Source organism: Castanea sativa, chromosome 5 (genome assembly GCF_040712315.1).
Source record: "Castanea sativa cultivar Marrone di Chiusa Pesio chromosome 5, ASM4071231v1".
Taxonomy (NCBI): Eukaryota; Viridiplantae; Streptophyta; class Magnoliopsida; order Fagales; family Fagaceae; genus Castanea; species Castanea sativa.
The window spans coordinates 63,472,335-63,596,179 of NC_134017.1; the positions used below are offsets into that span (position 1 = coordinate 63,472,335).

At 35.5% G+C, this 123,845-nt stretch overlaps 5 protein-coding genes and 1 pseudogene across 10 annotated transcripts; 4 read left to right on the forward strand and 2 right to left on the reverse strand.

Moving 5' to 3' along the window:
* Positions 1 to 4,045: 4,045 nt before the first annotated feature.
* On the reverse strand, positions 4,046 to 6,214 carry LOC142634213 (U-box domain-containing protein 35-like). The gene is made up of 4 exons (XM_075808504.1): positions 5,693 to 6,214; positions 4,835 to 4,953; positions 4,618 to 4,733; positions 4,046 to 4,502 (listed from the first exon to the last, which is right to left on the reverse strand). The coding sequence occupies exons 1-4, from the start codon at positions 6,078 to 6,080 to the stop codon at positions 4,238 to 4,240; spliced, it is 888 nt and encodes a 295-aa protein (XP_075664619.1). The 5' UTR covers positions 6,081 to 6,214; the 3' UTR covers positions 4,046 to 4,237.
* A 16,690-nt stretch (positions 6,215 to 22,904) lies between these two features.
* On the forward strand, positions 22,905 to 34,573 carry LOC142636252 (phosphatidylinositol/phosphatidylcholine transfer protein SFH1-like). Of its 2 annotated transcripts, XM_075810404.1 has the most exons (11): positions 22,905 to 23,127; positions 23,248 to 23,276; positions 25,699 to 25,782; positions 25,904 to 25,957; positions 27,197 to 27,274; positions 27,436 to 27,489; positions 27,614 to 27,673; positions 27,836 to 27,931; positions 28,878 to 28,979; positions 32,811 to 32,891; positions 33,922 to 34,573. In XM_075810404.1, the coding sequence occupies exons 1-11, from the start codon at positions 23,073 to 23,075 to the stop codon at positions 34,237 to 34,239; spliced, it is 1,011 nt and encodes a 336-aa protein (XP_075666519.1). In that variant the 5' UTR covers positions 22,905 to 23,072; the 3' UTR covers positions 34,240 to 34,573. The 2 variants fall into 2 exon arrangements, with proteins under 2 accessions (XP_075666519.1, XP_075666520.1); XM_075810405.1 differs by lacking the exons at positions 22,905 to 23,127; positions 23,248 to 23,276 and adding an exon at positions 24,079 to 24,219.
* Positions 34,574 to 35,013: 440 nt separating this feature from the next.
* On the reverse strand, positions 35,014 to 37,367 carry LOC142637498 (WEB family protein At1g12150). Its single transcript, XM_075811770.1, has 2 exons — positions 37,188 to 37,367; positions 35,014 to 36,884 (listed from the first exon to the last, which is right to left on the reverse strand). The coding sequence occupies exons 1-2, from the start codon at positions 37,365 to 37,367 to the stop codon at positions 35,331 to 35,333; spliced, it is 1,734 nt and encodes a 577-aa protein (XP_075667885.1). The 3' UTR covers positions 35,014 to 35,330.
* A 9,491-nt stretch (positions 37,368 to 46,858) lies between these two features.
* Positions 46,859 to 52,748, forward strand: LOC142636853 (cellulose synthase-like protein E6; annotated as a pseudogene).
* A 2,163-nt stretch (positions 52,749 to 54,911) lies between these two features.
* On the forward strand, positions 54,912 to 87,118 carry LOC142633958 (cellulose synthase-like protein E6). Of its 4 annotated transcripts, none has more exons than XM_075808217.1 (8): positions 54,915 to 55,225; positions 55,373 to 55,694; positions 84,844 to 84,984; positions 85,091 to 85,222; positions 85,382 to 85,594; positions 85,708 to 85,932; positions 86,026 to 86,373; positions 86,466 to 87,118. In XM_075808217.1, exons 1-8 carry the CDS (start codon positions 54,954 to 54,956, stop codon positions 87,009 to 87,011), a joined length of 2,199 nt encoding a protein of 732 aa, XP_075664332.1. In that variant the 5' UTR covers positions 54,915 to 54,953; the 3' UTR covers positions 87,012 to 87,118. The 4 variants fall into 4 exon arrangements, with proteins under 4 accessions (XP_075664338.1, XP_075664332.1, XP_075664337.1 ...); XM_075808222.1 differs by having other exon boundaries at positions 85,526 to 85,594; XM_075808218.1 differs by having other exon boundaries at positions 84,847 to 84,984.
* A 12,718-nt stretch (positions 87,119 to 99,836) lies between these two features.
* LOC142636727 (cellulose synthase-like protein E6) lies at positions 99,837 to 106,271 on the forward strand. 2 transcript variants are annotated; one of them, XM_075811012.1, is made up of 8 exons: positions 99,837 to 100,234; positions 100,358 to 100,679; positions 104,027 to 104,167; positions 104,274 to 104,405; positions 104,555 to 104,767; positions 104,875 to 105,099; positions 105,193 to 105,540; positions 105,627 to 106,271. In XM_075811012.1, exons 1-8 carry the CDS (start codon positions 99,963 to 99,965, stop codon positions 106,170 to 106,172), a joined length of 2,199 nt encoding a protein of 732 aa, XP_075667127.1. In that variant the 5' UTR covers positions 99,837 to 99,962; the 3' UTR covers positions 106,173 to 106,271. The 2 variants fall into 2 exon arrangements, with proteins under 2 accessions (XP_075667127.1, XP_075667128.1); XM_075811013.1 differs by lacking the exon at positions 104,555 to 104,767 and having other exon boundaries at positions 99,890 to 100,234.
* Positions 106,272 to 123,845: the final 17,574 nt, after the last annotated feature.

Below are 123,845 nucleotides of genomic sequence, written 5' to 3' on the forward strand. Positions count from 1 at the left end.
AGATTAAAATTGATAGAGAGATAGAGTTTCACTCTTTATTAAGTTTGGACTAAACAAAAATAATTTACAACCAAACGGGCATATGACAATTTACAACATATTTTAAACGAGACACAATATAGACTTTTTATTTACAACATATATTAAGCCATGTGGTTTTATTGAACAAAAATCTTGTCTAGTGTTCTGAATCTATGCTCCATCTACAGTATTATGCGAGATGATTGATTTTTTTTTTTTTCCTTTTAAACTTTATATAAAAAAAAAAGGTTAAAGTAAATCATTTTTTTTTGAGAAATTATAATAAATCATGGCGGAACATAAAAAAGGAACACAACATAGAGAGGGGAGACAGAGAAATTTTATTGAGTTTATCCTAGGAAATGGTAATTAATCAATTATCTATGAAGCATGCAATACACCAAAATAAGAAATTTATATACTTTGAGTTCAAGTTTAAGTTGGACTTGTTAGAGATATAGAGTTTCACTTCTTGTTAAGTTATTAATGTTTGAGTTTGAGTTTAATTTGGCTTGTTAGAAAGATAGAATTTCACTCTTTGTTAAGTTTGGACTAAATAAAAATAATTTTATTTCAAAAAAAGAAAAAGAAATGTGATGTGAAAAATTGTGGTGCCTGTTAACATTTGAGTTTGAGTTTAAGTTGGACTTGTTAGAAAGATAGAGTTTCACTCCTTATTAAATTTGGACTAAACAAAAATAATTTTATTTTAAAGAAAGAAAGGTGACGTGGAAAATTGTGGTGCTAGCAGAAACTTCGGTTTTATATATATTATTATTATCTATACTATTAATAACATAATTCTTTGTTGGAGTTTCAATAGCTTGCCTACTAAAATACTCTCACACAAATTCTTAAACACTAAAATACCCATTTCTTTTAGTTAAATACTTATAAATTAAAAAACACCAACCGGTTAAGAGAATAATTTACTGTCCTAAGTTTTAAACTTTTTCATTTATCTTCTCTATTCAATCTAAAACTTAGAATACTATCCATATCTCATTTTTAAAAATTATTCCACGTTACCTTACTAAAAAAAAATACTAAACCAAAAAAACAAATAAAAAAACTTAGGAGGAAGATGAATTTCCAAGCGTTTGCTAGGATGGGGTTGAACCAATGTGAGTGGGCTTTGCTCTGATCTCCTCTATGACTACATTCGGAATTTCGATGATGCTGCCTTCCACTAGGATTGCCCACTTCCTTGAGAGGCTCACTGGTGAATTTGAAGCTTCCATTTGCGAAGTTCAGTTGAGGAGAGCTAAGACTGGTGTCTATTGTGCCTGAGCCAAAAGCAGGGGCGGAGGGAGGGGGGGCAGGTGCCCCCTGAACTTGCAAATTTTTTACATATAATTATAATATAGTACATTGGTATGTTGTGGAATATGGAGTGGATGAAGTGGTAGTCTGGTAGAGGAGAAAAGTAAAAAGAAAAGTTATCAAAAGTGAAGATAGAGATCAGAGAGAAGGGAAATAATATATATGGAGGAGAAAAAAAGAGAAAAAAATAATAAAGAAATGTGTGGATGAAGAAAAAAGAGATAAGGGAAAAATAAAATAAAAAATAAGAAATTAAAATTAAGAAATGCTACCACAATATTTTCACAATATTTTTACAATAAATCTTAAGTGTAGGGTAGTTACTAGCTATTACTAGTAAATAAAAATAATTTAAGTGGTGTGTTCAAATTAAAATCAATAACAACTTACCACACATGATTTGTTGTGAAAGTATTGTACATATGTAGGGAACATGACACTTCATATTAATATTAGATGATTTTACAAGTCATTATATTATTGCCACAAGTGCTCCACTAGATTTGTTAAAAAAATATCATTGGAAAATTAAAACTATTACGGTTAGGTTTTGTTATTTTTATTCCTTAATTTAATACACGAAAAATAAACTCACGTTATTTTCTAAATTATATATATATATATATATATATATATATATATATATATGTTTAATTTGAATATTCTTAGGTAAAAAAACCTAAAATATATTTTTTTAATTTTTATTATTTAAAAAAATTAATTATATTATTTATGATGTTATCGGTTTGACTACCGGTCTGACCAAAGAATCAGTAACCAATCTCTTTTTCGATTTTTTTACCATACTGGTTTTTAAAACCATGATTTTATGTTAGATTCTATATGGTAATTACATTAGCATATAGTTGTTTATTTCTTTTGTTATTAATATTGATAAATTTTTTTCAAATTCATTTTTTTACTTTTAATCTTATCTTCTAATTTTGCCCCCTCTGACCTAAATTTCTAGCTCCGCCGCTGGGCGAAAGGATTTTTGGAGGAGCAGGCGGATTGCTTAGAAAGTGCTGAATCCCTAGATTGGACTTTAACTGCTTTACCCATCTGACCACAGCTAGGCTTTGAGTCATTTGGTTTTTGCATTGGGCTTTTAAACAGCCCATATGGGATAGGATTCTCCTTTCTAGGCTCCTCCATCCCACTGGACTTCCTTTTCCCAGCCTTAGGTTGGCCCACTCCGGTTTTGAATACCATCTCACTAGAATGCCCACAAACTGCATACGTGTTCGCTTTAAAGGACGTACCACCACTACTCCTTTTGCCATTCTTGGCTACATTCTTTTTGCGTGTCACTACAATCCACGGACCATATGTGTCCTCGTTAGGTCGGTAAGTAACACTTTTGTCTTCATCTGCATTAGAGGCCTTGTCGTTAGTATCTCCCACCTGCACATTCTCATCATTCTCTCATGTTGTACTTTCTACGATTGGCTTATCTGTTGCCGACTATTTGATCGTATAATGGCATGCCTCTTTTCGATGACCAACATGGTCACGTGAGAAGCAAAGCTTGCTTATCCCTTCATAGGTGACTAGCTGATGAAAACTCCCTATAAGAATCGTGTAAATCAGGGGCTTGTTAATGTCCACCTGCACACACAATCTGGCAAAGCGACCTCTAGCTTCCGATGATGTGTGGGTGTCAATATGGAGGACAGTGCCAATGGCTTGGCCAATTTCTTTAAGGGCTTCAAAGATGACAGTACTCAATAGGTAGATGTGGTAATCTAACCCAAACAGCTACAGAAGCAATGTTGGCAATATCTGGTCTGAAGTTTGGCTTACATGGCCTAATGGAGAAAAAGTGCTCTCCAATGAACCAAGGGCCTTTTTTAAAACCAAATCATGATCATTTTTCAGTGAGAGCCTAGCCAAGAAGAAATCAAATCCCAAGTCAACATAGTTGATTTTTCCTTTTGGTTTGCAGAGTGCCAATATCTTAGAATGAAGATAGTTGAACCCTACTGTCCTGCCATAGTCCTTAATAATAAGGGCATTTGACTAAGGAACTTTGATGTGTTGCTTGAAAGCTTTAGAAAAGCTTCATGGTAGAAAAAAAAAACCGGTATTTTTTGCACTGAAATTGTGCGTGTGTACAAAATGGTGTGTAATTAACTTGTCCATTTTAGAAATTAGTGTTAACCATTATCGCCAATCATTGCCATATGTTGCTATTGAAATTTATTTTGTCATTCCTGCTTGGTCACATTTTTACATACCAATTATTCAAGTTTTTATCTTGATTTTTTGAGTTTGAGGTGAGTGTTAGAGATATTATGACTTAAAAGATCCAAACTCACGTGGTTCTATGTTTCCTATATACTTGTAGATCAAGTAAAGTAGCGTAAATATTAAAACCTCTTAGTTAGTTACTATACATCCCCTACATTGAGCTCGTTGTAAATATAGTTGTATATAATAAAAATATAACTGTTTAAGGAATTTTTGTTGTGGGTGTAAATGTCAAACTGAATAATTCTATAGCTTTTGGTCCATGGTGTTTTGGAGTACTTACATGTGCTGTACATGGTACACTCATTTTAAATCCAAGAGAGTGGCTTAAAAAGTCACAGGGTTGTTCCACAAGTTGCTAGTCTAAATTCGATCGTAATCTACTGCTAAGGACAATACCAAAAAAAAAAAAAAAAAACAAACAAAAAAAGAAGAAATGAAACAAGGAAAGTAAATCAAAGCCAGAGGTGGAATTAAATCAATTAATGGGCAATTGGGAATTCCCCTGTGAAAAGAGGATTTCGAAATCAAATGGATTGTGGTGAGTATAACTTTCGAGTTTCAACCATCAGACATTCATTCTGATTCTATACAGCTCTGATCCAGTTCTGGAAGTGTTTCGTTACAAATATTGTGAGACTAGTTACTCCTTGGGTCTAAAGCACAACAACCATTTAAAGGAATCAGTGCGTTGAAATTTTTTTGAACTGCTGCGTTGAACTGGAGAACTTTGTGTTGGCTTGGGATTGTTCTCATCATTGCCTCGCGCACGCGGTGAACGTGTTGGTGATTCACTCGTTGGGTCAATCACTTCCTTTCCTTCACAAATGATCTTAACTTCACAACTTACTGGTGCACTCTGAAGCACTTGATCAGCTATCCCATTCCCTTTTCTAGACTTCGATCTCCTATACATTGGAAAAATATACGCGAGTGTTTATTTGAAGATGAGAAATGGGTTGCTTAGAAAAATTGGAATTGATTTCTTAATTGCTCTTGCCATTAACACACTTATGTTTGTACCTTAGGCTGGATTTAGTGGTTCCTAACACCAGCTTTCTTATGTTGACAATAGGAATGAGGTCCAGGATTGCCTTTGAAACCATCTCACTCTCAATAAGAATGGTATCTACCTTAACCTGTTTGATCATTAGTGTTTTTTTTTTTCTTCAAATTAAAAAAGATTAACCCAGAAACGTAAACATGTTCCTTTAAAATGATACATTGGAGGTTTATGTACCTTGGAAGAGGAGCATGCATTTATAAATTTTTGGAGTAGTTCTCTCCTCTTGTTTCTTTCTTGGTCCATGTAACTCTGCACCTGCTCTGGATTCACTTGATTCTTTGGAATCTTTCCTACTATTATCACAAAGATACATCAGTCATTTAATTTGATCACAATGGCAACCTTTTTTATTAATATTTCTAACACACAGACATTGAAAATGTAATCCAATTATTAGATTCAAACCGATCATGGATAAAATCCAATGAACTCCATTATTTAAACTCAGGCTTCTGAATTCTAATGATCTATATTATCTAAACCATGGCTTAATTATGACCCATCTTAATGGGGAAAATGATTATCTCCATTCGCAAAGAAATAATTTCATGATTTTATCAGGTACTATATCATTGAAAATCCTAAATAATATGCCACTCCATACATTATTAGATTCAATAAATAAAAAATAAATAAAAAAATTTGTCCCTCTTGAATGATCAAACTTGGCTCCTCAAGCCTCAAGCTTGAGATAATCCATTATCCATCTACAGCCAATTACATCGAAACTTCTGATGTTAATTCTCATAGAAAAATTAAAGCTAAGCACAAATCTAGGCCCTTAAAGAACGAATTACAATTTACAACCAGGCATATGTGATTACTGATTAGACACAAATCTCAATCGCTTTTCCCGTGAATCATGCTTGGTACTAGGATTTTGTCAATTCTTTTTGTCTTTGTTTGGAATAAAGCCATTTGGTGGTAGTAGGTGGGTAAAGACCGAAGCTTTTAGTGGCCCAGATTCCAATGCACCAAATTTTGACCATGACTCACCAACCAAAGAGAACAAGAGAGAGAGAGAGAGCTTACATGGACTGGGTATGTACAGTATCTCAGGGAAGACATGAACGAGATAGACCATGGTGGAGGGAGAGGTAACAGCGTTCTTTAACGTCCAAACTAGAGCTTCCATGCTTGACTCGCTCTTCCCCACAGCCACATACACGCTATCTTCCAAGCTCTGAAGATCCAAAGAATACAAACTACTCGCCCCAAACGACTCTTCTTTGATCGTTTCCATGCGTGCCAGTCCATGATCGTTGACCTCAATTATCTCGCTTGTACTACTACTCTCTTCCTCAATCTCGCTCACGCTGCTATACGCGTTATACTGGTTCCTATACCCAACAGTTGTAGATGCACTGGCTTCATCATGGGATTGGACATGTCCTATCTCTGACGACAATGACACAGACATCTTAATCTGGCTTCAAAGAATGATCAACATGACATTGTTTTTGAAGCTATAAGATATCTTCTTGTTTGACTCTTTCTCTCTGAAAGCTACATGACAATGAAGAATACAAGGGTTTTCGTACTTGCAAACTTTTTGCCATTTATTTCAACGCTAATTTTGGCTCAGCCACCTTAATGTACGATCCCTATGAGCTAATAATCCAGAGACCACCTAAGGAATAAGTAAAGGAAAAGTCTAAGTTCACATCACTTTTCACCATTTGTTGTCACAATTGTGATGTGGCTGAAGATGATTGGTGAAACAAAAATAGTATTCTATATATAAATAATAATTAACCATTCAAAATTTACCATATTAAAATTATGGTAAAAAAAATTATGAAATAATTTGTGGTATTAGAACTCTTCGTAAGTAAATATCAACCACTAAAAGAGGCTGTTAGTTTTTGACTTTGCCAGTTTGCTCCGAGACAAAAACAAGAATTCGTCTTATCTTCTGTGTGCAACGCATTGCTTATTACTTTTCTTTTAATAGTATTTCACAATCGGTCTTTATTTTCTGAGAATCATTTCACAAACAGCTTTGTTGGCAATGCGTCATGCATTGATATATTTACATGTGTATCGACAAAGTCTAAACGCGGTAAAAAAAGAATACATAGATCAAACACATAAGATCATGTTTGATTCCCCTAAAAAAAAAGATCATGTTTGATTAGTATCATGTACCAACAATTTTGATGTTACCTTGTTGGCTTATTATAATAATCTATTAAGGAAATACAATGATTAATTAATTTCTCTTATCTGAGAAATAATTTTAATCTTTTTTGATAGATTTTGGAAATAATTCGAATAGAAATGGAAATTAAATGAATACCCATGTGTGAAATATATTTCATTTATTTTACAATATAAATTAATAGAATTTTAAGAATTTTAATTATTATTGTTATTATCATTATAATGATAATGATAATGATTTTCTTGGTATGGGAAGGTACAATTGATTGAATTCTGATCTGACTATTTGAGGTGTGAACAGTGATGCACACTTTTGAGATAATTTTCTATTGTCGCCAAACATAATTATTGGAGTGAGAGGAAATAATAATACATTATCGCTGTCTTCAAAAAAAAAAAAAAAAAAACATTATCGCTATTATATATTTTTGTACATGAAACACGAATGGAATATCCAAAGATGTGAAGGAATCGCGCTATTGGAAAAAGGATATATTCAAAGTCAAATGTAGTTCTCACAAAAAAAAAGAAAAAAAAGAAAAAAAAAAGAAGAAACATGAAGTATTTGTTTTGGGAGGTCTATTTATGGTGGTTCCTGCTGGGGCAGTCTGTTAAAGCTTGAAATTATTAAAACCGGAAACTCTATTCACACTCGTTAACAACTCACATTCTAGTTGTTGCTGAAGGGGTACATATGTCATTTGCATGATTCATTGGTTTTTTTTTTTTTTTTTTGCCCCATATTTGTTCACGTCTAAACTAAAATGTCGGTTCTTCAAAAAAAAAAAAAGAAAAAAAAAAAGGGTGTGTTTATTTATTTATTTATTTGGGGAGGGGGGGGGGGGGTCAGATTTGGGATATTCATGGATATTTTTGTTTTATTCTTGGCAGCTTCAATGTCACTCGTTCAGGAGATTTTTATTGTTTTATTATTTGTTTTCTGCACACCATAAAGAATTAAGAGTATATTGTGAATAAACAAATTGGAGTAAAAAGAAAATTGAGTTCACACACTTTTTTTTTTTTGGAAAACAAACACAAAAGCCATGGTAGTTCACGCTCTTCAATCGAGTTTTCAGATGTTTAGGGCATGTTTAGTACATATTTTCAAACACATATTTTCAATTTTTAAACAACATTACACGTATCTCTATACACGTATTTTTATACACTTTTTTTACCCTCACGTATTTTCAAAAAAACTAAAAACTTTTATATAAACACGCGTATCAAACGAGCCCTTATTTTTTTCAAAAAATAAAAATTTCTTAGATGTTTATCTAAACACTAAACCAAGGTAAGGTGGGCTATATATGATAATATTGGACTGGGCCTATTAACCCATCCAAATCCATATGATAAAAATGGATACAAATAAGGGTTTTTTTTAATAAAATAAAATTATAATTCATAAAAATATGAATCAACCTGAACTTGACTCCATAAAAAAATAGGTTGAGTGAGGTTAACCCATGGTCAACCCAAATGACCCCCTTTTAGATTACTAGGTTTGGCTTTGTTCACCCTCCACAACTTCAAACATTCAAATTTTCTTCTCAAATTTTCACTATCTTAGAGCAACTTTATCAGTGCTTGCAAAATGCAAAAATGGTTAGTTTTACACATTTTAACCAAAAAAACACCTACATCAGTGCTTGCAAAATTGTGCATATTTGCATGGTTACTATAACTTTGCATTTAATATTTTAGAATTTTTTTCCTCTCCTTCACCTCACTCTCTCTTTTTCTCTCTGGTGCCTCTCTCTCTCACCTCTCTCTCTTTTACCTTTCTCTCTTTTTATCTCTGGTCCCTCTCACTCTCATGTCACTCTCGCTATAGACACTCGATTTTGCACCCATAATTTAATTAAGGAAGATGATTGGACTAACCATCCATGTACCCCAAAAATGCATGATTGTATTACATGTATTAATTCATTCATTGCATATCATAAAAAGGATCTTGATTTCCAAATCGAACAATCAGATCGAAAGATATCACATGATCAAGTTTGCACAGTCAGTATGCGTTGTGTCTAAGTTGAGTTGACCACACATGATTAATTTAAATTAATTCTAATTGGTTAGAAAATTAAAATTAATTAAATAATTTTGTAATTGGTTGATAATTAGTGTTTAAAATAGGATTGCTTGTAGGGAATAAAAGAGATAATTGGATAACAATAAAATTGTGGATAATTTGAACTTTATCAAGTTTATTTTAAGGTATTTATCTACAAGATAATTGTTGCTGAAAAGATTGGAATTATCTAGAAAAGAGTTCAAAAAATTGGAATCCGGATTGGAAACACATCTAAGTGCATGGCTCAATGTAGGAAAACCCTTAAAAGGAAGCCCAAAAGGCACCCAAATACGAAAGTGCGATCAGCACTCAAGAGTGCCATACGACACTTTTGGAGTGTCGAACGGCATTTTCAAAGTGCTGAATGACATTCTTTTGGGCTTTGGCCCAAATTCCTTCAAGTGACAATAAAACACATCATTTTCGATCTTTTCGCACAAGGATGCGTCCCAATTCACATTTTAAGCGTTGTTGCTTACTTTTTAAGCACTTTAGTCTCTATAAGTAGGGACTGGGTCTTAGAATTCAGCACACTTTTACGCTCTAAGAGGGGATACGTTTTTACACTCTTAAAGCAAGTTCTTGATTTTCTTTGTTATTATTGTTGTGATCTCCTTCTTAGTGTTGAAATCTGCATGTTATCAATTACTTAAAAAAAAAAAAGGATCTACATCTTCATTAGGTGTAGATCTAAATTTTTCCTAAAAATAAAATGGATCTACATCTTCATTAGGTGTAGATCTGAATTTTTATTAAAATAAAAAGGGATCTGCATCTTTATTAGATGCAGATCTGATTTTTTTTTTTTAACATAACAGATTTTGAAAATAAAAAGGGATCATGAATAATTATGTCTATTGCATTTGTCTTATTTAATGCATTGTAGCATAAATTTATTTCATGGATAAAGTCCCCTTCTTAAAAAAAATCTTTTTCTTATTTGGTACACATAAAAACAGACCTAACTTCTTTTAACATGCAAATCTGATTTTTCTTTTCTTTTTTAATCACAAAACAGATCTGATTTTTTTTAATACTAATCAAAAACCTTTTTGTTTAAGTTCACAAAAACAGATCTGGTTTTTTTGCAAACCCAAAAACCAATTTTTCTGGTTCACAAAAAACAGATCTGACATTTTTTAATCAAAAGATTTTGTTTTACTTTATCCCAAAAACATATGTGATTTTGTTCCATCAAAAACTAATATTTATTACACAAACATAAACTAATTTGATTTTTCTTTAAAACCAAAAATCAAAACTTTCACCAAAACATATCTTAATTTTTAATAGAGAAGGGGATGCATTCATAAAATAGATTCATATGATTTAATTTTATTCATGTGTTCAACATATCATTCATGTCGTGCATAAAAATAATACATTGGTCACAAGAGTCTAGAAGACCAGAGTCTAGAAGATCAGACTTTGTCTATGCAGAATAGGTGCATATCATCTTCCTATTTTGTAACCTAGCCTTTGAATTTAGTGTCTTTGGATAGGTAAACCTAGGCTTTATATATGTTTTTATTTCGGGTAGATTGTAACTAGGACAAAAAACCATGTAACTATTTGGTAGTTTGTAACTAGAACCAAAGCCATGTAATGTTCAATTTTCAAATATGTATCATTTTTATTCAATCAATGAAATGAGGCAATTCAGTCATGTATTTTTATTTATTTAGTTTTTCTTATTTTTTGTACATAAAAAATAAGTAACGACTCCATACCATTTACCCAAAAAGAGAGATGTCTTGAAAAAGCACCCCAAATCACTTTTTTAAGGGTATCCCTCTTGGGCGGTCTCTCATACTCGCCATGCCACTGATCTCCAAAGCAAGCTCACTCTCGTTGTGCCACCGCTGATCACCGCCAAAGCTCACTCACTGCTGCTCTCACTGATTGTCGTTGCTCTTGTCGATTGCCAATTGTCGTTGCTTTCTTCTTTCTTTGTTTGATGGTTTTGGGATTTTAATCGCTTTGTTTTTTATGGTTTTAATTAGTTGTTTTTAATGATTTTGATAAGTGGGTTTTAATGGTTTTGATTAGTGGTTTTTGATCGGTAGGTTTTGATGATTTTGATAAGTGGTTTTGGGATTTCGACGGGTGGTTTGATGATGGAGGTTGGGTTGATGATGGTGGTTGGATGGGTTGATGATTGAGGCCGGTTGCTTGATGATGTGGCTAAGTGGGTTGATGATGGTGGTTGGATGGGTTGATGATGGAGGCCGGTTGCTTGATGATGGTGCTTGATGATGTGGCTAAGTGGGTTGATGATGGTGGTTGATCTCATTGATGGTGGCTGGGTGTGGTTTTCGGTAGTGTTAGGTTTGTGAGAGAGAGAGGTATTGAGTGAGATGGTTCAAGAATAAATATTTTATTAAATAAATGTATAAAATAGACAAACTGATGTGAGTGTTTTGTAAAAGTGAATGTGTAAAATAGAAAAAACATGTTTTTTTTTTTTTGTAAAATAGACAGAAATTTTGCATCCGCTGGTGCAGATACTCTTAGTTTTTCTTTCTACTCTTCTTATTCATTTTATTTTATTAAGTTTGGTGAGGGCAATCTCTCTATGCTAACACCATAACTCATTTTTGCTAGACCGATCACACATTCTTGCTTATCAATTATCAATCGGTCAATCTCCGATCAGCCACTAAAAAAAAAAACGTTCTTAGGCCGCATTTTTAAAACGTGGCTATAGGTCAGAAAAACATGGCTATAGGACAATTTAGTCTATAGCCGCGTTTTTTTAGGCCGTGTTTTTACCCATGGCCTAAAATGCGTAACTATAGGCTTGAGGGGGTCTATGGCCACATTTTTTTAAACGCAGCCATAGTTGTAAGCTGAAGCTGCGTTTTAAAACGCGGCCATAGTGATAAGCTGAAACCGCGTTTTAAAAATGCGGCTTCAGCCCATCACTATGGTCACATTTTTAAAATGCGGTTTTAGCCCACAACTATGGCCGCGTTTCGAACGCAGCTATAACCTCTGAATACTTCACAACAGCTTGCTCTACACCCTCATCCCCCTTTTGCTGTTTGGCAACTTGCTTCTCTAGCTGTTGTTCAGCTTCTCTCTTGCCTTCAAGAAGATCAAAAGGAACACAATTACACTAGGAACATTTTTTTTCCTTTTGACTTTCTTACACTTTCTCAGCAATGAAACACAAAATTGATGCCCATAGTTTAAATAGCAGGATATAACAATCATAATAACAACAATATTTCAAAAAATAGAGAAACTTTCTAGTTTCCACAAAGCATCTATACAATGAAATTCCAAAAATTTATTTGCTTACATCACAACAATAATGCTATTTTTGTGAAGGTAAAAAGCCTCCCAATGAACCAAACCTAGCATAACTCATCAACTCTATATGAGAGGCAACTTGAGTTCTTTTGTATCTATTATTATTTTTATAGGCAGGATTTTGGAAGACATCCACAATCACTTTGGCATCTATCTTAACAATAAGACAAGTGATATTTAAGGCAATTCCAACAAATATAAAGGTAATTCCAATCAGCACTAAAAGCCCATAATCACATATCTGACAGTATAACAGTATCAACTGTTATCCTTACCTCCAAGGTGATGACTCTACGAAAATGTCCTTGGGGAGGTGGCATTGGCATAGGCCAAGCCTTCCACATGTTGGTGCATTGACAAAAAGAAGTCTAACTCAAAACCCAATAGACTTCCAGAACTGACAAGTAATGGTAAAAAAAATTATTTTCAGAATTATTATTATTTTTTAATGTTACATTGTCCAAACCAAATTGTCTATGATGTTCTCACTTTCATTCAATGGCTCAATTCATACAAACCTAGTGATGTGGAAAGAACGAAGACCATTTTATTTTAATTTTTTATTATTTAATTTTAGAAGTCAAATTACATTTTTTTCTGCTGCAACATTGGTTTTTATTTTAATTCTTATTAGCTAATTAGATTATTGTGAGGTTAACCGAGAGTGAATCTATTTCAATAAGGAAAAAGGACTTTGCCTATGGGAGAGAATGATTTGGAATCGGGCAGAGGAAAAGGTGATGGGCCTCATGTGCCCACATGCATTCACCCGGGGTTGAACACTCATATTAGAGCCTTTCTTGGTACAGTAATGAAACTGATAGGCAGAGCCAAAGAATTTAGGTACAGTAATGAAAACAAAAAGATGACAGAAAAAATGACAATTTGAATGTTTTTTGGTCATATAGTGTCCCTAATATCTACTAATGGACAACTTTGCCTTCCCAGATGTACTGTACAAACTAGATAGATGATTCTATACACTTCCCAAAAGAGTTTTAGGCCCTCCAATAGAAGTTTGATCCCACCAACCCCACCTAGAGGCCTTCCATAATTATCCATGATTCTTGTTACATGGGTAGCATGTTTTTTTTGGGAGGGGGGAGGTTAACTGTGTTAGTAAAAGAATAGAACTAAATGTAACCTGTAAAGGGTAACTACACCTTAGTAAATAGTAAGTTAAGAATAGTGAGCAGTCTCTCACATAAGCATTTAATATATTACCTATATTGAATGGAAAACTCTAAATTGATTCTAACCAAACAATATCTCATAACAAGATGAAAGTCTAACTTAACAAATAGACAACCATAAATATAAAGTACTAAAAGAGATGCCTAACTAAAATCACAGTCCCAATCAGTGACAAAAGGCTCTATATATATGTTGATCTAACTTTCGTTGTCTAAGCCAAAGCCTGAACACAAACAAACTAACAGTTGATCTGATCTTTTAGACAGTGGGTCTTGTAGTAAGTGCCTTATGTTTATGGAATCACAAAATGCATACCCTGACAAAATGCATAGCTGATCTTTTTAACTTTTGGAGTTACTGAAGCAAATATATAAGTTCCTTACAAGACTCGCATCAGGATTGCTAAACTACCCTTTAGTATTAACCTGTATATATTATTTTCCATCAAGATGGATAAGAATGCTACCAATCTAGCCTTTATTTGTATTTATCTATATTGATTAAAAATTTTAACAGTTCCCGCACTTCATTTTGGTTATGATATCTTTAATAGTTAACAGAGTATGACAGTGGGGTTCATAGTCTATATTTACACTCCGATGTGTCTGACATTATTTCTTGATAATTAAAATCCCAACAGTGAAAAATAAAACTGACTCTTTCTTTCCTATCAAATATACAAAGATTCAAACTTCAAAAACCAAAATCAAACTAAACCTCTATATCAAACACACACAATGCATCTAAAACTAATACATTGGAATTCAATCCAAACTAAATTCACCGATTTCTCCGCCAAACAAACACTCCATAGCGATCCAATACAAACTTCAAAATACCCAATCGGGTGAAACAAAAGGATGACAGAAAAAATGACAAACTTGCACGAGTACCAATGGAACCACCTCGCTTAAGACCTTTCTTCTTCAAGATGACGCTCGTCCCAATGAACACACTTCTGTACTTGATTTCGATCGAAGAAGATGAGCACCTTCAATTGCCGATCGAGATCCTCGAACAAAATGTTCTAGAGAGCCTACGAGAAATAAAAAAGTGGAGGAAGTTAGGAACTGATTTGCTATGAACTGGGTTTAAAAATTTACCTGTGGCATGTGAGGGCTTCAGATCGGAGAGATGGAGGGTGACGGCTTTAGATCAAGGAGATGGAGAGTGAGGGGTTGAGGTCGAAAATGGAGGGTGAGGGGTTGAGAGTGACAGATCTAGGGTGAGGGTTGAGATCAAATGGAGGGTGAGGGCTAGATTGAGAGATGGAGGCTGGTGATGTGTGAAGGGAGAGGGTTGGAAATTTCTGACCTTCGTATTTATACAAAGATTAAAGTCGCGTTTTTAATGTGCGGCTATAGGCAAAACCTAAAGCTGCGTTTGAAAAACGCAGCCTCATCTCTAACTTAAGCCGCGTTTTAAACACGCGGCTTAAGACTAAATTTAAAGCCGCGTTTCAAACCAGCGGTTATAGGCAAAACCTGAAGCTGTGTTTGAAAAACGCAGCCCCATCCCTAACTAAAGCCGCGTTTTAAACACGCGGATTAAGACTAAATTTAAAGCCGTGTTTTAAACACGCGGCTTCAAACTAAATTTCTTAAAAATTTTAGTTAACATTATAAAATAAAATAAAATAAAAATTGAAATATGAAGGTCCTAAAGCCGCATTTTTTAAACATGGCAATAGCTCCACCCCAAAAAATGTGACTATAGCTAAAAAAAAGGGGCTTCAAACATGTCCTATGGCCACATGTTTAAAATGCGGCTTCAGTTGTTTTCTTTAAACCGTGTTTTTAAAAAATGAGGCTTTAGTCATTCTATAGCCGCGTTTTTACAAACGCGGCTTAAAAAAACGCGGCTTAAGACCTGCGTGTTTTGTAGTGAGCCCCACTAGGACTATATCACCTACTGATTATCCAATATCCAATTGTCATTACATTCACTCATTAACCTTTCTATATAGCTCACTATGTAGAAAATATATAATTCACAAGGGCTTTACTCACAATATCTCTCTCTCTCTCTCTCTCTCTCTCTCTCTCTCTCTCTCTCTCTCTCTCTCTCTCTCTCTCAACATGGTATCAGCCACGTTCTTGTAGCCTTTAATAGTCAATGTTTATCATCACTATACAACCTTGCACATTGCTGTTCAATGGCGTTACCCTCAAACTAGTGCACATTGCTGTTTAACAATGCCACCTCAATTCCAAGATCAACTTGCTCTACATCACAGATCTTTACTTTTCTCTTATTCAAAGATATCAGCTAAATTTGTGAATGGCAAGATTGCAATGCCTGATATTAATTCTCCCTTGTATGAAGATTGGGAAAGCTATAACGCACAATGGTGCTTTCTTGGTTGATCAACTCCATGCATGTTGATGTTTCCAGTAGCATCATGTATTGTGAGACTGCAAGAGAGATGTGACTTGAGTTGCAACATCTTTTCTCTCAGGGAAATGGTCCAAAGATTTACAATCTACAACAAGCGATTTCACATATATCTCAGAATCAAATGTCAGTAACTGAGTATTACTCCAGATTCAAGAAACTTTGGGATCAATTGCTTTATTTTGAACCATTACCGGCATGTACTTGTGGAGCAATGAAGATTCTAAGTGTTGCATATGAGAAGGCCTATGTCATAAGGTTCTTGATGGGGCTCAATGAGAATTTTGAGACAATGAGGAGTCAGATTCTCATGTCTGAGCCATTTCCATCAATGAGGAAGGTGTATGCTTTGGTTCTCTAAGAAGAGTCTCATAAGAGCATTGGACATGGTTTTGCCTTCATGCCAAAACTTGATTCAGTAGCAATGTATGTTAATACCAAAGGTAACTCTAGTAATAAAGGTGGCAATATGAGGTACGGGCCATTGTGCACTCATTGTAACATGCTTGGACACACCGTGGACAAGTGCTACAAGCTCCATGGGTATCCACTTGGATACAAGCACAAAGGCAAATCCAATGCCAATGCTAATCAGATTTCATATCCACAAGGCAATGCTGTTAAGGTTCCTTCAAATGCATCAGCTCAGTGTCCTATTTCTAAGGCACAGTGTGAGCAATTGCTTGCATTTTTCAATTCTGGAGTTGATCAAGTTGACAATCATCATGTTGCATCTGTTAGTACAAATGATAGTGTCTCTGGCTTGACTCCTAGAGCTTGTGGTGTGCCTACTGTAGCTGGTGACACTTGCACATCAACTTCACCATCAGCTAATGTCAATTCCAACTTCATTGACACTATGTCAGGTAACAATCCAATTGTAATTCTCTTTCAATCAATGAATTACTCTCAGTTCTATTTAGATTCTTCTCAAAGTTTTTACACGACTCAAAGCAAAGTCGATTTCAAGCTCACACGTCCCAACTGGTGTTTCCACATGCCTAACGAGCTGCCATGCACCACCTAGAGTTCTCATGAGCCGTCTTTTTTCTCAACAAGTTTGATCAATTTTAGTTTGAAGTATATTTTCTTATGAAACTAATCATTGTGCTGATACATCATCCGAATAAGGATGCAACTAGATTGTAGAATTTTTCGTTTATTCTGATTCATTGCCTGAAGTTATTTTGTTATTGAACTAGATGCTTCTGGTTTGTACTCGGACAGATTAATTAAAAGACCGATGATTTTTTAAGGTTCAACTAAAGTCTATTTGAAAAAAAACAAACAAACACACACACACACACACGCAAGGCATGATGTGTTTCTAATAAGACCGGGTACATAAAAATTGTTTCAGAATTTGACTCTGACCTGATTTTAGAGTTCGACGAGTCACACTCCAAGATGGCGTATTTAACTTGAATATTGTGAGCTTCCACAACTTGACTTTCAATTTTCAAAGTATGTAACATAAGGGACTACTCATTTATATATACTGGGGATTGGAGAAGGTTCAACTGTATTTGGTGTAAATGATCAGCCCAACTCTTCACGAGCAAACCCATCAAACTATGACTAAATTTGGTCAAACTGTTCTGCTCGCATGGGCCATTAACTAAGATAAATTAGAGGAACTCGTGCTCGCTGCATGCCCTATTTTACTATATTAACAAGCCAAATTCAAGCACAGTTAGCTAGCTAGGTAGGCTAGGCTTGCGAGTTTGACAAACACGCATAAATTGCACGCCTCGCATTCTTTTCAATCTTTTCCCACTTAAAGACTAAGTTGGGCTTTGAACAAAGCAAGGCTCAGCTTGACTCAAAACTCATTCACAGTTCACACCCATAAGTTGAAGTAACATTGGAATTCAATATCGATCCACAGTCTTCATATTGGAGATACAATTTGAATGCAACTGTATAACGCGTTGTAACTTGTAAAGCACATTGGAATTTATTGCATTCCAGAAATGTCTACGTGGTCCCCAAAGCGTGGGAATACAGGACCATAATGTCACTAATTAGGTACTTCATATTGCTGGACGCCAAACGATGATGACACTTTTTCATTCTCTTTTCCATGTGTTACATTACAAAGATCATTGAATAACAATGCTAAGAGCTGAGTGTTCGACGAAGTTTCTCCATAGAAAAAATATGCATTATGGTCTAATGCCTAAAGTAATGGGGTTCTCATACTTTTGGCAAAAGTATTCTTGTAAAAGCAAACAAAGCCAAATTTGTAATACTTTCTGTCTGTTATTTGACACTTTGTTAAGAAGTTATTGTGAGTTTTGGTTTCTTTGACTTTTTCTCCTGTCAATATAACCTATTCGTATGGATGTATAACTGCACAGGCCAATATGATCACCTATATTCAAGTGGAAAAAAAAGCAGAGGGCCATGAGATGTAACTCAACACCTCTTCCTAATTAATAAAGGTGAGATGAATGGTGAGATCTTGAATTCAAAGACGTGTCCTCGAAGACTCAATGGACATGTGTGTAACTTACACATAAAGAATGTGCACATAAAATATCTCTTGTAACAATCAAGCACATCGTTGGCAAAACGTGAATGGTAGTGAATTGATTTTTTATTTTTATGTATCGTGCATCGTGTATCATAAAATACACAAACATTTAATAAAATTTATACAAAAATTATAGATATATATATCTAAAGGGTATATTAATTCATAATAAATTTGGAATATAAGTCAATTAAATAAATCAAATTAACACTTGTTTATAATATACATGCTCAAATTGATTAAACTCAAAAATAATAATACATGACAAATAACCCAAAATAATAATTTATTTTCATTATATTCATCATCTTGCCTAATCAACTCCATTTAAATCAGTATTATCATTGTGTTCATCATTTTGTAAATTGATTTTTTCATTGAAATTTTCTTTATCATTATCAGAACATTTACTATCTTTTTTTTTTTAGTATTATAATATTTTTTCTTGGAAATCTAGACTTATAACAATAATGAAATAATAATAATAATATTGTCAATTAATACTGTAAGTGCACAATTGTACCCGGACCCAAAGACAAACGAGGTCTCAGGCCCAATTAGTCTTAAACAATAAATTTTGTAGAGTGTGGATTTGAAATCTAGGTTAGAGATGTTGGAAGCTTAATTAGCAGGCTAGAATGTTACAATTTGTGCAAATGATAAATAATTATGACAAGGGAATCTCCTCGGACGTAAGTCGAGGACAACTTGTGTATTACTTCTCTTTTTATGCCAAAGATTTACAGTTCTTCGTTCTTCTTTTTTCTAGCTCCCCTCCTATTCTTTCCTCTCGTGTCCTCTTAAATACTTCTTCTTCTTCCCTATTTCGTCCATGTGTCACACAAATCTTATCCTTAGATACTTTTTTTCTTCCACATTTTCTTGAAGTCTTTAAATAATAGCAGGAATGTTGAATTCTACTGTTCAGAGGACATTTCCCCATTAATACGGTTAGGGAGGTAGGTGCAGGGTCTTTAATGTGGAGGTAGCAGCCTTTTTCTGAGATATTTCTCTCACACCGCTGCATCTAGAGGGTACTTGGATCCCCTTCTTACCCAATAGTTTTTCTAGAAATCATCCTTTAACCTTCTTGGCAAGTCCCAGGGTCATTTTCTGGCCTGTCTGAGGAGACATTCCTCCTCGGACAACTTCTCGGCCCTTCGCAATGCAGCCTGACTCGTGGGCCTAGAGGCCTTTAATAAAAAACAAACTGGTAACCGCCTATAAAGCTCAAGGCCCAAATGTTTATTTGAGAACTTTTACCCTCCACAAATACCTTATTCATAGTATAGAAAAGAAAATTTGCAAAAAAATAAGAAAAGTGAAGTATAAGTGTGTAGTCCAAATTTTGTACGAGAAAGGGAGAGAAAAAAAAACTTGCGAACATGTTATTTTCTTGGGCTAAATTAAGTAACTTAAGTTATATTTGGTAACAATTTTTGTTTTCTATCTCCAAAAACTTGTTTTTGGAATATGAAGAAAAAACAATTTTCTTGTATTTTTGAAATAAAAATATGTTTGGTTAGTTGAAATTAAAAAAATACTTTTTTTGAAGGAAAAAAATAGAAAATACTAAAATATGTTGCTATTAGGATTTGAACTATAATACTAACTCATTAAATGAGACAAATTTATTAAACTAAATGCGTATTTTCATTGACTTTTGAAAATTAGAAACCGAAAACAGTTTTTTGCATGTTATCAATTTCCTTTACAAATTTAGTTTTAAGAATGGTTTTTGTTTTTTGTCTTATTTGGGTTGCTAAAAATTTTTTTAGTCTGAAAAATAGAAAATTATAAATAAGGGGAAAAAAAAAGTTACCAAATATGCCATTAATATTTTTGTGTTAAAACAATTCTAACAACTTGTTAGATTTAAATAAAAGCACAAATTTTAACAAAAAAATAATTTTAAACTACATATCCATGTATCTTACAATACAATACAATTTAATGATTCATACAATACGCATTAATGTATCATACAATTCATAAACATTTACAATATGCTCTTACAATACGTAACTTTTTACTTCCCACACCCTACAAACATTTATATTTGTAAGGTGATCACTGCATTAAGGGGAAGCAGTGGTAATGACAAAGAGTTAATAGTGAATACCATGTGAATGGTTGGTAGAACAAACTTTAATAGACAATATAAAATTAAATTTTATAACATTTATTTATGATCTTGTTAAATGACTTACTTGGTATGTTTGTCATAAAAGATATTTTCTCCTTATTTACATCAAGATTCTTTAAAATAGGATACGACTAGAATTTAAATAAGAACTAGTAACAACTTACTAACTAAAATTTATTTTAAAAATGATGTGTAACAGCAGTTCCCTTATGTAAAATTCAAGTCTTACCTATATTTAGGTGTTGGTACAGAAATACTAGTGAGATAATTGAATTTAGCAATAACAAAATGGAAAAGGGGTCCCCAAATAATGTACGGATGCATTAGTCTAACGGAAATTGAAAGGCTTGTTTTGCAATTTAATACTGATCATGGATCTGAGATTCAAACTTAAAATAATTTACAATTAGTTCATTATGTAGAAAAGATTAAAAAACAAAGACTCAGACTGGCGGACCCCTATAGGAAAAGATCAAAAAAAGAAGAATAAAGAGTCGGTTATTCGTGTCACATTTTCTATGTTCTTAGCCTCCTGTGATGGTTCTAGCTGAGTACTCAAGGCCACTCGATTTTCTTTGTCCGTAAGGAGAAAGTATATTCCAAAGTGAAAGAAACGTTTAGGTGTAGTGCAGAAAGACATCTACCGACGTAGGACCACTACTAGGGTAAATACACCGTCCAAATACTTCGGGGGTGAATATTAAATATTATGGGGCATGGGGTGTTGGTAGGAGTTCTGAACTTGGTTATATTTTTGAGTTTAGGAATTATAGGGTTCGAGTTATGTGCTTCATAAAAATGTTATGTTGGGATAGCTTTAACATGCTCAGAGGTGCCCAGGCCATCAATAGTGGGTTTAAGTGAACCAGGTCAATGATCACACACATAAGACATTTTTTTTCTTTCATCAAAAAAATAATATTAAATATTCTTCAAAAAAGAAAAAGAAAAGAGAATATTAAAAATTTATTTGTGAGAATTTATTTTCAATTTAATCACTTTATTTAGTTTGGTAGAAATTTTTAAATTTTTATTTTTTAGTTATAAAAATTATTTTCTAATTTGTTTATTTTTTAAACTTTAATAGGCTAATTAAAAATAAGTTTTCCCAAGCAAGTGCTATCCATCTAAAAAAAATATATAAAAAGAAAAAAAAGGCAAGCTTAACGGGTTATTATAAATAAATAAATTTAAAGAGTAAACTAAGCATATATAAAATAAAGGATCAAGCGACAAAACTTTATTTTTATGTGATGTAGTTTGGTTGGAGTCAACCTTTTAACCTGAAGTACTTGTTTAATGATATATTTGTTTTAACTTAGAACTCAAGTTTTTATTTTCAGTCAATTGTTTACACTCTTTAAAATCCCATTTTGTTAAATTTAATTTATACATCTTATTGGCAATGGGCTTACCTATTGGCAGGACCTACCCCTTTTAACCAACCCCCATTCTCTTCTTTTTTTTTTAAAAAAAAACCCAATTTAAAAAAAAAAAACCCAATATAAATAAGTTCATGCAAACAAAATTTGGCTGTTCTAGGTTTAATAATTTTATCTTTTTATATTTAGTTAGAATTTATAAAAAAAAAGTGAGAATTATAATTTTCCTCTTTACAATTTTATAATATCACAATTTAATTTATAACTTTTCCATTGTTATGTTTGAACCCTAAAATTAGGAATAAAATAAAGTACTCATAATGATTTTATTTTAATCCAAAATTCTAAACCTTAGGAACCAAATGTAGTAATTGAAAAAAATTTGTTGAACTAAATTGTGACTGGATCAAATCACAAAGATATATATATTTTTTGAAAATAAAATATAAGATTCAATTAATAAGGACGTATCGTAGTTTCATTTAAATCTAAACTTTGGTTAATAAAAAGAATATATAACATAACATTAGATAATATGGATTATGCACAAAAGAGTTTCATTTGAATCTAAACTTTATGGATTATGCACAAAAGAGTTTCATTTGAATCTAAACTTTATGGTGATAAATATAACAATAAAATATTTGTATTTTTTGTTGTTGTTGTTGTTGATAATATGATAGATGAGAGGAGAGTGATTTGAGCGGTAGAGACATAACCACAATCACACCAAAAACCAGCAGATGCAGCAAATGAAAGTTATAGAGGAAGCATAGAAGCTTGTTCTGCTTTTTCATCTGTAAGATAACAGAAAAACAACAACATAACTACGTATAAGCAAAAGCAAAAAAAAAAAATAAAATAAAATAACGTTATCTTTTTATTTCAGTGAGAGAGATATAATTTTTAGGTAGAGAGTCAAAGTAAGGGGACTGTCTTGTAGGCCCACCTTTGTTGACCTCTCTCTCTCTCTCTCTCAAGGTTTTTTTTTTTTTTTTTAATATATATATGGTAGATGTAGTGTACTTTTTAGCTGGTAACTTGCCTCTGTATGTCACCAAGCTCGAGTAAAAAAAAAAAAAAAAAACCCAGAAAGAGTCAAAGAAGAGAGAGAGAGAGAGAGAGAGAGAGAGCTTGAAAAGTAGTGATTTTTTGGGGGTGTGCATTTGGCATTTGTGGAAATTTGTGGAAGAGAAGAAATGGGTATTGCTTCTCAGGAAGTGATCAGGCAGTTGCAAGCACTAATAGATCAAGGTCTCTGCTTCACCCAACTTCCTGCTCTTACTTTCTCTTTTTTCATTTAAAGATCACTTTTTTAATTTTTTTTTAAAATGCTATTCTTTTGCATTAATTTTTTTTTTTGAATAATGGCAGTTGAGGAGCCATTGAAGAAAACATATCAGGTTTGCATTTCCCCTCTTTTCCTGTATTTCTTTTTTTTTCTAAATTTTATATTTTTGTGCATTTTGTTTAGTAACTTTCTAGTTGCAATTGAGCAAAAAATGAAAGCTAGATATTTTTTTTTTGGGTGAATTTTGTGAGAAATAGAGTTTGATCCTGAATTATCTTAATAGTTGGTTGGCTGATTGAATGGTTTGATCTGGCAACTGGGTCTTCTTGGTGCCTACTAGCTCTTTTTTGTGTGGCGAACTGAATGTGATGTGATTCAGTGCAAGGGTCTAATATGAATTAATTCCTGGCAACACAGTGTGATTTGAATTCACAAGCTGAAGTTCATTGCTTCTCTTTCTTCAGAGTCATAACTACAATCAATTATTCACGTGGAGTCAGATAAGATTCAATTGCCACACATTCCCATTTGTGTGGCTGATAAGATTCAATTATTCATGTGGAGAATAAAACCTGGAGTACATGTGTGACCATTCCCAGAATGTGATATGAGCAAAGAGTACTTGACAAGGCATAAGGTCGGCTTTGTGGACTGTGTAAGACTCAATGGAAGTGGTTATGCTATGCCCTTACCACAATGCCTCAAAGATTTTAGCATGTGACCTGTTAACCAAGTGATTAGATCTGTGTGGATTGTCAGCTATGATGGGTGTCCACAGGATTTGGCATATTCTACACTACTTGGTCATCAAAAAAGTAGTTCCTGGAAATATTCCATGGGTTGTCATTTAATGTGGTGTTTGGCTGCCAATTTGGTAAATCTCATTCATTTTAAATTGTATTTCTCTTGCAAAGTGCGACAGGTCACAAGCTTTTCTTAATGGTGTCAAGGATTCTTGGTTTTCATATCCAATGTTGGGCAAGTTTGGAGGGTGAAGTTAGAAATGATTGCATGTTGCCTGCATCAAAGTATCTAGACTCCACCCACTGTACAAGGTCATTATATCTTCTCAATTGAGGGAAAACAAGCACTGTAGTTTCTGTTAGAATGATTGCTGATTTCTACTTGCTAAGTTTGTAAGTGTTGGCTAATTCCATTACAAAGGTTGTATTCAAATATTTGGATGTATTTCATTTATTGTAAAAGTTAGTCCTAAGCTGCCATGAAGATCTCAAGAGAATTGAAAACTGAGAATTTCACTCAAACATTAAAGCATAGCCCGTCACTTGCTCGAAGCTTGCTTGAGTGAGATTGCATTGATCATAATTCTGTTTCTACTTTCATAAGGGCTTTCATAACTTGCTAGCACACCTATAGAAACCATGCCTTGCATGGGCTTCAATAGAGAAAAGTGCTGCTACACCCATAGAAACACAAAACCTTTGCATTTTTTCTTCCTTCAGCAAGACTGAAAAACCTTTATATTCTACACGCTCATCTTGTGATCCTAAAGAAAGTGATTTAGAGGTTTTTTTGAAATTATGAGAGCTTTTACGGTGAGTCCTCTCCATCAAATCTTTAAGGAGATCCTTGGAGTTTCAAGGGTTCTGGTTCATGTAGATGAGGTTTGTTTGTGGAGGATTTTGACTATGGAAGATTCTAGAGGTTCTATAGTTATTGCGGTGGGAAGGCAAACAAGTCGTTTCAGAGGTTGCAGCAGATTCTAGTGCCAAGGTTTTGTGAATAGACTATTTGTAACTGCTTTTTCTATTGTGAATTTTCTGCAGAATTGAATCCCTGGAGTGTTTTTTACATTGAAGATGTTCTTCACTGGTTTTCCACTTGGTTACCAAATATGCGTCTTTTTATTGCTTTTTTGTTTTCTTGCTAACGTGGTGTCCATAATTCACCGAGCACCTAACTATTCTTCTGGGTATGTGTAGTCCCCCGATCCCACACAGTAGGTAATTATGGAGAGTAATTCCTTTAGGATTTGGCCCAAGATGCTGGCTAAGAATTTTGAACATAGGATCTCATGAGGCCTTGGGAACTGCTAGACCATCTCCTTTCATTATATTTATTGCGTTTAGATTTTGTACTTGATAACTGTGGTTGAACTATCTATATGCGTGGATTAGTTCATAATAAACTTGTCCAATCAATCATTAAATAACTTGTTAAATTCCCAGTGTAAAATACATAATGGTCTACATCAGATTTTTCACTACTGAATATTTTGGAATATAAGGAAGAATTATACTCTAGGGGGTGTTTTTGAAATAGACCCAAACCCTTGGGGGTAATTTTGCATTTAGGCCTACATTATTTATGGAGATAGTTCGTCTTTAAGGGTTGGAGGGGATGGAAGAAGTTTTTTTTTTTCCTAATCTTTTCATGGAGCTGGTGAAAAATTTAGTGTAGTTTGTAGGTAAGAAATTCTTGCTTTGAGCATCACTTCGTGCTATGCTCCTAATCTAAATTAATTAAAATTTGAGTTTATTGTATGGATGTAACAATTATTTCTTTATCTGCAGAATGTTCATCAAGGGTATCCAACTGAAACTTTAGCACGTTTCCTAAAAGCAAGGGAGTGGAATGTTGCCAAAGCTCACAAAATGGTTGGATATTAGTCTTTGGTTGAAAACTTTTGCAAATCTTTACAATTTTATGTTATTGAAACATTCAACTATGATTCCCATTTTAATTGTTGACATACTTTATGCTTGTATGATGTTCCAGTTGTTGGATAGTTTAAACTGGAGGGTACAGAGTGAGATTGACAACATCTTAGCAGTAAGTTTGTATTTTTTTTTTTCTGCTTAAGGTGTCATATTTTCTTGAAGCTCATAATTTATTCAATGATGTTTAATTGCTGATTATTTTTCCAAATATATGATATCAACTGATCATTTTCGTAAGATCTTTGGTTACTTTGATCTATCAAATTAGAGATCAGCTCATAGAATCCTTTCTTTTCATTTTGTTTAAGGCAAGGTGGTACCCAATGCCATATTGTGTAATTGATAAAAAGTCAAAAATCTTTTGCGTGATATAAAATGCATTAACCCCTTGTCTGCAATTTACCTTGCGTACCAATTTCTGGTTTTTTTTTTTTTTGTTGCAATTATTCATAAACTAAATTTATCATTAACTTTTGTGGTTACCTAGTCTGAGTGCCTATATGACCAATATGGTTATTGAGGCTACCATGGGTGGGTCATCATAGTTCTAGAATTATGGAGGCCACATTTGGATGTTATATCCTTTAATCTATTGGCATAGCAGTGGCTTCTTGATCTGGCCAGCATATAGAAAACCACTACCTATAATTTCCAAAGTTATGGATGAAATCATGTTAGAGCAGCTGGACTGTCAAGTTGTTAGACTCCAAGCACTAATTTTTTTTTTTTTTTATTGTAAGTAATGCAATTGTATTAAAAATCAAATATACTTTATGTTCACAATGATGAACACAAAGTGTCCAAAAAGTACAAAAGTCTCAAAAGGAAAATCTAAGAGAAACTTGAAACTCTAAATTAGAAGAACATTGTGTGAAACCTCAAATCTGGGACCAGTCAAAAAGAGTCCAAGCAAACAAAGTTTTCAATTGATCCAAGTGGCTCTCCATATCTTCAAAAGTACGCCTATTCTGCTCCTTCCAAACAAGCCACATCAAACAAGTTGGCACCATGTTCCAAATATCTGAGTCTTGTTTGCAAACCAATTTCTCAAAGCACTAATGTTTCTTATCATTAGTTGAACATCAACACACACACACACACACACACACACACACACACACACACACACATTAAACACAGCTTTATTTTTATTATTATTATTATTATTATTATTATTATTATTATTATTATTATTATTATTTATTTATTTATTTTTTGTAATACTGATAATGTTTTGGTCAAATTGTGTTAGCTTAGTGGTTTTGTTCAAAATAAAAAAACTATAAGTATAGTATTGGCCATTGCCAATGAATTCTTTTGTTTCTCATGTGGATGCTGTTTCTTTATACAGAAACCCATAGTCCCTACTGATCTGTACAGAGCAGTGCGTGATTCACAGCTCATTGGACTGTCAGGTTACTCAAAAGAGGTTCTCATTCTCAACCAAAAAATTATTTGCATTCTTTGTTCTTTGGCTAGGATAGTGTTTATGTATTATATACTGCAATATGTTGCTCCATGGGGATCACCTAATTCAAAGTTACGATTATAGTTGCATTACTCATTTTTTTTTGTCTTATTACTCTCCAGGGACTGCCTGTCTTTGCAATTGGTGTTGGGCTCAGCACATTTGACAAAGCATCTGTAAGTATTATGATAAAATTCCTTATTTACATTTCATTGGTACCAGTTCTAATATGAAACTACAATTTCTACTGCCTGGTCTTAATAATTTATATTTGTTTATGTTCCTTTTTTTTTTTTGCAGGTGAACTACTATGTGCAGTCACACATTCAAATCAATGAATATCGGGACTGTGTAATTTTGGTGAGCATGAAAGTTTGGAATCTCTTAGAAATTTCTGTTGTTTTAACCTCTATGCTCTTTTTTTTTTGGGATAAGTATTTTAGCCTCTATACTCTGTTACAGCATTTTGCATAAATTTTTTTTAAGTCACTGTGTTGATTAATACATAAACTGCGTTTGTAGCCTTCTGCATCTAAAAAATATGGGCGGCCTATTACCACTTGTGTAAAAGTTTTGGACATGACTGGCCTAAAGCTTTCAGCACTGAGTCAGATTAAGGTATAATAACTTGCCACTGTTGAAGTTTATGTATTTTCTTCCCCGTTGACCCATTTAACTTTGTGAACAATCTTCTTATTACGCCCATAAATTATGATATATATTTGTTTTTTAGATACTTATAACGTTTCTCTATTAGTATCAAAAAACAAAAATAGTTACTGCATTACTCCTGTACTTGGATGGGAAGTATTTATAACCAAGCCGTACACATTATTAATCTACTTTGAATTTTTGACTCACATGCAATGTTTTTTGGACATTCTCAAGATACATTAATCAGAGTACACAAGAAGGAAATTAAACACTTGGGGAATTTATGAGTGGAAAGTATGATTGTTGAACTCTAAGACGAGCAACATATGATTAGCACTCCATAATAAGTTTCTGTGTAACATCAAATGGGGAAAAAATAATTCAAAGGATGATGTGGCTACTCAAATTACACGTCATTTGTTGGTAAGGGAAAATCTTAGGTATAATTCATTAAATACTGTACTTTAGGTTCCCAATTAAATTCAAACACATGGCAGCATTGATCAATTCTCAAGAATTAAATTCAATGCAGCGATGTGTTTGAATTTAATTGAGAACCTAAGGTACAACACCTATAGAATTCTACCTAGGTTTTGCACTATTGGTAATATAAACGTATGTTCTGATACTCATATGTACCTTCAAAATGCTCAGCATCAAGCAAAGGTTTTTTTGGCTTTGGGCATACTGAAACAACAAATTTTAAGTAATTAACTATCCCTAAGAGAAGAACTCCATATATATTGTCTGAAGCCTGGGAATCTGAATTAATCTTATATTGGATGACACATATTGCAAGGGATACATAACAGTCAAGAACCACTTTGCACTTTATCTGTTGAGCTTTGTAGTGTATAAACTTTTAATGCCATGCAACAATTACTTGGTCTTGTGTTTTCTGCTCTTGCAGTTATTGACAATTATATCAACTATTGATGACTTGAACTACCCAGAGAAGACACATACATATTACGTTGTAAATGTTCCATATATATTTTCTGCATGTTGGAAGGTAAGCCTTGATGTTGTTGATCATTACAATTTAATATTCTGGTTTGCTATAAACCAGTGTTTCCCCTTGATGCATTGGCAGTGGTGGCTCTAGAAATTTTGTTCAGGGTATTCATTAAGAAATTTAAATTAAACAAAATTTGATAAAAATAAAACTTGAATATACTGACATAGTAAAACAGTCACAAATACATAAAATTTTAAAATTTCCTTTTACAAGTTTTTCATATTTTGAAATTGTTGTATGATAGCTTCATTATTAATACTATCAGTTACATCTTTTCCAATGTACACAACAAAGTAATCATTAAACTTCTTATCTCCCTTTCAATTACCAACATCTTGTCTAAATAAGTAACCATATAAACAAAATGCATCATCTTTTTTTATGATATGTTCCAATCAATATTTTGTATTCTTTAAACTAATCTTTTTTTTTGATAAGTAATCCGGAAGCTTTTATAAATGAAGGAAAGAAAGTCATACAAGGAGTTCATGATGATGAACAATAAGAAAAGTCTACTAGGAAACAAAGTTAAGGGAGGGCAAAAACTCAGCGAGAGAAGAGCAATTAGAAAACCCCCAACAACGAGACCACTCTAAGAGACTACGCTGGCGTAATAGATTCAACTCAACCAAGGTCTTCTCTTTGTCTTCAAAGGAACGACGATTTCGTTCCAACCACACAATCCACATTAAGCACCCTGGAACCAAATTCCATATGTCCGACTTATCCTTTCCATGCCACTGATGCCAACAAGGAATCAACTCCGCCACCGATCCTGGCATAACCCAAAGAATCCCAAAGGTCTGAAGCATACAAGACCAAAGAGAATGGGTAACAGGACAATGCAAAAGAAGATGGTTAACCGACTCCCCATCCTTGCAACACAAGCAACACCTATTAACCAAAGGCCGACCCTTAAGCATAAGGTTGTCCAAGGTGAGGATCCGACCATGAGCAGCAGACCACAGAAAGAAAGCCACGCGCTTGGGGATCTTTGGTTTCCAAACCCCCTTCCAAGGAAGCCAAGAATTCGAAGCACCTCGGATCGCGAGGTAGTAAGACCGAGTGTCAAACATACCATCCCCTTTAAGCCGCCAGTAAAGGGTATCTCTCCTACTACCCTGTGGAATGCGGGATTGGATAAGCCGGAGTAGAGAAAACGAAGCAGCCAACTCCCAATCTTCAAACGCTCTATAAAACGTTAAGTTCCATACTCTAACAGTACCCCCTTCTGGAATCCACAAAACCTCAGAGATACAGGCATCCTTGACCGCTGAACACACATAAAGCTCAGGATAGAGAACTTTTAGGGTATCGTCACCAATCCACCTATCATGCCAAAAACGGATACGAGTTCCTTGCCCCACTACAAAAGAAAGATGCTTAGAAAAGTCCTCCCAACCTTCGTTAATGCTTCTCCAAAGGCCGCACCCATGGGACCTCCTGCAGTCTCTAGTCCTCCACCCCCTTTGATCCTCGCCATATTTTGAAGAGATAACCCGACGCCACAGGTGGGTATCTTCATGGCCATATCTCCACAGCCACTTCCCTAATAAAGCTTGATTAAACGACACCACCTTTCTTAACCCCAATCCACCCATCTCAACGGGTAAACACACCTTATCCCAAGTCACCAAAGGATATTTAAAACTCCCCTCAGAAGACCCCCAAAGGAAATTCCTCTGAATACTTTCCAATCTAGTCGCCACTGCTTTAGGAATAGTAAAGAGAGATAGAAAGTATGTCGGGAGACTTGAGAGAGTACTCTTTAATAACATGAGCCTACCACCCTTAGATAAATAGAGACGCTTCCACCCAGAGAGCCTCTTCTCCATCTTTTCCAAAATAGGATTCCAGATCAAGGGAGACTTAAAAGAAGACCCCAAAGGCATCCCCAAATATTTCATAGGCAAACTGCCTACTCTACACTGAGGCACATTAGCCAAAGCATCTAGATTATTCACCTCCCCAACGGGGACAATCTCGCTTTTCCCAACATTGACCTTCAAACCCGTAAACGCCTGAAAACAAGACAACAACATCCTAATTGACGCTCCTTGAGGCCTCACAAAATATGATGGTGTCATCCGCAAATAAAAGATGGGAAATACTCACCCCAGCAGAGTTCACAGCTCCCACCTGAAATCCCCGAATAAGATTACACTCCTCTGTCTTCTTCAAAAGTTTACTTAAAACCTCCATTATCAAAAGAAACAATAACGGAGATAGGGGATCCCCTTGTCTCAACCCACGGGAGCTACCAAAAAAACCTTCAGGGGACCCATTTACTAGGACAGAGAAACGGACAGATGAAATGCAAGCCTTGATCCACCCCCTCCATTTCACCCCAAAACCCATCCGGCCCAACAAATAAAACAGGGCCTCCCAGTTCACATGATCATAAGCTTTCTCAATATCCAGCTTGCAAACCACACCCGGAACTCTGCTCTTCAACCTACTATCCAAGCATTCATTTGCAACAAGCACTGTACCCAGAATTTGCCTTCCGCCAACAAACGAATTCTGAGTCTCAGAGATGAGATTATCCAAAACCCTCCGCATCCTATTAGCCAACACCTTGGATAACAGCTTATAAACACTACCAACCAAACTAATGGGGCAAAAATCTTTAATATTAACGGCACTACACTAACAGCTTATAAACACTACCAAGCACTACACTACGCAGCCACGCGGTGAGCACAGAGCGAACTATTCTTTAAACTAATCAAGTTTAAATCAATGCAATACACCACTAATTTCTTTTTTAGGGAAATCATGGCTAAGAGGTTGACAAGAACATCTTTGTAAATATACTCATTTTCTTTTCTCTTGATCGTTTGGATGAAAAGATGAGACATTTTCTCAAAGCTGAGGATCTAAAAGAAAATTATTCAAGTGAATATGAATTTGCTTAGAAGATAAATAATGCAATAAAAGTGATTTCCTTATAAGAATTTTGTCTATAGTGCTAACAAAACAAATAAAGGTTAAGCTACAAGTTCGTTCAACATATTCAACGTAGGCATCAAACCGTTACATTAATCATATTCAATAAAATATTGAAGTATTATTTTAGTGCATATGTGTATATACAAGATGTATCACATAAATCCAATAAATTCAGCTAAAGACTAAAACAAGCACTAATTGACTAGCTATTGGAAAATATGCATTTCTTTTATTAAAAAGTAGCAATTTTAAAATGTGATTTGAAAACACAATTTAAAATATCATAATTAAACATTTGATTTGGGCTTTTAGGTTAATTTGTTTGTTTGGAAATTTTTTGAAAAATGCTACATCCATAATATTTTCACAACAAATCCTAGTTGGCAATTGTTACTAGTTCTAATTTACATATCATTAAAATTGTTTTTTTGTTCACCAATAATAACCTGCCACTAAGGATTTGTTATAAAAGTGTTGAGAACATGTTGTGAACATAACATTTCTCACAATTTTTTGGTTTAATCTTCAATGAACCAAAATTTTGGAGAAGTCAAGTTTTATTTTTAATGGGCATATTTTTATTTAGGATGTTTAGGTTTTTTTTAGGGTGGTCAAATTTTTTTCTAGGTGGTCAACAACCCATGTTAATTTGGAATTTCATTTTTTTTAAGCATAATTTTTTTTTCCCAAGTTGAGGGTGGTCACTGGACCACCCTCAGTTATACATGGCGCAGCTAGTGTGCATTGGTTCAATTTGAACGCTTGTTTATGTATTGAGTTCATTCAGGAGTAAATGCCTTCCATTTTCTTCATCTTCTTTTCCCTATACAAACCTTTTGGGTATGGCAACAATGTAACTTTAACTATTAGCAGGTTGTCAAGCCACTTTTGCAAGAGAGGACAAGGAAGAAGATTCAGGTCTTGCCAGGTTGTGGACGAGATGAGCTCTTGAAGGTAAAATGGTTTCAGAATGTCTTAAAATATTGAGAATATATGAAATCTGCTCCCATTATCCAAAATCTTTTGTAATACTTGACTTAGATATCATTTGGATGCTTATGTATAGCTTCTTCTTTTACCACTGACTGTAATTGTCAGTGTTCCTCCGTCTTTAATACAATTAGTTGCTAACCTATGTGATACACAGGAAAGTTGATAAATTTTTTTTATTTTATAAAATGATATTTATTTAAATATATTAATAAATAAAAAGTCAAATTACAGAAATTTCAGAAAAGATGCAATCTAATTGAATTAGAATTTGTTTAGCAAAGGCCAAAAGTAATTTAATCAGAATGTTTAGTGTTAGGTTGCCTTTTATTTTACTAAAACACTGAATTTTATTTCTTTAAACTCACATATTAAAAAAGTCAATTGAAAAAAAACATATTATACTGATGTGAAAAAATGTAGGATTCCAAAACTTACGTGGCAACATAACAAAGAGTTAACCAAAAATCTAGCCAAACTCCAAAAAATTTGCAAGGCATGGTTGTTGTATATAGATTATACGGATATGGATTTCATATTCATGGTGTCCCAGAGATCATTAGTGGAATACTCTTATAATAACTAGTAGTTTTGACCCAGTATCTTTGCTGCTGTTAGCAAAGCTTTGTTCAGATATTGGATAGGTTGCATAATCAATGTTTAAGTGGCATTATAATTTAAGGCCATGGGATGGGGTGGAATATTCTCCTATTTATAGCAGACTTCAGGGCATGGATGCTGGAGTTTCAGCCTTTTGCTCTGTTTCAGTCAATAATCAAGCCTCCTGTATTCCTCTTCTGATGTCAAGTACTTGTTGAAAGGTGTGTTAAAAATACTGGCTACAGATAAAGGATGCAATGGCAAAAGTTCTATGTTTCCTTAACACTAGAACTCAAGTGAATACTGAATATGCAGAATAGCTGTTGAATGGTTTTTAGTCTGCTGTTCTCTTGTTTCAGATGACTAATCTTGTTGGTTTTTGTGTTTGATGTAGATAATGGATTATGCTTCTCTCCCACATTTCTGTAGAAAAGAAGGCTCTGGATCATCTCGGCATTCAGAGAATGGATATGAAAATTGCTTTTCCTTGGACCATCACTTCCATCAACAGCTCTACAATTACATCAAGCAGCAAGCTTCAATACGTGAACGTGTTGCGCCCATAAAACATGGTTCTTTTCACGTGGATCTGCCTGAACCTGTTGCAGAAGGAACGGAGATTGCTAAAACCATAGAATCTGAGTTACATAAGTTTGGGAACGGGAATGGGATATCTGGCTCGCTAAATGGGCTCAAGATTAACAGTGATTGAAATTATGTAACTCAATTACTTTAATCATTTGCAGTGATACACATGAAAAGCCTTGATGAATGCCCATTCACGTTTTTGGAGCTGTGGAAGAAGGCATATGGTCTTCATGATCCATCTTTCTAGTTATACCATATAAATGTAATAATAGTGGCTTATGTTATCCCAAAATGAATTCCAATGGGAAAATCTATATGGTGTATGTAACTTAACATATTGGCTGGATAATCAGTTTATAAGATACCCTCAGCCTGACAATTCTCTAGAGAATTGCATTGTAGTTTGCACAGATTTATGTCTAATATTACTAGGACAGAAGAATCTGTTTCAGAATTTAGCAGTTTGTAGCTTTGACTGTTAACTATTGGTTTGATATACTTCATTGTTTTGGCTGCTGGCTAATAATTAATTGTTTGAAAATTCGTTTTTTATATTTAAAAAGTCAAGTTTTTGTTGAAAGCAATTTCTTTTACCAATGCAAATGACCATGGAGTGCTCTGCGTTGATCGGTTCTGAGAATGGGAGATAATCAAATAGTTTGGCCCCTACTGGCCCCTCGTCCGTTCTATTACCATTCTGTACTTTGGATTACTGGATGCTTTCAACAGCCGTGGGTCCATGGTTTCTTTTGATTTACTGACTTCATAAACGACCATTGAAGAACATATCTCAAAATGTGAAATATGTGTAAGCTATATATGTCTCTTTTTCCCTGTTATATTCATCTCTTTAGTTCTGTATTGACAAACCTGATGATCCATTAGGGAACACCTACATAATTTGCTAAACATTTAGCTATCGCTACTGAGAATCCAATGAAAGGGAGAAATTACAATGAAGGATTTTTGGCTACACAATGTCAGGGTTCAACATTTTTTTTCTTCCTGTTTTTGAATCTCTCAAATTTGCACAATTGTGTTAAGGAAGACGCCTAACTAACATGGCTGCCTCATCTGGGAAATGAGGAGCTCCAGTCACTCTAGTTTATCTTCAAATGCAAAGGTGTCATTGAGATTGAGCAAACGTGATATTGCAAAGCACATATTTTCTCTTGATTCATCCTGATCTCTCTAGCAGGTGCTGCTTTTACAATCCTAAAGCAGTAGGGGGGTTGACCCTGACAACCTCCCTGAATCCTCTTTAAAAGAAGAAGCTTCAGAACTCCCAATTTTTTCTTGTTGTCGCCACCTCCGTAGTTCACCCTCGACCATTGTTTTTGCTGACTCTGCCATCTCTGCTTTTGTCAGAGCTATCTTGGTTGCAGTCTTCATTTCATCAATTTCTTTCAGATTGGCCTCCAACTTGCTATCTGCTTCATTTTTACTTGCACTGATTGCTTCTAACTGAGTCATGGCAGCTAGCTCTTGCTTTTCAGCTAAATTTATAGACTCCTGGGCTTTCCTACTCAAGGAGTCGAACCGCTTCAATGACAACTTGATCGTGGGAGCAGAATCTGAGTTCAAAGAGTGAAGAGTATTCTTTTTCTCAGATAAAATCCTCATCCCATCAAGGGCCCTCTTTTCAGCTGCCTTTGCTTCCTCAGCCTTTCTCAAGGCAAGTTCTAGTATTTTCTCTGCTTCCTCTGATGCAATTCTGGCGGCTTCAGCTTCTTGCCTCAGCTCATTAGCATTTCTCTTCATCTCTTCTGCTTCCCGTTTGGCATTTTCAGCTTCTGATAATAGCTGCTGGAGTTTCAGTTCTGCCACTGCCTTGCTATTCTGTACTTCAGTATTCAGCTTAGCAGCTAAGGATTCTTCTGCCACTTCCTTCTCCTTCAATTCAGCCTGCTCTTTCTTCACATCCTCCAGTTCCAGCCGAAGGGAACTCACTGATTTTCGAAGAGAGCTTTCTTCTTCAGCAAGTTTCTGCAGTGTCTTTGTGGATTTGTTGAGCTCTGAGGTTACAACTCTCACACTATCCATTTCAGAAGTATGTGCCTTCTTCATCTCCTCTTGTAGGACTTCAATCTCTGCACTTGTTTCTGCAAATTTAGCCTCTAAATTTCTATCTGATTCAGGATCAACCTCTTTTTTCAAGGACAACACTTTTTTCTCTACTTCTTCCTTGGCAGATTTGAATGATTTTATGCAGGCATCCTTTTCCGCCACAATCTTTGAGTGTTCTTGTTGGGCTTGTGGGGTGGCATGCTTTAGATGTTGAATTGATGATTGCATTGCTGCAATTTCCTTTGAAAGCTCACTAGCCTTTTTTGTGTTAATGTTTACAGAACGCTTAGCTTCTGCTCCTTGTTGGAATGCAGCCAATTTTGCTTCCAAGGCAGCATCAAAATCCTGCCGAATTTTGTTGAGCTCTTGCTTTGCAGAATCAAGTTCAGTAACAATGGTTGTGTACTCCTTTCTTGCATAATCCAGTTCTTGTTTCCAAGCTTCATGTCCAATGGCATTTCTTGATTTTTCCACTTCAAGGTTCTTGGGTTTATTCTTCAAAGCTTCTGCAGCTTCAATTAATGATTGCTTGGACTCATTTACAGATTTGAGCTTGGTGGTCAAATCTTGCACTGTTCTCTTAGCCTTTTCAAGCTCTGTAAGTGCCCGAGTTTTTGTACATTGTGTCTTCAATAGATGTTGCTTAATCTCGTTTAGTTCATTCTGGGCCAATAGAAGTTGTGTCTCCTTGTCCAGTACATTCTGGCAAATAAGGAAGAAAAAGGTCACATCTTTATGACATTAGGCCAAGAAGATGCTACATAAAAGAGAGATCATCATATCTTATGTTCACCATCATTGTCACTCAAGCATTGCAACTTTATAGTTTAGATTAAAGGTTATTTGGGTTTTCATTAAGACATATTCCAGAAAATCATTGGTGGCTATTGCACAACCTTTGCATCGCAGGCAATGGACCCTAGCCTCTAATTCACTAATAATATAAAAAAATCCTGGTGTTCAGTCTCTAACAATGTGGCTTGGCAATGGAATAATCATATGTACCTCTGAAGAAAGTTTTGACTTCCTGACAGCAGATTTGTCCCTAGAGACAGCTACTTCACCAAATAGACTAACAGCAGCTTTGACAGATTGGAAAGGTGCCCTGGTGTCGATCTCTCCCACCTCCATCCTCGAAGAATCTGGAGGAACCTTTTGGCGATCTTTCATGCAGATATTGACCATCTCTTCCTTTGGAACTTAGCTGCAAAATCAATTGAAATTAACATCATGCAGAATTGAGACATAATAGCAGCAAAAAGGTCAATTACTTTTGAATTGTCAAGTCGAAAATTATCATTTGATTAAGAATTTTTATCCAAATTATGAAGATAATTATATTGAAACCTCATGGCACCCTAGGAGTTCTTGGAAAGGATCGCATATAAAACTAAAAATTTGTAAATGATTGAGAATGTTTATATAAAATTCAAGACTAAGATCAGAGACAATTGGACAATTCTACAAAAGGACAAATACGTCTTCAATTGAGTCGAATAATTCGAACTACATATCAAAAATGGATAAATGAAACTGTCAAATGCCTTATTATATCTCCAGGCATAAGTTGATGTAGCAGAAATTCTAATTTCAATTACCAAAGACACACAGAAACATATAGAATCTATCAGAGAATGCGATATCATATGCCTATTTCTACAGCCAAAACACAATTGATATTATTGGTTGAATTTGGCTAGAATAATAAGATTGTAGCATGTATCATCCAATTTCGCGAAACATATAGTGCAACATTAACATTAATCAAACTAAGAACAACATGGTTAATATTACAAACAAGAAAGGAATTCAAAAAATTGAAAACTTTGAATACATGAACATTATTAGATATGAACTGAAAATTGCGAAAGCCTTACATGAATTGAAATTGAATAATCATTAGAAGAAGACCACGCACCCAAAAAGACTTTGAAATAAATTGCCAAGCCTGAGATTGAATTTAAGAGATATACAAATTTTTTTTTTGATAAAGATATATACAAATTTTGATGGACCTTAAAAGAACAAAAATGATAATACAGGCTGGATGGTATTTGAAAACAAGAACATCCCAAGATTAAGGTTATAGTTTTTATTAGTTAAAACTTAAAAGCCTTTTTTACCTTGTACAATTAACTGTCCTGATATGGCGGGGAAGACAGATCGCTTTGAGGTGGATTTTTACGGTACATTCCAACCGTATTGTTGTTCGTAAAAGACAAGATTGGCCTCAACTGTAAGGGTTTGCTTCAAACAAATGTGATAACTCTTGGCCCCTTGGGGGCTTGGAGAAGGGCATATGTGGAAAAGGACAAGTAGGTATTTTGGGCAATTTAAAATATTTTTTAGACAACTACCGCAAACACTCTTGACATGATGGTTTTTCTATAAATATAAGTACTTGTGAGATAGGGGTACAAGGATCGATGTTTAAATCTTCACATGGAAGTTTCACATACATACAAATGAAGATGTCTGCTTTTTGTTAAGATGACCAAAAACCATCTTGATGCACCTTAGCTAAGAGTACTATAACTTAACTAGTACAAAATAATAATTACATATATAATAACATTTTCGGGTGTTTCCAATGGGAAAGTCCTTGGTTCAAATCCTTTCATAAGCAAAACTAGAAATTTTGCTTGAGGACAACTATTAATCAATAAAATACACACTTTTGTCTTTACTTTAATGTGACAGGGTAATGTTTTAAGATTTTCAGGAATGTTAAAAGATTTTTATGTTTGGTTACAAATCACATCAGAGAATCAGATGCCAGGGTATCTGGATTCCCCATCAACCCCTTTTTGTAGGAATGTGAATTCCCTTTAAAACAGGTAGGTAGCCATATTCCCAAACTTAAAAGAAATTATATTTTTTATAAATTGACAATTTTAACTATTTTTTCTTATCATTCAAGTAAATGAGATAAAACGAAAAATAACTCGTCAACATCTCTTCTGTTGTCTTTATCTCTTTTCGCCAAAACAACATAAATAGGATATACAATTCTATTAATATATTCATTAAAAAAAATTTTATTTAGGTTTCACGTGTGGGAAAAAAAAAAAAAAAGGTTTGAAGAGGACCCTCCATTGTTTCCAGGTAGTCACTTTTAGTGTTGTTGTGTGTGTTGCTCAATAAATTATTAATGGGTCTATTTTCATGAAAATTTGTTAATGTATTTATTCGTATCTCAGATCTTGGTTTTGTTTAGTTGCTAGAAATATAGATTTGGATTGGTGGCTTAGTTTGTTTGTTTGTTTTTTTTAATTTTTTTTTTTTTTGTGTTTTTTGTGTTTTTTGTTTTTAGATTATTAGCTTTGTTTGGTTGAACTTAAAGAAGTTTTGAATTTTTTTGAGTTTTCTTAAATGTCAAGTTTTTATTTCTTGAGTATGATTGCAGTGATGACTCGACCACCACTAAATCATAAAAAGAAAATTTTAGTTGTGTTGCTTCATCAATTATTAGATTTACTCCGTCAAATGTGAATAATGTTAGTGTATATGGGTGCAATAGAGATTCTTTCTAGGAAGAGAAGAATTAGAAGAATTGGAGATTAATACTCAATCTTACTAGCAAAAGTGTTTTATGAGAAATGAGTAAAACTAACACCATATGAAGATTAATACTCAAACTTTCTTTCCAACTTCTTAATTTTACGTTTTTTTTGCAATTAATTTTTTAACATTATGACTTTTAATTAGAAGTGATCCTCTTGAATATTAGAATATAAAATATGTAGCACTTATTTTTGAAAGGAAGGAACTCATAACTTGGAGGGGAAGCACAAAATTAAAAAAATTCATCATTTTCTTAAGTGAAAGTGACCTTATTCAAAATTTTGGTCCCACACCCTTGAATCCGCCATCCCCCACTATCGAATATCCAAAAAAAAGAAAAAAAAGAGGTTAAATTACCAAATAGGTAATTTTAGTCTCATTAAAACATGTTGCATTAAATTAGCTAGGTCGTAGTTAAATTTTCCAATTGTTGTAATAATTGGTCAGGTTTGGCATGAAAGAGAGATTGAAATATTTTGTAATAACAAAAGAATATATATATATATATATATATATATATATATATATGTTTTGGACTGAATTTTTATGTGATTCAAAAATATTCCTAAACCTTAGCTTTAATAGGGAAAAAACTTGAGGACAACTTGGTAAAAATATATGAGAAATGATATGTCTACAGCATTTTTACAACAAAACCTAAGTGGCAAGTTGTTACTAGTTGTTATTGTTGAGGCCAAAAAGTATCTTAGTATTAGGTTTAAATTTGAACTAGTAACAAAGGTTACCTGTAATTTTTTGTGAAAATGTTGTAGACATAGTATTTCTCAAAATATATCTCCAACTCTATTTAAAATACCTGCAAAATATGACACTTCCCTATTAATCGAGAAATTATACGGTCCTCTGGTGGACCACGTCACTTGTCCACTATTCCACTAAAAGACTCTCACTTGTTTAAAATTGCTGATTCAGTAATCAGTTTCTGTTTAAAAAAAATTTCTAACTCAACAATTTTAAACAAATGTAAGTTTTTTAGCAGAATAGTGGACCACGTCACTTGTCCACCATGTGAACCTTATAATTTCTCCTATTAATCTATGTCTTCAAAACAAACTTATCAAATTTTTTTTTTTAAAAGAGAAATTATGACATTAGACAAAAAAAAAAAAAAAACCTCGTCATATGTGCAAAGTGCATGTGATGAGACTAGTATGTCATTAAGTCAATAAAACGGTTATATTCTTAAAAGAGGTTGCATATATAGCTCAACCTTTCTCATGTAAGGGTTGGATTAAAAAGATTAGGTGACAGCTTGGATAAAAATTGAATATTACTGGGCCAATATAGGCTTGAAATTATTTTTTAAAAAGTATAGGCTTGCGATTTCTTGGGCTCGTAACAAGTTATGTTGATATAGTAGGTGAATAAGTTAAACTGGATAATTATAAACTGATTGGGCCAATACTCAATTGATTTTTAATTTCCAAATATATACCTTTTTTTTTATTGTGTTTGTATGTCAAATTAAATAATCAATGAAACTATATTTCTATTTTTTTTCCATTAATCTCACAGTTTGAGATATGTTTAACCAGGTTGGTTCCAGTTAGCTTAACTGGTAAAGTCTCTAATGGTTGAATAAGAGATCTGGGGTTCAATCTTCGCCTACACCAAAAACTGATTGGTGTCTTGGTCTGATAATAAAGAGCTATTATCAGGAGCGGACGCCATAGGTTGAAATTCTCTAAAAAAAAGATATGTTTAACCAGTAACTAATTTGTGTGGGTTTCTCAAAAAAAAAAAAAAAAGTAACTAATTTGTGTGATGCATGAGAATGTATTTTGAAACATTACAGTGTCAAATTGTTTGGAGTATTATATATATTCACATGTATTTAAAATTATATTCATATATAATTTTATAAATCTGTCATATTTTTTATATCAATATATCGGCTTTTAACATGCTATCTATTAGAATAGTAAAAAAAAAAACCTATATATAACTTTATCATCCATGCATTTCAACACCAACGGAATTTGAACGACAAAACACCAAATTGATACAAATAATTTTTTATTATAAACTAATACAATAATCAAATTAAGAGTTAAAGAAAAGAATAAACACACTTTTTTTTTTTTGGAGAAGAATAAACACACTAATTAGCATAAGTCAAGTATGTAAATGCTTTTGTAAAATCTAGAGATGATAAGAAAGAGTTGCTACAAATACCCAAAAATATATATATATATATATATATATTATATAAAAAGTTGAATTTAAAAACTGGTGGATGCATGTTATGATGACATATATTCCTTTTCAAAACATACTACAATGACACATGACAACTTTTTATATTTAATTGGTATGACATGGACAACATATTAAAACAATTATTTGTATATGTAGGAGTGTCAATGTTCAATCCAACCCGCGAACATGACATGAACTTGACACAGGGTTAGGGTTGGGCCTTAGCGGATTTGGGTTATAAACGGATCAAGCTGAAAGCGACACATTAAGAAACATGTTATAAGCGGGTTAATCTGTGTAACCTGCAATAAACATGTTTGACAGGCCAATTTATTTGTGTCAACCCAAAATGACCCATTTAACACAACCCGTTTAACTAGTATAACAAATAAATATTCATATTAATTTAGATTTGTCAAAGACCTTTTATATTCAACCTATATTTTAATTTAAAAAGAAAAGTGAGTCATTACAAAAACTTACAAGGGATATAATTGGAAATTGAAACTTTACAAACCTTGAGAATATTAAATTTTTGTTGAACTATGTTATTTGGGTTAAAGTTTATGCACTTCTTTTGGGGTGTAAAGAACTTATTTCTAGATAGATGTTATATTTTTGTTGAACTATATTATTTTGAATGTGGGTTGAAAACTTGAAGTGTATGCACTACTTTTGGGGTGTAACAATATATATTTCTAGATGGATGCTATATTTAATATTATACAAGTTGAAATGTGTTGTGTTATATTTGTGTTAACCCAACACAACCCATTTATTAAGCATGTCGAGTGAGTTGGGTCAGGTCAATCTGCCTTATTAACAAGTTGGGTTAGGGTTGAAAGATTATAACACGATTATTAAATGGGCCAGGTTCGGGTTGAGCCATTTAGTTGAATACTTCTATTTCGACATGACATGAACCCGATACGTTAACCCGAATTGACACCCCTAGACTACATGTCAATATGTCTGATATGTGTCAATAGTAAATAGAAATTAAAAAGAAATGCCCTTAAAATGTTCACTATTAATCTGACCAATATTGCCTTAAATGTTCACAAAAATATGCCCTTAAATGTAAACTATTAATTTCACCAGTATTTCCTTAAAAAATCAGTTACATGAACCTCTGTTAGGTACGGTTTCTTAGATGAGAAAGGTTGAGCTATCACCTAATCTTTTTCCTTAAATTAATTTTCTTCTACATAAACATTTAATTTCATGCCCAAAGTTAAAAAAAAAAAAAATCAAATTCACAATTAAAAAAGAAATTATTAAAGTTGGTAAGCACATTTGTCATGTTTAAAACATTGAATATGTTAATATATTACCATATATGTACAATTTCAAAGCACTCGCATTATAATTATTTCCTATTTATATAGTAATGAAAATTCCATTAAATTAATTTGGTGTCATAATTATGATAAAATTTAGTAATAAATTAATTTCCTCTCATTTGTCATAATTTTCTTTTAATTTAGCAATAAAAATCTATTTATGTAGATTTTTATTCGTTTATTTATCCGAAATTTTAAATTTTATCAACAAAATTTTGTGGGTTTGGTTTCTACTCTCTTATTCTTATACCTTTTTGAATTCCAATTTTTTTAATTAAAATTTCTTTATTTTCTAATTAATGATAATTTGGGAACTTTAGAAGTTTTGTAGTCATTCTTAAACTGATATTTAGATACATGGATATGCATTTTCATTTCTAGATTTGCCTAATGATCTATATAAAGCATGAAAATAGTCACCTCTCCAACTATCACAAGTCTTCCAATGAGCAATTATTCAGGTACACCATGAAATGCACTTCTCTCTCTCTCTCTCTCTCTCTCTCTCTCTCTAGATATATAGCTATCATTTGCAACACTATAAATTTATATTGAATTATATGCCAAATGAATAAGTAGTTTTTGTGGTACGGATGATAGCAAGAATGTTTTTAAATGCATTTGGAAACATTACATAATTTGCATAAGGATTAAATTAGATGAGAATGATAAAGTTGTGTTTACCCTATCTACTCAATAGAAGTCATTTTATTACACGTATACAATCTATTTGATAAAATTGATAAACAGAATTTTCATTTATTTTAAAAATTCTATTATATGGTGTGTTTTCAAGAGGTAGAAATTAAGATGAGAAGGGTAGTGTTGGTGATGATAGAATAAACACCGAAATACGACATCAAATTAATTAGCAATTCATCAAGTTACAGTTAGAAGGAAAGAAAACAATCATTTTAGTCATATGACATAAATTAAGATGTGTGTCAGTGTGTATAATTGTTTGGAAAGAAGAAATATCAATGTATCTTTTAGAAAATAATTTCGTAGCAGTTAATTGACTTGATTCATTTAAGTTTTTAACATCCGTTTAGTTGCTAAACTATAAATTGTTAGACTTTTCAGGAACTCAAAAGTCGAAAAGGTTTTGCATGTGTAGGTATGGATATTATAATTGAAAATTCTTCAAAATTAGTGAAATTGAACTAAATGTGCTTGGTAGACTTTGTTGGGACATTTGGGTCAGCAAGAAAGTGTCGTGTCATGATGTTTTTGTTGCTTTTTCGTGTCATATTTTGATCGAGTTTTTAATACTTGAGATATGATGGATTTTCAATATTAACGGTTGAGATTTGAAATTGTTTTTTTTTTTCAATTATATTCCAAGGTAGGTTATTTGTTAAATTTAAACCAAAAAACTATATATATATATATATATATATATATATATATAAATAAATAAATAAAGGAAAAGAGATTAAATTTTATAAGGATATAAGGATGTGTTGTAAAACTTAAGTTTTACATATTCTAATCCTAACATGCCACATCATCATATCACGTATGAAAGGATAGACACAATCAATTTTAATACCCATCTAAAAATCTAACCAAATTGAGAATTTATTAAAATGTTATTAAGTATACGTAGTAGGATGTATTAAATTTGAGAGATGCTACGTGCATAACATATTTACAACATTTTCACAACAAATTATAGGTAGTTAGTTGTTATTGGTTGAAATTTGAATCTAATACTAAGATTACTTTTTTGCCCCAACAATAACAACTAGTAACAACCTGCCAGTTAGAATTTGTTATAAAAATATTATGAAAATGTTGTTGACATATCATTTCTCATTAAATTTTAAGTAAAAAGCTGATGTAACAATTTTTTTATTAGATGGTGTAAAACATAGATTTTACACATCACATTCTTACCAAATTCGAACTCATAAAAAAAACCTCTAAATGTTGGAAAAACTAAATGGTTAGGAAGAAAAAGAAAATCGATTGAATGGTAAAGGAGTAACCAACTTTACAAAGTCTCAACGTAATGAAAGCCCACTACTAAACATATATATTAAAAAATATTAGGAAGAAAAAAAATCGATTGAATGTTAAAGAAGTAAGCAACTTTACAAAGTCTCAATCTAATGAAAGCCCACTACTAAACTTATATATTAGAAAAAAAAAAAAAAAAAAAACCCGAAGGTCAGTTAACACAACAGTTTCAAATTTTGACGTGAGAATGATTAGAGCACAACTACAATAATAACTTGGAAAATAAGAAGAAGAAGCAAAATATGCTGATAAGTGGGGTTAATTTTTTGTGCAACAGGGCTTTCCTTCATGGAAGAAGTATCGCCACTAGGGGTATTAACAGGGAGGAGAAAAAGAAAAACAAGAATCCGTTTTACATTTTCATAACAATGGGGATATTGAAGCTATTCCTCATAGTAGTGTGTTTGTTTCAATTTCTAAGAGTAATACCACCTTTATATAGAGTATGGTACCCTAATTAATTAGATTAAAATATTCTAGACCTTGGACATGTAAGGAGGCTATCGAGATATTGGTAAGGCACAGTATACTCATTTTCTACAATAATGTTAACAACAAACATATCACACTAAGTCACTATCTTTAAGACAATATTTGCTCACACTCGAAAGATATCCTGAATTATTTCTAACAAATTATTTCTAAGAGAATTCCAGAATTTCCTTGTATAGGTATATTATACAGAAAAAAACCAAAAAAAATTATATAAAGTCAATGAAATGACACCAATGAAGAGATACAATTGAAGAATTACAACCTTCAAAATATTGTTTTTTTTTGTTGTTGTTGTTGTTGTTGTTGTTGTTGATACAAGGTAGAATTTCTATTCTAACATAATATAAGTGTATATGTATGTGAAGCTCCTTCCTGGAGACTTGAACCCTGACTCTTGCTCCCCACATCCCACAAATATAAATACTTGTGGAGTGACCACCACACCAAAGGGAAGCGGTGGTTCAAAATATTGTTAAAATTGTTATAAGAAGTTAAATAAATCATTACTCGCTTAATTAAAGCACATTTATTTTGTGTAATTTTATAAAATTTTGAAACCTTAAATTGTTTCTCTCGACTCTTCCCTCGAGCGAAGTTAATTGAGAGTGAATTGATTTTCACTTTAGCGGAATGGCTTTTGAAAGTTTCATTTTTGTTTTAAGTAAAATTCAAACACAAGTTTCTTAATTATTCCACGATAACCCGCACAAACTTAAATTTATTTCAACGTTATTGGCTTGTAGCCTTGTACAATAGCCTCATATTTGTTTGCAATATTATTGGCACCATCATTTTCCTGCCATTTGGTTCTGTCTCTTTCTTTCTTGTTTTAAAAGTTTATCAAAATTGATAGTATTGAACTTTGACTTCAGCTAGCGCTAGCTATCTCACAAAAGTTTGTACTCGCTCAAGCTAACCTGGTCACTTCGTCAATCAAAACTACTCTTCTGCTTGGCTCCTATTATACTTTTCTCTGCCTTTTCTTTTTAACTCTTATTCGTAGTACTATATATATACATGCAGTGTAACTCATAGAAAGCACCATAGGACCTAGAAAGAGAGAGATGGCAAAAGATGATAATCTTCCTCTTTTTGAAACAAAATTAGCCAAGGGACGAATCCTTTTCCAATTCTATTCACTTTTAATTTTCGTGGGAACATGCTTCATCTTTGCATATAGACTGAGCCACATACCAGCAATAGGAGAACCGGGAAGATGGGCATGGATAGGATTGTTTTGCTCAGAGCTTTGGTTTTGTTTTTATTGGTTTGTCACTACGGTTGTCCGATGGAACCCCATCTATCGTAACACTTTCAAAGATCGGCTCTCTCACAGGTATATCCTCTGTTTCACATGCCTAGCAAGCTTATATATATCGCATGCAAACTTGATTTTCTATGTATGCGTTTGTCTATTACATGCTTTTCTTGCTGAGTGTGATTGTATATATAATAAACAGATACGAAAAAGCTTTGCCTGGCATAGACATATTCGTGTGCACCGCAGACCCTATGATAGAACCACCAGTTATGGTGATAAACACAATCCTATCAGTCATGGCTTATGACTATCCACCTGAGAAGCTAAACGTTTATCTATCAGATGATGGTGCTTCAGAGTTCACATTTTATGCTATGCTAGAGGCCTCACGTTTCTCAAAGATTTGGCTGCCGTTTTGCAAGAAGTTCAAAGTAGAACCAAGATCGCCGGAGGCTTATTTCCGCACAGCTGTTGAGCCACTTGGGGAGCCTGTCATGGCCAAGGAGTGGTCAACTGTTAAGGTACATCTCTTGCTATCATGCTCTCCTCATCATTTGCAAAACACCATTCATTAATTGTTGGATGAAATAAGACGACCCTCATCATTTCAATTGAAAAAAAAAAAAAAAAAAAAAAACTCCCGGGTGTATAACTCAATTGACAATTATCTCATGTTTTCAACGGACAATTATGATTTAAATGATGCAGCTTGATCAATAAGCTGCAAATACAAGTCAAGAGTTTTGTTGCTGTGGTCTCCCGGGTGTGCCTCTTTTTTTTTAACCCAATTTTAATTTTATTAGTATTGTGCTCTCTCCATCTATTGGGAAAAGTATCATTGTAGGGTACACATACAAAAGTTTTCTTCCGGGTTCAAAAATCTGATCATTTTCATTTCATTTTCTTTCTGTATGCTCTTGGTCCATTTTGGAAAAAAGTTGCAAAAATAGTGTCACCACTCACCAGTTAGTGGGCAAGAAAGAAAAAAGAGCATACGACATCATTCAATAAGGCCCTCCAAAATTCAATGGGACATCATTCAAGTTAGCTGTCAATGTGCATTGACTTTTAAAGCCTGTTTGGTATATGTGTTTAAAAATTGAAAATTGTTGTTTGAAAACACAAACCAAACACCCCCTAAGTGTTGGCCTCTATTGCTCTATCCAGAAATAAATCAAAATATAAATACCACAATGGCCAGGATACTTTGTCCAGAGAAAATATGGTCTTTGCCCCCAACATTTGCGTGGAAAACTCATGGAGATAATTAATTTTTAATGAATGCTCACCTTTTAAGTAGGCCCGATTTGAATGACGGGGGATTTTCCTTTTATCTTTATCTTGTTTTTGTCTCGCTCTACACGGTGGGGTAAATTACTTTGTACATTCTCACCTGTAAAATTTTACTTCGTGTTTATCTCTCACACTCCTACACACCTATTATAATTTTTTCTATAAAACTTGTTTCATTAATATAAATAAACTTGAAATTAAAATTAAAATTATTATTTTAATCAAGCCAATTTTTATTATGAACCTAATAATATTATTCAAAGTGTTTAACAAAATAATATCAAAATGAAATATAAAGCCTTAATATTCATGCATTCAAATACTTAATAATAAAAATTAAGTCTTTAACACTAGTAGAGTGAGCTAGGATGGGGATGGGGCAGGGCTAAAAAGCCTAAACCCATCCCCCGCCTACCACCTTTGCAGAGCAAGAAAAACTCTCGCAGGGTGGAGTGGAATGGGGTGAGACAAGGCAAGGCGGGGAAAAATTGTTATTTGCTTCTCTTTTTTTTTTTTTTTTTGGGTTGATAAAATGTCATTTGCTTCTTGATGATTGATTGTTATTATTTTCTACAATGAGTCATGGTTTGGAAATTGTGGCCGCTCAAATTATTAATATGCTTGGAACATTGGAAGTGCAGGTTGAGCCAACTCAAAGTTACCATAAATACAAAAAAAAGGGGGTAGGAATTATGATTTTATTTATGGATGTAATACATTACCTTTTTTATGAAATCAGTAAAAGTAATACTTTGGCATGAAAAAGAAGAAGTAAAACTAATACTTTCACCACTCTAAAATGGATATCTCTTGAAATATGTGAGTACATTGCAAGTTCATATAAAATATAATTAGTGTATAATACTTATTCATTATATCATATTTGATAATTATATCACGTCATTAAAAAGAAGAAATATGAATTATTGTGATTAATATAATTTATTTATAAACATGTTTTTGAAAAAAATTCATAAATATTTAATTACCATGGTTAAATTAATTGCACAACATTTTATATATTTTACTTTTGTGGTTTGCTAGGCTTTGTTTCAATTATTGCTATAAAACAACTAAATTTGAACACGAGTGTCATATATCAAATAAATTGTTTTTTGATATAAATCTTAAATAATGATCACATATTTTTTCCGGAAGAACCCAAAATTAAATCCTCCCTCCCTACTTTTTGTGAGAATAAGAAAACATATAAATTGTATTTTTATATTAATAATTAGTGGAATGCACATGTATCTCGAAAAAACATAAAAAAAATTAATTGTAAAGAAAAACTACTATTTTTTACTGAACAGAAAAAAAAACTAAAAATAATTAACAAGTGGTTAAAAGTTTTCCTAATGTGGAAGGCTAAAATGAAGAGTAACTTATTTTCTTCTCAATTAATACCTCAAAAGAAAAAAACCTTAGGCTAGGCTATTGTAGCTTAGAATAAAACGTGTAAAAAAAAAATCATTAGTTGGTGAGTTGAGATAACACTTGCTAGATACCTTTTATTTTGAAAGTACTTTATCAGTCCACACCTTTTTTTACACACACACATATATATAATAGCTGTCAGAAATTTTTTATAATTAAAAATTGAAAAAATAATTAAATAGAATTATTTATCTTTGAATAAAAATAAATAATAAAAATTAAAACCTTTACTTGGATGGAAGGTTAGATGAATATACCTATACCATTTTCAAAGAAGATTGATACATGCATGGAACTAATCAAAAAATGAGGTGGAATGTCAAATGAGAGAATTATTAAAATAAAAAAAAGTCATATAATGGACCCTTATGTTTTCATTCATGAGATTTTTGCTTTTTTTATTTATATAAATACGATGTTTTGATTGCAAATCCATCTCAAAACATATGAAAGCATCCAAAATAAAAATCATTTATCTACTTAACTTAATTTCCATATTATCCTTCAATTACAACCCACCATTATAAACCCATCAAAAGGCTTCTAGGAAGATTGTTATATTTATTTTGTATCTTTTTGATACCTCTCATTTGCAATGTCATCTATTTATTTTGTACCTATTTTGGGATTAGGTTGAAAATCAATAGACAAACATCTTGTAGATTTTCTTCTTTACTTTATTTTTGAATTCATGTACGTGTGCTAAAAACTAAAATCGTATTTCATGTTGTATGTAGATGTTATATGAAGACATGAAGAATCGGATTGAAAGCATCACAAAACTAGGTCGAATATCTGAAGAGATAAGCAAAGAACACAAGGGATTTAATGAGTGGATATTGGTTGCAAGCCCACGTGACCATCAAACAATTCTTCAAGTACATACTTTATATTCTATGTGTCTCATGAATTGAATATACTTTAGTATTTAAATTTTATTCGATTGCATGGCTTAGTTAATTAATTAATAATAAATAATTTGTAGATACTTATTGATGGGAGAGACTCTGAGGCTGTCGACATTCAAGGACAACCTTTACCTACCTTGGTATACTTGGCACGTGAAAAGAGACCCCAATACCATCACCATTTTAAGGCAGGAGCTATGAATGCAATGGTAAACCATACGTCATATCTGCATGCAAAATGCTTCACCAAGCTAATTCTTAGTTTGTTAGTATGTTATACTCATAATCATCTTTCCTAATAAAAAATATTAGATAAGGGTGTCATCGAGGATAAGCAATAGTTCAATAATTCTTAACGTGGATTGCGATATGTACTCAAACAATTCAACGTCAGTTAGAGAAGCTTTATGCTTTTTTATGGATGGAGAAAAGGGAAATGAAGTTGGCTTTGTACAGTTTCCACAAGCATTTGAGAATCTAACAAAAAATGATGTTTACAGTAGTTCCTTGAATGTAATAATGGAGGTAAGCATCAAAAAAGAACTTATAGTGATTTCCATATGATGAATTGGAAATGCATACCCTTGACTAGAGAAGATTTTAACGAAATTTCTATCGTGCTATACATTGAAACAAAGATGGAGATGCCAGGATATGATGGGAATGGAGGATCTTGCTATATCGGTACTGGGTGCTTCCACAGAAGAGAGACTCTTTCTGGCCAAAAGTATAGCAAGAATTTTAAGGCAGATTGGAAGAGATTGAGCAATAGAAGTATAAAGGAGAGTACAAGTGTACTAGAAGAGAAATGCAAAGTCCTTGCAAGTTCTAGCTATGAGGAAAACTCTCAGTGGGGAAAAGAGGTCTGTGTGTGTGTTCAATTCATTTGAACCACCTATATGCTTATTTGTGATGTGTGTGTATGTGTACAATTCATTTGAACCTCCTATACACTTATTTGCAGATGGGTTTGAAGTATGACTGTGCAGTGGAAGATTTATTGACGGGATTATCCATACAATGTCGAGGTTGGAAATCCATATATTTCAATCCAGAAAGGAAAGGCTTTTTAGGAGTTGCTCCCATAACACTACTACAATCACTTGTACAACATAAAAGATGGTCTGAAGGTGATTTTCATATATTTGCCTCCAGGAATTGTCCCTTTGTGCTTGGATATAAAAAGATTCCCCTAAAACTTCAACTTTCATACTGTATCTACTTGCTATGGGCTCCAAACTGCTTGACCACGTTGTATTATGTTATTGTGCCATCTCTATGCTTGCTTAGAGGCATATCCTTGTTTCCACATGTAAGAGACTTTTATTTCTTGAATTGAAGTTGTGTATTATTATTGCTAAATTATCTTCTAAGAATATATTGATCTTGCACTAGCAGATTTTAAGCTCATGGGTCCTAGCATTCGCATTTGTCATCTTTCTCCACCGTACTTACAGCCTTGGAGAATTTATTCGGTTTGGGGGCACGTTCTAGGGTTGGTGGAATGATCAAAGGATGTGGCTATATAAAAGAACAACTTCCTACTTCTTTGGCTTGTTGGACTATATCCTAAAACGACTGGGGTTTTCAAAGTCGGCCTTTGTCGTCACAACAAAGGTGGCTGATGATGATGTGTCACAGAGATATGAGCAAGAGGTCATGGAGTTTGGTACTTCTTCTCCAATGTTTACCATTTTAGCAACACTTGCATTGCTAAATGCCTTTTGTTTCCTCGGTGCATTGAAGAGGGTGATTGCAAATGTGGAAATTTTGTTTTGGGAACGATTTGCATTGCAGATTCTTCTATGTGGTCTGCTAGTTCTCATCAACCTTCCAGTTTACCAAGGTCTTTTCTTTAGGAAAGACGTTGCTAGCCTACCCACCTCAGTAACATTCAAATCAACTATGTTTGCTTTATTGGCTTGTGCAATAACCCTATATTAATTTCTATGTTTGTGTCTCACAAAACTTTTGTTGGTTAAGATATAGTTAATTTGATGGAACCATATATTGTCAAAATAAGTATTGGAATTGATTAGAATTTGATTTATGTGCTTTTCTTTTTGCTTCATTATTCAAATCTATCTATTAGTATCTAGAAATTGAAACTTAGTATTTATTGTTACTACATCCATGTTAAGTCATATCAACATAGCATTTCAATCCATTCGGTGCATTTTGGTTCATTTCGGTGCATTTTAGTCTACTTTGGTCTATTTACTTAAGAATGGTAAGAAAAAAAAAAAAAAGTTTGAGTTGAGAATACTTAATATAAATCCAAATTTATTAAAACTATATATATAGATCTCAAATTTGTGGCACTAAAAAATCAGCAAATAGAACTAAATGCTGAATTTGGCTGGCTAGAGTTGGAAGTCTTGCAAGCTTTAGTGACTAGTATCTCCTAAAATACTGTAATGGCAGAGAAGACAATTTTTTTTAGAGAAAAAGTACCATAAACTTTTGTTAAGAAATTAGCCATAATTAGTCAAAACTATATTAAAAAGTTGTGGATGAATATCCTCTGTACACAGATAAATCATAAATCATTAACATATCTTGTAAAAAATTGATATTGTGTATGCAATTAGGGCCGGGGTCCATGCCTATGGGCCCACAATAGTGCTCAAATGGATCGCCATGCCCAATTTTTATTTGAGCATAATGCCAGCCCTCGTCCGCAGCTATTGACCTAAGCATTCCACATATGCAAGGTCTACCCAAAGAGATGTACACGGATCAGCCAAACTAACTTAGAATATCTTTATGGCCACATGTAAGTAGGTCATCGAGATTTTGGTACGGCTTAGTATACACATTTTCTACAATAGTGTTATCAACTCACATTGAATAACAATCTTTAAGACAATATTTTCTCCAACTCAAAAGATAGTTTGTTATAAGGTTCCTAACAAATTATTTCTAAGAGACAATAAGCCTAAATTCTACAAATATCAATTGTTGAGAATACCAGAATTTCCTTGTATATGTGTATATTATAAAGTTAAAAAACCAAATATATCTATATAAATAGTCAATGAAAAGATACAATTGGCGAATCACAACCTTCAAAATATTGTTAAAACTGTTATTAAACATTAAAATAGTCATCCCTCGCTTAAAGCACATTTATTCTACAAAATCTTACAAATTTTTTAAACCTCAACTTTTTTTGCTCAACTCTAACCTCGAACAAAGTTTGAGTGAAATATGGCCTTTTTGGTAGTAAATTTCAAATAACAATTTTCAGTGTGTTTTTTTAAGTGTATGGTAAGAATGATTTATTAAGAGTATTTTGAGTTACAATTTTCAAGCTACAGTATTTAAAACATGTATTTTAAGAACTTATCCATATCAGTTTTTAGTGTTTAAGTAACATTGTAGAGTACCCTTTAGTTGAAAAACATAATTGGAACTCTCTAACATGCTTCATCTTTTGTCCTTCTCTCAATTTCCTTTTTTTTTTTTTTCTTTCTTTTTCCCTCTTCTTCAATAAAATAGTATACTCTTACTGTACAAGTCATCACCTAAAAAAAAAAAATCCACATATCAAACACACAATTTGTTATTTGAAACATTGTTATAAACATATTTTTTGTATTAAAAGTACTTTAAACACGTGTTTTCATAATATTTTGAAAACAACAATTTTCACATCATTTTGAACACTAATACTTAAACACAGTTACTGAACAGCTACTTTCTTCTCTAGTGAAATGGCTTTTGAGAGTTTCGTTTTTGTGCAATTAGAATTCCAATGCAAATTTCTTATTCCACGAAAACCCACACAAACTCAAATTTATTTTAACGTGATTGGGTTGAACCTTGTACAATAGCCTCATATTTGTTTGCAATATTGCAGGCGCCATCATTTTCCTGTCATTTGAATCTCTCTCTCTCTCTCTCTCTCTCCTTGTTTTGTTAGTTTATCAAAATTGATAATATCCGACTCTGACTTCGACCAGCGCTTGCTACTCCCAATCAAACCTTTCCACAAATTTTTACTTGCTCTAGCTGACCTGGTTATTTGTGTGTACGGTGTGTAATAATAAGGTGTGCATTAAAAATTACCCTTTGCTCAATCAATCCTACCCTCATGGATCTTATCTACTTTTCTACTTGGCTCCAATTATACATGCCTTTTTCCCCTCCTTTTTCTTTTTTAACTTTTGGCAGTACTATATACATGCCGTGTAACTCATCTAAAGCACCATAGGAGGAGTGAGAGATGGCAAAAGATGAAAATCTTCCTCTTTTTGCAACAAAGTTAGCAAAGGGACGAATCCTTTTCCAATTCTATTCACTTTTAATTTTCGTGGGTATATGCTTCATCTTTGTATATAGACTGAGCCACATACCAGCGAAAAAAGAACCCGGAAGATGGGCATGGATGGGATTGTTTTTCTCAGAGCTTTGGTTTTCTTTTTATTGGTTTGTCACTACGGTTGTCCGATGGAACCCCATCTATCGTAACACTTTCAAAGATCGCCTCTCTCACAGGTATATATCTCTGTTTCACATGGTGGTGGATGCTTATATATCTTGGTGGATGCTTATATATATTGCATGCAAACTTGATTTTTCTATGTATGCGTTTGTGTATTACATGCTTTTCTTGCTGAGTGTGATTTTATATATAATAAACAGATACGAAAAGGCTTTGCCGGGCATAGACATATTTGTTTGCACTGCAGACCCTGTGATAGAACCACCAGTTATGGTGATTAGCACAGTCCTATCAGTCATGGCTTATGACTATCCACCTGAGAAGCTTAGCGTTTATCTATCAGACGATGGTGGTTCAGATTTGACGTTTTATGCTATGCTGGAGGCCTCGCGTTTCTCAAAGATTTGGCTGCCGTTTTGCAAGAAGTTCAAAGTAGAACCAAGATCGCCGGAGGCTTATTTCCGCACAGCTGTTGAGCCACTTGGGGAGCCTGTCATGGCCAAGGATTGGTCAACTGTCAAGGTACATCTCTCGCTATCCCTCCTCATTTGCAAAGCACCATATATAGTTTGATGGTACAACCCTCGTCATTTCATATGAAAAAAAAAAAATGACACTTCAGGGTTAAGATTTTACCATTTCTTTGATCATTTATATTTATGTACTTAATTAGCTTTATAGCATAACTGGTAGATACATTTTGTTATATGTAACACTTCTATGTATGCGGGGTACTTGTCAAAATCAAATTTTGTCATGTTTTGTCATACAAGCACAGCCACACACATATATACAAAATTTGTCTTCCGTCTTAAAATTCTGATCATTTTCAATTCATTTATTTCTGTAGTCCCTCTCTGTCCATTTTGGAAAAAAAAGTTACCAAAACAGTGTCCCCAGTTAGAAGATAAACAAGAGAAGAGAGCATACGACATAATTCAACGGGACCCTCCAAAATTAATACCATCAAAATCCTCCAGTCGGATGTCACTGTGCATTGATTTTTTGGTGTTGGCCTTTGCAACTTGTTTGATCCGAAACGAATCAAATATAAATATAAGGCTGCTTTTTTCCAGAGAAAACATGGTCCAGCTGCCCCAAACATTTGCGTGGAAAATTCATTGTTAATTAGCCTTTACCCGTTTTGTGTTTTCCAGCGGTGTGTTTTTTTAGTGGGTTTTGTGTATTGTTTATGAGACCTGCAAATTATTATTTATTTATTTTTTAAAAAAACAACTTTAAAATTGGGTCCTACGATACTATTTACACATTTAAAAATTATTTTGCTACAGTATTTTCAGTAATAAGTGGTATCCAAATAGGTAGGAATAAGTCATGGTTTGGAAATGGTTGTGGCTGCTCAAATAGTTATTATATATTGGAAGTGCAGGTTGAGGCAACTCAAAGTTACTCTATAAACAAACAAGTAGGTAGGAATCATGATTTTTCTACGTAAATAGCTAGCTAATTACTGATTTTGAGGAAGAAATGGGTATACCAATTGTCACAGGATAATTTTTTCGCTCAAATTTTCTGTCTGTGATGGTCCTAAGTCCCTAACTTAGTCTCAACCAACACCACACACTCACTATAATAACACTTAGAATAGATTATGTAGGGACATTTAAACACACAACACACATAATATTTACAGGGAACCCACTTCCAACCTTTATTACTTAATCTCAAGTACAAAGGAAACCATTTTACAAGCCTAGAGAATTACCCAAAATTTTCCCGAGGCTAAATGCACTTTGCTATTGACACCCCCAATAGTCTTAGGGTTAAATATACAGAATTAATTGCTATGGTAGTTACAACCTAGTATTAGTCTGGGTCTTGGACAATCTGCCACTTGTGTTCTGACTTAGGACACCTTCAACTGATGTTTTCTTGGTCAGCTCTCCACATTTCCAGTCCTTACACAGTAGGTTTGAACATCTAAAAAGCTAGGAACTGCCTGGTAACTGCTCGGTAACTGCCACTGCACATGCATAGCCTATGTCTCAACAGACCATGGGGCCTCTGCCCATCCTCTAGTAGCCCACACAACATGTTCTCACACGTTTTGGGGAGGCTTGGCCCATGCCCAAGACTTCCCATCAGCATTACAACCCACACAGAATGCCCATATGGAGCACACACAGTAACTGCCAACAGCCCACTAGCACTTGTCTATGCATTCAGCCAGCCCCATCTAGCTCAATGCCTTGTACATAGCATTCAATTATCACAGCAGCCCACACACAAGGAACCAACAACTTAGTCACTAATGCTATGCACCACTACCTAGGGTTAGCACCATTTGCTTCTGCCCATCATTATCAAACCCATCTCTGCCCACCATGGTCCACCTCTGCCATAGACTTGGGGCATTATGTGGAGCAAGGTGCCTCCATATGCTGCCCATCATCATTGCTCATCAATCCAACTCGAGTAGGAAGACTGGGTAGGTCCCCCTCAAAGAGACCTTAGGAGCATCATCAGTCAGGAATAAGGAGCCATAAGCATGTTGAGAAAACATGAAGCCATGTGACTGGCCCAATGCTGCCCAAGCACCCTCATTCCTCATGCCATCATCAGTAACACATAATGCTCCTAACACCGTTTTAGGGATGATAGACCCAGTAGTATATATTAGGTCGGGGGCTTGGTCCGAGGACGCTTAATGGTCCGAGGACAGGTAAAAATTTTCATGGAGGTCGGCATTGATGAATAAAGAAAGGGGTCTGGTTATGATGATCCAAGAAGAGGGTCCGGGGAGGGATGCTTCCTCGGCTGAGTGAAGTAGAGGTCAGAATGTACAATCTGCCATACAGAAACAACGTTCCAGGAGATTTTATTGATAAGGATGTACATCATGAGAGTGCAGGACAAGGAAAGCTATGAAATATCTAAGAGAAAGCTGCTACCACCACATTGAATGCTTTGTAGCTAACTCTCTGGCCGCATTAATGAAGAAGTGATACCTGAACAATAGTTTTTAGCCTTACAACTACTCCCAAAGTCTTTAGGAAGGTGCTGGTGGGACGAGGATCAACACTAGCAATCTGATCTATACGTGGAGGGTAGAGATAAAAGAGGGAAGATAGTATAAAATAGAGGGAGGACCTTGAAGAGAAGGGAGAAGGAAAGAGAGAGAAAAAAGAGGAGAGAATCAAGAATAAGATTTGTAATTAGTCCTAAAAGAAATATATACAAGAATCAACCTCCTCGGATTGTGTCCAAGGACGATTTTCCTTAGATAAAATCAGTTCATCTCTATTCTATTATCATCTTTACCTAATATGATTGTTGTCTAAACTCATTAGAACCTAGTTTTCTAATCCACTCTCTACAAATTCATCATATTGGGCTCTTTGGGCTTACTCCATTTCTTCCTTTGGGCTTAGACACCAAATTGCATCCCTACAATTAGCGCCGTCTGTGGGGAATCCTTGTGTTTTAGTGAGTTTAACCTTCAATTAGGGTAGGTTTAGTGAGTTTATAGGGTTCCAGCGTCAAGATCATTTCCTCAATCTTGAAAAAAGAAGGGACCGGGAAGGAAGTGTGCACACCACCCATACTAATAGGAGCTAGTCTCGAGGTAGGAGCCACATCTCTCATGAAGAGAATGCTAGAGCCATGCAACTGGAGATTGAACATTTGAAAAGGAAGTTGCATAGTGAATGACGGAGGTGAACTCTTTCCAGTTCTGGCTCTTCTTTTGATGATAATGGGGATGACAGTTACAGGCCTAGGTTAAGGACTTCCCCTAGTGAATCTTTCTTGTATGATGAGGATAGCCCTCATAACCACAGAAACAAGAGTTCGTCTTGCAAAGGCTTGGGAAACGACGCTATGAGCAGAGCGTTAAACCAGATTTCTAGGTCACCTTTCATGCGTAGAATTGAAGGAGGAAAACTTCCTCGTCGGTTCACTCAGCCAACATTCATCATGTACAACGGTTGAACAGACCCTGTAGAACTTCAACTAAAGGATGGTTGTGCACTCCAAGAATGAGGTTTTGATGTGCAAGGTATTCCCATCCAGTTTGAGACCTGTGGTAATGAGGTGGTTTGATGGCCTAGGAGTAGGTTCTATCGATTCTTTTAAGGAACTCACTCGGGCATTTGGATCTTGCTTTATTACATGTAGTATGGTTCCTCGACCCTTAGATTCCCTGTTGTCTATGGCCATGCGAGAAGGGGAGACCCTGAGAACGTACTTGGACAAATACTGGGAGATGTTCAATGAGATCGATGGGGACTTTGACGATGTGGTCATAAGGACTTTCAAGGTCGGCCTACTTGCTAAACATGATTTGAGAAAGTCACTGACCAAAAAGCTTGTAAGGAGTGTGCATCAGATCATGGACTGTATTGATGAGTATAAGCGGGTTGAGGAGGACCAGTAGTAGGGGAAAGGAAAGGCGAAGGTTATCCCTCAAGATAGGAGGGATTTCAAGTCGGACATATACAATAATAACCGGCCTTGAAGAGACTACATTGGGCAGTCTAGGTCTATCGCTAATCAGGTGGTCATCACAGTGTTCAAGGAACCAATGCATTAGGTCTTGGAAAAGATTAAGAAGAAGCCATACTTTAGATGGCCAAATAACATGGGAGGAGACCCTATGAAGCGCAAACAAAGCCTTCATTGTCAATACCACTAGGAGTGAGGGCACACCACGAAAGATTGCATAACTTTGTAGAATCATATGGAACAGCTGGTTAGAGATGGTAAATTAAAACAATTTCTACATCAATCCAATGGGTAGAGCAGTCAAGCAGGGCCTAGATCTCAAAGAGACACTTCTTCAAGACCTCCTTTGGGCACTATTAATGTCATCTTCACCGCTCCAGGGAGAATTGGTTCTCATCATTCCAAGGTGATGTTTGTGGCTCGGCCACTCAACGAGGCCTCCAACTCTAAGCTGAAGAGGGCTTGGATGAAGATTTGACCGACGTTGAGTTTTTCAGATGAGGACAAAACTAGAACCATACAGCCACATAACGATGCCCTGGTAGTCACCCTTAGAATAAGGGGTATGACGTGAAGAGGGTGTTAGTGGATCAAGGCAGCGGGGTAGAGATTATGTACCTTGACTTGTACAAGGGGCTAAACTTGAAACGTGAAGATTTGACAGCTTATGATTCATCTCTATTAGGCTTTGATGGAAAAGTTGTTGTTCCAATAGGCCAGATTAGACTACCCGTGTAAGCCGGTTCAGAGGTGGTAGAGGTGGATTTCATCGTGGTGGATGCTTATTCTCCCTACACGGCCATTGTAGCAAGACCTTGGCTTCATGCCCTGTGAGTCGTTCCTTCAACTTTATATTTAAAGGTGAAATATCCGTCTGGAGACTAGATTGAGGAGTTGATTGGGAGCTAGTTTGTGGCTAGGCAGTGCTTGATAGATGCAATAATGCATCAGCCAAGAATTGAGTCTTTGGGCTCTGTTGAGAAGAGCTTATAGCAATTAAGGACTCTAGTGTTATCTACTGATGCTGTTTCAGAAGGGTCAGAGTGTGAGATGTTAGAGAAAATTGTTATTGATGATGATTTCTGAAAAGTTCTTTTAGGTTGGAGCTCAGCTGCCTTCTCGAGAGAAGGAAGAGTTGATAGTATTCCCTAGGGAGAATATTGATGTTTTTGCATGGTGTTGAGGTCCAAAATATATCTATATAGAAAAAATGATAAAAGGCCCAAGGGAACGATACATTGGGCCTAATCCATGGGAAATAAAAGAATTGGAAAGGAAGAGAAAGATTGAAGCCACGAAGAAAGGGAGAACTATGGACTTGAGGCCCAATAGAGGGTAAGGAGTCCATATAAAAAAAGGGGAACGGAGAAGCATTTAGCTCACTAAGACCTGAGGACACTGGGGATTTCCTGGGACCTCTGGATGTATAGCATGGCTAAAGAAGGACTAAGACAGCTCGAAGGTCCCGATAAACAAGAAACGGATGGGCCTTCTTCTCGAAGCAGTAATACGACGCGAAGCCTGAAGATTTGTACAGCAACAGCTCAGAGATAGGGAGTTGGTGTATTAGGAACCTAAAAAAAGAAAGAAAGAGGGAAACCAACAAAAGGAAATGGCTGGGAAAACCTTCGGTTTCCCCAGAAAAAAGGACCTCACTTACTGGGAAAAATGACAAAAGGAAGGAGCGTCAAAGAGGTGTTGAGCTTGAAAAAGGGAAGACAGGCAAAAAAGGACTTGGAAGGCAAAAGGATCTCAGAGTAGAAGGTCAGCGAGGCACTCTCAAAGAAAGGAACATCAAAAGGAGGAAGCTATGAAAAATTAGGAAGGCAGTAGTCAGAGGAGTTGAGAAGAACAGAGGGGGCTCTAATACTTAGGAGGGGCCAAGGGAAAAGAATCAACGGTACCCTGAAACCCTAATGTGACACTATAAAAAGGGGGAGAGCAGCCAACGTTGGGGCATCTTGGGAAAAAACTAGAGAACAGATAGAATTAGTAACAAGATTTGTAAAACTCAAAGAAAACAGGGGAATACCTCCCAGTATCCCAGAAATAGCCACTATAGCATATGCTCGGATTCAAAAGGATTCAAACTTTGCAAGTCTTGGAGACTTAAAAGGGTCATCTAAGTCTGCAATTTTTTAGCTTATTTGAACCTTGCATTAATCCTTGGTGAGCTCGTTGTAATCCACAACTAAAAAGAAATTTATTAATGAAACATTTTCCACGGATTTAAGGATCCCGAACAAATACTTTGTTATTTCCTTCATTATATTTGTCTGCCCTAATGTTCTCTTATTGATCAATTCACATATTCTCGATTGTAAGTGTGTATGAATTGCAGGAGTCACGCCTTGTGTATCACTTGGTCTTTAAACAGCCTACTTAGCTGCGGTAGACCAAGCCCAATCTCCTTAAACAATACTCAAGGAGTCCGGGATCCTCTTCTAATACTTGGGCTCGGGTATTATTCAAATTTGATTCCCACATTTGGGTGACTTCACTGGGGATTGGGAAAAGGAGGGGGAAGAAACAAACCCTCCACAGAGCATGGCTCTAAGAGCAAGGAACAACAAAGGCACCAATGCACCGCCAACGACATCTGAACCCGTAGGAGAAAATGAGGTGGCCTCCAGATGAAGGAATAAGGCACCCCCGGTAGAACAGGAGGTTGTATTAGGACAAAGGCACACAGGGTAGGAGCCAGACCCTATGACTCGAATGGCGGAAATGATGAGGGATTTGTAGCATAAGATCCATCTCCTTAAAGAAGGCAAGACACAAGAAATCAGGGATAACGTTCCCCTTGTGGTTAACCAGGATAGAGCTCGGCCAGAAGAGGGATCAGTAGTAGGAGGGGGAACCAACCCCCAGTACTTGATGCTGGCAGATGTTAAGGCACTGTTGGAACAGGAAAGGGAAAAGCTCTCAAGGATTCCCAAGCAATTTTCTCGAGATCCCCCATTCTCGCCAAAGCTCCTCGGCAAACCATATCCCAAAGGATATGAACCCCTGAAGTTCCATCCTTTTGACGGAAGAAGTAGAAGCGCTGTTGAATATGTGAGCAGGTTTATACATACCATGGGCCCCTACGCAGGAGACCGCGAGCTGTGTCTACAGGAGTTTGCTAAATCCCTAGTGGACAAAGTGTACACGTGGTACACCATGCTGAAGCCTGGGTTTATTAGAACTTGGGACAAAATGATGGAAAGGTTCTGCGCGAAGTATTACCCAGGAGAGGACAATGTCACCTTTCAAAGCCTTCAAATGGTACGACAAAGGCCAGGGGAAGATCCTGTCCAGTTCATTAAGAGATTTGAAGACGTGTCTCTAGATCGCTACGGAGACCATGAGGAAAAAGAGCTCGTGGAAACTTGCATATCCAATAAGCTCTTTGATTACAGGCTCAATCTTGAAAACCTATGTATAACTCAGTTCGCTGATTTGCTACAGAGAACTAGGAGAATAGCACAGACTATGAGGACAAAGAGGGTGCCAGTACCACAGGCCATGACAGCATCCGTGGGAGAAAAAAGGAAGAAACCTGACGAGAAAACATTTAAGGAACCCCTGGTGATCCCATGCACCATAGAACAATTAAACCAGGTCTTGGATAAGTGGATTGGAGATGGGGTGGTCAAGCCATTCACCGTGTCCCGGATGCCAACTGAAGAAGAGAGAAAGAACCCCTTGTTCTGTAGAATTCATAATTATGTCAAGCATTCCACCAAAGACTGATGGACTCTCCGTAGACTCTTTCATAAGAAGCTAAAGGAAGGAACTCTAGAACTCACCCAAAAGGAGCCAGAGGTGTAAAGAAACCCTTTACTCAACCACAAAGGAAAAGGGGTGGTGGCTGTGGTAATTCATGATAACCCAGTAGAAGCAGAGGAATCTGAAGGATCCTTCCATCCAAACACAGTCAAAACCCTCCAGAAAAACCCTAAGTTCAAATCACTATTTAACCAATTAGGATTTGGACCGGAGGCAAGAAGGGTGGCCATAGAGTCCCTCATAAGCATAGCAGTAGATTCAGGAATGAAGTGTTTTACAGCAGAATCTCATGCCAGTCAAGCTTACCTAGAAACAACCAACACAATAACCTTTACTGATGAAGACATGGAGGTTGAGCATCTAGACCACCGCAGACCCCTTTACCTAATGGCCCCTATAAATGGCGTCCAGGTCAAAAGGGCATTAGTGGACACAGGAGCGTCGCTCAACCTCATCGCTTTGAGTACCTTGGAAGCCGTGGGCCTCACGATCAGAAGGATACTAGGGGCCCCCATGGAGATAACAAGATTTGGAGGATCAGCAAAATCAACAGAAGGATATGTCCAGCTAGCTCTAAGGGTGGGGCCAATAGTGGCCCTGACAAGATTCCATGTGATCAATTCAGAGGTGTCCTACCATGTACTGCTGGGATGCCCAGGGCTCCACAAACACCGTCTTATACCCTCCACATATCACCAATATGTTAAGGGAAGATTGAATGGGAAGCTCGTGAGGATCCTTGCCAATCGTAATCCTTTCAGCCAAGGAGAGGTGAACTTCGTGGAGACTATGTTCTATGATGAGTTAGAGCCAGACGACGAGAGCCCCACGCTAGGAACTTTAGGAGCACTTGTCTTGGAAGAAGAAGAAGGGGGTAGTACTCATGATCTGAGGGACCTTTTAGAAAGAAAGAGACAAAAAAGGGAGCCCATATCCTCGGGATCCAGGAAATGTGTTGTAGTACGAGAACTTGGCGGAAAGGTAATTTACCGCTTGTGAAGATGCTCGGGGCCTGAATGCGCTATGCAGGAGGGTCTCGGATCGCCAGATGGTGTAGTAACCCAAGAAGAAATCCCTAAGGAGCCAGTTCAGGAGAACCAAATATAGCCCGAGAAAGAACTAACAGAAATAAACTTGGGAACTAAGACGGGATCTCAAAAGCCTGTTTTCATCAGCAGTCAGCTGGCAACGCAAGAAAAGGAGTGACTGGTAGCCCTGCTCCAAAAGTACATGGATGTGTTTGCATGGACCTATGAGGAGATGCTTGGTCTAGATCCAGAAAAACTAGTGGTCCACTCCCTCAATATGGATCCAGGAGTTAAACCAGTAGTCCAGTCAACAAGGGTCTTTCACACTAATGTAGAAGCTCAGATAACCCAAGAAGTTAAGAAGCTACTAGCAACCGGATTTGTCAAACCCATCCAACACCCTAAGTGGCTTTCCAACATAATGCTCGTAAGGAAAAAGAATGGCCAAATCCGCTGCTGTGTGGACTTCTGCAACCTAAACAAGGCGTGCCCAAAAGATGAGTTCCCTCTACCTAATATCGACCTCCTCGTGGATTCGGCCGCAGGAAGCTCTATGTTCTCATTTATGGATGGATACAGCGGGTACAACAAAATTCGTATGGCTGCTAAAGATGTAGAAAAGACGGCATTCAGAACCCTAATAGGGAATTTTTATTACACTGTGATGCCTTTTGGCCTAAAAAATGCAGGGGCCATGTACTAGTGAACCATGATGGCCATCTTCCATGACATGATTCACAAGGAAATGGAAGATTATGTGGATGATATTGTGGTGAAATAAAAAACTAGGACAGGACAGCTCCAGGTACTTGAACAAGTATTTGAGAGATGCAGGAAGTACAAGCCACGCATGAACCCCATGAAGTGTGCTTTTGGGGTGTCTGCTGGGAAGTTCCTTGGGTTCCTGGTACACCGTAAAGGCATAAGTGTGGATCCAGCAAAAGCCATGGCCATTGCCATAATAAGGAGGCCTACAATTGTAAGGGAACTCAAAAGCTTCTTAGGGAGGGTCTCTTACATCAGAAGGTTTATACTAGGACTAGCTTTAGTCATAAGTGGTTTATCCAAATTGTTGAAAAAGGGGACAGGGTTTACTTGGGGAGCTGAACAGCAAGAAGCCTTCCGGAGGATCCAACAGATCACGAACTGCCTGCCCACCCTCCAACCACTGTTACGCGGGCGGCCCCTGTTGCTATATTTGGCATCAAACTCCCAAGCTATAGGGGCCCTACTAGCGCAAGAGGATGATGAGGGGAACGAGCAACCCGTTTACTATGTAAGTCGGACACTTAAGGATGCTGAAACCAGGTACCCCAGAATTAAGAAAGCCTGCCTCGTGGTTATCTATGCGTCTCAAAGGCTGAAGCGCTATTTCTCGGCCCATAAGATCCTTTTGGTTACTAAGTCTCACCCTATAAGGACACTTCTCCATCAGCCCCTTTTGACAGGAAGGACGGCGCAATGGTTGGTTTTGCTCTCTCAGTACGACATAGGCATTAGAACCCCCAAGGCTATTAAAAACGAAGCCATAGCAGACCTGCTGGCCCAGTTCCTCGGGAGTAAGGAATGTTCCCTAAGTGAGGAAATTTCCAGGGAGGTAGCAGTGGTAGAACTCCTAGCGAAGAAGTGGACAATGAGGTTTGATGGATCAGCCACAATAATCTCAAACAGACTGAGAATTGTATTAAGTTGCGAGGATGGGGATACCCTACCCCTATCTTTCGAACTAGGGTTCTTTTGCTCGAACAACGCTGTTGAATAAGAGGCATATCTGACTGGGCTGACCATAGCACTCGCTATAGGGGTAAAGCACATGAGAGTTTTGGGAGATTCCAATCTGGTAGTTTCTTAAGTAAAAGACGATTTTGCATTAAGGGAACAAAGTTTGGCTACCTATAGGACCTGGGCACAAAGGCTGGAGCAGGAATTCCAAACCATCAACATCGAGTACACCTAGAGGAGCGAAAATAGGTTCGTCGACGCACTAGCCACCTTGGGATCCCAAATGTCTGTTAAGGAAAAAGCACCTTGATAAGGGTCAGCAGGCGAGAACACTCTATCATAAAAGTCCTCCGAAGGATGTTCTCTGAAGAACTAGAGCAGCAAGACTGGAGAAAAGTGGTCAAAGAAAAAATCAAAGGGCCAGGACGCGAGGGGAGCATCAAGAAGTTAAAAGACTACACCATGATAGAAGGGGAACTATACAGGAGACTACCCGCAGGGATCCTATCAAGGTGTATCATCAAAAAAGAAGGGAGGCTGAGATTAGAAGAACTGCATAGCCAAGCCTGTAGGGTTGTAGAAAAGATTAGTCTATACAGAAGAATGCAGTGCATGGGGTACTATTAGCCCAGCATGAGCAAAGAGGCAGCAACTATACAGGAAAAGTGCCAAAAATGTCAACTTTTGATAGACAAAGAGGAAAGCTACGCTGTTTTTATCATGGAAGATTGGAGGACTCCACTCATGGAGTACTTGGCTCAAGGGATCCTACCAGTCGATAGGACTTTAGCCCACAGGCTCAAGAAACTCATGGTGAGGTACTTCTTACAAAGTAGGGTCTTATTCAAAAAGGGGTACAATGGGGACCCCCTGAGATGCCTGGGGCCAAAGCAGGCCAGAGAAGTAGTTAGAGAAGTCCATTCTGGTGATTATGGAAGTCACCAATGGAAAAGAAGACTTCACAAGCAGCTGTTACTACTGGGGTATTATTGGCCAACAATGAAGAGGGACACTAAGGAACTAGTTAAAACTTGCCATGCCTACCAAATACTCGGAGATGCAATTCATACTCACCCAAATGTACTGCAAGTCATGATAACGCCATAGCCCTTCCACACTTGGGGGCTTGACCTCATAGGACCTATAAACCCTCATTCCAGCGGTTACATATAGATCCTAGTGGCCACCGAGTACTTTACAAAGTGGGTAGAAACCATCCCTCTAAAGAAGGCCACGGGGGCAGCTGTGGCAAACTTCATTCGAGAACATATTATTACAAGGTTCGAGATCCCCAAAAGATTGATCAACGACAATGGGACCCCGTTCATAAACAAGGATATGAAGAGCCTGACCGAGGCATACAGCATCAAGCATGGAAGGTCAACACCATACTACCCACAGGGAAACGGCCAGGCCGAGGCCACTAATAGGGTGATACTGAAAATCCTTAAAAAGATAAAGCATGAGTATGGTGGAAAATGGAGTGACCATTTAACAAACATACTCTGGGCATGCAAGAGCTCCGTAAAAACAACCACAGAATTCTCACCATTCTCCCTGGTCTATGGGACAGAAGCCATCAGCCCTGTGGAATTAGTCATCCCTACGCCAAGGGTAGTACTTGAAGAAAACCAAGAGAACACTAAAGACACAAGCAACAAAAAGAGATCGGCGGATCTGGAAGGGGTAGAGGAACAAAGAGAATTGGCTAGGAGGAGAAGCCAAATGTACCAGCAAAAAATGACTAGGGCATACGCACAGGCAGTATGCCCAAGGGCCTTCACTGAAGGACAGTTGGAACTGAGGACTGCAGAACATGTGAGAAGAAACCTCCCAAGACCCTCCAAATTCGTCCCAAAATGGGAACGGCCTTACATCATTAGAGAAGCTCATGATAGTGGGTATTACTATCTCTCGAAGGAAGCTGGAACAGTCCTAATAGAACCCATAAACGGGAAGTGGCTGAAACAGTACTAGGCGTAAGAAAACGAACCCTCAGTTCATCGGGGTCCTTGTCTAAACTTAGGCCTGGGCACTGCTTAAAGAAGCGACTCTCACTCCACCAAGTATTTTCCCTTTTTTGTTCTTATCTTTTTTTTTTTTTTTAACTTTATCATGAATCATTCTTAAACAGCATTACCCAGGAAACTGTTTTGTGTACTATTTTGTGTTCTCTAAAATGGGAAAACTATGTCTTGAATTCAATGAAGCTTTTTTCTATCTCTTTAAAACTATGGCCAGACTAAATATTGTAAAAGTCTGAACATGGGCAAACTTGGCGGGAGGATACTTGGACTGATGCAAAGACTTTGGCATACGATCCAGGACCCATACCCCAATTAATCCAAAAATACATGGCCTAGGACCGCGGGTAAAAAATATATATATAACACCCCAGGGTAGTTAGCCTAGTATTTGGTTAAAAAAAAAAAACAACCTACCTAGCTTATGATTTAGGGACATCCTGAAAGAATTTTGTTAGGAGGAACCCAATTCAGCACTGGAGCAGTAAAGTAACCACCAAGGTACCTAGTCCAGCCCCTACGGTAAAACCCGCAAGAACTATGGTCCAGGACTCAATACATATATATAAAAAAAGCAGCGAGACAATGTAAAAAAAAAGGGAACAAAAAAAAAAACCCATATGCTATCAAGAAATGGAAGCAATTCAAAAGAAGCAATACAAGTGTAGAATCCATACGAAAAAGAAGGGAGAGAAGCTAGAAACAATGTCTAAGAAAAGCAAGCGTTATACAAAATGTATTTGAACTAAGGGGTAAAAGGCTAAGGGAGGAGGCCAGTCAGCAAGGAAACATCTGGGGAAATGGTAGGGGCAGCTGAAGGAGGTAGAACCCTTTGCCTTTTAGCCTTCAAATCCTGCAAAACCTTGTGAGCACGGGCTAAAGCCTCCTTGACGGTAGCAATCTCAACATCTATACTCCAAGAAACCCACTTCTGATATAGCATATGAGTAAGCGAACGCAAGCGGACCAGCAGGAAGGAAAGGTTGAATTTGGCTTCTAGAAGATCCTGCACCACCCCTCTCCACCCCAAGAGCTTCTCCTTAGATAAAGAGTCAAGGGAGGAATTCCTCAGGGAGATCAGCACAGCACACAGCAGCTTCATTAGGATGTTGCCCAAAAACACACCTCCCCTAAAGCCACTAGTGAAGTCTCCATGAACCTTGAACAGCCCCTCCAACAATGGCAAACCCTCCACAGGCACAAAAAAGTGCAAGAAGTTGACATAGGAAGCCTCGAAGAGGTGAAAATGACTTGTAGGAAGATTGTTGAGCTCCAGAAGATCAAAACGGGGCAGGAAAGTAGAAAGCCCCAAGGCAGAATTCGAAGCAACAACCTCCGAAGTATCTCCCATCGAAACATCTCCACTTACGGGTGCTAGAGAACTCCCAATCTTTTGGACAGCTTGAAAAGTCCTTGCCTGAGAGCTAGTAACCTGAGCATAACCCACAGGCGCCTCGGGAGCCGTAAGTTGAGGACCCCCAGCACCTGTGCCAACACCTAAATGAACAAGCATAATTCAAAAAAAAAAAAAAAAAAAAGGAGCCTAGGGAAGAAAGAGACAAAAAGGGGGATAAGGAGAAAGGAGAACACTTGTGTCGGCTTCTTATGGGGGCACTTCCCCTTCTCGCTTTCCTGATTTCTTGGAGGACTTTATAAAAGGGCACACAACATGTTCAAGAAAGGGTGAAGAAACCTTAGCAAAATGGCTAAAAGAAGGGAAGATCGCTTGGGGCTTCACCATGAGGAAAAGGCAAAGGAAGAGCACAAAAGGAGAAAGGAGAAGATAGCATAGTAAAAGAATCAGCACACACCTTCGGAACCTTCTGATTCTAAATATAAGTATACGACATGAAAAAGAGGAAGAAATAGAGAAAAGTATGAGGAGGGGCGCACCACATCATCTCTAGATGATTGACTCTTGCCCTTCTTAGGGTCTAATTTACGCTTGGACTGCAAGAAGGAAAAATGGTCAAGTATCAGCTAAAAGGAAAAAGATAGGTACTTAAATAATGACAACGAAAATGGGGAGGGAAGAAGGAAAGAGGCCTTGCCCTTCTCTCTCTCTCTCTACAGAACCTCCAATGGTCTTTTGTCTACTACGAGTATGCCTAGAGGGTCCTAGAAGAGATTGGGACATGGAATCAAAAGGTCCTAAAGAACCTTAGGCTGGAGAACTCACAGGAACTGGAGAGAGAGAGGACTTTACCTTAGTCTTCACACGGGACTTAGGAGCTACAGAATGTCCCACTTCTATTCTTGTTGCAAGGGAACTCGCTCTCTCAGGTTCCTCAAAGATTACCAATTGTTTCTGGGACCTCGCAGTTTTTCTCTTCTTGCTTGCATGGCCCGCCTCGACACCTTCAACACCTTCTTCGAGCTCAGCCCGCCTAACATTCTCCTACTTAATCTTTCTCTCTTTGCCCTTACTTATGGGAGTAGCAACTCCAATCGCCTCTACTACCCTTCTTTTAATTGACACTCTAGAGGAAGCACCAACCACAAGGTCACGTCCGGGCCACTCGTTCGGAAAATCTTGAGCATAACATACCCAACCACCTCTGTGTGCATACCACTCCGCAAACCCTGTCTTACTGCTCACGGCGGCAGACACAATACCAGTAGTAGGGAGGGATAGGTGCCTATTGGATGTCGGAGCAGAAAGAATAGCAGGGCGAGGCACTCTCCCAATCTTGCCAGAACCCACATAATCAGCAAAAGACTCCTGCACCCTTCTCCAATATCCTGTAAAACCACCAAAGGCAAAGAATCCCCTTTGAAAGTTAGGCACCATAAACTGAGGACTTCTGCGTGACTAATGCAAGAAAGCCTAAGCTCTCAGGAGCAGATCTAGAAAGGGGTGGGAAGGTACCACATCCTTGAACACAGGAGGGATATCTTGATCAAAACCAAATTGCCGGAGCACTCGGTGTGCTGAATAGTGGGTATACCTAAGGCCACTTGAGGAGGGCACCGGAAGCCATGAAGGACTAATGTAGGCCAAGTAAGCTAGACTGCTCTCATCACCTGGACGCAAATCAAAGGTATTTCCTAGAGAATTAAGAAAAGAAGCTAACACAAAATCATAAGCAAACCCGTGATCATACTTTCGGGGAGATTGCCATTTCAAGTGACCTGTCTGATCAAATAGTTCAACCAGGTTAAGACCACCACCTTTCAAACTAGCCCAGCGAAAGACGATGGGGTGACTATTAGTGGAACTACCACATAAGCCTTTCACTACATCAGGGGATCCTTTGAATTTACCTTTCACAAATTTCAAATTCCTACATTTAGCTAAAGTGATTGAAGAACGATCCCGCATAAATACCTGGAGGATGGCACAGTGGAGGGACGAAGTGATCACGTAACAAGAGTCACCTTCAACCCCGTCTCCGTGGAGCAGATTTAGTTGAGTATAAACGTGACCCAAAAACATGGGAGCTAGAGGATATCGAACACCTTGAGCCATCTCGTTGCCAAAGGGAAGAAAGCAACTTTGACCCTGTACCCGGGGAACTCACTAAATAGGAATTTACTAAGCTAGAGCGCCAGAAACCCAGCTCGCCTAATTTCCTTGTCTTTCTCCCGCGAAAGATTCATCACCCATTTACCCATTCTGGCCGGTTTCCCGCCAGGAGAGGCACCACACCCACCAAAATGAGCATATAGTCCATCTTCCACCTCGAGATCCTCGTCAGAAAGATTGATGGTAAAAGGATTCTCATCCCTAAACACTGGATGAAGGAAGTTGTTGACCATATCCTCCAAAAGTAATCGTAAGCTCACCAACAGAAAAGGAAAAGGTATGAAGGGAAGGACACCAATGATGTATCAGGTGCCTAAGACCCTTTGCATCCCTGAAACCCTCGAGGTTCTTAGAAATTACCACGGCCTTCAGGATCCCGGTGTGCTCTAGGCAATCCACGAACTCACCATTAGAAAGCTCTTTATCTACCCAGATGGGCCAACCAGAGATCCTCCAAGGACAAAATTAAAGAAGATAGGGACCGCCTCACGAGATCCCTGCTTGATCTAAAGATCTAAAATCTTTCTTGGGTCTGGTAATTGAGCAGAACTAGCGAAACCAGCCTCACCAGAGAGCACCCAAACATGAGAAGATGGAGGGTCCTCACCGTGAGATGTCCTAGGAAAGAACAGGCTAGGAGTGTACCATGGGTCCCGTAAAGGGAAGGCCGGACGCTCTGTAACCCCCTGTGATTCGCCCGGCGCAAAGCTAGAAGAGTTCTCGCCTTCGGACGGGCTGGAGTGCGCTCTCTCCTTTTTCGAGATGAAGAGGAAGCCATCGTAGCAGAAGGCGTATAGGGAATAGAGAGGCTGGGGAAGGACAAGCACGGAGATGTAAAAGAAAAAAAGAGAAAGAAGAGGAAGAAAACAGTTAGCTAAGAAGAGAGATAAGCTTGAGAGAGAGAGAGAGAGAGAGAGAGAGAGAGAGAGAGAGAGAGAGAGAGAGAGGAAGTCAAAGAAATATATATGTGCAAAGCAACTGCAATAATGGCACAAAAGGAAGTTAGGGAAGACAATGTATGGAAAGACGCGCTAGTTGCAAAAATTTAATTTCAAGGAAGAAAGTTATTCGTAGTTTTTAATGGGAAGTTACAGGAAACGAGGAAAGTGGGGGGGGGGAGTTTTTTTTTCTTTCCCACTATCTTGAAAAAAAAAAAAAGAGAGAAGAGAAATAAAAAAGAAATATATAAGAGGGAGAGGTTCACTGCCACGACCCGTATGAAGAGGAAGAGAATAACAACGTGCCCAGAAGACCAGGGCACTCCAAAGTCAAGGAAGTTAGGATCTTGGAAGAATAAAGATGGAAATCTCACAGGAACTCAAACTCCACGTTACTCATGTGTGGGCCGCAGGCGACCCACGAGCTTGGGGGGCTAAATGTTGAGGTCCAAAATATATCTATATAGGAAAAATGATAAAAGGCCCAAGGGAACGATACATTGGACCTAATACATGGGAAATAAAAGAATTGGAAAGGAAGAGAAAGATTGAAGCCATAAAGAAAGAGAGAACTATGGACCTGAGGCCCAATAGAGGGTAAGGAGTCCATATATAAAAAAAAAGGGAACGGAGAAACGTTCAGCCCACTAAGACCTGAGGACATCGAGGATTTCCTAGGACCTCTGGATGTACAGCACGGCTAAAGAAGGACTAAGACAACTAAGAAGGTCCCGAGAAACAAGAAATGGATGGGCCTTCTTCTTGAAGCAGTAATATGATGTGAAGCCTAAAGATTTGTACAGTAACAGCTCAGAGATAGGGAGTCGGAGTATTGGGAACCTAAAAAAAGAAAGAAAGAGGGAAACCCACAAAAGGAAATGACTGGGAAAACCTTTGGTTTCCCCAGAAAAAAAGATCTCACTTACTGGGAAAAATGACAAAAGGAAGGAGCGTCAAAGAGGGGTTAAGCTTAAGAAAGGGAAGACGGACAAAAAGAGACTTGGAAGGCAAAAGGAGCTTAGAGTAGAAGGTCAATGAGGCACTTTCAAAGAAAGGAACATCAAAAGGAGGAAGCTATGAAAAATGAGGAAGGTAGTAGTCAGAGGAGCTGAGAAGAACAAAGGGGGCTCTGATACCTAAAGGGGCCAAGGGGAAAGAATTAACGGTACCCCAAAACCCTAATATGACACTATAAAAAGGGGGAGAGCAGGGAACGTTGGGGCATCTTGGGAAAAAACTAGAGAACAAATAGAATCAGTAACAAGCTCTGTAAAACTCAAAGAAAACAGGGGAATACCTCCCGGTATCCCAGAAACAGCCACTATAGCATATGCTCGGATTCAAAAGGATTCAAACTTTGCAAGTCTTGGAGACTTAAAAGAGTCATCTAAGTTTTCAATTTTTGAGCTTATTTGAACCTTGCATTAATCCTTGGTGAGCTCGTTGTAATCCACAACTAAAAAGAAATTTATTAATGAAACATTTTCCACGGATTTAAGGATCCCAAGCAAATACTTTGTTATTTCCTTCATTATATTTGTCTGCCCTGTTGTTCTCTTATTGATCAATTCACATATTCTCGATTGTAAGTGTGTGTGTGTGTGAATTGCAGGATTCACGCCCTGTGTATCACTTGGTCTTTAAATAGCCTACTTAGTTGCGGTAGACCAAGCCTAATCTCCTTAAACAATACTCAGGGAGTCCGGGATCCTCTTCTAATACTTGGGCTCGGGTATTATTCAAATTTGACTCCCACACATGGAGTTCTTATGAAGCTTCTAGGGTGGATTAAAGCTTCATTTTCCATCATCTGAATATAAGCCCGGTTGTTATCCCTAGAAAGCAACCACCTTATCACTCATCTAAAGAGCATTCTGAGGCTGTCAAGGAGGAGGTGATCAAACTTAAGCAGGCCAGGGCTATTAAAGAGGTGTTATACCCTAAGTGACTTGCTAATGCTGTAGTGGTGAAAAAGAGGAGTGGAAAGTGGCAAGTATGTGTGGACTTCACAGATTTGAATAAGTCCTGTCCAAAGGATCCTTTCCCCATGCTTCAGATAGACCAGCTGGTGGATGCGACTATAGGCCATCCTCTGATGATCTTTTTAGATGCCTTCTAGGGATACCACCAAATACCACTGGCTCTGGGTGATTAGGAGAAGGCAATTTTTGTCACTCCTACTAGAAATTACCACTACAAAGTGATGCCTTTTGGTTTAAAAAATGCAGGGTCTATCTATCAGAGGATGATGACCAAGATGTTCGAGCCATAACTAGGTAAAAATATTGAGGTTTATATAGATGATATGGTGGTAAAGAGTAAGGTGGTGTCTAAGCACGTGGGAGACCTCGGGTATATTTTTGAAATACTAAGGAAGCACAAACTGCTCCTCAATGCTTCCAAGTGCTCATTTGGTGTAGGATCAGGTAAATTTCTAGGCTATATGGTCACTTATTGTGGAATTGAGGTCAACTCTAATTAAGTTAAGGCAATTAATAGTTTACAGCCACCTCGGAATCCTAAAGAAATCCAGAAGTTGACAAGAATGATTACCGCCTTGAATCGATTTATCTCTCGGTCCGCAGACAGGTGTAGACCTTTTTTCCAATTGTTGAATAAGTGTGTTTTGGCCTTTCAGTAGCTTAAGGAGTACCTTTCTCAGCCACCTGTTATGTCCAGACCCAAAGAGGATGAGGTTTTGTTTGCTTACATTACCATGGCTTCCCATGCCGTGAGTTTGGTGTTGATATGGGTTGACAGTGGTGTATAGAGGCTAGTTTACTACATGAGTAAGTCATTGCATGAAGTAGAGATTCGTTACCTACCAATGGAAAATGCCATTTTAGCAGTGGTGCATACTACACGTAAGCTCTCCCGCTACTTCCAATCCCACACAATTGTTGTCTTAACCCAACTTCTGCTCAAATCATTACTTCGAAGCGCTGATTACATAGGAAGTATTGCCAAATGGGGTATAATCTTAGGGGCTTTTTATGTTAGGTACATGCCTTGCACCTCTGTTAAGGGACAGGTCCTCGCTAATTTGGTGGCTGAGTTTACTGAATCTCTATTGGAGGAGAAAGTTGAGAAGCAGAACATGGATGAAAAATCAGTTGGCATGGTCTTCTTGCAAGAGCCTTTGTCCTGGAGGGTATACGTTGATGGTGCAGCAAATCAAAGAGGATCTAGAGTGGGGCTAGTCATAATTTTTCCTAAGATGATCATTATTGAAAAATCCTAAAGATTGAGATTTTCGACCACAAATAATGAAGCTGAGTATGAGGCTCCATTGGTAGGGATGACTATGGTGCAGAAAATGGAAGGAAAAATAGTGGAGTTGTTCTCAAATTCGAGATCGGTTGTAGGCCAAGTAGAAGGAGAGTTAGAAGCCAGAGATCTGAGGATGCAAGAGTATTTGGGTAAGGTTAGACACTTGCAGTCTGGGTTTGAGTCTTTCACCTTATTGCAAATCCCTAGAAGTAAAAATACCCATGCTGACTCTCTGGCCACTCTCACAACATCCCCGGCACAGAGTTTACCTCGGGTTATCCTTATTGAAGACTTGTGTAAGCCTACCGAGATTAAGGGAAAGATGGTCCATATTCATCAGATCAAAGTGGGACCTAGTTGGATGGACCCCATTATGCTATTCCTTAAAGAAGATATCTTGCCCGAGGGGAAGTCCGAGACTGATAAAGTACGTAGAAAGGCTTCTCGATTTTGGCTGTCCGAGGACCAAAAGCTATACAAGCGCTCTTTTTCTGGACAATATCTGCTATTCATACACCCTGAGGTAGTAGAATTATTCCTAGAAGAGTTACATGAAGGGATTTGTGGAAGCTACACAGGAGGCAGATCCTTATCTCACAGGGCCCTTACCCAAGGATATTGGTGGCCGAATATGCAGAAGGAAACATAAGAGTACGTGAAGAAGTGCGACCAATGTCAGAGGTTTGCTCTAAACATTCATCAGCTAGAGGGCATCCTCAATCCTCTGTCCAGCCCTTGGCCTTTTGCTTAATGAGGCTCGGATATTGTAGGGCCTTTCCTTAAAGCAGTAGGGAATAAAAGATGACTGCTAGTCAACACAGATTATTTCACTAAATAGGTTGAAGCTGAACTATTGGAAAATATTAGGGACTTAGATGCCAAGAGGTTTGTTTAGAAAACATTGTCACCCGGTTTGGGATTCCTCGTACCCTCATCTCGAACAACGACCTTTAGTTTGATAGCAAAGCCTTCAGGAGGTATTGCTGTAACCTAGGCATTACGAACAGGTATTCCACGCCGGCTTATCTACAGGAGAACGGACATGCCAAGGTTGTTAATAAGGTCATAGTGAATGGACTCAAGAAGAGGTTGGATGATGCGAAGGGAAGATGGGTGAAAGAGCTGCCACACATCCTTTGGACATATTGGACTACACCTCGCAGATCCACAGGGGAGACACCTTTTTCAATGATTTATGGGGCCGAGACTGTAATTCCTCTCGAGACCGGATTCCCAACATTGAGGACGAGCTTTTTCACTCCAAGCAACAATGATGGACTATTAGAGAAGAGCTTAGATTTGATTGAAGAAAGAAGGGAAAATGCCATGGTTCAATTAGCCTATTATCAGCACAAGCTCAAACAAGGGTACGACTCAAATGTGAAGTTAATGCTACTAGTGCCTGGAGATTTAGTATTAAGAAAGGTTGTGGGTACTGCAAAGAACCCAACATAGGGAAATTTAGGGCCTAACTGAGAAGGGCCATATCGCATCACCTCGGTAGCTAGAATAGGGGTATATTATCTTGAAGATTTAGATGAAAATGTCATATCACACCCCTGGAATGTAAATAACCTACGAAGATATTATTATTCATGAAAGTCTTTTCTATCATTTATCATTTATCACATTATGCGTTACATTTCTTACTTAAGTATCAAACAGAACCTTGGACATGCCTGGCTCCTCGGATCACATACCTTGGATAAATTAATATTTTTTTAATCATTTTTCTAAGTGTTAAACAGAACCTTAGTTATGCCTAGTTCCTTGGACCACCTACTTTGGGTAAATTAATACTTCATGCCATCTTACTTAAGTATCAAATAGTTGCTTGGACATGTCTGGCTCCCCGGACCACATACCTTTGGTAAATTGATATTTTTTATCATTTCTCTAAGTGTTAAACATAACCTTAGTTATACTTGGTTCCTCGGACCACATACTTTGGGTAAATTAATACTTCATATCATTTTTCTAAGTGTTAAATAGAGTCTTAGTTATGCCTGGTTTTTCAGACCACCTACTTTGGGTAAATTAATACTTCATGTCATCTTACTTAAGTATCAAACAGAACATTGGTCATGCCCAGCTCCTCAGACCACATACCTTGGGTAAATTGATATATATATATATATATATATATATATATATATATATATATTATCATTTTTCTAAGTGTTAAACAGAACCTTAGTTATGCTTGGTTCCTTGGACCACCTACTTTGGGTAAATTAATACTTCATGTCATCTTACTTAAGTATCAAACAGTTGCTTGGACATGCCTGGCTCCTCAGACCACATACCTTTGGTAAATTGATATTTTTTTTATCATTTCTTTAAGTGTTAAACATAACCTTAGTTATACTTGGTTCCTCGGACCACATACTTTGGGTAAATCAATACTTCATATCATTTTTCTAGGTGTTTAATAGAGCCTTAGTTATGCTTGGTTCCTCAGACCACTTACTTTGGGTAAATTAATATTTCATGTCATTTTACTTAAGTATCAAGTAGAACCTTGGTCATGTCTGGCTCCTTGGACTATATACCTAGGGTAAGTTGATATTTTTTATCATTTCTCAAAGTGTTAAACAGAACCTTAGTTATGTCTAGTTCCTCGAACCACATACTTTAGGTAAATTAATACTTTTTATTATTTATTTAAGTCTCAAATAGAACCATTCATGCTGAATGGCAAGGACCTTCATAATAGTGACTTGAACAAATTGACATTCGTGAGCATCACTTAAAGAATTTGTAAGTATATCAAATATATCTATTATTTGTTTGAGATTTGATTGTCCCCCCAAGTCCTTTAGACTTATAGACAAGTGGGGGGGGGGGGGGGTTAAGTGGAGTCCGATGTGGATGAATGCTTTGTTATTGTGTATATTTTTGAAGTTAAAGGTATGCTTTGATAAGGTTATGGACTTAGTAGGTTTAACTTGTTCTATTGCTAATTAGGAAGGTGTGATAACTATGCTACCACTTATGCAGATAACCAAATGGAACTATATCTCATTGTCATGTTAATTAAGTGTTAAGTAAAGCAGAAACTATGATAGGATCAATATAAATATCACAATTACGAAAGAAAACTTATAATTATCATTGATCTGAGCCTTAGAGAAGGGCAGGTTGTTTACAAAAGATCAAACTGAATTACAAGTTCAAGGAACAAAAACAACAGTTTAAAAAAAAAAAAAAAAAAGAGAACTCATGGCTTCATCTTTATTACAAGTTTGTCCTTTAGAGTCTTGGCAGGCTGGGTGGTTGCTGCTGCCGAGGATGCCAAACCCTTGCCCTTGGGATCTTCCTTGGCAGGAATAGGGAAAGTTGTCAAAATCAACTCGTGGCTTTAAGAAACCACCCCTCCTTGGGAAGAATCATTGGGTGCATCTAAGGGCTTTGACATCTTGGGGGCGACCTCCTTGGGGAATTTGTTTTCCTTATTAGGTGCGCTGGTTTGCTCTGCCCCTTTTTTAGGACTACTGGGGGGAGGAGGGTCCTTGGTTAGAACCCCTTCAATAGGGCTTGAAACGTTGGGGGCTACATCATCCTAGGAGGCTGAGGAGCCTGATGCTCGAATTTCAGGGGGTAGTATACATTTTCTGCTCTCCTAAGTGCCAAGGAGGCTCAACCCTGTCAGGTTGAGGGTCTCATTCCACACCTGGAGGCAATATGCTCTACATACCCCCGAAACTTCAGACCTGAGGGCCTCCTCGGTCTCAGCTACCCCCATGTCGTACCGTCTTGTTCGGCCTGATCCTTGACTTTCTCAACATCCTCTAGCTTCTTCTTTAGTAGCTTGATTTGCTCCCTGGTAGCAGCTAGCTCATTCTCGGCTTAGCGGAGTTGCTTGCACTGAGTCTCAGCCTGTCTCTCCGCCCCTTGTAGTGCCGCCTCAGCGCTTTTCTTCTCCCTTTCTGCCTTGGTAAGCTGGGCATTTAACTTTCTCACCCTTTTTTCGGCCACATTAAAGGCCTCGATAGTAGGAATTTGCCTGCCCTCTTCATCCTTCATTTGTCGGTGAGAAAGATCCACCAACTCCTTGACTTTGAAAGTGGCTTGGACAGCCAGTAAAGGAAACTTAGCAAGTAAGTAAAGGCTAGGGTAAAAATAAATAAATAAATAAATAAATAACAGATTTATCTTGAACAACTTACTATAGCGAGGCATCTCTTCAGACTTAGAAACACCTCATATTTCTTCATGGTCTTAGATCGGTCATGTCATTGGGTAGTAGTAGGGCTTGCTTTACAGCGTCTGCCACGTACTCAGCCTTTCCCTGTTGGCAATCCCTGATTAAGAGTTCGCAAGGAGAGGGGACCTATCTAACACCAAGAGGGATTCCAGTTTGGTACCTTGGTACGGAGATCACGTCCTCTGTCTCCAGGTGCCCCATCACTCAGGGATCTTGTTTAGGTAGTCTTGGCTACCTTGGCCCCATTTTGAGGCTCATTTTCCTTGGAAGGAACACTTCGGCCTTCTTCCATCACATCCTTCCCCTTTTGTTCTTGTTTCCTCTTTTTATCTGCAAGTTCTTGCTAAGGATCATAAAAAGTGGGAAGAGAGGGGTGTTTGGCTTAACCAACCGCCTTGGGCACCTTGTCCCTAACTTGAGACTCCATCACCTCCATAAGTTCGGCCTTGGGTTTGTGCTGTATCCCCATTGCTTTAGGAACATTGGTGTCTTCTTGGATGCTACTTACTTGGGCCATAGGAAGGTGGCTAGGATTGTGGATCTAAGGCTCTGGAGATTGGGGCTAGTTGAAGATGGCAAACTCGTCTTCGGAGTCAGACACTTCAACTACATCTTTTTCTTTTTCTTCTTCTTCTTCTTCCTTTATGGTGGCTAGCTGTGAAGGGGTCACTTCGTCCTTAGCCTTGTACTGTAAGAGTGGTTCTACCTTTAGTACACCTTGTGGTCCTAGACCTAGGTTGAGAAACGAGGGACGACGACATTGATTGAAGGCACATACAAGTCCTTTGCCTTTATCACATACTTCGGTGCTTGAAAGCTGGATAAGAGTGGAGTGTAGCCGAGGATCAGATTAGCCGCTCTTAATTGACCGTTTGTGTGGACAAACACCTCGACTTGGAGTATTTTGTCCAGACTCTGCTTGTTGATAAAGCTTAAGTTTGGTTTGGCGGTGTGCTTATCTGCAGAGCCATTAAGAAAATAAAAAATCGTTAGTAATAGAACAAAAAAAAAAAAAAAAAAAAGAGTTCATTTACAAGCACAGACAAGGAAAGATGGGTACAAAGTATGGAAAAGAAAAATAAAGGATGATTTAGAAGCAATAAACCTAGACGTACAACCCCACTTGGTTTCCCCTCTCCAATTGGACAGGGGAGGCCATCGTGCCACTCCCTAAAAATGATTAGAAAGTCTTTATTCATGCCTTTGTTGGATTTAGGGAGGCATGAGATGAGCCTAAACTCGAGGTACCTAGTTTTTAGGTAATATCCCTGCCCTTTTAAGTGGTGGAAGTTATAGATCCAGTTGACGTCGTGATGGGTAAGATCTAAGCCCATTTTCTCATTAAGGGCATATACACTACCCATAATCGTAAACATGTTTGGGGCACATTGGGTAGGGGCTAATCTATGAGCCCTAAGGTAATCCCTAGTGACTGTGCCCATAAGGATTCTCATCCCTTCTTACATAAAGGCAATAATTGGGATTACCACTTCTCCCTCTTGCCTTTCAATGTGTCAATCCCGTTGCTTACAATGCCTGATGGAGACTCTTGGCGGGATTCTATATTGAGCTTTAAAACTCTCTATACCCTCCACGGAGTCCACCAAGTAAGCAAATCTACCCATGTATGAAAGAAGGTTGAAGGTACTATGATGGTGAAGGGGAAATGAGAGTGTTGAGGAGAAAAGGGTACTATGTAAAGAAAAGTAGAAAGAGAAAGTAAGTAAAAAGGGATGAAAAGACTTACGAGTAGAAAGAAACTCTCCTCGGACTAGCTCTTGATATTTATAAGTGCAAAAGTGAAGGGAATGAGGGGTTTAAGTGATATTTGTATCAGGGAGAGAGACAAGTGAGAAAATTCTCGCCAGAGTTCCAAGAAAATCCCTGGCCATTGGATCTGCATCGCACCGTAGAACATGGGAAACATTGAGCTGCAGAAATTTAATAAAGGCGCATCTCGAGTGCCGAAGCATCAGGAGCGTGCGTTGGGCAGCTAAAAAAGGTACCTATGCAGACGGGAATGATGTATGATGAAAGCGGGGTACTTGAGGTAATATTGAAATCCCCCTTTTCTTCACGGCTATTGTTAGGATGATAGGCCTAGTAGTATATATTGGGCCGTGGACTCGGTTCGAGGATGCTTAATGGTCCAAGGACAGGTAAACATTGTCATTGAGATCGGTATTGATGAATAAAGAAAGGAGTCTGGTTATGATTATTCGAGAAGGAGGTCCGAAGAGGGATGCTTACTCAGTTGAGTGAAGCAGAGGTCAAAAGGTATGGTCTGCCATCCAGAAGTAACGTTCTAGGAGATTCTGTTGATAAGAATGTACATCGTGAGAGTACAGGACAAAGGAAAGTTATGAAATATCTTAAAGAAAGCTGTTACCACCACATTGAATGCTCTGTAGCTAACTCTCTGGCCACATTAATGAGGAAGTGATACTTGGACAGTAGTTTTCAGCCTTACAACTACTTCCAAAGTCTTCAAGAAGGTGCTGATGGGACAAGGATCAACACTAGCAATCTGATCTACACGTGGATGGTAGAGATAAAAGAGGGAAGATAGTATAAAATAGAGGGAGGACCATGAAGAGAAGGGAGAAGGAAAGAGAGAGAAAAAAGAGGAGAGAATCAAGAACAAGATTTGTAATCAGTGCCAAAAGAAATATATACAAGAATCAACCTCCTCAGATTGTGTCCGAGGATGATTTGCCTCAGATAAAATCAGTTCATCTCTATTCTATTGTCATCTTTACCCAATATGATTGTTATCTAAACTCATTAGAATCTAGTTTTCTAATCCACTCTCTACAAATTTATTGTATTAGGCTCTTCGGGCCTACTCTTTTTTTTTTCTTGGACTTAGACACCAAATTGCATCCCTACAACTGTGTATAATTAATACTTATTCCGCATATTATATTTGATATTAATAGGTGATGCTAACAAGTGTCCTTAGGACAACGGTTAATAGTCTATTTTAGGAAAATTTTGACACTACTTTTATAGAAAATGAAAAAAACTGTTGCTTTTTTTTTTCCCCCATAAAACTTTCTTTAAATGAATTGTTAATCATTATCCTAAAGGCATCGGTTAGCATTTCCCTTAATTATATAGTATATGTCATTAAAAAAAGAGAGGAAAAAATAGAACTGTGAATTATCAATAATTCATATAATTCAGTGTATGAACTATGAACATATTATTAAATGAATTCATATATTTGGTTATTTTTACTGACGTAATTGCACAATATTTTGTATATTTTGCTTTTGTGTTTTGCTAGTTTTTGTTTCAATCATTGCTAAAGCAACTGAACTTGAACATGAGTGTTATATTTCAAATAAATTTTTTTTGATTTAAACTTAAATAATAACCATATACTTTTCCAGGAAGAACCAAATCTAAATCCTCCCTCCCCACTTTTTGTGAGAAAAAGAAAACATACTAAATTTCTTTTATGTTAATTTAGTAGACCACCAACAAAAAATAATACATAAATGAATGCAAATGTATCTAAAAACACATAACAAAAAAAATTAATATTAAATAAAATAATATTATTTTTTGCTGAATAAGAGAAAAAAAAAAAAAGCCTAAATATAATTAGCAAATGATTAGAAAATTTGCTAATGTAAAAGATTTAAATGAAGAGTATCCAATCTTCTACTCAATTAACACCCCAAATGACAAAGCGCATAAACGGTTAGAACAAATTATTAGTCGGCAACTTGAGAAAACACTTGCTAGACACCTTTTATTTTGAAAGTATTTTATCAGTCAAAACATTTGTTCACACACATGGCATTTGCACTTTGGCAACCATTTATGGTCCACAATATCCATCCCTTCTAAGTAGTTGTCCAAAATTTTTATTAAAATATTAACACTAACCACTACATACCTTTGGTGCTATGGTCACTCTACAAGTATAAGTACTTGTAAGGTATGAGGGGACAAAGACGGGGTTCAAGTTTCAAGAAGGGGGTTTTCACACACACACACACACACACACACACACACATATATATATATATATATATATATTTAGATTAAGTTAGAATAAAATTTCTATCTTCTATAAAACAAAAATATCAATACTAAAGAAATAAATTATTTACCTTTGAATACGAATAAATATAAATTTTTTAAAAATAATTAAAATCTTTGCTTAGGTAAAAGATTAAATGAATGAATTCATTAAAAACCTTTACCTGGATAGAAAGCTAAATGAATAATACCTCTATCCCTTTCAAAGAATGTTGATAGATACAACTAATCGAAAGATAAGATGGAATGTCAAATGAGAGAATTATAAATAAAAAATATGTTCTGTGATAGAACCTTATATTTGCACTCATGAGGTTCTTACTTTTATATATAAATACGATGTTATAATCATTAACCTGTGTCAAAACTTATGAAAGCATCCAAAAATGCAATCATTTATCAACTTAACTTTTCATATTATCCTTCAATTAGAAGCTTAGAATCCGTCATTATAAACCCATCTAAAGACTTCTAGGAAAATTGTCATACTTATTTTAAATCGTTTTGATACGTGTCATTTGCAAAGTCATCTATTTGTTTTGTATCTATTTTGGGATTAGGTTGAAAATAAGTTGATAAATGTCTTGTAAATTTTCTTCTTTACTTTGTTATTTAATTAAAAACGTGTGCTAAAGAATAAAATCATGCATGTTTCATGTTATATGTAGAAGTTATACGAAGACATGAAGAAACGGATTGAAAACACCACAAAACTAGGTCGATTATCCGAAGAAATATGCAAAGAACACAAGGGGTTCAATGAGTGGATATTTGTTGCAAGCCGACGTGACCATCAAACAATTCTTCAAGTAGATACTATATATACTTTTTTTTTTTCTCATGAATTCAATATACTTGAATATTTTAAAAATATTTATTTCATGGCTTAGTTAATTAATATTAACTAATTTATAGATACTTATTGATGGGAGAGAGTCTGAGGCTGTGGACATTCAAGGACAAACTTTGCCTACTTTAGTATACCTGTCACGTGAAAAGAGACCCCAATACCACCACCATTTTAAGGCAGGAGCCATGAATGCATTGGTAAGCCATATACCATAAAATGCTTGACCAAGCTAGTTTTTTTTTTTTTTTTCTTTTTCTTTTTGTAGTCTCAACTCTCAATTGCCATAAAATCCATATGTTATTATTTTGTAAGTATTTTGTAATCATAATCGTTCTTCATAATAATAAAAATATTAGATAAGGGTGTCATCGAGGATAAGCAACAGTCCAATAATTCTTAACGTGGATTGCGACATGTACTCAAACAATTCAATGTCAGTTAGAGATGCTTTATGCTTTTTTATGGATGAAGAAAAGGGAAATGAAGTTGGCTTTGTACAGTTTCCACAAGCCTTCGAGAACCTTACAAAAAATGATGTTTACAGTAGTTCCTTGAATGTATTAATGGAGGTAAGCATCAAAAAACTTATAGTGATTTCAATATGTTGAATTGAAAATGTGTAACCTTGACTTGAGAAGACATTTTAACAAAATTTATACCTGTGGTATACATTACAACAAAGTTGGAGATGCCAGGATTTGATGGGAATGGCGGGCCTTGCTATATTGGTACTGGGTGCTTCCACAGAAGAGAGACTCTTTCTGGGCAAAAGTATAGCAAGATATATAAGGCAGATTGGAAGAGATGGATCAATAGAAGTGTAGAGGATAGTACTAGTGTACTAGAAGAGACATGCAAGGTCCTTGCAAGTTGTAGCTATGAAGAGAACACTCAATGGGGAAAAGAGGTCTCTATGTGTGTTCAATTCATTTGAACCTCCTATATACTTATTTCTGATGTGTGTACAATTCATTTGAACCTCTTATACACTTATTTGCAGATTGGCTTGAAGTATGACTGTGCAGTAGAAGATGTATTAACAGGAATAGCTATGCAATGTCGAGGTTGGAGATCCATATATTTCACTCCAGAAAGGAAGGGCTTCCTAGGAGTTGCTCCCACAACTCTTCTACAGTCACTTGTACAACACAAAAGATGGTCTGAGGGTGATTTTCATATATTTGCCTCTAGGCATTGTCCTTTTGTGCTTGGATATAAAAAGATTCCCCTAAAGCTTCAACTTACCTACTGTATGAATTTGCTATGGGCTGCAAATTGCTTAGCTACATTATACTATGTTATTGTGCCATCTCTATGCTTGCTTAGAGGCATATCCTTGTTTCCAGAGGTATGAGACTTTTATTTCTTAAGGCGAAATTGCCTATTATTGTTGTTAAATTATTTTTTAAGAATATAATCATCTTGCTCTTGCACTGACAGATTACAAACTCATGGGTCCTAGCATTTGTATTTGTCATCATTGTCCATCGTGCATACAGCCTAGGAGAATTTGTTTGGTTTGGGGGCACATTCAAGGGTTGGTGGAATGATCAAAGGATGTGGTTGTATAAAAGAACAACTTCCTACTTCTTTGGCTTCTTGGACTATATCCTAAAACGACTGGGATTTACAAATTCAAACTTTGTCATCACAACAAAAGTGGCTGGTGATGATGTGTCACAGAGATATGAGCAAGAGGTCATGGAGTTTGGTACTTCTTCTCCAATGTTTACCATTTTAGCAACACTTGCATTGCTAAATGCCATTTGTTTTGTCAGCGGATTGAAGAGGGTGATTGCAGATGTGGAAACTTTGGTTTGGGAAAAATTTGCATTACATATTCTTCTATGTGGTCTGCTAGTTTTTATCAACCTTCCTATTTATCAAGGTCTTTTCTTTAGGAAAGATGTTGCTAGTCTGCCCACCTCTGTAACATACCAATCAACTATGTTTGCTCTATTGGCTTGTGCAATAGCCGTATATTAATTTCTAAGTTTGTCTCGCAAAAATATACTTTGATGGGACCATATCTTTTCAAAATAATTGTAAAAATTTATTATGATTTTATTTTTATCTTTATTTTTTAATTCTCATGTTTGCCATTTTAGTTTTGTTTGATGGATACTTTGTGTCATAGAATGTTATTTTTGTATTACTTTATTTGCTTCTTTTTTCCCCCTAAAAGCCTTGGTGGAACTTACAAAATTTTCTTTTGTCATTAATTTATTGAATTTTGTTGTTCCATGTTTTATAAAAGTTTAAGCATGGTAGAAACATAAATAGTGTGCATTTGTTTCATCTTATAAGAAGAACACAATATGGTTAGTTTTTTCAAAATATGTATATCTTTGTTTCATATTATAAATATTGAATAGTGAAGATATCTAACAACTGTTAACTATCCAATGCATCACACATGTTAACAACTAGTAATATATAATAGCTGAAAATGTTTGACTTTTTTGAGACTCTCTTATATTATGCCACACAAGCTTTGGTAGCCTCTCAATTTTTCACATAATTTTTATTTTTTTAATTCCTCATTTATTTGGCAAAAACTAATCAAATGTCAACAACTCCTTTTAATACCCAATACGTACCTTGTGTTTAGACTCTCATTAGGATTTTTTTTTTCTTAGAGTGGTGTGCAAGTCTTTGACTTGCTTCCAAAGCATGTTTGTTTGCAACGCAAATTCCTTCACAGTAAAGGATGTGTAGCTGGCTTACTTTCCTAAAAATCATATACGATTAAAGGAACTAAGCTAAACTCAACCCGTACATCTATATAAGCAAGAACCCTCATAGAAAAGGGAAGGACTAGAAAATCCTAAGAGAAAAACATAAATAACCATCTCACCACTAAAACTCGTCAATCATAAAACATCTGTGTGTAATTTATAAAAGTTGTGCTCAGTAAGGAGTAGCACTCGCACAACAAAATTAGGATGTTCAAGCTTACATAATTGGATACTTTCTTTTCTCTCTTGTAAGCCCATGCATGATATGCTTAAAAGAAAAAAAAAATATACAAAGAACATGAAAAGTAAAATGAATAAAAATGCTTTTAATGTGGTTGCAAGCATGTTTCTAGGAGATGTAAGAGTTATATGACGTACCTCAAAGGTGATAGTCTCCATCAAGTAGTTATGATTATGTGTGTGATTGCAAGTGATCCTCCTAATGCTCTTGCTCTCTTGACAATGCTCTCGTGCAATTGATCCTTCTAACAATGCTCTTGCTCTCTTGAAAAAGTTTTGCACACAACACACATAATCTTTGCTACTTTTGATACTAGTGTTCAAGTACAATGTGATTTGTCCATCGCAAGGAACACATCTGGTAGTATATACTCTTTAAACTGTCTAAACTTGTTTTGAAATAAAATTTGGTTAGACATGTTTAATTTATTTTTTATCTAGGAATGCTTTGCATCTAGAATTGAGGATAAGTTTCTATGCTTAAACATGCTCTTTGAATGCTTGCTTTGTTGGTTATCTTGTTTGCATTTATCTTGTGTTGTTTCTCCTCCTCCATATCTCTTTTTTAGGGCTTTTGATAGATACCTCGATACCTGCTTGATACCTGCTCCACACCTCCACAATACAAGCCTTTCTATCGAGCTTTTTGGGTTTTTCTTGATATCTCTCGATAGATAGCTTGATCCATCGAGCCAAATTCTTTGGGGTCTTTGTCTACTCGATAGTTTCTTGATAACTTCCTCGATTATCAAGAATTTTTGCCATTGACACCTTTTCAATGCCTCTCAATCTATTGAGCTTTTGTTCTCGATAGAAGTTTGATACCTCCTCGATCCATCGAATTGCATTTTCTATATATTTTTTGAGGTCCGACCCGGTTTTGTGTTTTGTCAAATATCTCGATCTCTCTCTCTTTTCTCTCAACCCAAAAATCCTTTTCTCTCCAAAATCCCTCTTCTCCCTTCATTTTCCGCCTAATTCCAGTTCAATTTCTTTGGTAAGTGCTCTCGATCTTTCTTTTTCTCATTTATTCATGCATTTCATGCATTTTGTTTTGTGACCTAGGTTTGAGTTTTTGAAAATTTTGGGGTTTTTGTGATTTTGTCAAAATTGTTGGGTTGGGTTTTGTTAAGATGATACCACATGCTCATGCATTGCATTCTATGCTCATTATAATAATGTTTCATGCCTTTTAGGATTGTATGACGGATTAAACATTGTGAGTGCTGTTAGGTTGGATTGGGTTTCTACCCATGATGCAAATTTATTTTGCACATAACAAGTTCATGCATTGCATGTTTCATTTCTTTTCTTTCCTATGCCTTGCCTTCTATTATGACTATGTTTCTCTCTCTCTCTCTCTCTCTCTCTCTCTCTCTCTCTCTCTCTCTCTCTCTTGTTTAGTCTCCTTATCATGGCATCCAAAAAGTCTGTTCCTTCTAAAAACCATATTCATTGTGGTTCTTTAGCTTCTCCTTTTCCTCCTGATTCTGTCCAATTTTGTGATGAGAAGGCACAAGATTACTTCTCTGATAACTTTTCTGACCAGTGATTCACTTAGAACACCATGTCATTCTATCTGATTTTCCAAACACTCCTCTACCCGGTGCATTTAGCTCTTAGGGATGGGCTTCTCATTGAGAAACCCTTGAGGTGTCCTAACATGTTCATAAAGGACTCCAATATGCACGCCATCGATATCTCTGTGCCTCAGTTTACTATGGTATTTTGTGGTACATGTATCGTAGTCACCTTGGACTTCATTTCTGAGGTACTACATGTTCCTAGGGTGGATCATTTGGATTACCCTAGTCATCCTCGTCTCTCTTCCATTTCGAGGGACGAGTTGGCCTCACTCTTCTGTGAGAAGGCCATGTTGTGGGGAGGCACTCTTAATTTCTCCACAACTGAGTTTGCTAAGGGTCCACGGATCCTCAATATGGTGTTGACCTTTGTACTCACTCCATGGTCTCACTATAACACTATTACCGAGCCTTGTGCTCATTTTCTTCTTTCTCTTATGGAAGGTCTTTTTATAGACTTTCCTTCACACATGATAGAGTCTATCATCGACTGCTATCGTGGTAGGGCTACACGTGATAAGTTCGTCTTTCTTTCGGCTATCACGCGTATCCTTACACACCTACACATCACTATCCCTCCCTCTTCTCACTTTTATGTCATAGGTGCCATTGGCAAGGAGTGTATTCGATGGAGTGCAGTGGAACTTACTGCAAAGCGGCCACGGATGGAGCCTTCCAATGCAGCCCCAACTGATCTTGTAGCTTCTTCCTCTCGACCTTCTTCATCCTCAGTCCCTTCTTCCTTGTTTTGGGCTGTTGTCTCCCTTCCAAACATCATGGAGCAACTTCAGCACATTGTGTTGATTTTGGTAGTCGTCTAGACCATCTATTCGATGAGATGTGTCAGATGAACACCAAGATCGGTCTCATTGCTCACTGCTAGTCTTGACTTGGTGGTTTTGCGCCCTCACCTTCACCAGAGCTTGTTGAGGAGTCATCTTCTTCGGGTGGTGGAGATGATGGTGATGATGCTTATAGCTCAGAGTGTGATGATGAGATGAAGACCTCTCAGTGATACACCATTTGTCACTTATGACAAAAATGGGGAGTAGTTTTGTAAATGAGAGTAGTCTAGGTGTTAGGGGGAGAACTAGCATAGGACATACTAGATAAGGGGAGAGTAGTTTTTGAGTATTTTTTAGGGATGTAGTGAGATTTTGATGTATTCTTTTCTCGTTACAAGTACCATGGTCTTGTGACCACTTTTTACATACATTGTATTCTTTGATATATATATATATATATGTATGTATGTATGTATGTATGTATGTATGTATGTATGTTTTCTTCACCTTTGTCTCATATGTGTTGTTTCTTTTCTATCTTTATACACATGTTTCTTCTTGTATACAACTTGTCCGTGTTTCACACTTGATGCCTTGATGAATCTTGTTAAATTGTTTCAGTTAAGACAGGTTGCAAGTCTACCATGCCATGATCTTTCTTTTTGCAAAGTTTTTTAAGAGTTCGTGTTAGGGTTAGACTTGTGTGTGTGTGTGTGTGTGTGTGTGTGTGTATTCTGGCATAGTTGTGTTAAGAATTCTCTCATAATTGCTTTTCTATTGTTTTGTCACAGATTGCCAAAAGGGGAGATTGTTAGGGTCATATTTTATGTAATTGGTTAATCATTTGACAAAACCCACTTTACTTGTAATTGGGTAGATCTAAGATGGGTTTAGTACTTCAAGAAATGTGTTGTTCAAGTCAAGTATTAAAGACGTGGAGATTAGTCCAAGAAAAAAGTGAAGAAAAGTTGTTCATTTAGTCTCGACAAATAGCTCGATAGAAGCTTGCTACCAAAACTTAATGTGAAGCTCGATAGATAGCTCGACAGCAACTCAATCTATTGAGAATTATGATTTCAAAATTTCTAGATTTGAAATTCGACTTAGTCTTGTATATTTGTTTGGGGTTTCTTTTCTCACAACCCTAGACATATATAAGACTTATTTTAAAGGCTGTCACACAAGGATATAGAGACTAAGATACCTATTTTCTTTGTGTGAAGCTACTGCGTTTGTATGCTATAGAGTTTTGTAACCAAGTGCTTCCAAATCTTCATTGTTGATAAAGTGAAGAATTTTGCAACCAACAACATTTGTTCAAGTTGCTGGAGTTAGTCATATACTAGGGATCCATGCAAAAGAGTTAGTCACAAATTGGAGGTTTGTGCATCAAGGAAAAGAAGACTACTACAAGATCAAGTCCAATTGGGTATTGGAGCAAAGGTTCAACTGTAGGTTGGTATCTTGGGATAGGCCAAGGATAGTTGGTAAGATTCCTTATACTTGTAATCGTTTGATTGTTAATTAGTGGATTCTTTGGAGTGGTGACTTTAAAATCACCTGGTGGAGTTTTTGTCTTGTGAGGTTTTTCCTATTTGTCAACAAATCACTGTGTCTAATTTAATTTTCGTTGCATTTAGTATTTTTGGTGATTTTTTGGTGCCTTCATGATTTGTATGCAATTGAATCTAATTAATCAACTTGAGTAATTGAATTAACTAACCGTGCTCAAGTTATCTTAACCCAACAAATTTGATTTTTACTTGAGTAAAATGGCTTTTGAAAGTTTCGTTTTATGTTAAACTAATTTGAGGACAAGTTTATTTTGGTGTAAGAAGAATTCGAAGACAAGTTTGGTTTTGTGTAAGAAGAATTCGAAGACAAGTTTCTTACTCCACGATAACCTATACATATCAGAGTGGTCGATACAGTACCGGTACTGGTACCGGTACACTTTTATTTTGTACCGAAAAAAATACTGGCCGCATACTGGCCATACCGGCCAATTTTGGACAATACTAGCCGGTACCGGGCGTACCGGCCGATACAGAAAAAAGTTTTTTTTTATTTTATTTTAGTTTTGTAATTTTTGAATTTTTATAAGAGCATAATGGTAACTTATTTATATTAACTTATTAGTATTATTTGTTTTCTTAGTATGCAATGAACAACTAAGCTTTCTATTTTTTATATTGTGTTTTTTTTTTCCTTTTAATTGATACTAAAGTTCAAAACTATGAATAATTTGTTTTGAATTGAGGTAATGTTTTATGATAAACTTTTATATTTACTATAATATAAGTAAAATATTATATGCTTATAAACATGGTTCTAGAGATTTTGGTGTGTGTATATAATATATATATATATATATATATATAAATAGCGGTAAATCCGAAATGGTACACCGGTATTGACCGGTATCTGAAATATATCGTACCGATAACCAAACCAGTACAGCTTCCAGTGCGGCATTGACTTCCTTGATATATACACAAATTTATTTTAACGTTATTAGCATGTAGTCTCATATTTGTTTGCAATATCAATGGACATCATCATTTTCCTGTCATCTGGTTGCCTCTCTCTTCTTTTTATTGGAAGTTTATCAAAATTGATAGTATTCAACTTTGACTTCAACTACAAAAGTTTGTACTTGCTCAAGCAAACCTGGTCATTTCCTTAATTGCAGGGCGGCTCTACTTGTTATTCAGGGTGGTCAGTGGTCACCCTGACTTGTAATTTTTTTATACCTTTAAAAAATTAAATTTTATATTAATATGTGTTGTTGATTACCTAGAAAAATTTGTTGACCATCCTAAAAAAATTTGAGCCCATTAAAGATAAGATTAGATCTCCCCAAAATTTTAACCAATTGAAAGTTGAACCAAGAAAATTGAGAAATATTATGTTTACAACATTATTACAGTATTTTTACAAATAAATTTTAAATGGTAAGTTGTTACTGACTAAGACTAGTAGACAAAAAGATAATTTCAATGATAGTTTTAAATTAAAATGAACAACTTTCCATTTAGAATTTGTTGTAAAGATGTTGTGGATACATGATATAACACTTATAAAAAATTGCCCAAACAAATACAAATTAGCCCAAAAGGTCATAGAGTTTGGTATTTCTCCGATGTTTACCATTATAGCAACACTTGCATTGCTAAACGCCTTTTGTTTCGTAGGTGGATTGAAGAGGATGATTGTAGATGTGGAAACTTTGATCTAGGAACGATTTTCATTGCAGATTCTTTTATGTGGTTTGCTAATTTTCATCAACCTTCAAGTTTACCAAGGTCTTTTCTTTAGGAAAGACGTTGCTAGCCGGCCCACCTCAGTAACATTTGAATCAACTATGTTTGCTCTGTTAGCTTGTGTAATAGCCCTATATTAACTTCTACGTTTGTGTGTCACAAAACTTCTGTTGGCTAAGATACATACTTAATTTGATGGAACCATATCTTGTCAAAATAATTATTGCAATTGATTAGAATTTGATTTTTTATGTACTTTTCTTTTTTGCTTCAATATTAAATCTATCTATTAGTGTCTAAAAATTTAAACCTAGCATTTATTATTACTATGCTCATGTTAAGCCACATCAATATAACATTTCAAACCATTCAATGTATTTTGGTTCATTTTAGTCTATTTTAGTCTACTTTGGTGTATTTACTTAAGAATAGTAAAATAAACAGATTTGAGATGAGAATACTTAATCTAAATTAAAATTTATTAAAAAAATATAGATCTCAATCAAAGTTGTGGCACTAAAAAATCAACACAGAGAACTAAATGCTGAATTTGGCTAGCTAGAGTTAGAAGTCTTGCAATCTTTAGTGACTAGTATCTCCTAGAATAGCTAAAAAAATTGATGTTACGTATATGATTGGGTGGGTGTCCATGTCTATATTGATGTCGCCATGCTCAATTTATATTTGGGCATAATATATATGCCAATCCTCGTCCCGCCCTAAAAGAGCCTTCCGCAGCTCTTGACCGAAGCATTCCACATATGCAAGGCCTGCTCGAAGAGACATATATATAAGGAGGTCATCTAGATTTTGGTAATTGAGGCTTAGTATACACATTTTCTACAAGTATTAAAAACTCACATTGAATCACTTAAGACAATATTTGCTCTCACTCAAAAGATAGTTTGTTATCAGGTTCCTAACAAATTATTTCTAAGATACAATAAACCTGAATTCTAAAAATATCAATTGCAGAGAATTCCAAAATTTCCTTGTATGTGTATATTATAAAGTAAAAAACCAAATATAATTATATAAATAGTCAATAAAGAGATACCAATGAAAAGATACAATTGATGAATCACAACCTTCAAATAGTCATCCCTCGCTTAAAGCACATATATTCTACATAATCTTACAAATTTTTTGAACCTCAAATTGTTTCGCTCAACTCTACATTCGAGTGAAGTTTGAGTGAAATATGACCTATTTGGTAATAGATTTCAAATAATAGTTTTCAGTATTTAAATATAAAATGTTTGATAAGAATGATTTTTTTAAGAGTGTTTTGAGTTACAATTCTCAAATTACGGTATTTAAAATATGTATTTTGAGAACTTATACATATCGGTATTTATTGTTTAAGTAACACTGCTAAGTAGCCTTTTTGTAAATAAGTTGAAAACCATGAGACTCACTTGACAAAACCAAACATAATTGGAATTCTCTCACACACACTTCAACTTCTTTCTTTTCTCCCGTGATCCGTCCTGCCTTTTGTCCTTCTCTTATTTATTTTTCTTTTTTTTTCTCTCTCTCCTTAAATAAAATAGTATACTTTAACTCTCTTCTTCTTCTTTTTTGCTTACTCCTTAATTAAAATAGTGTACTTTAACTATGCAAGTCATCACTTTCAAAACACACACACACACACACACACACACACACACACACGTATACATCAAACACACAACTATGTTTTTTCACATTTTAAAATATATTATTTGAAATATGGGATTAAACATATTTTTTTTGCATTATAAGTAATTTAAACATGTGTTTTCACGATACTTAACAAACCAAAATTTGCACATATTTTTAAACACTAATACTTAAACACCACAGCCTAACATGTAGTACCCCACATAATTTTTATTTAAGAGTTTTCTTTAAAATATAATTGTTAGACTATAGGCTTTCTTTTAATTATTATTACAGCCCACTATCCACTAAGCCCACATCTTATAATACAAGCTACAGAATAGAGGAAGAGAAAGTCAGGGTTTTATCTAAGAGGCTAAGAGGTGTTTTCCTTGGAGTTAGAGCACGTACAATTGAAGAGACAATCAGATTGTTCAAGGTAAGATTTCTCTCAATTAGAAACAAGAAAAATTAGAATTTTATTAGGTTATTTAGAAATTTGATTTTGATCCTAAAATTTATATTCTAACGTTTAGATTTGCCGCTGGATTAGATGTTAGATTTGAGCCATGGGATTTCACGAATCAATATTTTTGTTTAAGTCTTCCATCGATTTGTACATATAATCCTAGATTGAAGTCAAACAATTCGGCCATTCTTCTTCCATTGAATTGGTATTTATATATATATATATATATATATATATATATATATAATGGTTGAAGAAGAAGTCAAAGAAGGTGGCTATTGTTCTTCTGTTGGATTTGTATATATATATATATATATATATAATGAATAGAAGAAGTCAAATAATTCGGCTGTGGTTTCATTGCCTCTGGGACTTATGCTATGCCAGTGTGGTGTTATATATATATATATATATATATATATATATATATACATATTAGGATATTAGGATAGTTGTAAAGTTTTCTATGGTGGATATATATATAATATGGTTTGTTTGGGGTTATGTATATCAACTTAAACTCTAAGATATTAGCTGCTATCTCTGCGTTCTGATAAATTCAAAGGAAAACACATTTTTGGGTAGAGATACTTTGCATTAGTGCTATCATGTAGTTCAGCAAAGTATTTTACTAGTGAGTCAGTTTTTGTAGTTTAGTAAAATTTATATTTTGTAGAGGATATTGAGTAATTTCCATAATTGATTATAGGTCCTATTTAAGAGTGTCTTGAGGCTCTTTGGAGATTATTTTGGTTGGACTTTCAGAGTGATTCGAGTACGGTAAGTAATTATGCATAATATGCACAAGTTTTGCTCTTTAGGTTCTTAGAAGTTAAAGATTTTCAAAGTTATATTTTTAAACTTACATTTTTTTAAAAGTTTATCAAAAAGCATTTTTACACTATTGAAAGAGAAATTTTAATTGGCTTTTTAAATAATGTTTTAAAAGAAATTTCGAATTTTGAATAACGTTTTGAATGTCCAAATCCCATTTAAAAGATGATTTTTAACTAAACTATTTTCTGAAAATAATTGAGTTTCAAAGTAAGTTTTCTAAAAAGATTTTTGTTCTTTAAATTGTTTCAAACCAAGTGATTTCGAAATCATGTTCTTGTTTTTCAAATGGTATTTAAGACGTTCCTTTTAGCAAACTGGATTTTCAAACTTATGCAAGAATTGTAAAAATATTTATATAACCTCTTCAGTTCCTATTCGTTCTCTAAGAGAGTCAAGCATCTTTTGATTTATGTTTCAATTTGATGTTGTGATATTCAATATATCTTTATTGTTGGAACAATTGTTAATATTGAGAACATTATTATATGTTGTATAAACTTTATTGTTTGTGATATGTGACTCAAAATGAGTGTTTTTAGAATTGATCAGATATATGTGTAAATCCGCTCACAGGATTGTATGTGAAAATATGTGTTGATCCCTCACTAGCAGGGGTTAGATGTTGGTATCCGCTCACAGGATTGTATGTGAGAATATGTGATGTGTATATGTGACACTGTGCTCTGATCAATTATTTGTATGTGTTTCCAAAAGACTTTAAGATATGATTATATGTGTATTAAGTGATTCTTTACATTTTTTGAAAACTATATTGGATATTTTGAGTGAAATTGTGAAATCAAACTCGTGCTTTGCTTGACTCTATTCCGTTGTGTATTCTATATAATTACTTACTAGATGTGTGGCTCACCCCATCAATTAATATTTTCAGATTAAAGTATAGTTGGGAATAAGAACCTTTGGACCGCTTGTGAGGTGCAAGGTAGAGCATGGAAGTTGTAAGCGGCTTCAGTGTTACTTGAAGACTCATAAAAATTTTAGTTACCTTTGTTTTGTAGTTCACATTTTATATAGTGGAGTTTATTTCAATTTGTGGAGTTTTGAAAAGATTATTAGTTTTTATTTCTTTTTCTTATTCCGCTTAGACTTCACAATATTTTGGAGTTTATTATAAATTGTGGATTTTAGTTATTATAAGAGGTTTATCATAAGCATTGTTTATTTGGAGTTTTATCGAATTAAGTTTAAATAAATTATGTTTATTGAGCTAAGTAAAGTTAGCAAGTTGTCAGGTATCTAAATTCATGTTTCATGGATTTGGGTCATAGACCCATTCTTTTTCTTTACAAAAAGAACAGGAGCACCCCAAGGAGATACACTAGGTCTAATAAATCCCTTTTCTAAAAGCTCTTGCAATTGCAATTTAAGCTCCTTTAACTCTGCAGGTGCCATACGATATGGTGCCATAGAAATAGGTGCAGTTTCTGGCACTAAATCAATGACAAATTCTATCTCTCTATCAAACGGTAACCCAGGGAGACCTAAACCTGGCTTTGATACCATATGTAACAACCCAAGGAAAAGCGCTAGCCACATCTGCGCTATACCTCAAAAGGACTAGTCACTATTGAGGCTCCTTGCAGTTGTTAATAAAGTCCAGATCTACCCAGTAAATACCCGATGTGGGACTCATCACACATCCACACACATCACACAATCAATCAAATTGGGGCATCACATAACGTATCTCTACTTTTTATTCGAGTGAAATGACTTTTGAAAGTATTGTTTTTGTGCAAGTAGAATTCGAACACAAGTTTCTTATTCCACGATAACCCACACAAACTCAATTATTTATTTATAATCACACAAACTCAAATTCATTTTAACGTGATTGGGTTGTAGCCTTGTACTACAATAGCCTCATATTTGTTTGCAATATCATAGGCACCATCATCTCTCTCTCTCTCTCTCTCTCTCTCTCTCTCTCTCTCTCTCTCCTTGTTTTGTTAGCACCCATTTAAGCCTTTCCACAAATTTGTTGCTCTAGCTAACCTAGTTATTTGCTAGGAAGCACAGACGCAGCAAAACGGCAGCCGCACCTGTGTCCGACGCCGCGACGCGTGAGGGATGCCACTGCCTGCGAGTCGGTGCCGCATCCTTTTTTTTCTTTTTCTTTTTTTCGTTTCACGAATCGCGCAGACTCGAGCTGAATCGCGCTGACTCGGGCTGTATCGGGCAATATCACCGAGACATGGGTGTTCTTCGATTCAAGCCGAAAAAAAAAAAGTGCAAAACGCACCGTTTCAACTTACCATCTCAAAACCTAAGTCCCTAATCATTCAACTCTCTCTCAGGCTGAAATGAACAGGGTTTGAAGGAAAAAGAATTAGAGAGAGCTCACTAGAAACAGTGGAAATGGCAAAGCAAGCGAAGGGCAGAGAGCACTTAGGGGAGTGCCACAAAGTGGTGCTTGTGACGAAGGCAAAGCCTGCACTGGCGGCTAAAGGAGCCTTGGTTCGCAGTGCGCGCATGTCCACCGCTGGCACGTTGAAAGACTCACTCTTCTTTCGTCTTGTTGGAACTTAGAAACTTTTTCTTTTTCTTTTTTCTTCTCTCTAGTTACTACTTTTACTAGGGTATTTGTCCTGTCTTTTCTATTCTTTCTTTTAATATATATATATATATATATATATAATAATAATAATAATAATAATAATAATAAAATTTAAAAAATCTTTTTTTTTTATAACAAACTTTTTATTCCCTTAATTTGGTTGAAGGGGAAAAGAAAATAAAAGAAATTATGTTGTGAGAAATTATAGTTAGCTTTCTTAAGGCATGGTAGATACTTTTTGGGATCCACCTAATGGTATTGATTGTAGAATAATTTAAAAGAAAGTTTTTATTAAGAGATTTGGATTTGAATTACACCTACACTAAATAAATTAATTAATTATTTGATTTAATTTATGATCATCATGTTTTAATTATTATCTACTATTGTTTTTAAATTTGGTATATGTTTATATAATGTGAAAAAGTATGCTTAGTAATATATTAAAAATATAAATAAAAATATTTTTAATAATTTTTTAATCGCCACACCCGCCGCACTCGCACTCTACTTTTTTAAAAATTATCGAGTCTTACACCCGCACCCGAATCCCAAAATACAACCGTGCTTCATAAGTTATTTGTGTGTACGGTTTGTATTGACAATTACCCTTTGGTCAATCAATCCTACTTGCTAATCTTATCTACTCTTTTGCTTGGCTCCTATTATACATGCCTTTTCCCCACTCTTTTTCTTTTTAACTTTTTCCTGTACTATCTTTTTTTTTCCTTTTTTCCCATCCTTTTTCCTTTTTAACTTTTAACTCATTTGAACCACCATAGGAGCTAGAAAGAGTGAGAGAGATGGCAAAAGATGATAATCTTCCTCTATTTGAAACAAAGTCAGCAAAGGGACGAATCCTTTTCCAAATCTATTCGCTTTTAATTTTCGTGGGAACATGCTTCATCTTCGCATATAGACTGAGCCACATACCAGCAAAAGGAGAACCAGGAAGATGGGCATGGATAGGATTGTTTTTCTCAGAGCTTTGGTTTTGTTTTTATTGGTTTGTCACTACGGTTGTCAGATGGAACCCCATCTATCGTAACAGTTTCAAAGATCGCCTCTCTCACAGGTATGTCTCTCTGTTTCACATGCCTAGCTAGCTTATATATATTGCATGTAAACTTGATTTTCTATGTATGCGTTTGTCTATTACATGCTTTTCTTGCTAAGTGTGATTGTATATAATAAACAGATATGAAAAGGCTTTGCCGGGCATAGACATATTTGTTTGCACAGCAGACCCTGTGATAGAACCACCAGTTATGGTGATTAACACAGTCCTCTCAGTCATGGCTTATGACTATCCACCTGAGAAGCTAAGCGTTTATCTATCAGATGATGGAGGTTCAGATTTGACCTTCTATGCTATGCTGGAGGCCTCACGTTTCTCAAAGATTTGGCTGCCGTTTTGCAAGAAGTTCGAAGTAGAACCAAGATCGCCGGAGGCATATTTCTGCACAGCTGTTAAGCCACTTGGGGAGCCTGTCTTGGCCAAGGAGTGGTCAACTGTCAAGGTGAATCTGTCGCTATCATTCTCTCCTCGATAATTTGCAAAACACCATTCATTGTTGGATGGAATAAGACACCATTCATTAATTTACAAAATAGTTAGAAAACAATAATTATGCTTAAAACTTAATTTGTGAAAGAAAAAAGCAAGCAAAAAAATTATTTTTAATTTTTAAAAGTCAATGAAAACACGCATTTAATTTTATGAATCCATCTCATTTAATAAGTTAGCATTAGAGTTCAAATCCTAGTAATAATATAGTTTAGCATTTTCTATTTTTTTCTTCAAAAAACTATCTTTTTAATTTTAACTAACCAAACATGTTTTTAATTTAAAAAATACAAGAAAATTGTTTTTTTTTTATTTCCCAAATCAAGTTTTTGAAAACAGAAAACAAAAACTGTTACCAAACATAATCTAATGTTTTATTATTTCTTAGATATATATATATATATATATATATATATATATATATATATATATATTATGAGAAATAGTTATTTTTTACAATGTAAATTTATATTGTAGAGACAAAAAAAAGTAACAAATGTTGTATACCTTTGCAAAAATTGCACAATATTTACCACTTTTTGCAAAGGTGTATAAAATTTATCACCTTTTGTGTATTGACAATGTAAATTTATATTAAAAGTACAATGTAAATATATATAAAGGCCCTATATTTATATACTTTGATACTTGTTAAGAGTTTTGCAATTTAATTGATAGTTATCTTTTACTATTTTTAACGAAAATATCCATAGTTTAAATTCATTCAGCTTAACTTAAAAATAAAAAATAAAACCTTACTAGCTAGGCCCACATGACGAAGAAGAATTAAAGTAACTGCCAAAAAAAGAGAGTGAATAACTGCCAAAAAAAGAAAAAAGAAAAACTGTAGTGAAATTTATCACTTGTAGATGGGTGAAATACCATACATACAAGCAAGGATATGCAACTTGAGCAATATGCTGTAAATACTTATAGGTTGTGTTTAGGAGCTTGGATTTGGATTTGGATTTTAAATTAATAGATTTGAAATCAAGGGATTTCAAATTCATTGATTTTAGGAGTTATTTCAAATTGAAGCATTTTAAAAGTTTAAAATTCTTTATGAATTTATCAAATCCAAATCCTTGACCTATTTTGAACTTCCCAAACAAATTATTCGGATTTTAATCTCCCAAATCCAAATACCCAAATCATGTCATCCAAACACACTAGTAAAAAATTTTGTCGTTGTAATCTCCTGAGTGTACATCTCTCTTTCTTCTTTTTCTTCTTTTAACTCAATTTTAATTTTATAAGTATTATGCGCTCTTCATCTAGGGAAGTTATCTTATTAGTTCGGCATATAAGACTCATGTGAATCTAACATGTAGGCCCCACAGGCCTATTTCACATGAGTCTATGGAGCCTACATGTCAGCCTCACATGAGTATTATATGTCGGTTATATACAAGATTTTTTTTTCTTCTCTTAATTAATGATGGCCTGGGTTTGGTGGGGAGTGTAGACAAACACTGGGAGAAAAGTATTATTGTAGGGTACATGGAGTGTAATATTCTTTTTTGCGCTATAATTTGGCATCTGATTATTGATTCCAGTGATTGAGATAGAAAATGCCCCCATTAGCTCCACCAAAATCAAACTTTGCGTATTTTATCTGGACAGGCACAGCCACACACACACACACACGTACAAAAGTTGTCGTCCGTGGTCAAAAATCTGATCATTTCATCCCATGTTCTTTTTATATTCTTGGTCCGTTTTGGAAAAAAAGTTACAAAAACAGTGTCACTAGTTAACAAGAAACGACATCATTCAATGGATCCTCCAAAATTAACACTGTCCAAATCCTCGGGTCAGTTGTCAGTGTGCATTGATTTTTTGGAGTTGGCCTTTGCAACTTGCCTGTCCTGAAACGAATCAAATAGAAATAGGTAAATTCCACTAACAAGGATTGGGCTAATACAAAGCACCGAATGAAGTCTAAAATATTTCAAATTTGATTATTTTGTTCCAAAAGTCAACTTAGCCCTCAAAAGAGTTAAAGAAAAACGTTAACTGAGTTAATAGTGTTTAGGGAATTAAGTTGAACTAATACTTTTACCATTATAAAATGGATATCTCTTGCAATATGTGAGTACATTGCAAGTTATATAAAAAATAATTCATGTACAATACTTATTCATTATATTATATTTGATAATTAGTTATATCACATGTCATTAAAAAGAAGAAATATGAATTTTTGTGATTAATAAAATCCATTTATGAACATGTTTTTGAATGAATTTACAAATATTTAATTACTTTGACTAACTTATTTGCAAAACATATTCTATATTTTACTTTTGTGCTTTTCTAGTTTTTTTTTTTTTTCAGTTGTTATTAAAATTATTAAATTTGAACATGTGTGTCATATTTCAAATAAATTGTTTTTTGATATAAATCTTAAATAATAACCATATACTTTCCAAGAATAACCTAAATTTAAATCCCCCTCCCCTTTTTGTGTGAAAAAGAAAACATATAAATAAATAAATAATTAATTAATATTAAAGAAAACACTATTTTTTTTTTGACGAATGTAAAAAAACTAAAAATAATTTTTAAGAAATGGTTAAAATTTTTGTTGATATGGAAGGAAAAATTTAGAGTATCTCTTATTTTCTTGCTAAGTAGCTGTCCAAAATTTTTTATAATTAAAACTATAAAACTAAAGAAATAAAATTATTTATCTTTGAATACAAATAAATAATAAAGATTAAATATTTTATTAAATCATTTTCTGAGTTAAAAGGTTAATAAATTAATTCATTAAAACCTTTACTTAATGGAAGAGGTTAAATAGATAATACCTATATCCCTTTCAAAGAAGATTGATATATGAAATTAATCAAAAAATGAGGTGGAATGTCAAATGAGAGAATTAAAAAAAAATGTCATATGATGTAACCTTATATTTTCACTTTTGACGATATATATATATATATATATATATATATATATATATATATATATATTACACAATTGTAAATCCATCTCAAAACATATGAAAGATTCCCAAAAATGAAGTCTTTTATCCACTTTACTTAATTTCCATAATATCCCTCAATTATAACCCACCATTATAGACCCATCAAAAAGCTTCTAGCTAGGAAGGTTGGAATATATATCTTGTATCTTTTTGATACGTGACATTTGCAAAGTCATCTATTTATTTTGTATCTATTTTATGATTAGGTTGGAAATTAGTAGACAAATATCTCGTAATTTTCCTCTTTACTTTATTTTTCAATTCACATGTGATAAAAAAAAAAAAAAAATCATGTTTCATGTATGTAGATGATATACGAAGACATGAAGAAACGGATTGAAAACACCACAAAACTAGGTCAAGTATCCAAGGAAATAATCAAAGAACACAAGGGATTCAATGAATGGATATTGGTTGCAAGCCGTCATGATCATCAAACAATTCTCCAAGTACATACCATATATTCTCTTTTCTCATGAGCTGAATATACTTAATTGAAAAATTAAATTTTATTCGATTTCATGGCTTAGTTAATTAATAATAAATAATTTATAGATACTTATTGATGGGAGAGATTTCGAGGCTGTGGACATTCAAGGACAACCTTTGCCTACTTTGGTATACTTGGCACGTGAAAAGAGAGCCCAATACCACCACCATTTTAAGGCAGGAGCCATGAATGCATTGGTAAGCCATACATTATATCCACATGCAAAATGCTTCTCCAAACTAGTTCTATTTTTTGTAGTCTCAACTCTCAATAGCCATAAAATCCATATGTTATAAGTTTGTAAGTATTTTGTACTTATAATTATTTTTCATAATCAACATATTAGATAAGGGTGTCATCGAGGATAAGCAATAGTCCAATAATTCTTAACGTGGATTGCGATATGTATTCAAACAATTCAAAGTCAGTGAGAGATGCTTTATGCTTTTTTATGGATGAAGAAAAGGGAAATGAAGTTGGTTTCGTACAGTTTCCACAAGCATTTGAAAACATAACAAAAAATGATGTTTATAGCAGTTCCTTGAATGTAACAATGGAGGTAAGCATCAAAAAATTACTAATACTAATTCCAATATGTTCAATTGAAAATGTGTTAGAGAAGACATTTTAACAAAATTTATACCCATGGTATACATTGAAATAAAGATGGAGATGCCAGGATTTGATGGGAATGGAGGGCCTTGCTATATTGGTACTGGGTGCTTCCACAGAAGGGAGACACTTTCTGGGAAAAAGTACTACAAGAATTATAAGGAAGATTGGAAGAGATGGAGCAATAGAAGTGTAGAGGAGAGTACAAGGGTACTAGAAGAGACAAGCAAAGTACTTGCAAGTTGTAACTATGAAGAGAACACTCAATGGGGAAAAGAGGTTTGTGTGTGTACAATTCATTTGAACCTCTTATATTCTTATTTGTGATGTTTGTGTACAATTCATTTGATCCTCCTATACATTTATTTGCAGACAGGTTTGAAGTATGACAGTGCAGTGGAAGATGTATTAACAGGATTAGCCATACAATGTCGAGGTTGGAGATCCATATATTTCAATCCAAAAAGGAAAGGCTTTCTTGGAGTTGCTCCCACAACACTACTACAATCACTTATACAACACAGGAGATGGTCTGACGGTGATTTTAAAATATTTGCCTCTAGGCATTGTCCCTTTGTGCTTGGATATAAAAAGATTCCTTTAAAACTTCAACTTTCGTATTGTATCTATCCACTATGGGCTCCAACCAGCTTGACTACATTGTACTATGTTATTGTGCCATCTCTATGCTTTCTTAGAGGCATATCCTTATTTCCACAGGTAAGATACTTTTAATTTTTTAATTGAAGTTGTGTATTATTGTTGCTAAACTATCTTCTAAGAATAGAATCATCTTGCACTAACAGATTTCAGATCCATGGGTTCTCGCATTTGTATTTGTCATCTTTCTCCACCGTGCATACAGCCTTGGAGAATGTATTTGGTTTGGGGGCACATTCAAGGGTTGGTGGAATGATCAAAGGATGTGGCTATATAGAAGAACAACTGCCTACTTCTTTGGCTTGTTGGACTATATCCTAAAACGACTAGGGTTTACAAAGTCGACCTTTGTCATCACAACAAAGGTGGCTGATGATGATGTGTCACAGAGATATGAGCAAGAGGTCATGGAGTTTGGTACTTCGTCTCCAATGTTTACCATTTTAGTAACACTTGCATTGCTAAACGCATTTTGTTTCTTCGGAGGATTGAAGAGGGTGATTGCCGATTTGGAAACAATGGTTTGGGAGCAATTTGCATTACAGATACTTCTATGTGGTCTGTTAGTTTTTATGAACCTTCCTATTTACCAAGGACTTTTCTTCAGGAAAGACGTTGCTAGCCTGCCCACCTCAATTTCATACCAATCAACTATCTTTGCTCTATTGGCTTGTGCAATAGCCCTATATTAATTTCTATGTTTGTGCCTCGCAAAACTTCCGCTTGCTAAGATATACTTTGATGGAACCATATCTTGTCAAAAGAATTTATCAGGATTTGATTTTTATCTTCGTTCTTCTTCTTTTTCTTCTTCTTCTTCTTCTTCTTCTTTTTTGCTTAATTTATTAATATTTAGAAGTTGAAAGTTGATATTTATTGTTGTTACGCTCTTGTTGAACTACATCATTTTAGCATTTCAGTCCATTTCTATACACTTATGAATGAAAAATAACTAGTTTAGATTGAGAGTGCATATTCTAAATTTGAATTTATTAAAATATATATATAGATTTCAATCTTGTGGAATTAAAAATTCAACACAGAGACCTAAATGCTGAATTTGGTTAGAGTTGGAAGTCTTGCCAGCTTTAGGGTATGTTTGTTTGGAGGGATTTTAGGGAAAATGAAAAATTGATGAGAGAAAAGTGGAGAGAATATTTTTAGTCGGTGTTTGATTGGGAGGAATAGAGGAAAAATAAAAGTGGTGGGAGCTGGGTGTTTTCTCCTAGGCCCACCAAAATGTCTTCTCCCTAAAATGGAGAGAAAACTAAGAGGAAAACTCTGTGTATAGAGAAGACAAAAATGCCCATGTGCAGGTGCACATGAGTTTTCGTTTCTTTGCCAGTTTGGCTTTTTTTTTTCCTCCTTCGATTTTTGTCTCTCTATTTGTTGTCCTATCTTTTTTTTTTTTTTTTTTTGTCATTATCAAAAAAAGAAATCTTTCTTTTTGTTTTGCGTTTTTTTTCCTTTACTCTTTTTTTTATTCTTCTTTATTTGTTTGTTTGTTTGTTTGTTTTTTTTTTTTCTTTCCTTGTACTTCTATATTTTCTTTTTTGGTGCTCAACTTCCTTTGGCTTGTGCTCCTTTAAAACAAAATTGAAGTATTCATACAAAAAAATTTTAAATAAAAAAATGTGTTACTTTTTTGTTTTATTTAATGTGGACATAATTGTAAATTTATACCAACTTCATTTTCCATCCTCTCATTTTTCCTTTCAACCAAACAAAGAGTTTTTCATTCTTCCATTTTTCCATCACTCCAACCAAACATACATAAGGGAAAACTATATTTTTTCTATCTACCCACTTTTCCACCCTTCCAACCAAATGGATCCTTAGTGACTAGTATCTCATAAAATACAGTAATAGTAGAGAAGGCAATCCTAATTCCCAACAGCTAAAAAATATAAACTAATATTATAGCTGGCTTTGAAATTCTACTTCATCTATAGTTGCTTACAGATGAAGTCAAGTATATAGGGATAACATTAGAAATGTGTATGTTCTAAGGATTTGTGGTCATGGATCTGTTTTGTAAGTTCCAATTTTCCGACATCACCACCTGTGATTTTCCTTGTCTTAAACTAATATTATAGCTGGCTTTGAAATTCTACTTCATCTATAGTTGCTTACAGATGAAGTCAAGTATATAGGGGTAACATTAGAAATGTGTATGTTCTAAGGATTTGTGGCCATGGATCTGTTTTGTAAGTTCCAATTTTCCGACATCACCACCTGTGATTTTCCTCGTCTTTTTCAAATTGGGTCTTCAACCGTTTGAAGGACAAGTAAAGGTTGTGTAATTTAGTTGTGGCTTGAAGGGAAAATGAAGCAATATATGGTTGAGGTATATCTAGAGTAACTACCATTCCATGTGGCATCCCATACTAGATTGAAGCACTGTGGGAGGGATTAAGGATTAAGGTAAATGGGGATTGACTTAGTTTAGGAACCTCAATACATATCTTTGGAATTGCTTTCCAGGGCTTAAAATTGCAAGTTTTAGTTTACCATACATATGTGTATATAATCTGTCTTTAATGTTGTTTGTTTTTAGACCCCTTAAACACAACCAGATTAACCTAATTATTTAGCCAAGTGATTAACTTGGGTAAATTATAAAAATCTAGGTTAACACATATAAATCATATCATTGTAAAGTGCGAAAAATAAAAAACACAATGATATGATAATCCAAGAAAACCAAACTGGTAAAAAACCTGGGGAGGATTTAATCTAGCTATCCTCAAGGTAAAACGGAATCCACTATGAAAGAATTGAAGTTTACACAATAACGACTTAGACCACTAACATTCTATTGCTACCTTGAGTAAGAAACTTACTACCACGACCACATGATAGTTCTAAGTCTACAAATTACTTCCTTCTTGGATTCCCAGCAAGCATAAGCACTCCCGCTTATATATCTTTAAGCTCTTGAATCTGCAACTGAATTAATCACCAAGCTCTTGACATCAATCTAGACCATGATAACCCTAAGTATATGTGAAGGCAGATACCTCTAGATCTCATAAAAGATTCACATACACAGCATAAAGTGTTAGGATTTGTGCTCTTAAATCCTATTGTATGATGCTATGTATGATATTATGTATGACTTTATGTATGACATGATGTATGACTTAATATTGTGATTGATAAAGTTATTTTATTATTATCTAAAATAATGGTAACATGAATATAGGACATTATCATATAGTCCATGAGATGCATTGTATGTGATTTATGTGAAAAGTCACAGAAGATGTAAATCACAAGTTCTTTGTAAACTCAGAATTTATAGTTCGTAGTTGGTGATGAAATTAGGCATTTCATCTGCGAAGACTATAACGTGTCAACTACGATGATTTGTCTTGATCATGGAAGTGGAGACTTCTAGTTGATGTGTTGATATGTTTTAAGAGTTAAAACATATTGAACAAGACCGTTGTGAGATTTATTATTCTTCTAACGACTGTCAAATGAATAATAAATCTCACGACTTCTATTTGCATGAACTCTTAATCCTGAGAGAATAATGGACCTGATCATGAAGTGTAGGTTACTTTGATATATCAGGAGTGAGATATAAAGTTACGGTCAAAACCTCAGTATGTTGGGCAGCCACATTTAGTGTTGATGGATCATATATTCTCGAGATGGAATTTATAGTCTCTTGATAGAGATATAAAATATTCCCTTGAGATAAGTTTAATAGTTTCAGTTATTCAGAAAGTTAGGTCTAACCACTTTAGTAAGAAATTACTAAAGTATATATTTATGAAATTGGATTTCATAAATATATAATGAATAACTTTAAAGGATTAAACCAGGTACTCAAGGATAAGATGTAGTAATTTACAAAGTGGCAGTCTACATTTATGACTTTGTGTTACTACGAATATTTTATGAAGGGGTTACGTGTATAATAAAGTCTTGGGATATAATTTATTAATAAGGCCTAGAGTGTAATTATATTTATATAGTGGTATTAAATATAATTAATGGTAACTTTGGACTTGTCAAGAGTTGACGGAAAAGCCCAAGGCCCATTGGAGCTAGTGTCTTATTGGTCTCTTTTGGTCCCACTCCAAGCCACACACTAAAGCCCAATTGGAAAGGCCCAATAGGCCAGCCCAATTAGATAATCAGTTAGTTATAAAGGGAGAAGCATACATAATTTTTTTTTGAAGAGATTAGAAAAGAAAAAGAAACGGTGTATGAGAGAGTGTGAGACACACTTTCATTCTCCCTTTGAAAAACTGATTGAGAGACCACACATCTTGGGCGTAAAGTGGAATTGGAGTGAAGATTAAAAGTGTTCCCAAGTGCTTCTAATCTTTATTTTGAATTTCTCCACACCAAGGTACGCTATCTTGTTCTTAAATTCTGAAATTTACGTTGTGCACGTTATCAATCATGAATGAAATAGATCCTTGTTTGTTGCTTCCGCTTTGTGTTTTGTATGAGATACAAAACTAGAATTTTTCCTTCAATTGGTATCAGAGCCAGGTTTTCATATCATAATTGTATAGCGTGTGATTGAATTTTAGAATTTAAGAAAACCGTTATCTTTGTGTTTTTAAATTTCTGCATAAAGATATTGTTCCATAAATCTTGTGTGCATTGATAAATACATGTGATATATTGTTCTACATGTGCACGGATTGGCCATTGATTCAATAACCGTTAATGGAAGAATATGAGATTGCATAAAAATATCCTGCGTTTGTATGATGCCAAGAAGATCAAGTGAATAATGCCGTGGTTTTATGGTTGCATAGATACAGTTATTATTTAATGAAGTAATTGTTTTGTAACCGTTAAATATATGCACTATTTGGACTTTTTCTTGTACCGTTTGGCATTTATTGCATGACTTGGAATTTAATTGCATGGTTTGAATGTTCTTTCACGGCTTGGACTTAATGCATTGCTTGAGTTTGTTGCACTACTTGGTTTAGAATAAGACGGAATGGTGGCCCACGATTGAATTGATTTTTGTCCAAATGCATTGGTTTTGTATGCAAATGCTTTATGGCCATGAATAAATAGAATTCGTATATGGAGAATTCCACCATTTGATAGCACTATATATAATATAATTATCATATATTATATATTGTACTTGGAATTGATGCATGGCTTGGTCATTTGTCTTGCATGGATATAGTCCACTTGCATGCATATAGATATAGGATTCTATTTGCTTATAGAATCCGTACATTGTTGTTCTTGATGGCCATAAATTATATATATATTTATATATATATATATATATATATATATATATAATGTAATAAATATATAGTACATATATTAATTTGTATATTATATTATATATAATATAATATGAATTTTTATATGTAATAAGAGTTTTTATTACGTTATATATATTTATATATGTTAATGCTAGTTTAATGAAATTTATTCCTAATGAGATTAGGTTTATATTTTCAACGTGTCTAGCATTATTATGGTTCTTCATCTTAAAAACCTTTAATTTAAAATATCTAGTGGGAGAGAGATACAAGAGTTGGATCTCACGGCCTCCATTGTTGGTTCATAGTAGTGTGAAATATATACTTTGTCTTTGCCTCTAGCTTAGCATTCCATGCGGAGAGTATTTATTTCATGGTCCTACAAGATTGAATTTCCTAGTTTATAGTGGTTTGATAAACACCTTGTCTTAGCTTCGAGCTTTGCATTCCATGCGGAGGGTGTTTTATCATGGTACTACAAAATAAGCCTGTTAAAGGGATGAAGTGTGGTTACACATGATTCTAGACAATGGTATACACTAGAGTAAGTATTATAGTATCCTCTATGCTGAGTTCTTGCTATTATTACTTAGAGGCTAAATGTAAAACGGCATATTATTAGTGTTTGATAAGAGTTATCATGATAGCACTAGTAATGAAAATTGTTCTCAATCAATCATAGTATTTTATGTTCACTCTATGCTAAGGGATATTGAATATGAGATTGGGTTGTCGTTGCATATATTATTTTATGGTTTTATTAAGGTTCTATATTATATACTTATATGCTAAATTGATAATGTCCAGTTTGCTTATTATATTCATGTTTATTATTTTCAGATTTTATCATGGCATCATTTAGCCCACTTGTTTCTATTCTTAACCAAAACAAACTGACTGGATCTAACTATGTTGACTGGAAAATAAATTTGGACATTGTTCTTACTGCTGAAGAGCACAAATATGTGTTTACTCAACCATGTCCTAACTTTCCTTCATTAGATGCTCCTCTTGAGGAAAAACAGCGATATGATCGTTGGCAGAAATCTAATGAGATGGCCAAGTGCTACATCCTAGCATCTATCTCAAATGTTCTACAACATCAAATGTAGGATGTAGAACTTGCTTCGGACATAATGCATAGTCTGAAGGAGATGTTTGGTGAGCAAGGTCGTTCTACAAGGCAAGAAACCATGAGGCAAATTTATAATACCAAAATGGCTGCAGGAAGTTCAGTGAGAGAGTATTGTCTTAGGATGATTACTAATTTGAACACATTAGAAGTTTTAGGTGCCGACATTGATGGAGAATCCCAAGTGGATATGATACTCCAGTTACTACCAGAATCATTCAAGGAATTCAAACTCAATTATAATATGAACAAAAAGATTTATTCTTTGTCTGAATTAATGAATGAGTTAGTGGCGGCGGAAGGCATCCTTGGTACTTCTAGTGTTGAAGCCAATGTGGGTGAAGTTTCTACTTCTCAACCTAAGTCGAAAGGCAAGGGTAAGAAGAAGAAGAAGAAGGACTTCACTAAGAAAGATGGTAAACAAATTGCCTTAGGGGTTGCCAACAAAGGAAAGAAAACCAAAGGAAAGTGTTTCCATTGTAGTGAGAAAGGACATTGGAAGAGGAATTGTCCAACATTCAAGGCTGCCAAGAATAAGGGGGTTCCAGGAGACCAGAAAGTTGAATGAGGGAGAACTATTTCTTACTTTGGCTGATGGGAGCAAGATTCCGGTTGAAGCTGTTGGAGTGTTTAATTTGTGTTTTAAGTTTAGAGTTTTAATATTGGAAGACTGTTTGTATGTACCTAATGTTTGTAGGAATTTAATTTCTGCAACTTACTTAGGTAAATATGGATATTGTGTTATCCTGAAAGACAATGTTGTAATAAAGAAGGATAAAGTGTTTATATGTTCTGGCAATATTATGGATGGTCTTTATATTTTAACTCCTGATAAGCATGAATTATACAATTCTAAATTAGATAGTAGCTCTTATGTAAAATCATTAAAGAGAAAGTTTCCTTCTACTAGTGATGCATATCTATGGCACTTGCGTTTAGGTCATATTAATTCAAGTAGGATTCAAAGACTAATCAAAGATGGATTTTTACAGCCCATAGACTTTGATGGTTTTCCAGTTTGCGAATCTTGTTTGGAAGGTAAGATGACTAAACGACCTTTTAATGCAAAGGGTAGAAGAGCCCAAGATTTGCTAGAACTAGTACATTCAGATGTATGTGATCCTATGTTAATCCAAGTAAGAGGTGGCTATGAGTATTTCATTACTTTCACTGATGATTACTCTAGATTTGGTTATATGTACCTAATGAAACGGAAGTCCGAAGCCTTTGAAAAGTTCAAAGAGTTTAGGGTTGAAGTTGAGAATCAATTGGGTAAACACATAAAGGTCATTCGATCTGATCGAGGTGGCGAATACCTTCTTGGTGATTTTAATGGGATTATATCCCAGTTGACTGCACCTAGAACTCCACAACAAAATGGTGTAGCAGAAAGAAGGAATAGGACTCTTTTAGATATGGTTAGATCCATGTTGAGTTATTCGACTCTACCAATTTCTTTTTGGGGATATGCCTTAAATATTGCAATGTATCTTCTGAATTTAGTACCTTCGAAGTCTATTCCTAAAACACCTGTAGAGTTGTGGAATGGGCGTAAGCCTAGTATGAGACATCTCCACATTTGGGGTTGTCCAACACATGTGTTGAAAGGAAAGTCTGACAAGTTACAGTCTAAAACAGAAGTGGTATTTTTTGTAGGGTATCCAAAAGGAACAGTAGGAGGTTTATTCTATGGTCATAAGGATAATAAAGTGTTTGTTAGCACAAATGCCAAATTCTTGAAAAATGACTATATGAATAATTTTACTCCTAGAAGTAGAGTTGTCTTGGCTGAAATGAATGAACCTATAGTTGAACAACCAATGGATGAAACTAGGGATGATGTGACTGTATTAGATACACTACAAGATACTACTCATGAGATGTCTAGTACACAGGTGCCTCGTCGCAATGGGAGAATTGTTCGGCCTCCTATAAGATTCGTAGGTTTAGGAGAAACTTATGAGGCTATCTCAGAAGAGGCTGAATCGGATCCTTACACTTATGATGAAGCAATAAATGATATAGATGCACATCATTGGGTCCAAGCTATGAAATCTGAATTGGATTCTATGGATTCCAATCATGTATGGGATCTTGTAAAGGCGCCTAACGGCATTAAACCTGTTGGTTGCAAATGGGTTTACAAGAGAAAGAGATAGATAGATGGAAAGGTTGAAACCTTTAAAGCAAGACTAGTGGCGAAAGGGTATACACAAAAAGAAGGTATTGATTATGATGAAACTTTTTCGCCAGTAGCTATGCTTAAATCTATCAGAATTCTCTTATCCATTGCTACTCATTATGATTATGAAATTTGGCAAATGGATGTTAAGACTGCATTTCTTAATGGCAATCTTGAAGAAGAAATATACATGTTGCAACCAGAAGGTTTCATAGCAAAGAACCAAGAGCATATGGTATGCAAGTTGAATAGATCCATTTATGGACTTAAACAGGCATCTAGGTCATGGAACATCAGATTTGATTAAGCAATCAAGTCATTTGGTTTTGAACAAAATCTTGATGAACCATGTGTGTACAAAAGACATCGAGACAAAGTAGTAATGTTCCTAGTGCTTTATGTTGATGACATTCTGCTCATTGGGAATGATGTAGGGGTAATGTCATCGGTTAAAGTTTGGTTGTCAAGCCAATTTGATATGAAGGACTTGGGTGAGGCTAATTTTATTCTAGGGATCAAGCTTTCGCGAGATCGCAAGAATAAGATGTTAGGCTTATCACAAGCTGGATATATAGATAAGGTTCTAGAACGGTTTAGCATGCAAAACTCCAAGAAAGGATTGCTTCCTTTTAGACATGGAGTTCTTCTGTCTGATGACCAAAGGCCTAAGACTCAAGAGAAAGAAAATATGATAAGACAAGTTCCTTATACTTCTGCAGTGGGAAGTCTCATGTATGCCATGCTTTGTACTAGACCAGATATTTGTTATTCAGTTGGCATGGTCAGCCGATATCAATCAAATCCAAGATCAAAACATTGGCAAGTTGTAAAGCATATTCTCAAGTATCTTAGGAGAACGAGAGATTATATGCTTGTTTACCATAGTGAGGATTTGATTCCCATTGGCTATACAGATTCAGATTTTCAGTCAGATCTAGATTTCAGAAAATCCACTTCAGGATGTGTTTTCACCTTGGGAGGTGGAGCCATAAGTTGGAGGAGCGTTAAGCAATCTTATATTGCAGACTCCACCATGGAAGTCGAGTATGTTGCTGCTTGTGAAGCAGCAAAGGAGGTTGTTTGGCTCAAGAAATTCCTTTCTGATCTTGGTGTTGTGAGAATGGAGCAAGTTCCCATCACGTTGTTTTGTGATAATAGTGGAGCGGTTGCACAATCCAAAGATCCAAGGAATCACAAGAAAGGAAAGCACATTGAGAGGAAGTACCACATCATTTGAGACATTGTTACTCATGGAGATGTTGTGGTAGCAAAGATTGAAAGTGCAAATAATCTAGCAGATCCCTTTACCAAAGCCTTGCCTCAAAGGACTTTCGAGTCACATTTGGAGGGAATGGGAGTTAGATTAGTGCACAATAGTCTTTAGGGCAAGTGGGAGATAAAATTGTTAGGATTTGTGCCCTTAAATCCTATTGTATGATGCTATGTATGACTTTATGTATGACTTTATATATGACATGATGTATGACTTAATATTGTGATTGATAAAGTTATTTTATTATTATCTAAAATAATGGTAACATGAATATGAGACATTATCATATAGTCCATGAGATGCATTGTATGTGATTTATGTGAAAAGTCACAGAAGATGTAAATCACAAGTTCTTTGTAAACTCAGAATTTATAGTTCGTAATCGGTGATGAAATTGGGCATTTCATCTGCGAAGACTATAACGTGTCAACTACGATGATTTGTCTTGATCATGGAAGTGGAGACTTCTAGTTGATTTGTTGATATGTTTTAAGAGTTAAAACATATTGAACAGGACCGTTGTGAGATTTATTATTCTTCTAATGACTGTCAAATGAATAATAAATCTCACGACTTCTATTTGTATGAACTCTTAATCCTGAGAGAATAATGGACCTGATCATGAAGTGTAAGTTACTTTGATATATCAGGAGTGAGATCTAAAGTTACGGTCAAAACCTTAGTATGTTGGGCAGCCACATTTAGTGTTGATGAAACATATATTCTCAAGATGGAATTTATAGTCTCTTGATAGAGATATAAAATAGTCCCTTGAGCTAAGTTTAATGGTTTCAGTTATTCAGAAAGTTAGGCCTAACCACTTTAGTAAGAAATTACTAAAGTATATATTTATGAAATTGGATTTCATAAATATATAATGAATAACTTTAAAGGATTAAACCGGGTACTCAATGATAAGATGTAGTAATTTACAAAGTGGCAGTCTACATTTATGACTTTGTGTTACTACGAATATTTTATGAAGGGGTTACGTGTATAATAAAGTCTTGGGATATAATTTATTAATAAGGCCTAGAGTGCAATTATATTTATATAGTGGTATTAAATATAATTAATGGTAACTTTGGACTTGTCAAGAGTTGACGGAAAAGCCCAAGGCCCATTGGAGCTAGTGTCTTATTGGTCCCTTTTGGTCCCACTCCAAGCCACACACTAAAGCCCAATTGGAAAGGCCCAATAGGCCAGCCCAATTAGATAATCAGTTAGTTATAAAAGGAGAAACATACAAAATTTCTTTTTGAAGAGATTAGAAAAGAAAAAGAAACGGTGTGTGAAAGAGTGTGAGACACACTTTCATTCTCCTTTTAAAAAACTAATTGAGAGACCACACATCTTGGGCATAAAGTGGAATTGGAGTGAAAATTAAAAGTGTTCCCAAGTGCTTCTAATCTTTATTTTGAATTTCTCCACACCAAGGTACGCTATCTTGTTCTTAAATTTTGAAATTTACGTTGTGCACGTTATCAATCATGAATGCAATGGATCCTTGTTTGTTGCTTCCGCTTTGTGTTTTGTATGAGAAACAAAACTAGAATTTTTCCTTCATAAAGAGCATCACTAAAACATGGCTAGGGTTTTCCCTTTTAAACCTAGGGCAAAACATAAAACCATACACTTAAAACGGGCTTGAGATGAGTTGGAAAATTCTGCAGAAAAACAATTTGCATGAGCTTCGATCGATCGAGTCTAATTTTCGATTGATCGAGCCAAACACATTTACACAGTAAATCCTACAGAGCACTCGATTCCAACTTTACAACTTAAACATACTTTGGGCAATTCTAAAACAAGACTAAACATTTAGATCATGGTTTTCCAAGATTACAAATTAAAGTTCTAATACATTTAAACCTAAAATCTTAGAACCTAACAAACTCCTCCTTTGACAATCCGTGACAAAACAAAAAATTAAACAAAATGTTCAAAGTTACAAACAAAATAGGCCATAACAAAATTATAGCCCAACTCAACAAATTCAAGCTAACTACTATCCATCAGTTGCAAGTGTAGACAACAGTACGATTGAATCAACCTATATATTCTTGTAACACTTAACAAACATATAAATGCATGTGTGGAAAATACAAGTAATCAAATATAACTCCTTGATTTCACATAACACACAATAGAGACATATATCATGAATAACCTCATAAATATAAATCAATAAACAATGTGAAACAAGAAACATACGTTTCCTATTAGCCCAGACGTTCCTAAAAAGGTTCAAGGTTTCATACGTTTCCTAGTTTTTCTCACTCAAAAACCTATCACTCTCAAAAGAAGGTGTAGAAGAAGAGGAGGCTTTCCTATTGGCTCTAGTTTTCCTAGGCCTGATTCTAAGAATAGGACAAGATACACAGATAGAAAAACCAAAAAAAAAGAAAACAAAAGACCAAGGGCAGACTGCAAGTTAACACAAAACAATATAGAAAAATAACAATCTATATGATGCATGAGCAGTATAATCAGATGATGCATGATTTAATGCAGTGAGAATACGTTCAATTTAACTTTAAAAACACAAAATTGGCTTGAGCACAGAGTTTATATCAGAAACCTCAAAAATTTGAAAAACCACTTGTACAATTTTCAAGAAATTGACCAATTGATCATTAAAAAAGATAGATAATACATTATAATGATCAAATTAATCAATCCAACAAGCCAATTTCATCCAATTGAATGAAATCCCCAAATCGAGTAGTTTCAAGCCCTAGAATTTCCAATTTTTCAAAAACCACCAAATTGATCAAATTAATTCCCCAAGAATAGTTGTATATCATCCCACAACAAAAACCCATTGATCAATTCCTAAAGTAAATGCTTGAATCATCAAAAATCCCAATTTCCCTTAGGTTTGAAATATGCCCAAAATGCATGAAACATGAAAATAAATGAAAAAGGAAGGGTAATATGGTCTTACCGGCCATGGGAGAGAAAAACCTTGCAAAAGGGTTGAAGGAAAACGACAAAAATCTTGATTGGAAGCCTTGACCGATCAAATAGAGAGAGAAAAAAGTTTAAAAGTTTGAAAAGTGTTTGAACACATGAGAAACAAAGGTTTTTAAAAAACTCTCTATACGACTTTCGATTGATCGAAAATTAGTTTCGATCGATCGAAAATGCTTTGATTGATCCAGAACTAGTTGAGCACCAATTGAAACAGACAGAGGCTGACCAAAATTTTAATCGTAATTTTGATCGGTCGAGAAACAGGTTTGATCAATCGAAATTCTGGAAAAAACAAATTTTTGAAAATCAAAACAATTTTATGCAGAAACTCCTTAAAGAATTGAATTCTATAAATAAAATGCATGAGTATGTGATGAAATGCTTTTGAAAAAAACTTGTTTTGATCCCAGTTTTCCCAAAAAATTTAGAATTTCCATCAATTATCCTTAAAACTCAAGGAATTTTCAAACTTGGCTGGCCGAACCAAGATTACACATAATAACATGTACAAAGTTTAGCAAAGAGTAACTTGTGTAGTATGTGCAACTAGCAGAAGCTTGAGATACATGTGAGGTGATATATAAAATAGAATTCAAGCACAATTTCTACAAAATCCATCACAAACATTTAAAAGGGACTATCCCTTAAAGAGTTACATCATATAACTCCCACATCTCCTAGAATAAAAGCTTGCAATCATGTAATTAAGTTTCTTAAAATTGCCTTATAATGTACGCACCAATTTTATTTGATCAGAAACTTATTAAGAATTAACCGAGATAATGTACACACCAATTCTATTTGATTGAGTTAATTATAGTCCAATAATGTACACACCAATTTTATCATTTAAACTGAGGCTACACCTTATGTTCCTTTTGTGCATATGCTACACTTTCTTAAGCACAAAATCTTACGATATACACTAAGGTGTTCATGATTGGCTAGTAAATAGTGGTGAGATGGTTATTTATGCCTTTCTCATTAAGATCAAGTCCGAAAATCAAAGACATATAATTTCAAGATCAAGATCATGTGATAAAAAACTATAAACATCTTCCCACACAACATGCACTACAAAGCTCAAACTAGTAAAGTGCAAAAAAGTAAGCTCATCCAGGCTAAACAAAGTACATAAACATGTTATGTAAAGATAATATGGCCAACCTTGATTTCAAATCCAAAAAAAAAAAATTGCAAAACACATTTTGCTTCCCTTTTTACCTTTTAAAAAAAAATAAATAAATAACCTAGAATGAAATCCATGAATGTTATGCAATGCAAATCCTAGAAAAGCAAAGAAAACAAAAATAACAAAGAAAAAAAGGTCACAAAGAAATGAGCGATGAAGCACAAGGACCATGTCAGAAAGACTCAATTAGATCGAGCATTTTGCATCCAAAGCCTTTTAGATGCAACTCCAGCACTGGAGTTATTATTCAAATTAGAATTCTGAGCAACTCTAGCATTGGAATAAAGGTTTAAAACCTTTGCCATCTCACCAATAAGTACCATAAGATCTTGTCCTTGAAGTACAGGTACTTTTGGTTTATTTGCTCACATAGCAGCTTGCAACTTGAAACAGTTTGGACGAATGTGTCCAGACTTTCCACAAAAATGACAAACTCATACAGGTCTATCATGCAACTTGCCCTTAGGAGGATTAGAAGTCTTAGGTTTAGACTCTTGAAAATCAATCCTAATCTTCCTAGGAGGTGTAACTTCTACAGGTTTGACAACCTCACTCATAGGGGGCTCAAAAGAATGAACAAAGTTTGTGGAATGTGTTTCAGAAACAGAGATGCTTTCTACAAAACTTAAGCCAATTTTGTCTAAAGGAGACTGCAGAGAGGGAAAATTCTCGACCTATCACAAGCTGACACATCATACTACCAAGTGCACAAAATACAGCCAATTACAGGGCGCCACGTATTGCTGCTAGGTTTTGCCATCACTATTCGGATTCCAATAGAAATTTGCCACGTGTCATTGAAATAAAGGCATGAAACTGCATCAGCATGTGTAAGCGATGACACAAGCAGCCCTGCACGTGTAAGCGATGACACAAGCAGCCTTGCACGTGTAAGCGATGACATAAGCGGACCAATCAAGCTATGAAAAGTGTCACCAATCAAACTCTGCCACGTGTCGCTCACCCACCCCTAAAATCCTATAAATAGAAGCCTTCCTAAGACATTTAGGAGGACGGACAAAACAGAGAGAAGGAAGAAGATATCTTGAGTTCAGAAACCCAGAAGCTCTGTCGGAATCAAACCCCAAAGCCTCCAGGAATTTCAAGAACTTCAACCTCGAATACGGACAACATTCGAAGCAAAATCATCCAAACTACTCGTCCAAGTCTCAAAGGTCACTGGAATCAAGCTCAAAAGCCTCCAGAAACCTCAACAAACCACAAATTGGTGAAGCTCTACGGATTCAAGCCTCCAAAGCCCCGAAGAACTTCCACCACAAACTTTCAAATATGAAGAACAATCGAAGAGGAATCATCCAAATCATATTCCTAAATCTCAAAGTTCACTGGAATCAAGCTCAAAAGCCTCCAGAAACCTCAACAAACCATAAATCAACGAAGCTCTACGGAATCAAGCCTCTAAAGCACCGAAGAACTTCCACCACAAACCTTCAAACACGAAGAACACACGAAGAACACGAAGAACACACGAAGAACACGAAGAACAAAGAATTTCTAACAAGCTCATAGCCAGAGATTCATTGTAATTCCGTTTCAAAGATCTTCGATCCATACCTCAGCTAAATTGAAGAATATCTTATGTTCAAATCAAAATCACATTACCACAATTACAATCAATAAATCTTTCAAGGAGATCGAATCAGAGGATCACTCTTTTGTAATTACAGAGAATTGTACCACACATTTATCAATACAAATTCGTATTTGTGAAACTATTTTACTTGTTTGATTTATTTCGAACTAAGAAATTTAGTCGTCTACAGAGACTTTTGAACACTTAGCATATGATCAAGTTTGGAACTAGCAGACCTATTAATTTGTCCTCTAGCAACAGATAATTCATGTTCCAAATTCTTAACTTTATCAAGTAAAATCATGTTCTTAGTCTTCACATTGTTCAACAATTCATCTGCATCAAACAGTTTTACAAGCAAATTTTTCTTATCAAGTTCAAGGGATGCAATTTTCTTCAAGCCTAGATCAACACTCAAAGCATCCTTTGCAGCAATTTTACAAAACTTATTGTAGGCTTCTTGTAAATCTGCATCCTCAGAGAGTTTCCTATCAGAAGGATTCTCCCCAACAGCAATACTTTCATCAACTACAGCAATAACAGTGAAAGTAAGGAAGTTTCCATCCTCATCACTACCAGATTCATTGTTAGAAACTTCATCATCACTAAGAGTTACAGCCATAGCCTTACCCTTAGGCCTCAAGAATGCTGGACATTCAGATTTCACATGACCGAACCCTTGACAACCAAAACATTATTGATCCATAGAATTATTAGAGTGTTGACCTACTTTTTCTTTAGGTTTCTCATTATTGTTCACCTTAGTGGGTTCATTCCTCCTAAAATTTCTAGGTTCAACATTATTTTTACCTCTTGTCCTTCTGTTGTCGTTCCTAAGAAAATTTCTAAAGTTCTTGGCAAGATAAGTAATCTCTGTAGCAGAGAGTTTATCATCAAATCCACTCACATCAACATCGTCAACTAACTTAAGAGCCATTGATTTGGATTTACTAGTCTTAGGCAGGTTCAACTCATAGGACTGAAGAGATCCTACAAGTTCATTGATAGGGATGGAGTCCACATCCTTGCTTTCAGTGATGACAGTTACTTTGGGTCTAAAATCTTCAGTTAAAGATTCAAGTATCTTTCTAACAATTTTAGGTTTATCATAGATTTCACCCAAATTATAAGTAGAATTAATAATATCATTAAGCTTAGCATAGAATTCATCAAATTTTTCATCATCAAACATATAATGCTTTCAAATCTAGTTGTTAACTGCTGCAGCTTATTGATCTTAACTGCCTTTGTGCCTTCATGCACAATTTGGAGTATATTCCATGCAGTGTGAGTAACCTCAACATTAGAGATTCTCTTGAATTCCTCTATAGAAACAGCATTAAAAATAGCATTCATAACTTTGCTATTAAAAGCGGCTGCTTCTTTCTGAGAAGTTTGCCACTCACTTACTAAAGTAGTGGGCTTCTCCCATCCGTATTCAACGAAGTTCCAGACTCTCTCATCAATAGATTTCATGAATACTTTCATCCTTACTTTCCAATAAGCATAATTATTCTCATTAAAGTGAGGTGGGATCACAAGAGAGTGACCGTGTTTCATGACAACAAGGGTCAAGGATCAACTCTCTAATCAAATGATCTAAACATAAGAGCTAACCCGCTCTGATACCACTTGCTTGTTTTTAGACCCCTTAAACACAACCAGATTAACTTAGTTATTTAGCCAAGTGATTAACTTAGTTATTTAGCCAAGTGATTAACTTAGGTAAATTATGCAGATCTAGGTTAACACATATAAATCATATCATTGTAAAGTGTGGAAAATAAAGAACACAACAATATGATAACTTAGAAAAAACAAACCGGTAAAAAACCTGAGGAGGATTTAACCTAACTATTCTCAAGGTAAAACTGAATCCACTATGAAAGAATTGAAGTTTACACAATAGCTACTTAGACCATTAACATCCTATTGCTACCTCGAGTAGAAAACTTATTACCACGACCACGTGACAGCTCTGAGTCCACGGACTACTTTCTTCTCGGATTCCCAACAAGCACAAGCACTCCCGCTTGTATATCTTTAAGCTCTTGAATCTTCAACTGAATTGATCACCAAACTCTTGATATCAATTTAGACCTTGAAGGCACACACACAACATAAAGAGCATCACTAAAACGTGGTTAGGGTTTTCCCCTTTATACCTAGCTAAGGGGCAAAACATAAAACCCTACACTTAAAATGGGCTTGGGCTGAGTTGAAAAATTCTGCAGAAAAATAATTTGCACAAGTTTCGATCGATCGAGTCTAATTTTCGATCGATCGAGCCAGAGAGATTTACACAGTAAATCTTACAGAGCATTCGATTCCAACTTACAACTTAAACATACTTTGAGCAAGTCTAAAACAAGACTAAACATTTTGGTCATAGTTTACCAACATTACAAATTAAAGTTCTAATACATTTAAACCTAAAGTCTTAGAACCTAACAAATGTAATCTCTTAATTTATTGCCTTGTGAAAAAGGAATCAAAGTCTCAAGGAAACAATGTTTTTTGTCCATTTTTGTTTTGTTTTCTAATGACTCAACTAACGAGGTGATCATCATCTCTCCACAATTTTGTTGGCCAGCAAAGTTTGTACTTACTTTGACCTCTGTTTCATTTTGTCCTACTCTTTTCGACGTTTGCTTATCTCCTACGTCATTCTTTTTGTTGAAATCTTTTGGCAGTACACGAGAGAGAGAGAGAGAGAGAGAGAGAGAGAGAGAGAGAGAGAGAATGACGATCTTCC

What these genes read in the sequence shown, in the direction of transcription:
- LOC142636252 (XM_075810404.1), top strand. Translation starts at nt 23,073, where the DNA reads ATGGGTATTGCTTCTCAGGAAGTGATCAGGCAGTTGCAAGCACTAATA. An exon ending in GCAAGCACTAATAGATCAAG is followed by an intron (nt 23,128 to 23,247) that starts GTCTCTGCTTCA and finishes GAATAATGGCAG; the next exon opens with TTGAGGAGCCATTGAAGAAA. An exon ending in GCACATTTGACAAAGCATCT is followed by an intron (nt 27,490 to 27,613) that starts GTAAGTATTATG and finishes TTTTTTTTGCAG; the next exon opens with GTGAACTACTATGTGCAGTC.
- LOC142634213 (XM_075808504.1), bottom strand. Translation starts at nt 6,080, where the DNA reads ATGTCTGTGTCATTGTCGTCAGAGATAGGACATGTCCAATCCCATGAT. An exon ending in ATGCATGCTCCTCTTCCAAG is followed by an intron (nt 4,734 to 4,834) that starts GTACATAAACCT and finishes ATGATCAAACAG; the next exon opens with GTTAAGGTAGATACCATTCT. An exon ending in ACCACTAAATCCAGCCTAAG is followed by an intron (nt 4,503 to 4,617) that starts GTACAAACATAA and finishes TCCAATGTATAG; the next exon opens with GAGATCGAAGTCTAGAAAAG.
- LOC142636727 (XM_075811012.1), top strand. Translation starts at nt 99,963, where the DNA reads ATGGCAAAAGATGATAATCTTCCTCTATTTGAAACAAAGTCAGCAAAG. An exon ending in AGGAGTGGTCAACTGTCAAG is followed by an intron (nt 100,680 to 104,026) that starts GTGAATCTGTCG and finishes TCATGTATGTAG; the next exon opens with ATGATATACGAAGACATGAA. An exon ending in ACACTCAATGGGGAAAAGAG is followed by an intron (nt 105,100 to 105,192) that starts GTTTGTGTGTGT and finishes ATTTATTTGCAG; the next exon opens with ACAGGTTTGAAGTATGACAG.
- LOC142633958 (XM_075808217.1), top strand. Translation starts at nt 54,954, where the DNA reads ATGGCAAAAGATGAAAATCTTCCTCTTTTTGCAACAAAGTTAGCAAAG. An exon ending in ACCATCAAACAATTCTTCAA is followed by an intron (nt 84,985 to 85,090) that starts GTAGATACTATA and finishes ACTAATTTATAG; the next exon opens with ATACTTATTGATGGGAGAGA. An exon ending in GCATATCCTTGTTTCCAGAG is followed by an intron (nt 86,374 to 86,465) that starts GTATGAGACTTT and finishes TTGCACTGACAG; the next exon opens with ATTACAAACTCATGGGTCCT.
- LOC142637498 (XM_075811770.1), bottom strand. Translation starts at nt 37,367, where the DNA reads ATGGTCAATATCTGCATGAAAGATCGCCAAAAGGTTCCTCCAGATTCT. An exon ending in AGTCAAAACTTTCTTCAGAG is followed by an intron (nt 36,885 to 37,187) that starts GTACATATGATT and finishes CTTATTTGCCAG; the next exon opens with AATGTACTGGACAAGGAGAC.